At 46.2% G+C, this 144,179-nt stretch overlaps 2 protein-coding genes and 1 long non-coding RNA gene across 3 annotated transcripts; all 3 read left to right on the top strand.

The window, feature by feature from the left end:
- Positions 1 to 18,137: 18,137 nt before the first annotated feature.
- LOC113013399 (uncharacterized) lies at positions 18,138 to 21,926 on the top strand. Its single transcript, XR_003270823.2, has 4 exons — positions 18,138 to 18,631; positions 20,637 to 20,792; positions 21,245 to 21,315; positions 21,728 to 21,926. It is a non-coding gene; the product is annotated as an uncharacterized LOC113013399 (long non-coding RNA).
- Positions 21,927 to 24,032: 2,106 nt separating this feature from the next.
- On the top strand, positions 24,033 to 97,604 carry oprl1 (opiate receptor-like 1). Its single transcript, XM_026154987.2, has 6 exons — positions 24,033 to 24,256; positions 33,495 to 33,715; positions 78,623 to 78,710; positions 78,843 to 79,025; positions 79,490 to 79,574; positions 96,910 to 97,604. Exons 2-6 carry the CDS (start codon positions 33,528 to 33,530, stop codon positions 97,455 to 97,457), a joined length of 1,092 nt encoding a protein of 363 aa, XP_026010772.1. The 5' UTR covers positions 24,033 to 24,256; positions 33,495 to 33,527; the 3' UTR covers positions 97,458 to 97,604.
- A 36,683-nt stretch (positions 97,605 to 134,287) lies between these two features.
- LOC113013806 (Ig-like V-type domain-containing protein FAM187A) lies at positions 134,288 to 138,956 on the top strand. The gene is made up of 5 exons (XM_026154979.2): positions 134,288 to 134,524; positions 135,083 to 135,360; positions 135,463 to 135,810; positions 137,103 to 137,326; positions 137,843 to 138,956. Exons 1-5 carry the CDS (start codon positions 134,336 to 134,338, stop codon positions 138,058 to 138,060), a joined length of 1,257 nt encoding a protein of 418 aa, XP_026010764.2. The 5' UTR covers positions 134,288 to 134,335; the 3' UTR covers positions 138,061 to 138,956.
- The last annotated feature ends 5,223 nt before the right edge of the window (positions 138,957 to 144,179 follow it).

Below are 144,179 nucleotides of genomic sequence, written 5' to 3' on the forward strand. Positions count from 1 at the left end.
AGTACACAGCTGTACAGAATAAAATAAAATAAATATACAATAAGATAAAAATAGAATACAAATACAAATACTATATACAACTGAGTAAAAATACAACGATGACAGAAAGGATTATTGCACTTAGTATTATTGCATATGTATGGATGTGTGTGCTTGATCAGTTAAAGTCTTTATTATGGAGTCTGACAGCAGTGGGGAGGAAAGACCTGCGAAATCTCTCCGTCCCACACCGTGGGTGCCGCAGTCTCCCACTGAAGGAGCTGCTCAGTGCTGTCACAGTCTGCTGCATGGGGTGGGAGATGTTGTCCATCAGGGATGACAGCTTAGCCGCCGTTCTCCTGTCACTCACCACCTCCACTGGGTCCAGAGGACCCAGATGCAAATGCACAGAAATCAATTATTTTTCAAGAAATATTAAATAGATTCAACATCTTTCTTCAACAAAATTGCAGACTGCACAGATGGTACCGTCCCAAAGGAAAAAGTACTATAGCTTACTAGGGTATATTAGACTTAATAGTTACTATATACAGTAATGGACTTCTATTCATTTTACATCAAATTAAAACTTTGGGTGTCAGATAATTATTTATTAAAAGCTAGACATTTTAAATGAGAATAAGAAAGAAAAGTATGTCTTTGTGCCCCCTTTTCCCTGTTAATGCCCTATCGGCCCCCCCTGGCTAAACTTTGCTAGATCCGCCCCTGCACAGTTACGTCAGCTACGTAGAAAAAGATCCTGGAGTAGAAAGTAATATTAAATTAATTCTAACAACAGCTGATCAAGCTTAAACGTGCTGCTGTTGTTCAGCCGCTGGTTTCCTCTTTCTGGTGCAAAGTGGGCCAAAAACAAACAAGAGAGACGGACTCGCGACAGAAAAGCCGATCAGCTGATCATTAAGCAGTTTCATGATTGAAGTAGCAGCAAGAAGAGGCAGTCGCTCCATATATCGTTTGGTAAGCTTAACGCAGGAATGCTTTACATTCAGAGATGGACTTACACACTTGCTTTACTTCTCTCGGGGATAACTTTGTCGGAGATGAAATGCCAGGTTGCTAGCGAAGCTCCACATGCTATCCAGACCACCGACAGGTCCGGCATGCCACAGCCGCTCTATCACGTGATGCATACTGCTCCGACGTGCTAACGTTCTGAGGCGAGTTACGGTGTGTTGCAAGTTTTGTGAGGTGCTTTCGTGATATTTAATGGATCGGATTACATTTTTTATTTGTCTCCGATATCCGATCCAGTAATTTAGGTCAGTATCGGACCAATACCGATACGTAATATCGGATCGGTCCATCTCTAGTTCTTCATGAGGAATAAGTCTCTAAACTAGCGGGGCTTGTGGAAACACAGACCCAACACACAGTCTGCCTTGTGTAATTTAATGAAATTCCATAATGCATGTTCACAAATTCTTCCATCCTTTAATGGAAAAGATGACCATTTAACATCAGAGCTTCATCCTGACCTGCTGCACTTAGAGACTGATTTCACATGAGAACACAGGTTAAAACATCTCCTCCAGTGAATTAAACATGATACAGCAGCTGGTACTGAGACAGATGCTACAGGGGTCATACCTCCATCATCTCCAATGTCATTGACAGATCGCAGACACATCACAGACAGATCACAGCAACACGTTCTCACTCCCAAAGCGTAACATTTTACGCTAGGTGACAAATCGTCAACATACGTTTTCGGGCACCAACACGTTCCTACATCACGACATCGGAAAACTGAGGACATATGAGAACCGTTTGGACGCAATCTACACGTTTGCTCTTTTCCTTAAAATCGCTTTGGGAAAACACTATTTCACATCATTAAAGTGGTGGTTAAGGTTAGGGATAAGGTTATGTTTAGGGCTGCAATACAGGGCTTGAACGTCTATTACCGCGGGAGCGTAATTCCACTAGATTTAATCCATTACCTGGTGCGTACCATAAGAACGTGGAAGGTCACCTTTCGCGTTCCTCAGGAACGCCGCGGGACGTGACAAAACGTCGGGATGTTACGCCTCGGGAGTGAGAACGGGCTCATCACAGACAGGTGCAGACAGGTGCAGGATGTAGACATTTGCAGACTGCAAGAAGTTGGAAGAGTTTTATCTGATTAAATGATGCAGCACAGTGGGTTCAATATTATGTCTCACAGCAAACACACAAGCAGATGAAACAACCACCTCTGCAGGTCTGTAAGACCTCTGTTACATATCTGCACACGGGAATCAACAGTCTGCAGGCAGCAGTCACTTTCTGTGGTTTCAGGTTATAGTTGAAATGCTTTCAGAGGACAGAAGCAAAACTTTCTTCTCAGAAACAAGCTGATGACTGTCAGCTATTACCTGATGGTGATGTTAGCTTTGTGATGTATTAGCAATCACTAACAATGACCTGTGAATGAGACAGGAATTCATGAAACCCATCAGCTGCCTGCAGAGTCGGCGTCAGCAGACGAGCAGATTGGGCACGGGGAACCGTTGCTGGGTTAAACTGGAAGCACCGCACACGATCTAAGTTTAAAAGCTTGTGTGATTATCGGACAAGAGGGATACCAGTGAGGTCACTTTGGATGTTGCCTCGTGGTGATCAGTGAACGAGGCACCAGCCCTCTGATGTATGTCCTCACTCGTCCTCACAAAGCTTCTGCCTCGTCTTTCACTGCTGATCTATTTCGGTGATTTTCCTGCAGCGTGTTTCAGTCTTTATGGTGACAGTTTTAATGTCAAACACCAGTTAAGCAGAGAGACCGTTTAGCAGCGTCTTCACATTTCTCAGTGTGAGCCGCCAGCTGTTTCCAGAAAAATAGCACATTTCTTTAACATGCAGTGGAAGAAGAAAGAAATCCACTCTAACACGTTTGACCTCAGCACAAAAGCAATGAGGAAACTAAGATGTGACTTCAGATGGAGACAGGGAACAGAGTGAACGTACCAGAAAGTCTCTGCCACCCACCCACCATCTTTATTTTAAGCTGACCAGTTTTCAGAGCTCCCCTCATCGGTTTCCTGCTGTCGTTCAGTTTCTGTCTTCCATTAATTATTCAGAAGCAAACGTACGTCACTGCAGTGAATCCAGACTGCAGCGCTGCACACTGACCTGAGGGAGCTAACAGCCTCTTACTGTGCGCTTAAATAGACAGTACCAGTAAAACCAGTTACGTTTACTGGACAGTATACATGTGTGCAGTGAATACATTATTTTATCTGCCAGTTTGACGAAAAGGCACTCAAATACCCATAATGCCTCAGTGATATCCGCAGCAAATGAACCCAGTGTTGATTTTAACTGTTGTTCTGAAGGCTTGACTTCACCTTCTTCTTTCCTTTGTCATTTCTGTGTTTGTGAACTTCCTGCTTCACCTCACTGGTAGCTCTCCAATCACTTCATCTCAGCTGGTTGTCTGTGAACTTCTCATATGTCATGTATGTCTGAAAAATCAACTTTGACCTTTTTGTGATGCAAAGCTTTTTAGACCCGTTCGAGCCAAAGGAGGAATCAGCAGAGGTGAAAGTCTTTAATCTCAACCATATTTCTGGTGTACAGGTAGAAATGATTTTTTAACGATCTCAAACATCCAAAGACACCTTCAGGTCTGCTCCGACGTTCTGCAGAGTCGAGCTGGAAAGGTTAGAGAGGTAACTCTGTGCACACTGAGCAAAAGTTAAGCTCAAACCAACACTGAGGTGATTTTAAACGGTTAGTTAGATGAGAGGAATGAACTCAAAGACCGGCATTAAAGGCATTGTACACTCAGCAGGTAGTTTATTGGAGTAATCAGCCGCAGAGATGCTGATCTGTTCCTCTTTATTTCCTGAATCAGATGAAAGGACTCTGTGCCGGCCCAAAGCAATTATCTTCTATAATCATTTCTGAGCATTGCAAAAGAAAAAAGTGTAACCTCACCACCGAGCAGCAGATGTTCGTGGTCAGGGTCCCCATGGTGTGGATGAAACTAGTAAGACTAAGAAGAATCAGCATTACACCAAGCATGGCAAGTTCTTCTACTTTTCTGAGTACTCAGTACTTACACTTGCCTGTTTCACCATTCACACCAGCACCAGCCTAAGTGCTTCAGTTTTACTTTTATGGCACCAAATCACAACAACAGTTGCCTAAAGGTGCTTTATAATGTAAAGTAAAGCTCCTACAATAATACTGAGAAAACTCCAAGAATCGTATGACCTGCTGTGCACAAGTGCTTTGGCAAGAGTGGGAAGGGAAGACGACCTTTTAACAGGAAGAAACCTCCTGGAGAACCAGGCTCAGGGAGAAGCAGCCAGCTACAGTGACCGGTAGGGGTGAGGGGAGGACGACAGGACAAGGACACACCGTGGATAAGAGCCAGAGATTACTAATAAGTACTGATTAAATGCAGAGAGGTGTATAAACACCACTTAAACTGGTTAAACTGGTCATCTGACACAAAATCTCATGTGATTGTTGGTATTGATGGTCCACGGCCTCTAGCAGGGATCAGCAGGATTCAGTCGTGTTATTGCTGCAGCGCTTGTCGCCTGTTGAGCTGAGAGACTGACACCGACAGACGAGATCGCTCTCAGGCGCCCTGTGGCTGAAACACTTCCTCAGCCAGACTAATGGAGTGGAAACACATCAGACGCAGCAGCTGTCGTCCATTTAACACCCAGCATTCAGCCTGAGGATGGGATCTCGTACCTTGACCAAAAACACGTCACTTCGCCTGAAGATTGAACTTACACCTGTTAGAGAAGAAACAGCAGCTCATCATTCAGTAAGCTGTTCTGATATTCAAGCTGTAAACAGTGAGCAGGATTGGAGATAGCTCAGCCCTCGGTGGAGCTCCTTGCTGCTCCACATCATCTTATCAGATAAAGCTCCGATGTCTCACCTGTTGGCAGTCTGTACCTGTCGGCATCCGTGTCTCCAAGACACAGCTGATCAGCTGTGACACTGATGTTTCAGACTCGCCTCTGTGTGATGTTTCTGCTGGTCAGAGCAGAAAGGAGGCAGCGATCCAGGGAAGGCAAGTCTCATTAACCATGTAGTCAGTCTTAGCTCATCACTCCTCTCCTTTATAAAGAGTGTGCAGGTGTGAGTGAATCTATGGCTACAGGTGTGTGTAATTTGATTTGTTTGCATGGGAATGGTCAGGAATGAATGTGCACGTATACTGAAATTATTCCTTAGACAGCAATGAGGGGTAGCAACATACATGGACTGGAGCTTATATAGTACTTTACTCAATGTGAGAACTCAAAGTACTTATACAACTTGCCTGTTTCACCATTCACACCAGCACTTTTTTGCAGTGCTTTCTATCTAACATTCATACTCTGACAGATACCTTGGAGAGCAACTTGGGGTCAGTGTCTTGCCCAAGGATATTTGGCTTGCAGACCGGAGCAGTCGGGGATAGAACCACCAACCTACCGAGTAGCAAATAATCTGCTCTGCCACGCTCCCCACTGCCTTTCGAGCGTAGAATTTGAGTTATTTATAAATGGACATTTTTTACATTTGGTTTTACTTTTGGATGTTACATTCTAGTTATTCATCTGCCTATAGATCCATCTATATATGCAGTAGTGTCCTAGATGGCACTTGTGAAGGTGTGCAATGTCTACTCAACCTTTCTTCATTTGAGTTTCAGCTGGATTGGAAGAACCACGTGTAATTCACTGTTCAGATAAACATGGCTCCTCTCACGTCTCCTGTGCATAAATTGCTCTGTCTTGAGGAGAAGCCGTGGTTGGTCGTGTTTAGACAGAAGTCTGCAAAATGAAGGAGCCTGCATAGACAACAGCTTGTTCCCAGCAGGACGTAGGGATGCTTACCAAATGTGTTTAAATGTGAAGCCATGGGGTCGTTTACAAGCGACCATGTGACGAGCGTAGAGTGACAGACATGTCGTATGCTGCTGCTGAACGACACCGTGTCACGGCGAGGTGCGCCGCTGTGTTAGTTAGAGCAGGGCCCAAGAGCAGACATAGGCAAGGAGACGCGATATGACTTAACAAAAGGCGAGCCTTTATTATGGCTGATGACAGAAGGCAAAACAAAAGCTAAAACGAGTGCAGACAAGACAACTAAACTGGAAAACAGACTATGAAATCCTATGACACTGAACGCTATACGAGACTATGAAACTGTGATGTAAACTAATACTATGACTGTGACTATGAGAACCGTGATGACTATGACGAGACATAACTGGGAAGGTTACACAGACGATGCGACAGACTGAATGAAACACAGAGACTAAATACACATAAGGGATGATCAAGGGATGTGGCCACACATGGGAGCACGGCTGACACACACGAACCTAATGACAGGACAGGGGAAGTGAAACTAAATACAATGAACACAGAACACTGGACTCTTTCAAAATAAAACAGGAAACATTGAGACGTAGACATGGCACAAGGGGAACCTGATAAACCATGAACTAAACTGGGGGCAATCGTGGCTCAAGAGTTGGGAGTTCGCCTTGTAATCGGAAGGTTGCCGGTTCGAGCCCCGGCTTGGACAGTCTCGGTCGTTGTGTCCTTGGGCAAGACACTTCACCCGTTGCCTACTGGTGGTGGTCAGAGGGCCCGGTGGCGCCAGTGTCCGGCAGCCTCGCCTCTGTCAGTGCGCCCTAGGGCGGCTGTGGCTACAATGTAGCTTGCCATCACCAGTGTGTGAATGGGTGGATGACTGGATATGTAAAGCGCTTTGGGGTCCTTAGGGACTAGTAAAGCGCTATATAAATACAGGCCAGGCCATTTAAACTGCAAACTAGGCCTGACTGAATATCTAGATAACTGAAAAGAAACTGGAATACAGATGAAATAACAAAATAACATGAAACTCAGACACACTGGGTCACATGACCCAGGACCATGACACACCGGGCTGACACCAATCAATACAAAACTTTAACGGGTCATTAAAGTTCGGAGGATTAAATTTAAAAGAAAAATATTTATAGATAAAATCCGTAATGTTACAGCATTTCACTTTTACTGTTATTGTATGTGACCGTGGCAGCATGCAGAGAGCTGCAATAATCATGCTCACTACAGCAATCAGTCAGAATTCATGTACCTGTTGCTCCAATCACGGAGGCTGTTGCATGCTGAGCAGTGACAGCTGAAGTAATGAGGCAGCCTTCCTCCGAGCTGCCCTGCGGCCGACTCAGACAAACAGCTCTTATGACAGCGTAATGAGGCAGCAACGGGATGCTCCGAGGGTCAGCTGCATTTCACCACCATGCACTGATTCGGCTTCATCTGACCAAAACAGGACATCCTGTTGCTCAGGGTAACCGAGAGGAGGAACAAAGATTTCCTATCCTGCCCGAGTCCCCTGAAAGTTTACGTGGAGCAGTTCCACGGTATTGCAGTATTAGTATTAAAATACCACCAGTAATACAAGCAGGTTGAACAACACAATAGAAACACATGCTGGGCTTAGGAGACAGGTCTGCTGTTTGTTACAATTAGTCCTGGACAGCTGTACCTAATAAACTGTCAACAGAGGGCAGTTTTACAGACATTTACAACCAGTGATCGGATGTTAGCCCATTTTGTCTGTCAGTCTAACACTCGATCCAGCAACGCTCTGGTTCCCAAACCACGGCCTCAAACGTGGAAGTGTCACGGCTGCTTCAAGTTCATGTGTAAACCACCCCAGTGTGAGCTGCAAGGCAGCAGAGACACATCCTGGGGCATGCCCTCCACTCCCCACCGTGTCTGTCCTTTAAAAATGATCCATGTCATACTACACAAAATGACTTTACATTGTTTGTAACTGGTTGCTAAAGTAGTTTTCATTGTAAATCTAATGAAACCCACATATGGTTTAATATAAATCTTTGCGTCACAACATCACAGAAAATTAAAAAACAAAATAATTTATCTTTTTTCTGTCAATAAAAGTAAAAAACTGTGGGTATTAATAAATAACCAAAAATAGTCACACACATGCAACAGAAATGAGCCAAAGATGTCACACTACTACTACTACTACTAATAATAATAATAATGTTGCAGCTTTCCCCATGTTTACGTTTTATTTCTCTTCTTTCTTTGTTCCATATTTGTCCGTCTCCCGTGGTGTCATGCTGCCTTAACACAAGACTACCTACTGGCATTACTAGCCCAGGAAATGATGAAACATTCACCTCCCAGCATCTAAAGAGTGACTCGTAAATGAGCTGTACGTGACTCAGAGCCTAAGACAGTGGGGACTTATCTCCGTCTCACTGGATACATTCAAAACACTTCAATATGCAGATGAAAATAAATTCTTGTTAGACAGAACGTGCTGTGCTGGTGTGGATTCTGTCTGATAGAGTCCACATACAAATGAAAAGTCTTCTTTACTCACCAAAGTCATTTATGGAGTTCCACAGGGCTCTGTGCTGAGACCAATGTCATTCATCCCCAAAAGGTCCCACTTTGAACAGTGGTTGTTGATCAATGTCATGACAATTTGCACATGAATGATCAACAAACTGACCTGACAGCACGATGTTCATCAGTTAAACCATGAGACCATGACCAAGTGTGAAACACTGAGCCACCCCCAAATCCAGACATAGCGCCGGACGAAACCTTTGACCCTCAGACACGGAGCGCCAGCACGTTAACAGCACACTGCATAGTGTATATAGAAAAATAATAAAAACAATAATTCCAACTCTAACAGCGCCCAGCCTCTCTGTCTCAGTGTATCTAGTTTTGTCTCATTATGTCAGATTAATCCCAGCTGTGTTTCCCTCCTGTTTCCGATTCCCTCCTTACACCCTTGTGTATTTAAGTCCTGTGTTTTCCTTTGCCCTTTGTTGTGTCGTACCCTCACCATGCTGTGTTTTTCCCTCCGTGTTCTTAGCTGTTTCCTAGTTCACAGTTCCTGGTTTGTTTTGTATTCAAAGTTGTTTACCACCAACATAAAGCTGCCTCTTTTAGTTCATGCATTTGGGTCCTATCCTGCCTGCCACACAGCAGACCTTGACAATAGCCCTTTACTGTCACTCTACATGTACAACGATATTGTGGGTGAGCCACACCAACTGTGCAGAAAAGAATATAAAAAGTAGACAGCAGGAATACATAGAAACACATTAGAGGACACGTTGACTTGGTGTGAGGATTGAGTCCATGGTTGAGTGACCTGAGTGATGGAGGTTACTCAGACCATGGCTCGGATTGGTGGGGGGGGGAAGAAGCTGTTAGTGAGTCTGCAGTCAGCAGGTCAAACAGGTGGTGGGCAGGTGCAGTCCTTTATAGAGAGAAAATCATTTCAGCTTGAAACACTTTAAACCAGCTGTACTTGCGCAGTATTGTTTAATTGCCACACAGGTGGCCCCTGGACCAGCTCGGGGGACCCGGACCCACCTTGTCACCGCCGCCGCTGGATGTGCGGGCAGCCACCGAAACCAACACCTCCCTGTCGCTGGGCCAGGGACTGGGGGTACTGATGGTCAGAGCTGATTCCCTCCCCCTCCTGTGTGGGGCGTAATGCTGCAAGGGAGGTGAACGCACCTGGACGGCATCCGCAATCATGCCTCGCCAGCCTAAAGTCTGCACGGGGTCCTGAATAATGTTGTTGTTGTTGGTGTGTTCGGCTGGCAACTGAAAAGCTGCAGCCGTGACAGTGTAAACAGCAAAAGCATGAAGCCACGGTTGGTCTGTCGTGGATCTTTCACAGTGTACCTGACATGGCTGCTGTGAACTATATTACGGAGTAACTGACAGACCCTTTAGAGCATAGGTGTCGAGCACATGGATGAATGACTCGCTCTCAACGCTGTCACTGATTGAACCAGAGGGTTTTAGCAGTGGAGCTTCTCCCTGGTGATGTGCTGCTGACTCACTGTGCTATTTTCTCATTCAAAGTGTATTTAAAGACCCCCGTATCACAGGAACAATGTGAATCCGATAACACAAAATGAGGCTGAGGCAGACTGCGAACTGTGACGCGTTCCCCTCCTGCTGAAGCCCTAATGTGTGGATATGGTGATGAACATATTAAAATGCATTCAGCTGTGAGAACAAACAAGGAAACTGCTCAAACTATTCTACACAATCAGAATCAAGGCTAAACATCCACAGACTAACGTGACAAACGAAGGTAGCCTCACATTGCCCCGCTTCCTGTTCCTCTGTGGCTCTAACGGGACCAGTCAGACCAGATCAGTTGACCAGCAGGCTCATTTTCTCATGGACTCTAGAGAGAAAGCAGACATGTCTGTATTGGCTTCACTTTTAAGATGTGAATGTTTATTTATTTTTAGAGACTGGATTTAGAGCAGGTTACCTTCTGCTCGACAGGTAAGCATGCAGCACCTGTTGGAGTCTCAGTCAGGCATCAAATCAGCTCGAGGCTTCCAAACCTGCGATGATGACGCCTTTCTCTGTATTTACAGTCCATGCAGAAAGGTCAGGGCTACAGTGGGGTTCAGAAAAACAAAACTCTCGAATGTCTTTTCTGTCTCCGGTTATTATGTAAAGTGCTTTTAGCCGCAGAGACTTAGTGCTGGAGATTAGAAGAGAATAAAAAATGAAAACAGATCTACTTCCTGTGTGTATCATCCAGATGAACCAGCTCCATTGCTCCAGGTAACACCTGGACTGAGATTACTTCAGGAATGAGAGGTGCTGAGAGAAACTACAGTGCTGTCATATGTGACCTCATTAGACGGTTAAAAACTTTTTTTTTCTTTTTTTTTTTGTGTCCCGTTTGGATCTTTAGCCATCAGAATTGTTGTCTTAAGGCCAAGAAAGATGCCAAGTGGATTTATTTTACCAAGTGGATCATCATGGCCTTGCCATATTGGTCCATTTGATTGACCTTTATTATAATTATGAATTTATTTTATTTTCAGTTGCTACAAACGGGACAGACATGACTGGGGGATAGGACAGGGAGAAAGAATGAAAGAAAGAGAGGGAGAGAAAGAAAACCAAAGGGGAGAAGAGACGGTGAGAAGGAGGGGAAGAAAGAAAGAAAAACAAACAAAACACCTGGATCACCTGTATGGAGAAAAAAACAGAAGAGAAAGCAAACAACAAAGAGCAACATAATAAAAAAAACGGCACCATCACAATAAACTAGCTAGCAGTAGATATCAGTAGATACTAAATAATAAACGATATTGTGCAGCACGTAAGATCGACAGCGCACAATGTGCTTTGAGGCAGCAGCCAAGAAAGCTGTAGTCCGCGTCTGTGAATACCCGTGTGTACACCTGTGTGCATACCTGTGTGGATCAGCATGCTTGCATTCCAAAGGTTTCTCCATGTAACGATCTGCTAGAGGGTGTGGGGGGGCCACAGCCCCGTCCACCAGGGTATGAAGCAGGTATGGAGGAGATCCAGGCCCCAGGTATCCAGAGGCCCCAGAGTACGAGGACCCGAGGAGGACCACCAAAGGCAGGGGAACCATGCCACCCTCCTGGGAAGAGCTGAGTAGAGCCCCAAACGAGAGGTCACCCCGCAGCTATGGAGCAGAGGCCAGAGGGGGTTGCAGTGGCGTGCCCGCGGGCTCTGCCGGCAGCCAGCTGTGCCAGAGAGGACCAAGCTTCAGGCCCAGAGGCCAGAGGCCCGAGGGCATCCCACCCCCCGGAAGGAGCCCAGCCGGGCCACAGGCGCCCGGCCCCGCCAATCGGCCACCAGGAGTGAGCCGGTACATACATGAGCGCCCAGCCCCAGACGACAAGGACCACCAACACACCAACGTCTGAGGGCATCAACCACCGGCAGGGAGTGTGGTGAGGGGAGATAGGCCTCCGTACTTTAGAGGGCCTGAGATGTACCCAGAGAGGTTGAGTCTAAGACCCAACCTGACATATAGGCACAGACGAACAGGCACACGCGGACACAAACGTGCATTCCCACCCCATATGCACCACCAAATGCTCGGCACTCACCCAACGTGTAGACAGACACAAATAGACACTGCACAGACAGTCGCACTCCCCAAACATACTCTATATCCCAGGTCCAGGTACCCCCGCCCTCAGAGGGGCAAGCCGCACCTAGACCCAGGAGATGTAACCCTTCTCTCTGGGGTGGAGGCAAGCGGACCACCTCCTTATCTACAGTAGCAGGGAGGCCCCACATCCCAGACCCCAGTCTGACGGCCAGCACCTCCTCCCAGCCCCCCAGCCCTGACGGCTAACAGAACCGGGGTGAGTGAAGACCTCAAACCTCCCTACGCCCGCTCATATGTAGTGTTGCTGTGTGCTGTTCTAAAGTGCATTTAAAACTCAGGAGAGCATGGTACTAGCTTCCTCTCAGAGAGCAGCTTAGAGAGCTTATAGACGGTTAAAAACTTTACTGCATACTAAACTGCAGCTCGGTCTTTTAAAGCGACGGAGACATCCATCCTCGCTGTCAGGTCACTCAAAAACAACAGAAAATCATTCATACAGCATACAGAGCCATAACCAAACAGCCTCTGTGCTGTCATCACGCTTTGCAGCACAATGTAAACACGAACATTACCAGAGTATTTCAGCCATCACAGTCTTCTAAACTATATAGACACAGTGTCAGTGATCCCTGCGTCCATGGCAGGAGCACAGCACCTCCTCCTGCGCCTCCTCCTCTTCTTTGTATTCAAAGACAGAAAGAGTTTTTCCATATTTCCTGTTTACGCATCCTTACTGCCATTAGAAATCAGTCCACAGGAGCACTTGGTCCTCTGATGTTCTCACCTAATAAATCATCCTGTCTTAAGACTGTCACAGCACACCACATGTACACCACATGTACACCACATGTACACTTCTTCGGAGTTTAGCTGCAAACTGGACACATAGTGCTGAACTACAGAGCAGACACTGAGTGACTCACTGCTGCTGAATTATCTCCAGTAATGCTGCTGTGATATGTGATACACGACACCCCTCAGATATCAGCCTTATTTTGCACCGCGATTAATTTCACTCAGTGGTAAAGACTTTAAGAGGGGCACCGAGAGCCTGAGGGCAGGTCAAAGGACCTCAAGGGAGGATATGGAACAAAGGACAAAATGTGACGCAAGGCGAAAAAGCAGAAAACCAAAATGAGCCGTTGGGTCCAGAAACAGCTCAGAGTTAGTAATCCTGCAGGTACAAAACTGCTGTAGTTGAGTGTACATGCCAGGCTACACAAAACGGCTTGCAACCCTATGCAGAGATTTCTGAAAACCAAGATGGCCTGCCCAAGGTACAGAATGACCAAGTTCCATGATTTTGTGTCTTAGTGCCTGTGGTAATGCTATGGCTTCAGTCTTGCCTTTACACTCATAAAGGACACCATTTCTCAGCACATAGGTTGCAGCTGCCAACACATCTACTTTCCCCTGCACCTGTCCATCAACCTCAGACACCTTATCAAACCAGGATTTTAATGTTGGATCTGCCCGCTGAAGTGAAGAGATATCTGGTGGGATAAAAAGTTCCAGAGTGAGGTTGGGACTACGGCTGGGACGACGCGTAAAATACGTCGACGTAAAAAAAATGTGCGTCAATGCGTCACTTTCAAAACAGACATGGCGGCAGTGAGTAGCGGCAACATGAGTGAGGCAGCCGCAGTCAACTTAAATCACTCTACCCGAACACACAGTTCTACAGTATGGAAGGAAGTGATTCAGTCGTTTCCGGGCTTTGTAAGGTGGAAATGTCCTATCATAAAAGCACGACGGCTATGCACCAGCGCATGATTGATGATTGAACTCACACACACAGAAACGTGAGAAACGGCAACAAAATGGATTTTATTTTGTGAATGAAGAGCATTTTTTTGCAGAAAACAAAATTACATTTTGTTTGTTTAAAGACACCATTGCTGCTATTTATTTTAAATGCATTGTTAACTTTTCCTTAATTTTATATATGTTTGCACATTTCATTTCTTATTAAATGCTATCTCTAATATAAGATTGTACTACTACTACAACTTTATTTTGCAATTTTTTTATTAAAAGGTGTTCAAATGAAGAAATTTGTGTTTTTCATTGAGATACATAAATTAGTAAATATGAAATTGCTATACAAGTCAAATAATGGGAAAATAATCGATAATCAAATCAAATCAAAATAGAATCGGATTGAAAAATGAATCGTTGGATTCACCGATTAGGAAAATAATTGTTTTGCCCAGCCCTAGTTGGGACTCTGGTCTACAACCTCTAACCTGGATGAACCCCTAAATTTGTCTCTTCATCTTTGCGCTCGAGATTTAGCTGGGTTTGCTGGGCTTACTTCCAATTCTTCATCATAGAAAGGTAGCTCTTTCAACAGGTCATTTGCACTCTGAGCTCTTGTGGTGATCAAACTGGGGATTGCACTTTCTGGCTGTGCCTGCAGAATAATTTCTTGCTTCTGTAAGTTGTGGTCCTGATCTACAGGGTGGGCCATTTATATGGATATACCGTAATAAAATGGGAATGGTCTGCTTGCTAAGTTTTGTGAAACTGGTTCAGTGTTGGATTTGCCAAAATGTGGACGCAAGAAAACTGTGACTAATGAAGAAACATCAGTGGCTGTCCTAGCTTCATTCAGCAAGAGCCCACAGCGTAGCACTCGCCGCATGTCACTGGAGAGTGGCATTAGTCGAACTTCCCTTCGGCGGATATTAGCTACTCACAAATGGCACCCATACAAACTCCAGCTACTGCAGCATCTCAACGAGGATGACCCAGATCGGCCACAGAATTTGCAGAATGGGCAAAACAAAAACTGGAACAGGACCCTCAGTTCATGCAGAAGATTTTGTTCAGTGATGAGGCAAACTTTTATGTGAATGGTGAACAAACAAAACCACCGCTATTGGACTGACACTAACCCACATTGGATGGATCCGTCCAAGACTGTTGGAACAACAAAAGTGATGGTTTGGTGTGGTATATGGGGCACAACGATAGTGGGTCTATTCTTCATCAATGGAAACCTCAAGGCTGCTGGATATTTGAAATTTCTACATGATGATGTGTTTCCCTCTTTATGCACTGAAGCTGGCACGTTCCCTGAGTTTTTCCAGCAAGATGGTGCACCACCACATTATGGGTGCCAGGTCCGAGCATTCCTAGATGAACAGTTTCCTGGAAAGTGGATTGGTGATTGTGGGCCAGTTAAATGGCCCACAAGGTCTCCCGATCTGACCCCCTTAGACTTTTATCTTTGGGGTCATCTGAAGGCAATTGTCTATGGTGTGAAGATACGAGATGTGCAGCACCTGAAATTACGGATACTGGATGCCTGTGCTGGCATTTCTCCTGCGGTGTTGCTATCAGTGTGTGAAGAGTGGGAGAAGAGGGTTGCATTGACAATCCAACACAATGGGCAGCACATTGAACACATTTTATAAGTGGTCAGAAACTTGTAAATAACTCATGAAAGAATAAAGTTACGTTGAAACCAAGCACACCATTGTTTTTCTTGTGACATTACCAATAAGCTTGATGTGTCACATGGCCCTCTTCTTACTGAAAAAACAAAAGTTGTATCCAAGATGGCCGACTTCTAAATAGCCACCATGGTCACCACCCATCTGGAGGAGTTTGCCCCCTCACATATACTAATGTGCCACAAACAGGACTTTAATATCACCAACCATTCCCATGTTATTACGGTGTATCCATATAAAATCAAATTCAAATTTTATTTGTCACGTACACAGTCATACACAGTACGATATGTAGTGAAATGCTTGGACAACTGCTCGTGACCTAAAGAAAACAAAAAAGGAAAAGGCTATGAATAAGATAGGAAATAAATATGAAAAATTAAAAAGGGTAAATTTAACTAGGAAGGAATAAGATAAAATATATAAATTAAAGTTGAAAATAAAATAACTGTACAACAAAATACACAATATAGAACTATATAAGAATGTATGAAGAAATATAAATAAATATATACACAATAACAGCAGCTGTACAAGTATTAACTGGAAATGAAGAATATAATGTCCAGGGTTGTGTAATCCACATGTGTAAGTGTCTTGTGCAGTGCAAATATGCTTAAAGTGATTTATTTCAGTGACTTGTGATAAAGTGATTAGATTACATGACCATGCAATGTAGTTGTGCAGCAGCCACTAGTGTAAACAAATGTCCAGAATGTCCAGTGTGTGTAAGAACTGTATGTGTGGGTCAGTACTGTGTGGTGGTGTGATTGAGAGACCGTATCGCCTGCGGGAAGAAGCTCCTCCTCAGTCTCTCTGTGTTGGTCTTCAGGGAGCGGAATCGCTTTCCTGACCTCAGCAGAGAGAACAGTCTGTTGTTGGGATGGCTGAGGTCCTTCACCATCTTCCTGGCCTTGGTCCGGCACCGCCTGCTGTAGATTGAGTGCAGGTCAGGGAGCTCGGAGCGGATGGTGCGCTCAGCTGACCGCACAACCCTCTGTAGAGCTCGTCTGTCCTGCATGGTGCTGTTCCCGAACCAGGTTAAGATGTTTCCCGCCAGGATGCTCTCTATGGTGCACGAGTAAAAGTTCCTGAGCACCTTGGAGGGCAGTTGGAAGTCTCTCAAGCGTCTGAGGTGGTAGAGACGCTGTCGGGCCTTTTTCACCACGGTGTTGATGTGACAGGACCATGACAGGTCCTGTGTGATGTGAACTCCGAGGTATTTGAAGCTGTCCACTCTCTCCACTGGGCACTCGTTGATGACGGGGGTCTGGTAGTTCCTCTCCTGCTTAGTGCTGAAGTCCACTATCAGCTCCTTTGTCTTACTGACGTTTAGAAGGAGGTTGTTCCTCTGGCACCAGTTCTCCAGGGTGGGCCATATGTGTTGTTGCTGTGAAGGTTACAGTGATAACATCTAACATCTGATTTTGAACCTGAATGTGACTTTTTAGTGTTCTTACTTTTACCAGAAACAAAATGTCTGCTTGCAGGATAACTTCTACTCTGGTCTATACCACCACTCCTTACACCCCCATCAGACTTACTTTGTCCAGTCACGAAGCTGTCCCGGCCAAAGGCAGTTCCTCTCGATCCTGTTCTGGCAGAGATGAAGATTTCCGCTAGCTGTGAAGCCTCCTCTGCAGATTTGGGGGCACGTTCCCTGATCCACACCTCCAGATCTGGGTGGACAATCCTCAGAAACTGCTCCAAGATCATCAGTTCAGAAATGTCTTTCACTGTAGATTTTTCATTTGTAAAACATATCGTTTAATCGCACACAAAGTTCTCTTGGAGTTTCACCTGGGTGAATATCCAGGGCTCGAAACCTTCTTCTGTATGTGTCAGCAGTTATTTCATATTGAGCAAGAATGGCATCCTTTACTTTATCATAGACTTCCGAATCAGCAATGTCCATATGCACATAAGCACTGCGTGCTTTACCTGTGAGCAGAGGTACGAGTCGAACAGCCCATTCTTCTCTCGGCCAACGGCAGACTTGAGCCATTCTCTCAAAGGTTGTGAGAAAATGCTCAATGTCATCATCTGGAGTGAGTGGCAACAACTTGGGATCTCTCTAGTGAAATGGTTCCTGTCTTGGCAGAGACCACATCAGCTGACCAGTCAGACCAGGCCCCCATCAGGTTCACCTCCCTCCTCATTTTCACCTGAGGTTGAATTTGCTGAAACTGGTGTTGCATACTTTTCCATCTTTGCTCCTGTCGGGCTGATTCTTTGTCCGTTCTCTGGTCTCTTGTTGCTTGAGACTGCATCAACCAGATCTGTCAGTTCATCCAGTCTATCGCCTGGTTTAGCTCCTGGTTTAGCCACTGCATCAGCTGTAGCACCTTCACCATCCTCTGCCAGCTCATTAAAGTCATTTTGCCTTCCACTTCTCATCATCATGTTTACCTCATTTATTAGAGGCAGCAGTCCTGACACCACTTGTCAGTTTTGGCTGGCGGTCATAGGTTCCTTCCAATAATATGACGTGAGACTGGAATAAAATATATCCATGGACTGGCACTTTATTAAAGAAGGCACATGTTAATAGCACAAACACCAACAACCCACTAAAAACAAAATGGCTTCCTTTATACTCTACCATTCAGGTGAGCATCCGGACTAGCCCAGGTATGGGGGTTAACTACTCAAAATGAAAACATAACCTTCCACACAAACAAACATACAATAACATTGGAGCACATAACAAACATATACATATTTCCAACACATACTATAAACACATCAATAACATCAGCTTCAACCATTACTATCTAAATTAAAGCCCTTCTTAACCACACTCCCATAACCTGGCACACTGGTCTGCTCCAGGAGCTCATCAGCAGGTGATTGAGCTGCTTCCACTCTTTTGCTTCACACCCTGCAAGAAGCAACCAGGACATAGTACCGGAAAATGTGATTACTGTGGGGTAGAGGAAACTGTGGAACATGTTATGTTTCAGTGTCCGAGGTATCAGGTTGAGAGGAGACATTTGATTCAAAATCTTAGTAACCTAAAAATCAAACTGGATCTGGTTGATTTGTTGTGAAAGGAATCGGTAAAGTTATCAGGCCTTATTTCAGTTTTTAAAAGAGGGGAACCTGTTTGGAAGGATTTGAGGATTTTTTTTTTTTTTGAGCGTCGTTCCAGACCATACTCCATACCAGTTGGTGGCGGTAATGCACCTTTCAATTGTTTGCCAACCGCCAATACAACTGTAAGAAAGAAAAGAAAGAAAGAAAAGAAGCAACCAGGACAGGTGAGTACTTTCACAAATTGTCGTTTCACATATGTTAAGTAAGTAAAATTTATTTATATAGCATATTTCACAGATAAAAATCACAAAGTGCTTTACAATAATATCAGACATACAAGTTAAAATTAATTAAAAGCCCGTTTGTATAAAAATGTCTTCAGCTGCTTTTTAAAGGAGTCAGTAGAGTCTAGACAGCGTAAAGACAACGGCAGAGAGTCCCACAGCCTCGGTGCCTGAAAAGCCCGATCCCCACGTGTTTTAAACCTGGTACGTGGGACCACCAGTAGTCTCTGACTGGAAGACCTGAGTGCTCGGGATGAAGCATGAGGTTTCAACAGGTCAGAGATATACTGGGGAGCTTCACCGTGCAGAGCTCTAAAAGTTACAACTAAAATTTTAAAATGAACCCTAAAATTTCCAGGCAACCAATGGAGAGAAGCCAAAACTGGAGCAATGTGTGACCTCTTGTTTGTACCAGTTAAAAGTCTTGCCGCTGCATTCTGTACAGACTGAAGGCGATCCAGAGCTGGTTTGTTGAGACACGTAAAAAGACCGTTACAATAATCCAAACGAGAAGAGAGAAAAGCATGAATCATCACCTCAAGTTCTGCCTTTGACACCAGTAGCCTGAGTTTAGAAATGTTTCTTAGATGATAAAAACAGTTCCGGACAAGTTGTTTAGAGTGTTTCTCAAGAGACATCGAACTGTCAAATATAACACCCAAGTTTCTGAGACTCGATTGAAATGAAGGGTCTAAAAAACTGATATGCTGCCTAATTTCTGAGAGCATGTGATCAGGTGCAATAATCAAAGTTTCTGTTTTATCTGCATTTAACTGAAGGAAACTGTCATTTAACCATTGTTTGATTTCTGACAGACAATTATTTAAATAAGACAATTTATACAACTCAGAAGCTTTGAAAGAACAGTACAACTGAATGTCATCAGCATAGACATGATAAGAAATATTATTGTAACGTCTGATAATGTGGCCTAGAGGGAGGATATACAGCAAAAAGAGAATAGGACCTAAAACAGATCCTTGAGGTACCCCAGAAGGCAGAACTGATGTTTCCGACAGCACATGATTTATACAGACAGTAAAGGATCTCTCAGATAGATACGACATAAACCATTTTAAAACAACACCAGTAATCCCAAACAAGTCCTTCAGCCTATTTATCATGATGCTGTGATCAACAGTATCAAAAGCAGAGCTGAGATCCAACATAACCAGAACAGTGTACTCTCCAGAGTCTGCTGCCATCAGAATGTCACTAGACACTTTAAGCAAAGCGGTTTCAGTGGAGTGCAATTTGCGGAAACCAGACTGGAAAATGTCCAGAACATAACATATGTTTAGGTTACCGATAATGATTAAATGTAAGCAGCTCTAACTTCGGCTCTTATCTGACACAGGTAGGATGGCCAGTCCCCTTATCTCTTCACCTTTACATAGTGATGGGCAGATGAAGCTTCATGAAGCACTGAAGCTTTTCATCCAATTGGTTCACCCCAGCGCAAAGCGTCTTGAAGCTTCATTTGCTCTAGTAGGACACCTACTGGACGTAAAAATATTAGTTGGCATGAATTTGAAAAGTGTGGCCTTTTGCACACAGCCAGTAAATGTCAACAACAAAAGGAGTGTGTAAAACATCTATATTGTAGTGATGCCGTATACTGTGTATATTTATACTGGCAGTATGGAAAATGATCATTTGGAAATGCTTAAAATGGAAATGATCATTTACTGTGAGGTGTCGACAGTGGTTGTGCTTTTGTAACGTTGAGGTATGGACAGCTACACACTGAGGCCTCAGTCCTGCCTGTTCACATTTTATTCTGATTTTGGCATAATAATTAGTTACCGTGCTCGTTACCACAATAATAACGTAGTTACTGTAATGCATTACTTAATAACGCGTTAGTCCCTATACTGGTGAACAGATGAGAGAAAGGACCCAAGTGCAGGCACAGACTTTGCTGAGACTGAGCTTTTATTTACAGTTGTGACATACGAGCAAAACAGGAAATGACTGGCGTGGAGCGAACAGAACCTAAAACTGAACACGAACCTGGAACTAGAGACCTGAAAACCTGGAAGCGTGAGGAGACCGAGAGGAGGGGTGACACGGGGCATGACGAAGGGCAAAGGACATCACAGTAAATATACACAGAGGGAAATGAGGAAATGGCACGTGGGGGGAGACACAACTGAACCTAACTGAACATGATGAGACAGGGAGGAAGCAAAACAGAATACACTGACATAAGACATGAACCTTCAAAGTAAAACAGGAAACACGACACACATGCAAAGACACAGACTCAGACTTCACCCTGAGACATGACTGCCTTTGAAACGGCGAGAACATGGGAACCAAAAACTAAGAACTAGAAATCTCAGCAGAAAACAGAAACACGTTAACTAACACAAAAACACTGAGTCATCACACTCAGGACCGTGACACACCTACACTGCCTCATATACACTTTGAATTGTGTTTTTGTGTTTAATGTTTGCTGCCAGTCTCTTAAACAGCAGCGAGTTTGCAGCTGAGAGAAGTTTCACTGGTCTGGAGTTCACTGATTCCTTTATTGCAACCTGTTTTCAGGAGATTCTCTGCTGGGGGGAATGTTTCAGACGTGCAGCTGAATGAGGCGGGGGCTGTGTCGCACGCTCACGGTAATATCCATGTATTAATGAGCCTCTCCTGTCTTAACGTTGTTCTCCTCAGCTCTGCTGCGGAGTCTGTCACACTGCTTCAAACACAGGATACACCTGGATACCTGTTCAGCCAATCACATTCATTCCCTCTGCTCTGATTCCCACGCCTCCTTCATCAGGCTTCATGGATCCAGTTTAAAGCCTCTGATGTGGGAAGGAGGATTTATATGAAGGAAATGAAACACTGTTGAACCATGTGTGGAATAAATAAATAAATGAAATGTGCGTCGCCTTAGAAACAAACAGCAGCACTGAGCACGCTCAGACACAAACTGTGTCTGTTTTACGGCTCTGTGCTAAAATCACCATGTAGTTTCTCATGCTTTTTACAACAATGATGCATTTTGTCTTTTATCTTCTACCTCTATAGATTTTAATCACCCTGTGCCTTTGGAGTGGGTGACACTCAGGGCTCATTTCCTGTGGAAGAAAAATCACATAATCTGTGAAAGGCCCCGTGTTCAGAGGCTGCCAGCCCCGCCCCTTCATGCAGATTAAACGCTGGGTTAATTTAGCAATTCGATAACTGGCTTCCTGTGAACGTTTAGATTTTAAAACTGCAGCCATGTGAGGGCTTCAGAGAAGAATCCCTCCCAGTGTGGAGCTGAAGATCAGGAGTAATCGCACCAGCAAGAGCAGATTAATCGCCGCCCTCGGGCTGCGGGCTGAAGTTTGCTCCATTTTCAGCATCTTCTTCCTGTCACATTAACCCAGGGGTGGCTGTAGCTCAGGTGGCAGAGCAGGTCAGCGTTTAGGGGCAGCGTTTGCAGGGCGGTAACCAGGTAGCTGTCATACGCCACTGTGGCAACTTATCTGGGCCTTGGAACAGGAACATCAGGCCCCCACCCCAGCCTTGCACCCCCCCACAGGTCACAGGAAAGTGCAAGCTTCCTGTGACACCTCCGTGGAAAAGCTGCCTCTCAGAATCTGCAGCATGATTTCGTATGATTAACATTGCCATTCTGGGCTTTAATAAAGATTCGTTAATTTCTGAAAATAACGTGCTTTTAATGCGCCGCAGCACGGCTGTCACAGGGATGCTGTGTGTTTGTGCTTTAACACGACATCTGAACCGTTCTACAATCAAACGATCAGCCTGACGTGTCCGGGTCACCGCTGAGCAACAACAAAACCGTTACAAGCAGCAGCAGCACTGAGGAGCTGCTCTGATCATGTGATCTCATCATCATGTGGACGACTGTGGACCTTCAGACTTCCACAGTTGAATTTTCCCAAACATTGTGACATAGAAGCAGGAATACAGTCAGACAGGAGTTTAGGAACAGCAGGAAAACCACGAGCTCAGGACACACACACTCTCACACACATACAGACAGACACACACTCACAGACACACTCACACACATACAGACAGACACTCACACACATACAGACACACACACACACACACACACTCACACACATACAGACAGACACACACACACACACTCACAGACAGACAAACACACACAGACAGACACACTCACACAGACACACTCACACACACACACACTCACACACATACAGACAGACACTCACACACACACTCACAGACAGACAAACACACACAGACAGACACACTCACACAGACACACTCACACACACACACACTCACACACATACAGACAGACACTCACACACACTCACACACACACTCAGACAGAGACTTACACACACATACAGACACACACACACACACACACAGACAGACACACACGCTCACAGACAGACGTGCACACTCACACACACACACTCAGACAGAGACTTACACACACATACAGACACACACACACTCTCACACACACAGACAGACACTCACACACATACAGACAGACACACATACACACTCACAGACAGACGTGCACACTCACACACACACACTCAGACAGAGACTTACACACACATACAGACACACACACACTCTCACACACACAGACAGACACTCACACACATACAGACAGGCACACACACTCACAGACAGACGTGCACACTCACACACACTCACAGACAGACGTGCACACTCACACACATACAGACAGACACTCACACACATACAGACACACACACAGACAGACGTGCACACTCACACACATACAGACAGACACTCACACACACACAGACAGACGTGCACACTCACACACACACTCACACACACACTCAGACAGAGACTTACACACACATACAGACAGACACACACACATACAGACAGACACACACACTCACACACACATACAGACAGACACACACACACACTCACACACACACAGACAGACACACGTGCACAGACAGACAGACACACGCACACACACACACACACACATACAGACAGACACACACACACACTCACACAGACACACACACACTCACACACATACAGACAGACACACACACACACTCACACACACACTCACACACACATACAGACAGACACACACACACACTCACACACACACAGACAGACACACGTGCACAGACAGACAGACACACGCGCACACACACACACACACACACACAGACAGACACACACATACACTCACACACAGATTTTACTGGTGTTTCAAATGTGCAAAAGAAGTCCGTGTGTATGTGCCTGTTTGTGTGTCTGTGTTGGGGGGGGGGGGGGGGTAATCACACCCTGATCGATCACAGAGAGAGAGGCAGTATCTTCATCTCTCAGACCCCTCCTCCTCTCCTCCTCCTCCTCTTGTTGGTGCCGCGGATGCTGGAGGTGAAGCTTCTGTCTCGGCTCTTTGTCCCGCTGCAGTTCGCGTGGATCCGCGTGGATCCTGGAGGTTCTGGAGGTTCGGTTCGGAGTGTTCGCGCTGCCGGAGCTCGGACTCAGCTCGGAGGACCGGAGCCGTGAGCGCGCATCGACGCGGAGACGAACAACAACTTGGAGGTGAGTGCGCGCAGCCTGCTGCAGTCATCCGTGTACTCGCCGACATGTGCGTGATGCGCGTGTCCGTCTTTGTTTCGTGTGCATGTCAGCGAACACCGCGCGTGCGCGACGCAGTGGTTCTAAGGTGTACGCGTGAGTGCGTGCACGCGCGCCCGGTGTGTCGCGCGTTAAGGTACACTCGGACCCGTGACGGGCCTGTCCCGGTGCTGCATTTGGGTGCTCGGCTCGTCCACGTGCGTGCGCTGAAGCAGGGCGGGTTCCTGCACAGCTGCAGTCCCGAACTTTGGACCGGTTCTTCCTAACTTCCGCCCTTCTGCTCTTCATGTGCTCATGTTCAGTCCAGCCTATCACAGAGAACACACATGGTCACGTGGTCATCACAGTGCCCTCCTGCAGTACCTCCAGGGCCCATTAGGGGGTCACCGCCTGACTTTAAGACCCCATTTCTAGAAAATTTAAAAACAAAACCAGTCAAAAAACTGAAAGTACCTGCAGTAATAAGTCAAGGTTAAAAACAGGAAGTGACTTCAGTTTAATCGTGTCAGTCGATCCTGCGCAGAGAGCGGCTGCGTTTGATGAAATAAGAGAAATAAAACGATGACGGCAGTAATGTTAGCTAGCATCGTGTTCAGACCTGAGGAAGGCATGCACGAACTGTTGCAGCTGTTTAAGAGAGAAATCCTGAAGGAAACGAGCTCTGTAAACATTGATTTTCAAAGTAAAAGTCCTATTTTCATCTTAAAGCAGTCAGTCTGCTCTCACATCAGTTTCATAAAGCTGAACTTTGACGTCTGTTTGGACTAAAGTTTGGCGTTCAGTGAAAGGTAGTTCAATAAATAAATGCTTTGAATCAACGACGTTTAGGTTCCCGATCATTCAGGTCATGGTACTCCAGTGACTGGACAGAGGGCGGGGCTTACGACACCAGCCATATGTAATCCTTCCCAGGTGCCTCAAACCCCCTCACATCTTGTGTCAGCTGACCTCATTAGGTCACATGATAGGGTGAGGCAAGCCATCACAATGGGTTCACCTGAAACCTCTGCTGATAGTGATCAACACCTGTTTTCACACCATGGCTCATGTGATGAGGCGCAGCTTGATCCACGTCCCAAAGAGAGGAGTCCCAACAGGGCTTAAATCTGAGACTCTCTGGGATGAAACGTATCCGGTCTTTAAGTCTGACGTCATTAACCACGTCTGGGTCCAAATTCCGCTTCAGGTCCCAAAGTCAAACGAACACTGCGGCATCATTCTTTAATAAAATGATCAGCGTTGCTGCTTTACCAGGTGTAACAATGAAGTTTAACATCCAGGCATCCATGAAAACAGGATTTATTATATTTAACAGAGTTAGAAGTTAGCAGGGAGTTAGCTCGCTAGCTTTCACCTAAACATGATATAGCATGTTCTGACTGAGAGATTTCTGAAAAATTCAAACGTACAGCTCTGCTATCACTTCCAACATAAATGAAGACACAAAACTAAACAGCAGTGAAGTTTGTAGGGTTACTGAAGTTGGGCTAGCTGCTATATAATGATGTGTAGTTACAGTGGAGGGTCTTAAAAACTGAGCTTTAAAATAAACAGTGGTAATAAAAACTGAGAGAGGCCGACAGTAATCATTGACTGTTTTTAGGGGCTTGTGGAGATTAAATAGAACAACTTACAAAACATTAAAACATGTTAAAAAACACAACAGCCTTAATAAACGCAGAGCAGGTTGGACCCACTCCTGGCCGCCGCCCGACTCACATTGCGCCCAACCCCTACGGTGCCTCCTGCGGGTGGTGGGCCTGCAGGAAGATGGGTCCATGTCCCTTTTTCGGGCTGTGCCCGGCCGGGCCCCATGGACTAAGGCCCAGCCACCAGACCTCGCCCTCGGGCACCCTCCCCGGGCTTGGCTCCAGGGCGGGGCCCCGGTAACCCTGGAACGGTAGACCAAGGAACGCCTTGGCATTCCCTCGGATAAGCTGGAGGAGGTGGCTGGGGAGAGGGAGGTCTGGGCTTCTCTGCTTGGGCTGCTGCCCCTGTGACCCGGCCCCGGATAAGCGAAAGGAAATGGATGGATGGATGGATAGTTTGGACCCGGAAGCAGGATTCATACGTCATAACTTAAAGCCTGGATTAAGAAACTCAAAGCAGTCCTGCTGGTTTTCTTTTAAAGCTTTTTAGAATGAAAATCCTCACATGGACATAAACTCAGGTCAGGGGTCCTGGTCCTGTGCAGTTAAAGCAGCCACGTCTGAGATTAACCACAAACTTAGAATTAATGCAGCGTTCAGTGACTGAACACAGACCAAGCTCAGTCACCATGGTTACATGAGATGGCAGAGCTCTCCATGTCAGTCTGAACGCTGAGATTTTACATCTTAAACTAAATGTTAGGTGAAGGATCCCCTCTGGAACCTGAAGGCAGCGCGCCACAAATCCCATCGGGTGTTTTCCTGTAACAGCACGAAGTGTGTGCAGGAAACCTTTTCGTCCACTTTCTGAACATGAAAACTGATCCCAGCACACCACAGAAAGGACGAGCACACGGACTACAGTAAATCCTCTGAGAGGTCTGAAAAAATCGGAAACTGTCCAGAGGTGCACAACGAGATATTCCTGAACTGGAGACAGGCCAAACTTTTAAGCTCCTCGGAGCGTTTGGATCACTCCTCTGAATTCAGAGAAGCTGTTGTTCAGTGTCATCTGTGCCTCTTTGCTGGATGGGATGAGCTGAGGCTTTAATGCTGATAAAGATGAAGCATGTTTAGCACACGGCGGTGCAGAGATGTGTGGAGTAATGAATCATCGCTCGGATCCAAACAGTAACCGAACGGCGTGTTTGCAGTCGGACCTGCTCAGCAGCCGTAGACCTGCCGTCTCTGCGTGCAGCTGTACGTCTGCGCGAGCACGCTCCCCGCCTGCAGACCTTTAAAGGAAAGCAGCAGATCTGCAGCTGGATATCAGCCTGTGTGGCGCACACGTGCGGGCTCATTGCTGAAGGACCGCAGCTCTTTGTGTGTTCTGCAGGGGTGCGTCTCCTCTTCCTCCACAGTTCGCCTCACCTGTTTGGACGTATTAACAGCTGTTTGTGTTACCTGTTTCCTCTGAGATTTAGAGGAAGCTGCCTTCTTCTGTCTGTTTACATTTTCACAATCCACCCGTCCTTCTTCGAGCTTTCCCGTCATATTTAGTCTCGGGCCTCACTTTCTCCAAATAAACACACAGAGGCATGAAAAAAACACTGGGCTCTTATGCACTAAAAGTAGACTGAAAGGAATCAAGATTTAAAGGTGCAGTGACCTTCTCATTATTCGCTCTAAACTGAAGCTTTCTAAAACTGGACCAAGCCGTGTGCCAATGTTAGCTAATGGTACATGGACGTATATTTCTGCTTTACCTAAGCAGTCAAAGCACTTTGTACAAGTGCTTTTTTATCTAACATTTGATCTAGCATCTGAAATCAACTCAGGCTTAGTGTCCTGCCCAAAGATATCTGGCATGCAGTCTGGAGCAGCCTAAGACTGAACCGCCACTCCTTCTCGATTCTCATTCCCGTGGAGCTCGGTTTGCTGATGGAACCGGACCACCATCCACATCTCCACCAGTTAGCTCCTGTTTTAAATAAGTACCACATACATAGATGTGTTCAGTGCCTCGTTCCTTTCATTACAGCTCCTCGATGTGCTCACTTGTGCTGTTTGTGGCACAGAGTGGCCCACCCAGTGTGGCATCGCAGCCTTACATGGACACACTGCGGACTTCAACTTTAACTGCTTATTAATCACAGCTATGGCACACACGCTCTGCAGACGGAGGCCCGTATATGAAGGCTGGCAGGACCCTCGGGGAGCCGCGGCGAGTTGCTGCTGCGGGGATTCGATGAATATTCATGAGTATGCAGAGACAGGCGCCGCTTTATGGCGGCAGTGTGATGTATTGCTGCTGCAACTGCATGCCGGCGTGTTGCGGTGAAGCAGCCTGTACAGTAACGCCACGGTGGACGTGTAACACACGTGTTGCTTTATTATGGTGGACACTGTGTTTACGCCCCACACACACATCCCAGCTCTCTCTATATGTATGTGTTGGATTGCAGCCTGTGTCAGAGCAGACGATGAGGCCTTCTGAGTCCAGGATGTGTCTGGTGGCGTCCTCCGGTCCTTCCTGTTACCTCCACAGGACACAGCTCTGTTGGATTTTCAGGACCTGTGTGCTTTTGGTTTGTTGGTTTCTGTCATTTCTGTTTTTGTTTTTGTTTTCTTGTGATTATCTGCTTCAGCTCCTCCTTCCTGCATCTTACATGTATACAGAATCTTGTGTCCTCTGTGTGCGTTTTCATTTCATTTCAGCTTTAGGCTACGCTCACATGTACACGGTATTTTTGAAAACACAGATTTTTCTATGTGTTTGCACCTTTTTCCATCACTGAAAACTGAGATTTTTGAAAACTCAGTTTTTGCGTTTACGTGTGGACGAGGAAAACAGATTTATTCACGCAACCTCAAAGGTGTGCGCCGTTTTTGACGTCACGCTGTGCGCCACGTTATTGTTTACATGAGATTTCTACAATGGTGGATAGAGACAAAATACTGTTGCTGTTAATCTGACTGTCTGCAGCTCTTACACACTTACTGTCCCTCCATTTACACAGACAGAGGCGTCAGAGTGAGCTTTCATTCAACAGACACAACCCAAATATTTGAATAGATTAACTTTTTAATTTAAAGTTTAGATTTATGCATGCTGTATGCACTTTGTTCTTTCCTAAGTTGTGAGTCCAAAATACTGTCTTAAGTTATTAACGTTGGAAATGATGAAGGCACCTGAGAAGTAACACAAAATTATCTGCCTTTCCAGAAAAACACAAACTTTCAGAAGTACTTCATGTTTTGTGAGGGTACAAAACCCTGTTTAGTCTTTCCCTGCCAGGCTTCTAGACTTCTGATTGGCCAACATTTCATTTTTAGCGTTTACATGTGGACGGGATTTAAAAAAATGAAAACGGAAAATCTCCGTTTTCAAAAATACCCGTGTACGTGTGGACGTAGCCTTATTTATACAGCATCAAATCACAACAACAGTGACCTCAAGGCGCTTTATATTGTACAGTAGATCGTACAATAATAGATACAGAGACAAACCCAACAATCATATGACCCCCTATGAGCAAGCACTTTGGCGACAGTGGGAAGGAAAAACTCCCTTTTAACAGGAAGAAACCTCCAGCAGAACCAGGCTCAGGGAGGGGCGGGGCCATCTGCTGTGATTGGTTGGGATGAGAGAAGGAAGACAGGATAAAGACATGCTGTGGAAGAGAGACAAAGATTAATAACAGATATGATTCAATGCAGAGAGGTCTGTTAACACATAGGCTACGTTCACACTGCAGGCGAAAGTGCATCAAATCCGACTTTTTTGACCCTCTGCGACCCATATCCGATCACGGTCTGACAGTGTGAACGGCACAAATCCAATATTTCCAAATCCGACCCTGGGTCACTTTCGTATGTGGTCCTGAATCCGATACATATCTGATGTTTTAGAAAGCGACTGCTGTTTGATGGTCACGTCGCATTAAATCTGTCTTTTACGTCACTGACACAAGACAGACGCCAATTATCAGCGCCGGAGAAGACATCGTGAACGCTTCCTGGCCATCCAGTGTAGATGTCAGTGAAACTGTTGGGAAGACAACATGAACATTTTCTTTGTGCTGTATAATCTGCAGATTCTGACAGAAATCTGCAACTATCCTTTGAAGCAGCGCTCCTCTAAAACAGCAGTAAGGATCATTTTTAGGTTATTTACATTATTATGTAAATAACAAAATAACTTAAAGCAAAAATTGGGAAATGTAAAGTCCTAAGTCTTTATATTAAGGGCCATCAGTCAAACAATACTGTTGCTCTGGGTCTAAACAGAGCGCGTTGTGTGTGACATCTTCTTTTGCGCATGCGGGCCGCTTTGAGCGTTCACACTAGAGCGCGTTTGCTGTCGCATTTTATTTGTAGTGTGAACGAGCAGACAAAAAAATCTGATTTGATTAAAAAATTGGAATTGAGCATCAAGACCTGCAGAGTGAACGTAACCTTAGAGAGTGAGAAAGGTGACTGGAAAGGAAAAACACAATGCATCATGGGAAACCCCCGGCAGCCTCTGTCTATTGCAGCATAACTAAGGGAGCATATAGTTAGGGCTGGACCTGGTGACCCACCTGGTCCAGCCCTAACTATATGCTTTAGCAAAAAGGAAAGTTTGAAGCCTAATCTTGAAAGTAGAGATAGTGTCTGTCTCCTGAATCCAAACTGGAAGCTGGTTCCACAGAAGAGGGGCCTGAAAACTGAAGGCTCTGCCTCCCATTCTACTTTTAAATACTCTAGGAACAACAAGTAGGCCTGCAGAGCGAGAGCGAAGTGCTCTAATAGGGTGATATGGTACTACAAGGTCATTAAGATAAGATGGTTCCTATTTCTAAGGTTTTTAGGTTTTTAGTGTTTCATACACATTCAAATCAAATCAAATCAAATCACTTTTATTGTCACATCACATGTGCAGGTACATTGGTACAGCACATGTGAGTGAAATTCTTGTGTGCGAGCTTCACAAGCAACAGAGTTGTGCAAAATACAATAATGTAAACAAGCAAAATACAAGAATGGCTACATCTGAAACTAATAAATATATGTCCAATATATAATGGTATATGCATTCCTGGATGTGTATACTAAATATTTTTCTACGTGTGTGTGTGTGTGTGTACACATATTTTACAAATTAAATAGAGTAAGCAATAAATAAAAATATATAAAAATATACAGAGTTGAGACATGTTCTTGTGTATACTTGGTCTTTTTCCCCTCCAACCTTGTTACATGATTGTGTCGTATTTCCTGTTTTCATTGTTGCACACATGCAGATTTGTGCCCTCCTCTGCACCCATCCTAACAGTCATAATGTGATGGTGGACTAAAACAGTATCATCCTGTGTTACTTGACCTCATCACAAATGTTAAAGCAAACTCACATGTGGACAAAGAGCTGGCTCATACTTTATAAAACACTCACTTTCACTGATCTTTGGTCTCGTTGCTGCAGAGATGAGTCCTCTGTCATTCAGGCTTCCTGTGGACTGGCTCATAGATGTCATTCATGATCACCATAAAGGCTGCAACACAACACAGCAGGACAAATGCAAACTGAATTATGGAGAGCCTTAAACTCACTTTGATCATTTGATAGTTTTTTCTTATAGAGATTGATTTGCATATAAACCTACATTCTTGATAAGTAACAGATTGTATTGCAGCAGTGTGATGTTCAGCTGTGGGTTGAACAGCCTGTCGCTGAAGATTCAAACATACATTTGGAGGTAATTGTTGTCATATTCGGATCATATTAGAAAGTTAGTATGAAGGCAGTTAACAGAGGTCCCCTATCGCTGCGCTCCACAGCGCCGCGAGGTTTGAAGCCCAAGTGGGTGTTTCAGCTGTCCGTGTGCATGCAGGTATATTTCCGTTACATGTAGCGACTCACTGCTCAGCACCAAAGGCCGCCATCAGCGATTTTTCTCCCAGACCAGGCGGAGCGGCTCTCCGGGTTGCAGCCTCAGACCTTTAGGCCTGCAGCTGCGTCGCTGCAGTCTCAGTTTGATGAAGCAGCGAATGCCCTGTGCTCAGCTCAACAGCTCAAAGTAAATGGTAAATGGCCTGCATTTGTATAGCGCTTTTCTAGTCCATAGGACCCCAAAGCGCTTTACACTACATTCAGTCATTCACCCATTCACACACACATTCACACACTGGTGATAGCAAGCTACATTGTAGCCACAGCTGCCCTGGGGTGCACTGACAGAGGCGAGGTAAAGTCAGTCTGGTGGCGCTCTAAGTAATCGCTGCTTACCACATACCTGCTGTTAGATCAGTTAGAAGTGGGATCAAGGACCATACGTCATCATCATCATCATCTGATGAGGATAAAAGTTGAGACGAATTGTGCTAATTAGCCCAGAAACTCTCTGCTGAGGATCATCTTTGTTTGTGCCTTAAGTGGCAGACTTCAAAAGGAGCCGGCTGAGTAAGACCGCTTCCCTGCTGGACCCTCCGAGGTGAGCTGTTTCAACAGGGGGGGCGTTGTGGAGAAGACAGGATGTCTGCGTGGGTGCATGGGTTTTTAAACACTACAGAACAACATCGACTTTTCCCGTAAATGCAGAAACCCGTTCTCCTGTAGAACTGCAGTAGAAACCTCTGCTTTCTCTTGCCACTGCACTGATCCAGAAAGATCGATGTCTTCGCCCTCTGGTTCATCCATCTTTGCCTTACTGCCACGCCCTTTCTCACATTTCAGTGCCTTCATGTTCTCTCACCCGGCTCGCAGCAGATGGTCCCGCCCCTCCCTGAGCCTGTTTCTGCTGGAGGTTTCTTCTTGTTAAAAGGGAGTTTTTCCTTCCCACTGTCGCCAACGTGCTTGCTCATAGGGGGTCATGATTGTAATAAACGTTTATTTTCACGTCTATCAACGGATAGAGCAAAACATTAAAGTGAAATAAAATAATGAAGCTCAGTTTGAAATCTCAGCCAATTTGCTCCATAACAAACAAAACACTGACTTAAAGTAAACATTGGAAAGTATTTCTTATCTTTAATCTTCACTGAGACCAGAATCTAGGCCAGCAATGATGCTCTTTTGCAGGAAGGCAGTATGTTGATAGATCCACTAGATTCCTGCGTAAAAACCTGCATTTATTTTGTGACGCAAACACCTGTTCTCGCCTCTGTCAGTGCGCCCCAGGGTGGCTGTGCCTGCAATGTGGCTGCCATCATCAGTGTGTGAATGTGTGGATGACTGGTTGTGTAAAGCGCTTTGGGGTCTGTAAGGACTAGTAAAGCGCTATACAAATACAGGCCATTTTCTCTGGGATCCTTGGCACCACCTGCTGCATCCTCGATAGAGTGGGCAGAGGAACAATACACTTTTTAGTGTACACGACTGGTTGAAATGGCCAATCAATGTCTTTTTCCAACCACACGTGTCACCCCACTTCGAAATCAAATTAAAATGGGGCGATTGATCTATTGATTTTATAAATCAGTAACTACAAACCTTTGTACAGGACCGGCAAACACATTTTTTAATGATTGTTTTGGCGTTTTTGAGTAAACTTAAAAAGTGAGAGCTCGTAAAAATGCTCCATCACATTTTTGTATGTTACAGTGTTTAACCACATTTCTTTTTTCCTTTACAGTGAGCGTAAAAATTTCTTCGATCTCAGCTAAACATGGACTACCCTGAAGACTTCGCGCTGCCGCCGTACAATTTATCATTCTTTCTGAACAACTTCAGTTACCCTCAAAATGACACCGACTACCTGCCAATGGGGGTGAAGGTCACCATCGTGGTCGTCTACATGATCGTGTGCATCATTGGTCTGGTGGGAAACTTCCTCGTCATGTATGTCATCATAAGGTAAGATACACACCTCCTCACACTGAAGCTGTGGTGGATATGACTCTATAGCAGTGCAGTCAGATACTTCTTCTATGATCTGATGCTTTGACAGAAATAATTCAGCTTCAACAAAGAAAAGGTTGTCCTCGAGGGTTATTCATCAGTGTGCTGGCTGGGAGATGTTTTATTCATTTTCAGTTTTAACACTCATTTAATAAAATCTCTTTCATCCTTTCTGAGCTGGAGTCCTTCGTACTTTTGAGAAACTTTTGGACCCGAGTACTACAAAGCTGCGCAGATAAGCTAAAACAGGTTTTATTAGAGAATACTTTTACATGATGAGAGATTTAAAAGGCAGGTTTATAAAGTAAGAGCTGTCTTTTCCTTTGGCTTCACTGCCGTGGAGATGATTGGCTCGCTTTGTTGGTGATCTGGACAGGTTTACATGACACATCCAGCTGTGATTGCTGATAAGGGCGTCTCAACCACTCATTAGGTGTAGGACTATGTACGTTTTCACACAGGGCTGTGTAGGTTTGGATGTGTTTTCCTTCAATAATAAATATCTTTATTTAGAAACTGCATTTTGTGTTCCCTTGTGTTATCTTTGTCGAATATTTGAATTTGTTGGATGAGCTGAAACATTTCAGTGTGACAAATAAAAACACCACCGTATCATGAAATTATAAAAGGCTCATCTCGACGTCTCCAATAAAGAGTCACTAACTGATCTGGATCCAGTCTCAGTATCAGTCTCTGAGTTAGCCCAAGGAGCAAACACGACATAGATAAAAGCTCTGAGCGCTCCGTAACACCATGCTGTGTTTAATGACGTCCTACACCAGCATCAGACTCTACTTCATTTTGCACTTTTTCTCCAGTTTTGTATTAAAGCAGTAAAGCCAAGGTTCAGACCGGCCTCTGTGACGTGAGTAGTTCCTGTCAGAGGCACAACCGTAGATCCTCTGAGGCTGCTGTACCTCTAAAGCTCCAATCAGGCCTTGTTTTCTGTGAGTGACTGAGCATAACTGGGTAACCAGAGATTACAGTCATTTAGAAGCATCACACTGAACTGCTGCAGGAGATCTGCACTAGGGGTGGGCGATATAAACGATATACGATAGAAACTATATAAATTTGGCCAACGATAGAGATTTTGACTCTACCGCTCTAACGCATGTTGATGATGTCATCAAGCTGCGCCTGTTTTGATCGAAAGCATCTCAGCGGCTACAACCATTATCATCTGCAAATTATGGCGGGCGACAGTCACAGCAAAGACTTGAAGCACTTTTGAAATATGGGGAAAGCCAAAAACTGCGCTTCCTCCACTTAGGTAACATTGATTCATTAATGTTGAATTCTCTCGCAGCTGCTCTATTCCCATGTTGTTGCAGTATATTAATAACTAACCTCGTATTGTGGATGAATAATCTCAGTTGTTCTCCTGACTGAAGTTTGGCCCGTGTACAGCATCCTGCTATGCGATTGCATTTGTCCTTAACCACCAGAATCCCTCACGTTAACTTTTATCAAGTGGAAAAAAAAGTTAGCGTTCATCCTCCAGCTTCACTGTGCTAATGTTATGCTAACATAGCTGTGTCGCTAGCAATCACGTAGCACAACATTATATACCAGCTAGCCCAACTTCAGTAACCCTGCAAACGCCACTGCTGTTTAGTTTTCTGTCTTCATTTATGTTGGAAGTGATAACAGAGCTGTACGTTTGAATTAGTTTCAGAAATGGTAAATGGTAAATGGCCTGCATTTGTATAGCGCTTTTCTAGTCCATAGGACCCCAAAGCGCTTTACACTACATTCAGTCATTCACCCATTCACACACACATTCACACACTGGCGATGGCAGCTACATTGTAGCCACAGCCACCCTGGGGCGCACTGACAGAGGCGAGGCTGCCGGACACTGGTGCCACCAGGCCCTCTGACCACCACCAGTAGGCAAACACAGGGTTAGTATCTTGCCCAAGGATATTTGGCATGCAGCCAGGAGGCAGCCTGGGATCGAACCACCGACCTTCTGATTAGTGGCTGACCTGCTCTGCCACCTGAGCTACAGCCAGTCAGAACATGGTATGAAATGTTTAGGTGGAAGCTAGCGCGCTAACTTCCTGTTAACTTCTAACTCCGTTAAATTTAATAAATTCTGTTTTCATGGATGTTAAACTTAATTGTTACACCCGATAAAGCAGCAACGCTGATGATTTTATTAAAGATGAAAGAATTTAGACCGTTTTTAACTCTGTGTTCGTTTGACTTTGGGACCTGAAGTGGACGGAGTTTCGGACCCAGATTACTCCGCGAAGCTCCTCCCTACGGCAGCCGTAATGCTCTGACAATCCATCAAGCAGTGTGGCTTACCAAAGTTGTACCAAAACATTTTTAACAGATTTCTGCCCAAATCGGTTCGAGGTCAGTAAGCACAACCAGAATTCATACATAAGGCTCACTCTCGATTTTTGAGAAAATTAAAGGATTTTAAGTGTGCCTTACAGTAGACAGAAGAAAGGAATATATCGTGATGTATATTGTTACCGCACGTGCTTGAAATTATACCGCGATATGGATTTTAGGCCATATCGCTCCTAGCCCTAATCTGCACTATCAGCATGCACTGTGTGTGTGTGTGTGTGATTTGACTGAATGTGGCGTAGGTGGACTCACAGACGTTCTGACGGTTGGCATATCTGCCCACCGGGCAGCTGCTGTTTGTTTGTGTTTCTGATGTGTGTGTGCAAGTTTACCCTGCAGCAAAGCAGCACTCATGTATGAAGTTGTGTAATGATGAGAGAAAATAATCCGGGTTATTTACCACAGAGTTTCCTGTCATGCGTTTCACGTTTCAAACATGAGGAAAAACAAAACATTTGAAAAATAATTTCATGTAATTGAAAATAAGATGAATTACAAAACATTAATGATGAGCAGGCTGTAAATGCTGTAAAGCACCACTGCAGGTAGTTTCTTCCACTCCTGCCTGGAGATGATCCACGTGCAGTCCCGTTCTGGTCCAGGTTTGGACCTGCTGTCCCTGCTTCCCCTGAAGGTGGTGCTCTGATACTGAGGACGGGTTAGCATTGGAGGAGTTCTTTGTGGATCAGTAATCTTTTAGGTTGCTGGTGTAAACAGATGTGGATCCCAGTCCTCTGGTGTTGTGCTCCCACATGCTTTTCCTTACACTGGTTTCACTGGAGGACGCAAAGCAGCACCTGATCCAGGAAATGGACAACATTTCAGGGGGCTCATTGGATCTGCAGTGAAGATAAAAACAGCAAAACTTGGGCTACTTCCACACGTACCCGGGTATTTTTGAAAACGCAGATTTTTCTATGCGTTTGCACCTCCCGTCCACACGTAAACGGCGTTTTCGGTCACTGAAAACGCAGATTTTTAAAAACTCCGGCCAGGGTGGATATTTTTGAAAACTCAGTTTTTGCATTTACGTGTGGACGAGAAAACGCAGCGTCAAATATGTGCGCCTTTTTTGAGGTCACACTGTGCGCCACGTTGTTTCGGTGAAATGAATTTCTACAATACTGTTACTGTTAATTGTTCTCTCTGCAGTGTTTAAATGCTTACATATACACACAGTTACTGTCCCTCCACACATACGACTCGGTTCTGCTTCTATGCCCCAGCTTTGTTTACTTTTTCCCACCAAGGCTTCTAGACTTCTGATTGGCCAACATTTCTACACGGTTAGGAATATATTGCCACCTGTTGCTTTGGCATGTTCCTAGCAGCGTTTTCCTTCTTTTCTGCGTTTACGTGTGGACGGGATTATTTTTTAAAACGAAAACGGAAAACCCATGTACGTGTGGACGTAGCCTTAGTTTCTGTTGTCTCCCTTGAGGTGGTGGCAGTTCATACCTTTGACATTGTTTAAGGCATGTGCAGAGACGTTCCGATCCTCTGGCTCGTTTTCTGCCTGGGGCATCAGTCGCATTGCTCGTTTATGCTCGAGATGTCGTTTGGCGTCCGTGCCCGGTTTATGGCATCGGTGAGTAGAGTTCATCACTCCCAAACAAGACTGATGAGGGTTACTGTTCTGTATTAAGCTAAAAGACCATTACTCTCAAACCTACTCTATAACCTAACTGAGCAGTTTGACCAGCCAATGGTCCACAGTCTCCCCGCTGATGAACGGTAGGTTTTTGAAACAGGGCGGCTGTGGGGGTGTGGGTGGGGGGTCAGGGGGATTTGTACTGTGTGTTGCTCCCTTTGTTATTTATTCCCAAACAGAGAGAGACAGATGGATTCCATCAGCTGGAGCAACCCCACCGCTACAGATAAAGGAAATCGAAGCTCCAAAGGCAGAACCGACATCAGTACTGAAAACACAAAGAGGTGGTTTACTAGAGACACCTCCAAACTGTGGATTTGTACCCTCTCTGCCTGCAACAGATTTAAACACAACAAATACAAAATGCAGCAGTGAAAAACCAACAATGGACAACAATGACAAACAATCACATCCACTTCAGTTTTATTTATATATCAAGAGCTTATCACAGCTTATTTTTGTTTACAGACCCTACAGTAGTACAGAAAAAATAACAATTATATGAGCCCCTGTGAGTAAACACTCGGTGACAGTGAGGAGGGAAAAACTCCCTCTTAGCAGGAAGAAATGTCCAGCACAACCAGCCTGCAGCTGGTTGGAGGTGATGCCTTTGATTTATGGGTGTACCAAGTGTCACCACCAGGTGGTGATCAGCTCTGCTCCTATCTTCACCTGAGTGTCCTGGTGCCATTGCCTTATGGGGCTTTTTCCAGGACCCACTCAGGGACTCCAAGAAGTCTGGGCACTCTGAACAAAGGCCATCCTCTCGTCCACTGTGGGAAAACCCCGACATACTGACACAGAGCCATAGGGATACTCTCCGAGGGTAACTCCAGAGTGGAACCAGTCTTCTGGATAGTCCATGTCCTCTCCAGAAGACTGGTTCCAATTATATCTACTGGGGACCTCATGCACATCCCTAAAGCCAGTTCTACTAAGCGAGGGTTGACTGCTGCCTGACCTGCAGAGCACTGATCTTCTACAGCAGGAGTGTCCTCGAGGGCCGGTGTCCTGAAACTTTTCTATGTGTCCCTGCTGCTTCAGCAAGACCTGACTGCATGCCGAGGTGGCTGCCATTTGATTCATGTTACAGCAGCTCACAATCAGCATGGTCCAATAAAAGTACTCTTTTTTTCAGAACACTTACATTTAGTTACATTTTTCCAAGTTTACTCATGTATGGGTAGGGTTTGGCACCTCAGTATGCAGTCAGGTCTTGCTAATGACCTACTAATTGTAACCAGGTGTGTTGCAGCAGGGACACATGTAAAAGGTCCAGAACAACGGCCCTCGAGGGCTGGGGTTTGACACCCCTGGTCTACAGCAACAACCCTGTGTTCTTTAACCAGGCACTCTTCTCCAAAGAGCTGTGTGTGAAAGCCGGGTGTGAAAGATTGCTTTTCCAGTTGACCTGCATTCCCACCCTTTCCTGTGGGTAGTGTCTGAAGAATTAGCTGATGGTAGAAACTGCAGGCGTGAGGTTCCTCTGCTGGTAGTCTAGGTCAGAGATGGGGTGAGGAGCTCAAGCTCAAAGTGGAGCCACTACTCCTCCACATTGACAGGAGCCAGCAGAGGTGGTTCAGGCATCTGACCAGGAAGTGTTTCAGGGATATTTACTGTGAGGAGCCCCAGGGCATACCCTGAGCACACTATTATATCAGATGACTTGGGAAGAGGTGGAGTAGGTACCCGGAGAGAGGGAGGTCTGTGCTTTGACTGCTGCCCTGACCCAGAGAGCTTTAGAAAATGGATGCTATGTTGGCATATTCATAAAATATGCACGCCTCTATAAATCCAATATCTGCATGATTAGTTTTGGACCTTCCACAATATGCATTAAAAGTGAAGATTTATTTTGAAATTAAAAGCCAGTCTTCACTTTGACCTTGAGGTAACAAAGTTAGTCATGTGTGCATGAACTCCAGGAGGTTACCAGCCTCACCCCGTGGGTCAGAGACGAGCAGAAAGGACTTTGTTAGAGAAATATAAATACTTTGTGAACATGAAACGTCAGTGAGCAGCGAGATCAATGAGGAGTGTTTTTGCTGGAACACCTCGAGAAGAAAGGAGGACCAACATGGAATCTTTTTATAAAACTCACATGGCAGCCATTGATATTGCCTCCTGTCCGAGCGTTAATGGCCTCAGATGTCCGTTTGTTTGTATAAAGGACACAGTGTGTCTCAGGAAACCAGGCTCAAGCTGATTGGATATCAGTGAAAACAGAGTCTGCTGATAAGGCTCGATGCTCGAATGACATCATTCCTGTAAATAAGATAAGATAAGATAACCTTTATTAGTCCCACACGTGGGAAATTTGTTTTGTCACAGAATCAGAATCAGAAACTTTATTGTCATTGAACATGAACTGTTTTTATGGGAAAATTACAAGACCAAGCAATATGAAAAAAGTGTACTTAAACAGTCAGCAGGAAGTGGACAGTGCAAAAGTTATGAGGCAAAAATTAGAATACAATAAGAATAAATACAGTACACAACTGTACAGAATAGAATAAAATAAAATAAATATACAATAAGATAAAAATAGAATACAAATACAAATACTATATACAACTGAGTAAAAATACAACGATGACAGAAAGGATTATTGCACTTAGTATTATTGCATATGTATGGATGTGTGTGCTTGATCAGTTAAAGTCTTTATAACCTCTCGTTATTGGCTCCCTGTTCATTTTAGAAATATTTAAAAAATCAGAACAGTTAAGGCTTCCTGTCTGAATGCTGAATATACTGAATTTGAGGTCTTCTGGGTTTTGTGCACATGAACACTACAGAAATAAGAGCAGCAGCCCTGTGCTGCCTTTTACCAAGTCAAGGACATCCAAACTCATCTGCTGAATATTTATTTGTCTGTCATCAGGTCTGGTGCTGATCCTTGTCCTTTGGCAGTAGCAAATAAACCAAGGTTGCTCTACTTAAGGATCTGTCTCTGATCAGAGTCAGAGAAAACCTAAAACTGTGTGAGGAATATGTGATATGCAGATGTAACAGAGAGGTGGAGGTTTGCTCCAACAGCAACCTTTTTAATGGCAAGGAGGTGGAAGAAAAAGCTAACATTTGATCATTTAAATGGTGGGGTTAATGACAGATGGAAGCAGCCAGCGGCATCTAATTTAGCTCTTCCTTGTAAACAAAAACATAAAAGGATAAAAGGCACAGAGGAAGAGCCGTCGAGCAGCATTAAATGAGCTTTTGTGTCTGTCGGGAAACGGTGCTTTTTGTTTTGAGCCCTCTGTGCTGTCAGACAAAGGTGGAAACAGAGCTTTAACTCCAGCGTCAGACGTGTTTTTGGCCACGAGCAGAGATTCCTGCGAGCATCTGCTGGCTGCACAGCCTGAAAAGGCAGAGGACCGCAGGGAAGGCGTCCTGCCTGCAGACAGAGAGCAGAGGGAGCCTGGCGATGACAGGCTGGAGCTGTGTTCACACCAAACACTTTTATTCTTTACTTGTGTGTTACCCGAAGGGATTTTAGTAGGAAAAAAGAAGCCTGTTTCCATAACAACAGGCCGATCTGTGTTGTACAGCGAGGACATTGTCGGCCCGCTGCATCACTTCAGAGACGTAAGCGTGGCGATGCTCCTCAGAGGAAACCTCAAACGATGAGAGGACTGTCAGTCTGAAGGAAGGTACGGGCTTCGCAGGTGTCAGGTGACCCAGAAGCACCAAACCTCCTATCAGAGCTCCAGATTGCGGCGTGCTTTCAGACGAAAGCTGACCATCAGACACAAAACTAACAAAGACGATGAAGGACGCCACACCGAAATTTGTCACTTAAAACGATGCTTATTCTTATAATCAGGTAAAAGAAGCACTATGTCACTGTTTATTCATGAAAAGTGAAACCATCATTTAGAAGCAGTGCTTCTGCAGTCCTGTAGCTCCAGCTGGACGGTCCTTTTGTTGGCTCAGCTCTGCGCTCTGACCGTTGCAGCAGAGTCTTTTCTTTCACTTTGGTACACAGAGGAGTCGGTGGTCCCCTCACGTCATCCGCGTGCTGACAGGTGGTATGAGCCATCTGGTTTCCTTCAAACGTGCTGCTGTGCGTTACGGCTGAACATGAGACGAGACGTAAGAAAAAGTGTAGAAAATCGCTAAATGCCATGACAGCAGTGACTGAGCGCCACAGGCAGAGAATCGCTCAGGCTGGTCTGATAACCATGAACAGAACCTCGCTCCTCGTTCTCAAACATTTATTCCAATAACTTCATGTAGAGTCATTTCCAGCGCATGTGTGTGTGCTGCCTTCATGGTGACGGAGCTGCTCCGGGGGAGTGCTGTGACATGTTTTCACTCTGACAGCACCCTGAACGCAGGACGATGTGTTCAAAGGAACATAATGAGATGTTTTCAGTGTCTGTGGGAGCTTTACTGTAGTGGGTGTGATGACAGAACACATTTCATGTAATCAAAGTATTTCAGTATTGTTTCAGGTTTAAAGACAGTTCAGTTCAATTTTATTTATACATCAAATTACAGCAACGTTAACAGTGATCCTGCAGTAATGGATGATTGAGGCTCACCAGCCTAACTATGTGCAAAGAGTCAGCCTGCTGCTGCTTTTCCTTTGAGCCCACACACAACGCTGGCATTACTCAGTCTGCAGTCAGACTTTACAAGACTGCAGTTTTATTTCCAGAAAACTTACAGGAGAGAATCCTCACAGGGTGGAGGAGAGCATGCTATGGTGTTTGGTACTGCACAGAGGTCATTAACACCACCCAGGATACCCCTGGAGGCCATCGCCACATCCTCCTGTCTCACAGGGGTTAGGGCTTCTTCCCCCAAACACTACCCCCCACACCCACGTCCACCAACCTGAGGCACGGTCTGAGTAGGGTCCATATGTGAGTGAGGGCTACTCAGACCAGGTCCTTTGTTCTTTGTTGTTTCGTATGTATTTCTACTGTTAGTTATTTATTCCTGCACAGTTGGTGTGGAGCACCCATAATTATGCTGTAATATGTACAATGACAATAAAGGGCTATTCTATTTTATTCTATCCTATTCTATTCTAATGGATCGTGGATCTCCTTCGTTTGTGTAAGTGGAAAGAATTTACCAGCCAGCTTTACAAAGCATGCGGTCAGTCTGTCAGCTCGTCTGCTGTGGTGGACTGAGCCTTTGGTACCACAGACTCTGATTAGTCCCAGTCTGTAGTTTGAGCTGCGCTGATGGATCCAGACCGCCCAGATGAACACGCAGTCAGGCTTCGAAGTGATTCCCAGATCATAACTGGAACCTTGTATCCTTTTGCGCTTGTTGAACACATCTGTATGTGAGACGGTCGTGTCGGGTCATTCATCCCCTCGGTTCCTCGAGCCTCTGCAAGGCGTTCCATCCTGGAGTGTAACCAGAGGTTTGCACTTGGTTGTAAACGCTCTGTATCTCCATCTATGAGGGCGACTCTGGATCGTAGATGTTTACAGTGATCTGGCTGTCTCTGACCTAGTTAGCTGCTGTGAAGTTTGTTTTCATGGCCGTCTTCTGTGGTCTGCAGTAGCTTTGGCTCCTTTCCCAACAGAGAAGTGATGTTCCATGTCCCTACAGCCAGTCTTAGTGAGCAAGGATTTCTCTGTTAGCTCAGCAAACTCCAGCAAACACACAGTCTGAGTGTGTGCACAGTGTGTTGCTAGCTACAGGTCCAGCTGCTGTATGAGTGAGAGCTGACTTCACTTAGAAGCACATCATATCTTCTGTGGTCGGCTCAGTGCGGCCCGTCTTTTTAACAATGATCTGGACACTTTTAAACTTTCTCCGCTCTGATTGGCTTATTTTTGTTTTCAGCCTAATGATGGCCGCCATTACTTACATCTCTTTGGACCTCTTGCTATGTGTGTGTGTGTGTGTGTGTGTGTGTGTGTGTGTGTGTGTGTGTGTGTTGTTCGGACGGTCTTCTGGTTTCCATGCTGAGTGTGGTCATGGGCAGCCAAATACAAGCTGAACAGTTCAACACCGTTTCTGTTATCTGCTTCTTGTCCAGTTAATCCTGAAGCTCTGAAAATGTCTGTGTATCAACAGTCCATACAAACTTCCTGCGAAACCATCCATCAGTAAATCCTCCACTGGCACAGAGCAAAGATGAGGAGCTCACTTTCTGCAGTACCAGCCAACACAGAGTAAGTTAGCGGGCTAGTTGTAACCACCTACACAGCATGTGTCGCCTCAGGTATGGAGAATAATTGTTGCTCTCTCAGCTGACCTGACGCCCAGCAGAGGTTCGTACATCTGCAATGATCAGACGATGCAATCTGTAACAGTGTTAACAACTGTTTAAGCATCTTCACGGAAACCCATTAAACAATGTGAGCCAAGAAAAGGTGATTCGAATGAAGAAAGACTCATCGTGAGCCACGATTGGAAAGGTTTCAGGCTGCAGGTATCTGTCGGTTGGTGGTTTGTGGATAACATCCAAAAGTGTCCGTGCAGGGAGAGAGACATCAAACGTTCATGCTTTGGCTCGGAGGCTTGGAGCCGACTGAATAGATAATTACACACAGATGGTCCAAGTGTGATTTTCTGCGTTGAGAGTCGTAGAAAAACGAAAACGCATTCACACGCATTGTGTCGAGTCTGACCTCCATTAGTCGGCGCTTCATTCTGTCAGATTACATTCACCGTTATCATCACAAAGGCCAAAACCAACACTTTGTCTGTGTTTTCAATCATCTGAGGGAAAGTCTGTGCAGCAGTGGGATGGTGGTGTGTGGAGGTGGAGGTCAAGCTCACGGCTGTTTTTTTGAAGTTTTTACAGAAAATAGACTGAAACAGGAAAAAGCACAAAGAGGAAAGTTTAGGAAATCTGTAATGCTGCATTAAAGGATGGCTTGCTCTCCTCCACACAATGAAGGACACGTAGGCTCTGTAATCTACCTTTGTTCATGAAATCTGTTTATTCATTCCACTTTTTTATTTGGATTCACTGAAAAACACTGAAGCACCATAAGCTGCAGTTCCTCTAATGTCCACATGAGGCTCCAGCAGTGAGTGTAGAAAACACGGATGACCGGACATTGCGCCCTGGTGTATCGGATTCTGGTGTATTACCCCCAGGTGTCTGGCTGCACTCGGCTCATAAACCAGCCCCCTTCCTGTTGGTGGGGGGGCGGGGGGAGGGGGGATTCAGGCTAGAAAAGACAGGCCAGTGGTTTGCTTTCTCAGAAGTTTGATTTGAATTACTAACTTGCTGCTGTGTGAAGTGACATCACAGTGACGCCTTTGATGGCTGCTGCAGAGAAACTTGCGTGTCTCTGTTCAGGTGTGACAGATAAAGCAGAGACGCTGGGAGGAGTTCCGGCACTTACAAAACCTCGACCGACCAGTTTCAAAGTGCCAGTGTGATGCGCTCTAACCTGGACTCACCGCACTGCTTCTATTAGAAATGTAAAGATTTGCAATTTCTATGCTGATTAATTGCTAAAAGTAATGAACTTTCTAAGCTAAGATAAGCAGTGTGGTTTTTGGTGGCTGTGATGTTTTCCTCTTAGAGAATAATCAGTGCACATGAATTAATTCACCTTGAATAAGAAATCGCTCTGTTGTGTTTGAATGTTCGATAAAGTCGGTGCTACGGTTCAGACGTCAGGTGTGCAGCAGGTACTGCTGCCTGCTTGCTCACTGACATGACTGTCCATGACTGTGTCAGTGACTGTCGGTGACTGTGCCGGTGACTGTCCATGACTGTGCCAGTGACTGTCGGTGACTGTGTCAGTGACTGTCCATGACTGTGTCGGTGACTGTGTCCATGACCGTGTCAGTGACCGTGTCAGTGACCGTGTCCATAACCGTGTCAGTGACTGTGTCCGTGTCAGTGACTGTGTCCATGACCGTGTCCATAACCGTGTCAGTGACCGTGTCAGTGACCGTGACCGTGTCCGTGACCGTGTCCATAACCGTGTCAGTGACTGTGTCCGTGACTGTGTCCGTGTCAGTGACTGTGTCCGTGACCGTGTCAGTGACCGTGTCAGTGACTGTGTCCGTGTCAGTGACTGTGTCCGTGACCGTGTCAGTGACCGTGTCAGTGACTGTGTCCATGTCAGTGACCGTGTCAGTGACTGTGTCCGTGACCGTGTCAGTGACCGTGTCAGTGACTGTGTCCATGTCAGTGACCGTGTCAGTGACTGTGTCCGTGACTGTGTCCGTGATCGTGTCAGTGACCGTGACCGTGTCCATAACCGTGTCAGTGACCGTGTCAGTGACTGTGTCCGTGTCCGTGACTGTGTCCGTGACTGTGTCCGTGTCAGTGACTGTGTCCGTGACCGTGTCAGTGACGTGTCAGTGACTGTGTCCGTGTCAGTGACCGTGTCAGTGACCGTGTCAGTGGCTGTGTCCGTGTCAGTGACCGTGTCAATGACCATGTCAGTGACTGTGTCCGTGACTGTGTCCGTGATCGTGTCAGTGACCGTGACCGTGTCCATAACCGTGTCAGTGACCGTGTCAGTGACTGTGTCCGTGTCAGTGACTGTGTCCATGACCGTGTCAGTGACCGTGTCAGTGACCGTGACCATGTCCATAACCGTGTCAGTGACTGTGTCCGTGACTGTGTCCATGACCGTGTCAGTGACCGTGTCAGTGACTGTGTCAGTGACTGTGTCCGTGACCGTGTCAGTGACCGTGTCAGTGACCGTGTCAGTGACTGTGTCCGTGTCAGTGACTGTGTCCGTGACCGTGTCAGTGACCGTGTCCGTGACTGTGTCCGTGACTGTGTCCGTGTCCGTGACTGTGTCCGTGACCGTGTCAGTGACCGTGTCAGTGACTGTGTCCGTGACTGTGTCCGTGTCAGTGACTGTGTCCGTGACCGTGTCAGTGACCGTGTCAGTGACTGTGTCCATGTCAGTGACCGTGTCAGTGACTGTGTCAGTGACCGTGTCCGTGATCGTGTCAGTGACCGTGACCGTGTCCATAACCGTGTCAGTGACCGTGTCAGTGACTGTGTCCGTGTCCGTGACTGTGTCCGTGTCAGTGACTGTGTCCGTGACCGTGTCAGTGACCGTGTCAGTGACTGTGTCCGTGTCAGTGACCGTGTCAGTGACCGTGTCAGTGACTGTGTCCGTGACTGTGTCCGTGATCGTGTCAGTGACCGTGACCGTGTCCATAACCGTGTCAGTGACCGTGTCAGTGGCTGTGTCCGTGTCAGTGACCGTGTCAATGACCATGTCAGTGACTGTGTCCGTGACTGTGTCCGTGATCGTGTCAGTGACCGTGACCGTGTCCATAACCGTGTCAGTGACCGTGTCAGTGACTGTGTCCGTGTCAGTGACTGTGTCCATGACCGTGTCAGTGACCGTGTCAGTGACCGTGACCATGTCCATAACCGTGTCAGTGACTGTGTCCGTGTCAGTGACTGTGTCCGTGACCGTGTCAGTGACCGTGTCCGTGACTGTGTCCGTGACTGTGTCCGTGTCAGTGACTGTGTCCGTGACCGTGTCAGTGACCGTGTCAGTGACTGTGTCCGTGACCGTGTCAGTGACCGTGTCAGTGACTGTGTCCATGTCAGTGACCGTGTCAGTGACTGTGTCAGTGACCGTGTCCGTGATCGTGTCAGTGACCGTGACCGTGTCCATAACCGTGTCAGTGACCGTGTCAGTGACTGTGTCCGTGTCCGTGACTGTGTCCGTGTCAGTGACTGTGTCCGTGACCGTGTCAGTGACCGTGTCAGTGACTGTGTCCGTGTCAGTGACCGTGTCAGTGACCGTGTCAGTGACTGTGTCCGTGACTGTGTCCGTGATCGTGTCAGTGACCGTGACCGTGTCCATAACCGTGTCAGTGACCGTGTCAGTGGCTGTGTCCGTGTCAGTGACCGTGTCAATGACCATGTCAGTGACTGTGTCCGTGACTGTGTCCGTGATTGTGTCAGTGACCGTGACCGTGTCCATAACCGTGTCAGTGACCGTGTCAGTGACTGTGTCCGTGTCAGTGACTGTGTCCATGACCGTGTCAGTGACCGTGTCAGTGACCGTGACCATGTCCATAACCGTGTCAGTGACTGTGTCCGTGACTGTGTCCATGACCGTGTCAGTGACCGTGTCCGTGACAGTGTCCGTGACAGTGTCCTTGACTGTGTCCGTACGGTCATGATCGGTATCCTACTGTGCGAGGAGCAGGCCAGACTCTTCTTCAGCTGCTGTGCACAGCTGATTATTAAACAGAAACAGGTCCCTGCCCCTGTTCTCACTTGCATGAACAGAAACACTGTAAACTGAGTGTTCGTGGTTCTCAGCAGCAGTAACACAGTACTGACTGCAGACGAAACACACAGCACTGAAAACGCTGTCAGTGTTCCTGTCTGCCCGTCTAACACCGGCTCACAGGTTTCCAGAGTGAATGACAGAAAGACAGCTGAAGAGGAAGGAGACGTCTGTGTCTGTGTGTGTCAGTCTATAATAAACATTACATGTTTTTAAACTCAGACGGCCGTCCTTTCTTCACCCTCAGTTTTACTGGGCTCCCAGCAAAGCCTGATGTGTATAACCTGTCTGTGTTATCAACTGGAGCTTTGCATGAACCTGTTATTGATGGTCTCTGTGTCAAATGTCCAGGTGACAGGACAGTGTGAATTATTATTCTTGTACTGTGGGAGGAAGAGGTGGGTCGTTCATCTTTACACCTGCAGAAATAAACTGTCTGGTCCCCGTTAGTATTCTGGCCCTTCATAGCACATGTGTGGAGGGATGATGGTTTTAGATCTCACCTGTTTGCAATAATAGGGGTGCTGCCTCTTTGACTGACAGGTGGATGGTGACACAGGCAGATGAAGCTGCTAGCTGTCTGCTAGGCTGAGCTGGATCATGTGACCAATAACATGGCTGCTGTGAGGTCACTGTATTAACAGAGCATCCAAGAAAGTGGAGCTCCAGGTTTAATGAGTAAAATTCTATTGTTTTGATTGGATGATACTGATTTCCAGGTGTCTGAGTCTGTGCGATGCTCCCATACAGTCTGATAACATAGGTAGTTAGCATCAGCTGATAACATATAGTTACTAGTGGTGCCAGGAAAACAAGATGGTGACGGCTAAACGCCACCCATGAGGCGTCCAGACCATCAGTGCTGTCTGTTTTTGTGGAGGAGGCTTGGTTCTGACCGACTGACTCTCAGAGGGACAGAAGCTGTTTGGCTTCACGCTCGCTGTTTTCCCCTCAGAGTCTGACGTCTGCAGGCCGGCCTGGGCGCTCTGGAGGTATTTCTTTTATAGGAGAGCAGTGATGAGGTTAAACTGAGCCATAGGACCAATGACTGATGCTCCACGTCTGCACTTCAACCAAAGCTCATCAGTCATCCACGCTGCGCTCACTCTGGCTCAGCTTTTTTATTGCCAGCGTTCTTTTGGCCAGAAGTCTCCTAAATCAAACAAAATGTTTTACCGTCCTGGATCTGTTCCCATCAACCAGGCTTTGCACGCTTGTTCCAACACGCTGAAGTCTAAACCTAACCAGCTACAGGAGCCCGCAGTGCGCTTGGGAACACGAAACTATACAATAATGCAAATGTGAGGCTGCAGTGAGAGGAAACACTGAAGAGAAATCACCTGAAGGTATCACCTGTGCATGTCTAACAGAGGAGGAGAGCCAGGCGAGCGGCTGGAGCTCCCCTGCTGAGAGGGAAAAGACTGAACCAGGGCCGCAACCGTTCATCAAGTAACTCGAACTATTAGATTAGATTAGATTTGTCTACTCAGATTCTTTGTGCATCGATGCTTCGTTTAATACACGCCGATGTTTCAAACGATGTAAACACGAGCGTTTCGACTGAACACATACCTGCAGTACATGCGAATCAAAAGTCTGACCACATCAAGCCCACGCCTCCAAGCAGTGGAGGCGGAGTCTGTTTACACACAGGGACAGCAAAGAGGTGGAGACTGAGCTCAGGTTGAGTGAAAGAAGTGCAGTGGCTGTACTGGGCTATATTTATGTCAGGGCTTTTGTTACATTGTGCACATTGAAAGTTGTGAGGTTGGACTCGAGTGCTGTGAAGCAACAGTGTTAGCAAAACTTTTAACCTATAAATGACACTCATGTAATGAGCACTGTGTCAGCATGTTTGACAGAAACACAGTAATGACTTAGCACAGTGTGTATTGATACTGTGTTTTTAGAGAGACCTAGCATGTGCCCATCTTTAAACTTTGACACTTCAGTGTTTTTTCATTTATGAGAAATTCACTTTGCCTCCACTTTTCCAAACTCTGTCCTCTACGATGCCGACCTCAGCGTGGAACTGCCTGTTAAAGGTCCGGCTGACCTTTTTAACTCTACATGCTCTGGTACTCTGTCGCTGATGTCAGGACTAAACGCTAAATCTTCACGTCACCCTTGGCTGCATGAAACCACTCGTGCTCTCAGATGCAAATGTCGACGTGCAGAGACAAAGTGGAAAAAGGACAAACTCCAGGTGTCTTTGGGCGTCCTACTATAGACCACTGTTAGAGCTGCAAAATTTGCTTTTCTGTCCAGCGTCATCAGTCACAAACCCCGAGTTTTTTTTGAATATTTCTCATTGTGTGATTAACCCCTTTGCCACCGTTTCTATGGAGGCTTCCTCTGCACTTTGTGAAAAGCTTTTAAAGCTTTTGTTTTTTGTATCATATGATTTATTTAATACATTTTATGTGGAGTGAGTAAATAAAAGTATATTTACGGTGGCCCCTAGAGAAAAAACACGTACAAACTCCAAAACACGTACAAAACACAACAGAAGTGCTCCAGGATGCTAGGGGGCAGTGTTGAGCTTTTGTTACTGAGTGGCTACACAAGCCAGGAAGTACCAACGACCAGATTTGTTGTGTGGCAGTAACAGGTAAATGAACATTTTTTAAAATTATTTAAATATATATGAGTGCTTGTGTATAAATACACAAACAATACACACATGCTTTCAATTGTGTAATTTAAGTGATCTAGTAGCTCTGTTTTGAAGTTCAGTTAATGCTAGAAATGTGTTTTGGAGTTTGTACGTGCTTTGTCTCTAGGGGCCACCGCATATTTTTATATATAAACATATATAATTAAAACCCCATTTTTTTTTACATTAGTAATTTCTTTTGTGCATAATTTTATATTGTTGTTGATAATAAATTAATTAAAGCAACAAAACAACCTGAAGAGCCGGTTGGGAGCCGAAAGAACGCTCTTCATGTTATTGGGCCTAGTGTTTCATTTTTATTAAATGCTTCCTTGTCATCAGGTTGTGTACCAGCTGCTTTCAAACATGCAGTTGTGCAGCCCATTATTAAAAACAAAGATCCAAATTCTAACTACAGGCCGGCCTCTAAACTCTGTTATATGTCCAAATAGTTGTGTTTAAGCACCTTCAGAGATTTTTAGACCCTCAAAGCGTTCGTGAAGTGTTCCGGTCTGGTTTTGAATCTCGTCACAGTGCTGAGACGACGCTTTTTAATCTTCTTCTTTTAACTGTCGACTCGGGTTGTTCTGCTGTTTTAGTCCTTTTAGATTTGACTGCCACCTTTGATCAGAACATTTTTCATCCAGACTTGAACACGTTGTTGGTCTCAGAGGCTCAGTTTTATCATGGTTTAACTCATAGCCGTCACAGAGGTATGTTTCTGGGAAACACTCCTCTTCCTCTGCCGCTGTTAGTTGTGGTGTGACACAGGGGTCTGTTTTCAGTCCAAGTCTCTTCTCCTTATACATGCTGTCTTTGGGATCTATTTTCAGAAAACACTGTTATGCTGATGACATCCAAATGTACTTCCCCTTGAAACTGGACGTCTCTGTCCCACTGCAGCCTCTGCTTAACCGTCTACATGATGTTAAAGCTGTTAACACAGAGTTTTCTCACCCTAAACAAAAACCAGGCTGAACTGATTGTTTTTGGATGCCACGCCCCTTTGGATGAGCTAACTCAGAGCCTCGGTCCTCTCGCTTGTCATCATTCTCAGACTGTTAGAAACCTCAGAGTGTCTTTAGTCGGATCTTTAAATGAGAGAACCAAGCTGTGAAAAACAGTTTTCATCAGTTCGGTGAAATTGCCAAAGCGATGTCTCATCTTCCTCCTAAAGACCTGGACAAACGTATCGATCACCACTAGACTGGACTACTGCAGTTTGGGTCTCCAACACTCTATACGGTGTCACTTTTTTACACTGGCTTTTAATTGAAGTACCATCAGGTTAGTTTTATGTTTGTGTTTATGTTAAATATTAATTTCCTCTGGTTCTTCTTCCCTTTGCTTCATGTCTGGTATCTGTGCACTTTGTGCTCATCTCTCACTGTCAAAGAAGAAGAAGAGTGGCTTTGAACAGCCAATCAGCCGAACATTTCAATCACGGAGCAGCTGAAGAAGTGAGAAGAAAAGGACGAGGAGAGGCAGGAGAAGCCCTCGGTCCTTTCTTCTGCTTGTGTCCCTCATTATCTGTTTTTATGCTTTCATCTCTGATTATCTTCATCATCTGTCTGCTCCCGTTTTTTCTTCATATTCATTTAATGAGCTGGATCCGAACAGAGAGCTCTGAAGAACAAACGACGGTCGTTATCTGAGATTCGGGGACGAATCCGTCTGTCTTTGGGTGCCTCCTGTGACCGTTCGATACTTTGTGGTTTATTTTGAAAGATGCAAAGTGCAGTCCTTCTCAGGTTTGTTTTCTGTTGGATCTGCTGTGATTGGTTGGGATGAGAGAAGGAAGACAGGATAAAGACATGCTGTGGAAGAGAGACAGAGGTTAATAACAGATATGATTCAATGCAGAGAGGTCTGTTAATACATAGTGAGTGAAGAAGGTGACTGGAAAGGAAAACAGCCTACGTCTATTGCAGCATAACTAAGGGAGGATTCAGGGTCACCTGATGATACAGGTGTGTGAAAAAGTGTTTGTACCCTTCTTGATTTTCTATTTTTTTCTATGTTTGTCACATTTAAATGTTTCAGATCATCAAACAAACTTAAACATTAGACAAAGATAACACAATTAAAAACAAAATATAGTTTTTAGATGAAGGTGTTTATTATTAAGGAGGAAAAACTGAGATAAACAAATGACAAACAAAATAATCAAATCTAATCACTTTTATCGTCACATGACATTACTGGTACACTGGTGCAGCACATGTGAGTGAAATAGGGTTAAGAATGCCCGGCTGACCAAAATAATCCCAAGAGGTCACAAAAGACCCCAGAACAACATCCAAAGGACCGCAGGCCTCACTTGCCTCAGTCAAGGTTGGTGTTCATGACTCCACCACAAGAAAGAGACTGGGCAACAATGGGGTCCGTGGTTCAAGGAGAAAACCACTGCTGAGCAGAAGGAACAAAGAGTCTGCCTGGAATGGTCTCGATGAGCTCCAAGACTTTAGGGAAAGTACTCTGTGGACTGACGAGACAAACGTTGAACTTGTAATGGTGTGTGTCCCAGCCACATGTAATAGGACACAGACTTTCTGAAAAGCAACATCATACCAGCAGTAAAGTGTGTTGGTAGTAGAGTGATGGTCTGGAGCTGTTTTGCTGCCTCATGATTTGGAAGACTTGCTGTGGTAAATGGAACCATGAATTTTGCCGTCTACCAAAACATCCGGCCATCTGTTCGAGTTGAAGCACGGTTGGGTTCTGCAGCAGGACAATGATCCAAAACACACACAACAATTCTGCAAAGAAGAGTGGGCCGAACTTCCTCCATGGTGCTGAAACAGGCTCATTGCCAGTTATCACAAATGCTTGATTGCACTTGTTGCTGCTAAGATTGGCTCAACCAGCCATTAACATGACTGGGGGATAGGACAGGGAGAAAGAATGAAAGAGAGTGAGAGAAAGAAAAATAGAGGGGAGAAGAGATGGTGAGAAAGGGGGGGAAGAAAGAAAGAAAAACAAACAAAACACCTGGATCACCTGTATGGAGAAAAAAACAGAAGAGAAAGCAAACAACAAAGAGCAACATAATAAAAAAAAACAGCACCATCACAATAAACTAGCTAGCAGTAGATATCAGTAGATACTAAATAATAAACGATATTGTGCAGCACGCAAGATCGACAGCGCACAATGTGCTTTGAGGTAGCAGCCAAGAAAGCTGTAGTTTGTGTCTGTGTACACCTGTGGGCACACCTGTGTGGATCAGCATGCTTGTATTTAAAAGGTTCCTTCATGTAATGATCTGCTAGAGGGTGTGGGGAGCCATAGCCCCGCCCCCCAGGGCATGAAGCAGGTATGGAGGAGATCCAGGCTCCAGACATCCAGAGGCCCCAGAATACAAGGACCCAAGGAGGACCACCAAAGGGGGGGAACCGTGCCACCCTCCTGGGAAGAGCTGAGGAGAGCCCCAAACGAGAGGTCACCCAGCAGCCACGGAGCAGAGGCCAGAGGGGGCTGCAGTGACATGCCCGCGGCTCTGCCAGCTGTGCCAGAGAGGACCGGGCCGGCACCCCACCCCCAGGAAGGGTCCCAGCCGGCCCACAGGCGCCAGGCCCCGCCAATCGGCCACCAGGAGTGAGTCGGTACATACATGAGCGCCCAGCCCCAGACACCAAGAATCACCAACACACCAACGTCTGAGGGCATCGGCCACTGGCAGGGAGTGTGGTGAGGGGAGATAGGCCTTTGGAGAGCTTGAGATGTTCCCAGAGAGGTGGAGTCTAAGACCCAACCTGACATATAGGCACAGACGAACAGGCGCACGCAGACACAAACGTGCATTCCCACCCCCATATACACAAACAAACACTCGGCACTCACCCGACTTGGAGACAGACACAAATAGACACTGTTACACAATCACACTCCCCAAACATACTCTATACCCCAGGTCCAGGTAACCCCGCCCCCAGAGGGGGAAACCGTACCCGGACCCAGGAGATGTAACCCTTCTCTCTGGGGTGGAGGAAACCAGACCACCTCCTTATCTGCAGTAGCAGGGAGCCCCGCATCCCAGACCCCAATCCGACGGCCAGCACCTCCTCCCAGCCCCCCCGCCCTGACGGCTAACAGAACGGGGGTGAGTGAAGACCCCAAACCTCCCTACGCCCGCTCATATGTAGTGTTGCTGCGTGCTGTTCTAAAGGGCGCTGTTTTCTTTCATCTGTGGAGAAACGAGTTCATAGTTTCAGCAGACATGGAGGCTGAAGTGAGAAGGTGGCAGCGTCTAGCCAAACGCAGGTGGCTCGTCTGGTGTTGAACATGCAGCTTGGCTCAGTCATATCATTTCCTCTCTACGCCACGAGATTGTCTCTGCACGCACACAGACTCAAAAACACACACTCACAGGCGCGCACACACACACAGACTGCATGGTGTTGGCTGGTTAATGACGTGTGCAATCATCCCCACTCTGGACCTCTGCGAGGCATTTCCCTTAATGAGGACCTCAGATGGTGAAGCAGAGCCAGGCCATTTACCATCAGCACGGCCAATTTGTGCTCGGCTCTGCCCAAACATGGCCCCACATCTGCAGGACCTGCTCCTGATTCCTAACAATGCAGGGCCGGCATGATTTCTGACCGGGGAGTGCTTCATTTGCATTACAGTAGGAAGCAATGTGCGGACAGATGGAGTGTGAATGGACAGCTGTGATTTTTTTTTTTTTCAACTTCTGTGAACGCATCATGCTGAGTGGCGCCATCGCAGGCTCTAAGCGTCACAGCCGAACTGATATGGCACGACCTTATAAAACCCAAAGAGCCTCGATTTGGTCCGAATATTGTTCAAATAAAGCCTTCGTCACACGTTTGAGTCTGAAACACCCTCACAGGTCCACCTCATTTCAAGTTTCTCTGCAGAACTGCGGTACTGAGAGCAATTTTAAAACACCACAATCCATTAAAGTCCCATCACTGTGTTTGTGTGTCTGTCACTGCCATGCAGTGTAATCCTGAAGGAAGCAAAGACGACAGAGCAAGGCGGAGGAGGAGGAGGCAGAGGAGGATAAGCTGAGTTAATTGTGCGGCTTTTGGGTCAGACCTGCAGTAGCGTGTTTGACGAGAACGGTGAGAAAGAGAAATTAATCCTGAAGAGAGAGAGGCTGTGAAAGTGTGGTGGTGTCATTACTCAAAATAAGTAATCTATTACACATTACTTTTGTTAAAAATATGTTACTTAATTACTTGCCAAAGGGAGTAATTTGTGGCATCACTGTGTAAAATGACCTGAAACACTGTTACATAATTACAATTAACATATAAACCTGAGGCTACTTTCACACACACACCAACACAAATCGCTGTCCCTAATGATGACACACATGAATGTTCTCGCAGTATTTACGGTCGTCAAGGTGATGCTGCTATAGAAACATGAACAGGTAGAAACAGCCCGATTGCTCTTCAGTTTGTTACCTGTTGGAGTTCAGGCTCTGGCTGCTGGGCTGGAGTCTGCACACTCAGCTTTAACATTCTTGACTAGCTTAGCGTTAGCATGCTGTCTTGCAGATGTTAGCAGTGTAATGCAGATGTTTTTGCCCTGGATGCAGTTTGCATTTGTTTTCCCTTTGTTCAGTATAAATAAAGGTAGTGTGCACTTCTGAAACGTTTAGTCTGTTCTATCTTTCTCCTCCTCACCTACGTGTGCGCGCCGGCTCTGTTGCTGAATGAAAACGAGCTGATTAATTAATAATTAATGGTGTGTGTGTGAGTGTGTGCTTAAAAGCAGTTGGTGTGAGAGGCAGAGAAGACTGCAGAAAGCAAACCCATTATGTGTGAGCGTACAGTGAACGCATCGCAGCAGCTTCTAAACGAGCGCAGTAATCTGACTGTTATTGAGCTCTGTGTCTGTTCTATCACAAGCTGCAGGTCATAAATATTCCTCTTTTTTAATAAGCTGTATTTAACTTGGTGTCATCACACATGGCTTTTCTGGGACTTATTGTTGTATTGATTGCAGCCATCAAAGAATCACATAGATCCCTAAAATAAATCATGTGCAGTGTTAACAAAGAGCAGCACAGGTCATGTTCACAGCTGAGCTGTTGTTAATAAAGCGCAGACGAGGTTTTTGGCCAGCAGGTTATCCTCTCGTATGTGTGTGTGAGCCCCATGAACAGCAGAGCAAATGTGGATTCATATGTAGATAACAGTCAGAGAGGAAAATGAAAAGATGGGCTGAGAAAGCAGGAATGTGCCCATGAAGCATGCTGGGAATTGAATTGTTAATTAAGGAGGAGAGTGGGTGGAGGCGGGAGGGAGGGGGGAAGAAGAGGAGCATGAAGAGCTCTAGGCCATTTAGAGGTAAAAATGAGTGATGTGCCTCTAAAACCTGCATTTACAGCACTTACTGAAGAAAAAAACAGAAACAGAAAAGTTAAGGGACAGGTGGAGGGTGATGTGAAGAGGAAGACGAGAGGAAGAAGAAGAGCACTGTGATGTTTATCAAGAAAGCTATTATGAAATCAATTTGTATTTAAAAAGAGGAAGAGTGTCGGGCAGATCCTCCGGCATCGTGGACAAACCTGAAAATGGGATCTATTTGTCGAGTACGTGATTTCTGTCACGGCACAGCTCGCAGCACATGCAGAAGAAAACACTGCCCTGTTTCAGCCCCAACAACGAAAGCTACAGCTCGGCGCCGAGGCCGCTCACCTGGTAACCGAGGACGGTGCTGCTGCTTACCTAAAACTAAGGCAGCAGAGTGGTGGGTTTACTGTAGGACTCCGGCCTCCACAGTTGGAGTGCTGGCCCTTTAAATCGAGGAGACCTCGATCGATTCTTGCCTGTGTGCACCGATCAATAAATTTGATTGGTTTGATGAAGAAACGCGTTGATGATGAAGAAGGACTAAAGCAGGAACCAGAAAGCAGGGCTGAGACTGGAGGATGGTGAAGGAATGATGAAGAGGAGCAAAGAACTACAATAAGAGGAGGGAGGTGTGAGATGTTTCATCACAGGATCTGATGGAGGGAATGAAGAGTCTCCGACTGTGCTCTCCAGATTAAAGTAGCCTCGATTTTACATCCGTAAATCCACTCGGAAGTCTGGGCCTGAGCTACGCCAGAACGTGTTACTACACCCACCGCTGCAGTCCCCCAGAGAGACGGCTGAGGGTAACAGGGTGGTGAACAGGCGTTTTTGGGATTCACTGAAATAACAGAAGCTCCCACATTCGCAGTCAGACGTGCCCTCGCCTGTGACTGGCTTTCGTAAATCCCAACAGCACAGATCAGTCCCCGAGTCTGCAGGACGTGCAGTAAATGTGCATCCGACGGTTTCCTGCTCAGCCTCGGTTATCTCCTCTGCTGCTCCACATGCTAATTAGAGCAGCTTTGAATGTGCCCACAGAGCCCCATCGAATCCCATCCAAACTAATTTCACACATGATGACGGCCGCGCCCTCTTGACAATGATCTTGGAGAGGAGATGGCAACGTTTGGTTTAGACGCACGGCCAGCTCGCACAAAGGCAGTCTGTGAGGCAAACACACTCACCTGCTTTCTGTTTGTCTTCCTGCTTTGGGAATCATACAAGTGCAGCGGGCAGCAGGCGGTAGGATTACATCCGTGATGGACGAGCGTACGATCGGGTTAAAGAAGAAGCTGCGGGCGGCTCTGGGGGGGGCAGCTGGCTTCTCTTTATTAAACACTTGTAATTAATGTTGTGATCCTTCAAACTGTTAGACAGGTGCTGTTTACCACATACATGCTAACAGGACCGACAGCCAAGCTGAACTTTCCTCCAAACACAAAGCATGAGTAAACTCGATGCCCGAGTGCTGCTGCTGTGCCGGTCGCCTCTCACTTCTGTTTATTCAGACCTAATAAATACACGAACTGAGCCAATTGTGGGATTTCCTTCCACCCTCTGACTCTGTAATTGAACCGCTGCAGTTTGTAGTCTCCTGGAAACATCATGGATAAAAGCAAATCTATGCTAAGTTTTTCCCAGCTCCTAAATCACTTCTAGGACTCTCTGAAGAAAGGACAGAGGAGTGAAATCTGAAGAAAAGGATGAAGCTAATCTGAGTGCTCAGCTGGACCTGAATGAAGGAACACGAGTGAAGCTGCTCCTCATCTGCAGCTCCAAAGAGGATGAATGAGCTCTGTCAGCTGGTTTTATGACGGCGTCTGTCATCAGTCGGCCATGCTGAGGCCGGCGGCGTGATGGCAGAGCTTTCGGCTGTCTGAGCACGCACAGCACTTCCTTTTCCACATTTAAGCATCCATTATTCAGGGTGCAGGTACAGAGTGAGCGCTGCTGTGAGGCTCTGACAAACGCACGTCGTCACATCTCTGCGCTCTGCACGTGTCTGCAGGTCTTCATACAGGTCTGTTGACGACTCCTGCAGATGCAACTGTGAGTGCATGCTCGGGTCAGGACTAAGCACAGGAAGCCTTTGAGCTGTGAGGAAACGGGAGGAAGGACGCATGTTGAAGTCCACAGCTGCCTCCGACTCCACAGGCTCTGCCCTGTTCTGGCTTCATGTGACACAGCGCAGATCTTTTTTTGTTGTTGTTTTTGCAGACACGCTGTGTCTTTGTCCCGCCTTCTGCCAGAGGTTTCTGGCAGTAAACTAAAGAGGTTGCGTTGCGCAGGACCAGTGTCACTAACAGTCACATGGCTTCGAGTCCCAGCTTGCGTGCTTTCCTGGAAATGGCTACCTTCGTGATGACATCACAGATGTGGTGAAGGACGCAGGCCCGATTGGTCAGAGGGCGGCGTGCAGTCGGTTTCTGTCAAGTTTATAATCGTATGATGCTACAAACACGGTGAGGTCTGAAACCGTCACAAACTCGCGTACGGTTTGGTCGACCTTCCATGTGTTCAGTGAGATGATGTAAATCATTCGGAGCCTTCGCTCCACTGTTGCTGTTTCATGGTTGGCAGTTATGCTGAAGCGCTCGCCGTGTAGCCGACTTCACCTGCGTCTCCTTTAGTGGCAGGTGAGTCCTCGGGTTGTCATCGTCGTAGTTTTAATTTCCTGAGTGGCTCTTAAAAGACTGCCATTAAGTCTGCATGCTCTCTGGATAAAAGCAGCAATGAAACAGGTAAATGACTTCTTAAATTTGTTGTTGCGTAACACGCTGACTCGAGGACACATTAAAAGGTTAAAGCACATCCTCTCAGCCTGTGATTTGTGGCTAATTTGCAGCTGAATTACCTTCTGCAGCCTCTGCAGAGGGAAGCACGTGTGCTCCGTGCCTGCCTTTGACATGTTAAACAGGGTGAGCAGATTCAGGTCTGCTGACGGATGAATTTAGAACCTGCAGGCGAAAGATGTTGACAGCATGTTGAGCTGTTCGTGCTGCTACTGTAATGCTGATATCGTCGCGTGAACTCGATTTTAAAATAAATTCTGCAGTTTTCAGTTCGTTCCTTTATGTTTTTCTGAGGAGAAGTGTGAAGGGAGCAGATGGTTTAACCCTGATGGATCATTAACCCACTGATTTTCTGTCCGAGCCGTGTGTGTTGGATTGTGGTCTGTGAGAATCTCATCACCGAAGCTTTTCCACCTTCTGTGGACTGATGTCGTGATGTGTTTGATGCCTGCCTCCGACACAGATGCTTTCAGGTCTTTTAGACTTTGTGTGTGTGCAAAGGGTAAATGCTTCTTCAAGGAGAAATTCTCTTTACGAAGAGCGTTTTATTTTGCACAGAAACACTTTGTGCATTTTCCCGTCCTTCAGCCTGCTCGAGTCGCTCTGTCGTCCTCCACTGTGGTACTGATAATGAGCAGAGACAGCCTGTTCTCATCTTGTCAAAGCAGAATGAGCTTTGGCGGTGCAGCTTTCAGGGCTGCTGCTGCCAATGGTGATGCAAAGCAAAAGTACACATCTCCAACCCTGATGTGAACATCGTTGTTTTAAACCCTAGAGAGGACAGCCTGTGTCTACCAGACGGGCATTAAACTGATGAGGTCAAATATCCGGCCCTCGAGCGGTGGAACTTACGGCTGAACGTGAAAAAAACCAGCCCTGATCAGACAGAACAGACGTTTGACAGATGGAGTCTGAGCTCATCGCGCTCATGGGAAACAACCAAGTCTGAATGGAAATGAACCAAAATCACCGTTTGCACCTCTGCAGGCAGAAAATCTACACAACACCTGAGAGCAGCCAGTGTTTGCGATACTGTGTGCATCAGGAATATTTAGCAGGTTTGCTCATCTGCAACAGAAACAGAAGTCAGACCGTCTGAAGAAGTCTGATTACTCTTTTTTCTCTGTGTAAGTAAACACGTCATATTCCCTGTGAGTTAACAACGTTAGCTTAGTGACGACATCATCACGATCAGAGATAAGGACCTCTTCTCACACTCAGCTGGGACGTGTGTGTGTCTGAGAGTCTGCTGGCATTTCCTCTGGTCTGCGCCTTGCAGGTTCAGCTCGGGATCATTTTCCTTTCACCTCCTCTTGTTCGGTTAGTAAAGCGTTACGTTCTCTCTTATCCACCAGTCTGAGACCTGTACGTCGAGCATCTGTTTGGCCTTTCTGGTGATGCCGCATTTGTGGGGGCGTGGTTAACAAAACACCCTAGCTTTCTTCTGAACATGGTGCCCATTGCAGCTTGCACATTTTGTGGCAGTGAGAGAGATGAATTTCATTTGAAAAAAGACGATGGTAATGAACAGTGATTCAGGGTTCGTCCAACTTTGTTGCTCAGGCGTCGGCGCTGGAAGAACGTCCCACTTTTACCAGAACGTGCTGAATGTGAAGTCTCCATATTATTGTTAAAAAGTACAATTTTCACCACATTATACAAAGACACAACTGTGATAAATACTCAGTGAGACTAACTGTGGTCACATGAACTGTTATAACAGTGGACTGTCGGCTTGTAGAGATGTGTCCACGGTATAAATGTGCACTAAGAGCTGCAGTTTGACGCCTGATGGCAGACAGAAGACACACTGCTTCAGCATGCTGCACATGCTGCTGTTTTGAAGTTCACTTAACGCTAGCAATGTGTTTTAGTTTGCACGTGCTTTGTCTCTAGCGGCCACCGCATATATTTATATATAAACATATATAAATAAAACCAATTTTTTTTTTTACATTAGTAATTCCTTTTGTGCATAATTTTATATTGTTGTTGATAATAAATTAATTAAAGCAACAAAACAACCTGAAGAGCCGGTTGGGAGCCGAAAGAGCCGGTTCTCTAAAAAGAGCCAGAATTCCCATCACCACTGTGGAGTTCACGGGTGAGTGGACATTTTTAAAAATGGCAGGACCTCTGGAGTCACGCCACACTCACCTCTAGTGATGGGATTTCCGGCTCTTTTTAGAGAACTGGCTCTTTCGGCTCAGCTCACTAAAAAGACCCAACCAGCTCTTCAGGTTGTTTTGTTGCTTTAATTAATTTATTATTAACAATAATAAAAGGGGAAAAAGTGCGAGAGAGAGGGCGAGAGAAAGAAAACAAACCATGGCTCCCAATAAGGAGCCGGCTCGCGTCGTTCACTTCAAAGACCCGGCTCTAAGAGCCGTTTCGTTCGCGACCAAGACATCACTACTCACCTCGCTTCTGAGCTCAGACGCAGGTTTCACAGGTAAACTCGTGTGAAGAAGTTTCCATATTAAAATCTGTAATATTGCAGGATTTGCGAGGAGCCCGTCTCCTCCTCATTTCCTGCACGCGATACAGCTGCTGGCCTCAGCAGGTTGTGGCCTTCAGCTGTGGAGTTACTGAGCCGTCTTCATTCACCCCTGTGCTGTGAGCACAGCTGTGGGCAGGGCAGAAGGAATGAGAGTGACAGGAAGGAGCTTCCTCTGACGGGTGTCCTGGCTCAGGCAGGAGCTCCTCCACCCTGAGAGGACACGTGTGTTCTTCTGGACAGGCCAACAGGAGCAGATCCAGAGGTCTGTGGAGAGGCCGTGTACGACCTGGGATCGCTGAATCCATCGGGAACATTGTGAGGATGGATAAAATGTTTGTGCTGCTACAAGCAGAGAGTGTTGAGAGGCATTAAAGGCATCTGTTTTATGTCACTGTGATGCACGCTGGCTGCTTGGTCTAATACTATTAGTGTTTTGCACAGAGAGCAGCTGTGTAGAAATGAGTGGGAGAGGTCCTAAAGTCTCAAAAGGAGCAGTGTAATCCTCAGAGTACAAGGAAAAGCCTTCCTCTGCTGTGGGACATGCTTCAGTAATCCCTCTCTCTCCATCCAGCAGGGTGGAGATAATTGTAGATGCTTTGCATGGCTTTCTTTGAGAACATGGCTGGTGATGCTGTGACCCGAGAAGAGGGATGATAATACTGCGAACCTCTGCAGCAGCTGCCAGCAGTGAATTAGGCTGTGATTGTCGCTGAGAGAGGCTTTCCTTCAACAGCTCTTTCCTCTGAAGATACACAGGCATATAAAAAAGCTTCGAGTGAGTCAGGGCGCAGATAAATGTGTCTTTATGAGCTGTGCTATTAAAGCAGAGACTGCACAGTGCTGTTTATGCAGCAGCTTCTCGGAGGCAGCGTTACCTCCTGTAAACTCCTCTGAACGTGAGCACTTTGTTCCTGTGAGCGTGGATCAGCCTCAGGCTTGCTTCAGCACACGGCACAATGTGTGAGAGCGGCTCGTCGGCACAGAGCCATCGGCACAAATGCAACAGAATGTGCTGTAACCGGGTGACACCACCGGGTGGGTGACACCACCAAGTCAGAACCAGGTGACACCACCGGGTGGGTAACACCACCGAGTGACACCACCGGGTGACACCACCAAGTCAGCACCAGGTGACACCACCGGGTGGGTAACACCACCGCGTGACACCACTGGGTGACACCACGGAGTGAGACCATCGGGTGATACCACCGGGTGAGTCACAACGTGTCAAAGTAACACAACCAGGTGGGTGACACCACCGCGTGACACCACCAAGTCAGCACCAGGTGACATCACCGGGTGGGTAACACGACCGCGTGACACCACCGAGTGACACCACCAAGTCAGAACCAGGTGACACCACCGGGTGGGTAACACCACCAGGCCAGCACTTGGGGTGACGGGGAGGCTGTACTGTTGACAGGTCTCCTTTCTTTAGAAGCAGGTGGATGTTAACTACACCCTCCTCCAGTCCGTAACCCTGAGTTTGTCAATAGAAGATAAATGTAAGAGTGCTGCTTTCTTTCCTTACTTTTATCCAAAGGAAACAGAAGTGGAGCAAGCCATGTGAGTATTGGAAGAATGATTTGTGATCATATGTAATCACATCCATGACTGATAACTGGAACACCTGCTGGTGGAGTCTGAGCAGCTGAGAACAGAGAGAAAAACTCACAAAACATTTAGAATCAAAGTTTCTTCAAGAGCGTTTCAGTCTCTGTGGTTTCCTCACACACACACACACAGTGGTAGTGTGAATAATTCAGTGATTATTAATATTTGAAGCCAAACGGCTCAGTGGATTAAAGAATCATCAGAGGAAGCAGAGAGAGAAATGAAGTCTGAGAGAACCACAGAGACGAGGACAGCCTTCGAAGAACAAGCACCATCAAACCGTTCATTGTTTCCGTTTACCTTTACTTGTTCAAACATCAAATCACTTTGAATTGTCCTGTCATACATTAAGAGCTGCTGCTTCACTGGCCACTCACCATCAGCAGAGCTCGGGCCATCAGCTGCTCAGCCTTCAGTCAGAAAGCTTTGATGGTGGACTTTAACCAAAGACTAGCATTCCAGCAGCCACCAGGCCCAGGCTCTTCCAGCAGCCACCAGGCCCAGGCTCTTCCAGCAGCCACCAGGCCCAGGCTCTTCCAGCAGCCACCAGGCCCAGGCTCTTCCAGCAGCCACCAGGCCCAGGATCCTGCAGCAGCCACCAGGCCCAGGCTCTTCCAGCAGCCACCAGGCCCAGGATCCTGCAGCAGCCACCAGGCCCAGGATCCTCCAGCAGCCACCAGGCCCAGGATCCTGCAGCAGCCACCAGGCCCAGGATCCTGCAGCAGCCACCAGGCCCAGGATCCTGCAGCAGCCACCAGGCCCAGGCTCTTCCAGCAGCCACCAGGCCCAGGATCCTGCAGCAGCCACCAGGCCCAGGCTCTTCCAGCAGCCACCAGGCCCAGGATCCTCCAGCAGCCACCAGGCCCAGGATCCTCCAGCAGCCACCAGGCCCAGGCTCTTCCAGCAGCCACCAGGCCCAGGATCCTGCAGCAGCCACCAGGCCCAGGATCCTCCAGCAGCCACCAGGCCCAGGATCCTCCAGCAGCCACCAGGCCCAGGATCCTGCAGCAGCCACCAGGCCCAGGCTCTTCCAGCAGCCACCAGGTCCAGGATCCTCCAGCAGCCACCAGGCCCAGGCTCTCCCAGCAGCCACCAGGCCCAGGATCCTCCAGCAGCCACCAGGCCCAGGCTCTTCCAGCAGCCACCAGGCCCAGGATCCTCCAGCAGCCACCAGGCCCAGGCTCTTCCAGCAGCCACCAGGCCCAGGATCCTGCAGCAGCCACCAGGCCCAGGCTCTTCCAGCAGCCACCAGGCCCAGGATCCTGCAGCAGCCACCAGGCCCAGGCTCTTCCAGCAGCCACCAGGCCCAGGATCCTGCAGCAGCCACCAGGCCCAGGCTCTTCCAGCAGCCACCAGGCCCAGGATCCTGCAGCAGCCACCAGGCCCAGGCTCTTCCAGCAGCCACCAGGCCCAGGATCCTCCAGCAGCCACCAGGCCCAGGATCCTGCAGCAGCCACCAGGCCCAGGCTCTTCCAGCAGCCACCAGGTCCAGGATCCTCCAGCAGCCACCAGGCCCAGGCTCTCCCAGCAGCCACCAGGCCCAGGATCCTCCAGCAGCCACCAGGCCCAGGCTCTTCCAGCAGTCACTAGGCCCAGGATCCTCCTGCTCCACCAGGCCCAGGATCCTCCAGCAGCCACTGGGCCCAGGCTCCTCTAGCAAGGCACCAACAAGTAAATCAACAGTGACTTCAACGGGCCATCACAAGGAAATACTAATCTCACCATTTTCAAAATGCCACCTAAAAAAGCTAACCCAGGAGTTGAAGAGGAGTTGGAGGAGATTAGGAAATCGCTTAATTTCATGTCTGATGAACTGAGCAAAGTGGCTAAACAACAAGGTATGCTACATGACCTAATGGATGAAATAAAACAACTAAAAAACCTCATAAAGGACAAGGACAAGAAAATAGACGACTTGGAACGGCGAATCGAGGACCTTGAACAATACACAAGAATGGATGATTTAGTCATAAGTGGTCTGGAGACGCAACACCGAACCTACGCCAGAGTAACAGCTGGCGGAGGTAAAGACGGTGAAGATGCCCCGGCAGAGGAGCTGCAAACGCTTGAACAGCAAGTGATAAAATTCCTTCAAACGAAGAATGTAAGTATTCAGAGCCATCATATTGCAGCATGCCACACGCTCCCCAGAAAAGACAGTAAAACAAAGCCAGCAATCATTCTTCGGTTTGTGAGTCGCAAAACAAAGATTGAGTTACTGAAACAGGGTAAGAAGCTAAAAGGGACTGGTGTGTATTTAAATGAACATTTAACGAAAAAGACTGCTGAAATTGCAAGACAGGCACGCAGCCTGAGAAAACAAAATAAGATACAAGCGACATGGACGATGAACTGCAACGTAATGATAAGACTAAATGGCAATCCCAAAGAAGCGAAAGTTGTGATGATAAGAGAACTCAAAGACTTAGAGCAATATAAATAATCAGGAATCTGCTATGGAATCTATTGGAAAAGTGACGATTGGATAATGAACAATGGGTATGGAAAGTGTTTCTGGCCTTATGGCTCAAAAACAATGGAAACAACAACAACAAAAACACATAAATGACAAGTTTGGACACAGATTATAGGTTTCCATTCGGAGATATTGAAGAGGAAGACTTTGATTATGAAAAGGACTGTCAAGGTGGTTATTTTGCCACACACACTGAGAAAACGAACTTCAAAACGTTTAACTATGCAGAGCACAACATGCATGACCCTGAAAGTAACATTGACCCAGATACCCACTTCTACAATAACACCAATAATACTTGTGAGTACTATACAGATGACCAATTCAATGTGAATATTAAAATGGCAAATGCATTGTCGGTCATACATTTCAATAGTAGAAGCCTGTATAAAAAATTTTCTAAAATTACAGAATGTTTAAGTAAGTTAAAAAAGTTTAACATAATTGCAATATCAGAAACATGGCTCGATAATGAGAAAGTTAGTGAAATGGGACTGGAAGGATACGAATTATTTACAATGAACAGGGTGAATAAAAAAGGAGGCGGTGTTGCTTTATATGTAGATAAAGTTTTGAAATGTAGTCTGATTGAATGTATGTCAAGCACCATAGATAACGTATTGGAATGTGTCACTATTGAAATCCATGTTGAAAAAGCTAACAATATAATTATAAGTTGCATCTATAGGACACCAGGTTCATGCCTTGAGATATTCAATGAAAAACTTGCTGCTATGTTTAGCAACCTAAATGATAAAAAAGTGCAAATAATTTGTGGTGATTTTAATATAGATTTGCTAAACCCAAATGGACATCAGAAAACAACAGATTTCATAAATACAATGTATAGTAACTCCCTTTCCCCTGTAATTATAAAACCAAGTAGAATAACAATTGATACAGCTACATTGATAGATAATATATTCACAAATAAAATTGACCATGAAATAGTAGGTGGACTTCTTATAACTGATATAAGCGATCATCTTCCTGTTTTTGCAATTTTTCAAAATTATTTTGGGATTAAAACTAAACAAAAGAATCAAATATTTGATATGATACGACATAGAACAACAAGAGCCATTGCTGCCCTCCAGGTGGACTTAAAGGAACACAATTGGAATGAGGTTTTTGCAAATGAAGATTCAAATAGTGCGTATGATGCATTCTTATCAACTGTAATTTCACTATATGAAAAACACTGTCCTTTAATGAAAATCACTAGAAAGCATCACAGATCAAATAAGCCATGGATCACAAAGGGGATAGAAGATGCATGTAAAAAGAAAAATAATCTATATAAGAGATTCATAAAACAGAGGACAAAAGATGCTGAAATAAAGTACAAGTTATATAAAAATAGATTAGTAAATATTATAAGAACAAGTAAGAAAGAATATTACCACAAATTATTGGAGCAAAGTAGAAGTAACACACAAGAAACATGGAGGATATTAAACAGTCTAATCAAAAAGGGCTCAAAAAATAAGAATTATCCAGATTATTTCAAAAAAGATAAAGATATTGTGCTTGATAAAACTAAAGACATTGCAAATTAATTTAATGATTTCTTTGTAAATGTTGGCTTTAATTTAGCAAAAGAAATTCCAGAGTCAAGAAATAATAACGACCTAAATAAACATATTACTCAGAATGTGTCCTCCATGTTTATTGGTGCTGCAACTCATAGAGAAATAATTAACATTGTGAAGACATTTAAAAATAAAAAGTCCACTGACTGTTTTGGTATTGACATGATATTAGTTAAAAGTATTATCAGAATCAGAATCAGAATGGGGTTTATTGCCAAATGTTGAGCAGGTTTACAACATTAGGAAATTGCTGCGGTGCTTCAGTGCAAACATAGTGTCATAAATAGCACTTAAATAGACATGAAAAAATAAAAGTAGGAATAAGAATTAAAAGTGCTACGTGGGAAGATATGTGCATGAGATATACATGAGATATATACATGAGAATAAGAATTAAGAGTGCTACGTAGAAAGATATATACATGAGTGCAGGTGGTGATCAGTGCCAAACATGGAATGATGCAGTGAACACAGCGTAGGGTCATGTGTTAGTGGCGGGGACAGTCATATGGTTATTGTTCATGAGTCCAACAGCAGAGGGGAAGAAACTGTTCTTATGGCGAGAGGTTCTGGTGCGAATGGACCGGAGCCTCCTGCCTGAGGGGAGCAGGTAAAACAGACTGTGTCCAGGGTGAGAAGGGTCAGCTGAGATCCGAGCTGCACGCCGCAGTGTCCTGGAGGTGTACAGGTCCTGCAGAGATGGGAGTCTGCAGCCAATCACCTTCTCAGCAGAGCGCACAACACGCTGCAGTCTCTGTTTGTCCCTGATAGTGGCTCCAGCGTACCACACGGTGATGGAGGAGGTGAGGATGGACTCGATGATTGCAGTGTAGAACTGCATCATCGTCCGTGTTGGCAGGTTGAATTTCTTCAGCTGCCTCAGGAAGTACATCCTCTGCTGGGCTTTCTTGATGACGGAGGTGATGGTGGGCTCCCACTTCAGGTCCTGGGTGATGGTGGTACCCAGGAAGCGGAATGAGTCCACAGAGGTGATGGGGGTATCAGTCAGGATGATGGGGGGGAGTGGAGCTGTGTGCTTCCTGAAGTCCACAATAATCTCCACTGTCTTCTGGGCATTCAGCACCAGGTTGTTGTGGCTGCACCAGGACACCAGACGTTCAACCTCCCTCCTGTAGGCAGACTCGTCCCCGTCCGAGATGAGTCCAATAACGGTGGTGTCATCTGCAAACTTGATTAGCTTGACAGACTGGTGGGTGGAGGTGCAGCAGTTGGTGTACAGGGAGAAGAGCAGAGGAGAAAGAACACAGCCCTGAGGGGAGCCGGTGCTGATGGTCCGGGAGTCCGAGACATTCTTTCCCAGCCTCACATGCTGCTTCCTGTCCGTCAGGAAGTCAGTGATCCACCGGCAGATGGGATCAGGCACATTCATCTGGGAAAGCTTGTCTCGGAGATGGTCTGGAAGGATGGTGTTGAAGGCAGAGCTGAAGTCCACAAACAGGATCCTGGCGTAGGTTCCTGGGGAGTCCAGATGCTGCAGGATGAAGTGTAGGGCCATGTTGATGGCGTCATCTACAGACCTGTTGGCTCTATATGCAAACTGCAGGGGGTCCAGGAGGGGGGCCGTGAGGGTCCTGAGATGGGAGAGAACCAGGCGCTCAAAAGACTTCATGACCACAGATGTCAGAGCCACGGGTCTGTAGTCATTTAGTCCAGTGATCCTAGGTTTCTTGGGGACAGGGATTATGGTGGAGGACTTGAAGCAGGCAGGCACATGACATGCCTGCAGTGAGGAGTTGAAAATGCCAGAAAACACTGGGGCCAGCTCGTTTGCACAGTGTCTGAGGGTGGCAGGAGACACACCGTCTGGGCCGGGAGCTTTCCGAGCATTCAGACTCCTAAACTGCTTCCTCACATCTGCTTCATGAATATGAAGAGTTGTGGTGGGAGGAGGTGGTGTGAAATCCTCTTTTGTGTGGGGTGAGGAGGGGGGTGTTGTAGGTGAACAGTTTGAAGGTGGTGATGGCTCTATGGAGGGGGGAGAGGTGGGGGAATTAGTGTCCAAAGTGTCTCTATTGTTGGGGTCGTTGGAGGCGTGAAGGCTGCCTGATGGCTCGTCAAAACGGCAGTAGAAGTCGCACTATATATTATAGAATATATAGTGCAACCTTTCGCATACATTTGTAATCTGTCCTTTCAAACTGGTGTGTTTCCCTCACAAATGAAAATAGCAAAAGTTATTCCAATCCATAAAAACGGAGAGAGATGTCAGTTTACCAATTATAGGCCAATATCACTACTCCCACAGTTCTCAAAATTTTTAGAAAAGTTATTTGTTAATAGACTTGATAAATATATTGAGAAGCATAATCTCCTAAGTGATAACCAATATGGCTTTAGAGTGAAAAGGTCCACTTCAATGGCAGTGATGGAACTTGTTGAAGGGATATCTAATGCAATAGATAATAAGGAATATACTGTTGGTGTTTTTATAGACTTAAAAAAGGCGTTTGATACAATTGATCATTCTATATTAATGAATAAACTAGAGAGATATGGCATAAGAGGGATAGCATACAAGTGGATGAAAAGTTACCTGGATGAAAGATATCAATATGTCGAATTCAATAATGTAAAATCTAAGCAGTTGAAGGTAACTTGTGGTGTTCCTCAGGGCTCTGTGCTGGGCCCTAAATTATTCATATTATATATAAATGGTATATGTAGTGTTTCCAAACTGTTAAAATGTGTATTGTTTGCTGATGATACCACTCTGTACTGCTCAGGTAAAAACCTAGAACAGCTTCTGACTGCAGCGGAAAAGGAGTTAAATATATTAAAAAACTGGTTTGATGTAAATAAGTTATCATTAAATATAAAGAAAACAAAATTGATTATTTTTGGCACTAGACAAATGAAAAATGTATCTAAAATCAGGGTTAATGGAATTGAAATTGAAAGAGTGTACGAAAATAAATTTCTTGGAGTGATAATTGATGATAAGCTGAGCTGGAAGTCTCATATAAACCACGTGAAAGCAAAAATGTCAAAAACCATTGATATTCTCTATAAAACAAAGCATGTCCTGAACAAAAAATCATTATACACACTTTATTGTTCTCTGTTGCTTCCATATATGACTTACTGTCTGGAGATATGGGGTAATGCATATAAAACGAACACTCTTCATATTTTCAAGTTACAAAAAAAAGCTATAAGAATTATACACCAATCAAACTATATAGAACCAACTAACATTTTGTTTATTAATCTGAATACCCTGAAATGTTATGATTTAGTTGAATATAAAATGGCACAGATAATGTATAAAGCACAAAATAACTTGCTTTGCCGCAGTACTCAGAAGCTGTTCAAAGTCAGAGAGAGTCAATATGACTTAAGGGAACAGATTTCTTTAAGGAAAACAAGATGAGGACAAATATAAAGCAGAGATGTGTTTCTGTTAGAGGAGGTAACCTGTGGAATAGTTATGACAGTGATTTAAAAAGGTGTAGTTCATTTTCCTTGTTTAAAAACATGTTTAAAAATAGAGTAATAGAAAAATATATATATCAAGAATGAAAAGAGCAAAAAGGAGAAAAAAAAACAACCTCTTGATTCTTTTGCTTTGATGTAGTTACTTATCTAAGGTGGGAAGTTTTTTTTTCTTTGTTTTTGTTTTTTTTTTTGTTTGTTTGTTTGTTTGTTTGGTTTTTGCTTTGTTTTATTATTTTCTTCAAGCCCTGTGTACAGGAGCTGCATACAAAAAGAATATTTTGTGAAAAGGGTTGGCGTAATAAGCAAATGCTTCAGCCAATACCTTTTGATTAGCCTTGTCTCATGCTTTCTTTCTTTATGGTAGATTTTTGTTCTGTTTTCACTGTTTGTTTGTTTTGTTTTGTTTTTCACTGTTTTCACTGAGATTTGAATTTGAATGTTAATCAATAAAATCAATAAATCAATGTCCTCCTGCCCAGAAGCAAGTTTCAGAAACAGGAAGCAAACATGATGAAGGTCCGACTATCATTAGGTCCAAGTGTTGTTGCTGACTGTCACTGGGTCAGAGTGTTGTTGAGTCTAAGGTCTAGACGGTGCCTTTACGTGATGAAATTAGGGCTGCATTTGATTTGGATAAAAACCCACAGTGATGTGGAGGGAGGCAAAGAGAAACTGGCTTCTTATTTCCACTCTAACTGTGTTTGTCTTACACACTCAACCAAAGAACAAATACACAATTCAACAAAAATTCAGTTAAAAATCAAAATGTATCTTCGGGCGAACATAAAAAACCCCTCTGATTTAAAGTTATGTTTTTCACATCTCAAATAAATAAATAAATAATCCAGTAAGTATCTACATCACTATGGAAACAAACAAGAAAAGAAGGTCAAAAATTCCCTCCAAACAAAATGTATAAATTTTAAACGCACAAATCAGTCCGTGCATGATTACATCGCCCCGCCCATCAAAAAGTCACCTGTGTGAATATATCGCCTGTCGTCGGTTGGAAAGTGTTTACTATCAGCCAACCTTAGAGGCGGAGCCACAGAGTTTGCTTTTTTTCACGGCACAGTTTGCTGACTCCTGCTAGCTTTACCGCAGTGAAGGTTTAATGTTGGTCACAGGAACTTGAGCTAAGCGTCATGGGGATGCTCCGCCTCTTTGCCTCCATGCTAACGCGCCGGTGTGCGTGGGCGTAATCGTTTCATGCGTGCACTGCTCCTGAAAACATTTCTCTGCAGGTCAGTCTGTGAAACGCTCACGTTTCCACGGTGACAGTATCGCTACAGAGCCGCGTGTTAAACGAAGCAAAGAATTTGTGTTTTCTAATTGAATTATTGGAATTGCTCGATGACTCACTGCAGCCCTTCGTGTCTGCGTGCACTCGTGACTCATGATGGGAGTGGAGGTGAAGCAGACTGGGGTTGAGTACCATCAACCCTCAGCTGGCCGAGGCTTTGAATCGGAGCTTCGGGCAAAGCCTCGTCCTCCAGCTGAACCACCGCAGGGACATCTACAGGAAGAGCGTCTCGCACCACGACAGGTCGGGCTCCATCTTCTGTGTGCAGATCCGATCATCGTCGTCATTTATTCGCCGCGCAGCAGCACATTTCATTATCTGCTGCGAGTGTGTCTGCTGAAAGGTTCACAGGTCTAATTGCATTTATTAATTATAAGATAATGGGCTCATGCAAATAAAGGAGAAAGGTGAAGAGGAAATATGAAGGTGAGCAGCAAGAGAGAACCGAGCAATCAAAGAGAGGAAACCAACAAAAACACAGAGGTTTGAATTATTCCAGCTGCTCTAATTTGACTCGACGTGAATTATTAATAGAGCAGAAGGCAGGATGCTCGTCACACTTCCATCAGCTTTATGGCTGTGTGATGTTTTCTGTCTCCGATGGCACCGCAGAAGAAGTCTCCTTTATTATTAGTACAACAATGAGCAGCCAAAGCAACAGGAGCGAGGAGGCGGGTCCCTCCGCCTGGCGGTCTTCAGCACAATGAAGAACAGACTGGGGCAGTCTAAAGAACACCTGAAAACCAAAGCTGATCACTGATTATCGTCCAGTCACAAGTCAGCCAACAGCACGTACTAACCACGTGGTTTAACCGCGGTGGTTAGTACTGTTGGTCGTCCTCCATCTTGGCTTTCCGGGTGGAGTTTATGTTCTCTTCAGGTACACCAGGCTCCTCCCACTGTCCAAACACATGCACTTAATGGGGTTAGCTTAACTGAGTCCCATTGAGACTCAGTGTGTCATGTACCAGAGAGACTTGTTCCACACAAACAGACAACAATAAAATGTACACAGTCGTATCAAAGACAAGTTTTTCACAAAAACATTTGTACGTCGTTGGAAGTCTGTGAAATCGAGGAGCTTCAGGTGCTTCTGTAACGTCTTCCATGAAGACGGAGCAGAGAAGGACAACGCCTTCTTCCTGAGCTCTGCACGAACCGATGGAACGACGAACGTGATGATGTCTTGAGAGTGCACTCTGTCACCAAACTGTGTGACATGTACTCTGATAAATCAGAGGGCAGTCAACCAGAAATAGGCTTTCGTGTAAATGATGTCACCGCGATCCAGGAAAGGTCAAAAAGTGGCAGCAACGAGTCTTTTGTTGAAGTGAAAGAGAAACATGATGAACTTCAGCCTCAGTTTAATAGCTGGTGACTTAAAGGAAAGACTGTCATCAATCACAGCACCGAGGCCACAGTTTCATTCAGTGACATTTAAAAAACATAGAGGTGAATGGTTTTCTGTGTCTGCTGCTGGTGACCTGTCCAGGTGTACCCCCCACCCTCTGGATAAGGCCATGTCTTCCGTCCACACTGAGACGGCGTTTTCGGTCAAGGAAAGCAGATACTTTTGAAATGGAAACGATAACACATTTTATCATGTGATGCAGTCATGTGACCAATTAAACTAAGATGGCATTACACAGCAGTTGTTTTGTTTGACAGCCCTATTAAAGATTAATAGGGCAGTCTGTACGTGCTGCAGACAGCTCTTTGTCAAATTCTTTAATTCTCACTCGCTTTTGCAACTTTGTACTTTTGTGTTACTCGCAGCAACGACTCCACCTCATCGTTAGTCCATTTAACAAACTCGGTGCTTTTCCTCAATTTTCTTCCGCGACGTTTCAACGAGCCGGAAAGTAAATAAGCGGCAGACAGAAATGAGGCAGGCCGAATCTTCTTGCGTTGTACGCATGCGCAGGACTGCAACGTTTTCGACCGTTTCATTGTGGATGAACAAGTGTTTGGAAATGATTAAAAACAATAGTGTGGAGCGTTTTTAGATGAAAACGCTGTTTTCAAATGTATTCGGATTAGTGTAGCCTAAGAGAAGCTTTGAATGTTTATAAGGAAGCGTTCAGGTGTGATCCCACCCTGAGTTGGCACTTTCTCATCCATCTTCTGCCTCAGTGGTCTAAGCAGACACCTCTCTTTCCTCTCGCTCATTAACCTGAGATACCTGAACTCGCCCACTCCTCCTGACCCCTTTTTCATGAACTGTGATGGAGCCGTCACCATGATTGGAGGTGTTAGTTCTCATCTGTGGTGCTTCACTCTCGGCTGAATGCTGATCTGGATCACTGGATAAACCATTGCAGACATATCGTCTGCAGAAAGCTGAGAGAGCCTCTGCCTGTGCTCGTAGCTGTCGTAGAGAAAGAAGGTGGGTCACCAGCACAGAAGATACACAAACTCACATTATAAATGTTCAAAATGTATTAAACGGTTGAAGGTCAGTACCAAAGACCTCCCTCTGCCCAGTAGTCGAGACAAAGAAAAGCTGCCGATTAAAAAAAAGTGGCACAAACAGGACGTGACCAGTTAAAGAGTTGGGGAGAAGTTTAAACAACACAGATGTGTAATCATCGATAAAGCACGAATGAGGTAATTTCCTAACAGAAGTGTCAGATCGTTTATTTAAATGCATTTCTCTAGTTTGCATCCAAACTCCACCTCCTGACTGGAGGTGGAGTTTGGGGTGGTGGATGGGCGTGCAGCAGGAATCCAACCCGCCCTGAGCGACCTCCGCGGTCGGAGCTGTGAGAGGCGGCGTGCTGGATTAGCTTGGCTCCGAGGAGCACAGAAGTGGTGAGGAGACAATTAGAGTGAGAGCTGAGGAATTAGCTGAGAGGAGGCGTGAGGCAGTAAAGCCTCTGTGATGGATGCTTAAATATTTCATGCTTGTTTTGGAGATTCCTTAAGTGCAGACGCACAGAGAACGCTAACAGGATCAAGTGTTCGTTTCAGGATTATGAGGGATACACACAGCAGCAGTGTCTGTGTGAGCGCTTCATTTATCACACAGAAGCTTCAGCTGGACCTCAGAGAGGCAGGAGAAGGGCGCCGTCATGGCGAGGAGGCTGCTGCACATTTGCTGCTGCACAGGCTTCACGTAAAGCAGGGTCACGCTTTTGGACTGAAGACAGGTTCGTGGAAATGTCACAGCTTTTCACCGTTTTTCGGTATCATATAGACAAATTAGATGTGAGAGATTAGCAGTCATGGATGATAGCGACTGAGGTCGCAGGGTTCGTGTTCACCCTCTTCAGGTCTTTATTTGACCTGACTGTGTGTCGCTGTGTTGTCACAAGTGATGGCAGGGACTCAAGCACAGAGCAGGGTTCAGTTCCACAGTTTATTTACACAGTCACCAGGTGCAGAATATATACGGTGGTGGAAATCCAGGTAGGGGAAGCTCTCTCACACTCACTCTCAACTTCACACTACAACTAACACACGTCCACACGGCGGTAGGTCACAGGTCCGGGAAAACTATACACAAAAGACATCGGTTACACAGAAGCACAGATTAACACAAGAAAACTTCACTGAAGGCTCACTCAGTCGCACAATCATCCAGCGATGAGACTGCCTGCGTCCCAGCCTTAAATGCAGGCCAACAGGTGTGTGGGCCAAGGGCGGGAGCAGTAAGCTCCACCCAGGCGGAGTGGCGAGAGAAAGGGGGAGAGCGTAATCAAAAACACATGTAGCCTTGCAGGGCCGGCCGGCAGACGCGGGACCATGATGTTAGCAGGATTACTGTTAAACACATCGGAGACGTCCTCAGGGGTCGGGCTTGGATCCCTTTACAGACGTCCGGTACCTTCAGATGTACGCACCAAAAGAAATGAAGAGAAACCGGGAGGAATTCTGGTCAGTTTCCAGCTGTGATGGAGAGATGCAGTTTGTTGTGTTGCTGACAGGCAGACTGACTGAATGATGATCTTTGTCCTTCATCCTGATTCTGAAGGGTTTTCATGAAGAATCATTTCTGCGCAGCACGCAGAGGATGGATCTGTTTCTTCCTGAGGATCTTGTCTTGGGACGCTCTTTAAGCATCCGCTGCACGAAGGACTCGTTTGTCTTCAGTGCTTGTGTTTCTTACTGTCGGCGTGCTTTTGCAGTGAAGCACACAATCCTGCGGTAAATCATCAAAGCAGCAGAGCTGATGAAACTCGGTGCAAACGCTGTAAAAAGGTTCGTGTGTGTTTGTGAGAAGACACGACTGCCCGACGCTTCTCTGAGCTCCGGCCTCACCGGTCACTCTCCTCTTCCTTTGTGCCCACGAGCACTGAACTCATAATCAGCATTTCAGGGTTTTTTAACTACAGCAACAGAGCAACAGAAGAGAGAGGAGGTGGAGGTGGAGAGGAGGGGAGATGTGGTCCCGATGTGAAAATGGGCGGAGAGCTCAGCTGAACACCATAAAATATTCTGTGTGAAGACTCCCGAGCTCCCGGCAAGACTCCAGCATGCACAGGGAAGGAGGCAGCAAGGAAAGACAGAAAGGAAGGACCGAAGGAAGGAAAGAACCGGGCGAGAGATGAAAGCAGCTGATTGGAGCTGGGAGGTGGAGCAGTGAAGAGCAGCAAGAGTGGAAAGGTGGAGGAGAAAATAAATGATAATGATAATAGCAGACCGAACGTGACCATGGTGAGAGTCAAAAACAGGAAGTTTGACCTCCTGCCTGACGCACCTGCAGCTGCTTCCTCCACCTCTCTGGCTGCGGAGGCTGCCGGTGTTTAAGTGGAGCAGTAAATTCATTTTTTTAGGGTGAAATAATTCAGAAGCACATAAATAGAAATTAAGATTTCCCTGGATTAATATTGTGACGGCTGAACGTCGCCGCTCCTTTGCCTCTCTCAGCCGCTCTCTATGAATCTTCATCTCTCAGTTTTGACCTTTAAGACCTGATTTTAACTTAATAAAGGCGGCTTCCTGTCAGCTGCAGGTGGAGACGGAGTCAGAGGGCTGAGTACAGCAGGGATACATCAGAGGGAGGCAACGAGAGGCACGAAAGCATAAAAGAGTGAAAGACACAGATGTTGGGATGTAAAGGAAGCGAGGAACATAAAACCGAAGCTGGAGAAACAATAAGAGGACTGAAGAGGAAAGGAGGCAGAGGAGGAGACGAGAGGAAGAGTGGAAGAAAGAAGGGGATGTGCTGAGGAGAGAGAGCGAGGGTGAAACCGGCTGGGGGCAGGGAGGAGGTTTGACTGCACTGCGTTTTCTACACTTGGTTCAAAGTTGCAGCAGCCGATGCGCTCGGATAAGACGCAGGTCACATGACTCTCCGCTGCGTGCTTCTGTTCGTGTTTCCTTCTACACCCCAGATGTCTGCCATCCTCCCCGTGGTTCCTAAATTAAGGTTAAAAAAGCAGATCTTGCTCCTCACCCGACTGCTTCTTCTGCCGCCTTAGACCTGGTTTTAGATTTAGGCTCGGCTCAGGCTTACGGCGGGCGCTGTTTACAGGCTCAGGCGGGTTGCTAGGTTACAAACCTGTCTTCTAGGCGTGGCTGTGTTGACAGCGCCTCCTGCTGTCTCTAAAATCACATACGTGACTAAAGTGCGTCACGTGACGGTTCAAGTTTGAAAATGTCACATTGAAACTGAAGCTCGCATTCACGCGGCCTCCGTGGGAGGTCACAGGGCTACGCGTGCCTCCTGCAGTCTGGTTGCTGAACAGCTGGAACGAGTGCTCCTCCTCATCTGCCACAATAAAAATCAAACAAACTAAAAAAAATGTTTTTACAAATTTGCCACAAGTCCCTCCCCTTCTTGATTTTGATTGGTTGGTGACAGTGATGAACTGAGAGTGGTCAGCGGGGCCGGTGGTTATCTGCTGTTGTCAGGTGCTTCACTGAGGTGTGTGTTTGTGTGTCTGACTGAACTGATTCTTCTCGCTCAGGTACACCAAGATGAAAACAGCCACCAACATCTACATCTTTAACCTGGCACTGGCCGACTCGCTCTTTCTGGCTACGCTACCTTTCCAGGTACGACATCATCTGCACGCGTGCAAACTCTGTAGGTTAACCACCTGTTCCTCTAGGAGCTCCGGCTCTGTGACCCTGAGCAGGATAAGTTGTGTGATTCACGCTCAGACTCTGCTTTCTGGATGTTTCCAGGGCACTGATTTGTATCTGGGCTTCTGGCCATTCGGGAACACTCTGTGCAAAGTGATGGTGTCCATCGACTACTACAACATGTTCACCAGCACCTTCACGCTGACGGTGATGAGCATGGACAGGTACGTGGCTGTGTGCCACCCTGTCAAAGCGCTGGACATGAGGACTCCTCACAAGGCCAAGGTACGTTTTATCCTGCTGTCATAAAAAGCCGCCGCTGTGACATCACCGTCTCGCTCCTATCAGAGGGAAACTTTGTGTTTGTTTAGTCTAAATTAGTGAAACGTTATGAACCAGTGAGCAGCTTCCCTGACCTTTCTGACAATAAGCTGTCTTCAGCCAGAGGAGTTGCCTCCTGCTGGTCATTGTGTAGAATGCAGGTTTAAAGAACTTTTCAGAGGTTTTCTACGTTATTTTGACTCTTTTTATAGACGTATCAGGACCTTAAAATATAAAGCCCTGATTGGCTGTAAACCCCTTAAAGGCTGAAATATAAAATTCCAGTTTTCTCGAAATGGAGAGTTTATTGATCCATCTGACAAATTTGTTTTCAAATTTTAATTTCCGTGTATGACTCTTAATTTGTGTAAAAATGATGATGTGGAAGTCTTAAAAACATTAAACTGTTCATGTCTTCATGTGTTCAGGTGGTGAACATCTGTGTGTGGGTGCTGGCGTCCGCCTTCGGAGTTCCAGCGACGTTCCTGGGAAATGTGGAAGAGCACGAGAACAGTATGCCACGCGCACACACACACACGCACGCACGCACACGCGCACGCACGCGCACACACACACATCTCAGTGTCACCGAGGACCACAGGCTGCAGATCTGACGTGTACGTCCTGCACAGCTCCACGTCTACATAAAACCATTATCATCATCAGCTGCAGCGACCTGTTCCCATGAGCACTTCATCTGCCTGCACCGTAGGGCATTGAATTTAATCACAGCTTCGGGCTGTAGGGGAATTTAATCCTAATGACAACTACGAGTGAAACATGGCTGTTAACGCTGTAGCACAGCGCCCTCACTCCTCTCTGTTCCAGTGAGAAGCTCTGACTCTGTGATGTCTGTTTCCTGCTTACAGCAGATAGACAGACTTTAACGCTAGAACATGCAGACTGCTGTTATAATGTATCTGTATAGCGCTTTACTCGTCCCTAAGGACTCCAAAGCGCTTTACACATCCAGTCATCCACCCATTCACGCACACATTCACACACTGGTAATGGCAGCTACCTTGTAGCCACAGCCACCCTGGGGCGCACTGACAGAGGCGAGGCTGCCGGACACTGGCGCCACCGGGCCCTCTGACCACCACCAGTAGGCAACGGGTGAAGTGTCTTGCCCAAGGACACAACGACCGAGACTGGGGCTCGAACCGGCAACCTTCTGATTACAAGACAAACTGCCAACTCTTGAGGCACGATCGGGTTAGCTATTACCCTAAGCATGTCCCGCCTCCTTGGAGCGTAAAGATCCTCAGTCTCTTATCTCTCCTGAGGACACGTTAGTGGGTGGAACAAAGAAGAACCTGAAGTGAGGCAGAGGCTGAATTAGAAGGCTGTACTTCGCAGCGAGACGTGGCCGTGCACTGATCTGAACCTTCAACACAGAGCGTCCCTGCACAGACTGCACCTCCAGATACTTCCATAAAGATGAAACCCTAATTAAATACAGTAACGTGCAGCTTTACACACTGCTGCCTGCAGAGAGGGTGTGATCAGTATCTGCTCCTTACTGCTGTCACTGCGCGCTGTCTGACTAATGCTGTTAACCAATGTCAGCATGTCTTTATCACCACTTTGACTGAATAATAAAGCAAATAATGCAGAACTAAACTAAAGTGACACGAGGCTTTCATTTAAAAGGAGCCTGCACACGTGCAGGTCAGTGTTGCCATACCGGTGCAGATCACGAAAGACGCTGCATCGTGTTTTATTCATGAATGCACTGCAGCAGCTCTGCACCACAGCCCTGCATCTTGGGGTAAACTCATTAATCACAGGTTTGTCAGCCGGGAGGCCCACGGAGCTTTGTGGTTGCTTTTCACAGTCACAGGGATTCCACTAAGTTTTTATGCCTAAACTCTTAAAATTCACCAGGTTATATAATAATTTCATCCTCAGATGATCACTGTAATAGTATAATAGGTAACATTGAAGACAGGAGTAGCTTTTCAGGCAGACTGTGGTCCTAACGTCACCGCGAGCTCTGGCAGGACACCAGTAGACTGAGGATACAGGTGCCAGAGCCATTACTGCGCCCCTTCAAAGGGAGGCGGGTGCTCAGGAAGGCCTCTTGGACGCCTCCTCTTAGAAGTTTTCTAAGCAGACCCAGAACTCACTGGAGAGACCTCATCTCTGTCTTGTCTGGCTGTAAAAACCTGGATAGTGGAAAATACTGCACGGGAGGAGCCCAGCCTACCCTGTTGCCAGTACAACTTCGCTTTGGATAAGAAGAAGGAAGCTGGTGCACGGCCCTGCTATGTACACATCGAGCAGGAGCAAGTTTTTGATGCTCACCGGGCTGCAAGAAGATTCAGCAGCATCTCTGAAGAGTTTACCCTCAACCAATCAGCACAGACTAATCAGCGATCACTCCCAGAGGAGGAACTTGTTAGACTCTGAGCAATAAGGTGTGCAGATCAGTGCAGCCTGTCTGCAGACGTGTTAAACTTTCCAAGAAGGGAGTTGAACGCTGTGTTTAGCATTAGAACTCACTCCATCAGGAACATGTGGCCGCGTGCTGCTTTAGGTCTGTCTGGGTCAGCGCGGCTCGCCATCGTCAATAGAGCATCCACCTGTGACGGGCTGGGAGCGAGACCATAAACCTGCTTCGTCGCAGCACTGCGGGAAGCCACGTGCACGGCTTTGCTTCAGTCAGGCCGGATCAGGTTCTGTTCCCGTCAACTGTGCTGAGCTCAGCCCTGACAAGCTTTTCATTTTGGCTGTAGCTCAGGTGGCAGAGCCGGTCAGCCACCAATCAGAAGGTCGGTGGTTCGATCCCAGGCTGCCTGCTGGCTGCATGCCAAATATCCTTGGGCAAGAAAGTAACCCCACGTTTGCCTACAGGTGGTGGTCAGAGGGCCCGGTGGCACCAGTGTCCGGCAGCCTCGCCTCTGTCAGTGCGCCCCAGGGTGACTGTGGCTACAGTGTAGCTGCCATCACCAGTGTGTGAATGGGTGGATGACTGGATGTAGTGTAAAGCGCTATACAAATGCAGGCCATTTTATTAAAAGCTGAGGCATGGCTGCAGATCAACTGCAGGCGCGTTAGAGTCAACTCAAATTCGTCTCTCTGCGTGAGACATCTCAGGACTGCTGAGGTGAGTCTTCAGACAGCGAATGGCCGAGCAAAGCGGGATGTTATCAGGCTTGCCGTTTCCTCATGACTGGAGTGTTGATGAGTGCTGACCTGGTGTGAAGGCCCGACTGGGCTGGTAAAACAAACTTTGTTTCACTTTTCTCAGCTGTTTTTGCTTGGCTGTGTCTCTCTGAAGTCTGTGCACAAACATCCGTAATTATGAAACCCACTGCGCTCGTTCCCAGGACGTACTCTGAAGCCTCTTTGTTGATGCTGAGCATGTCTGTGCTCTTTAACCTGCTCTCTGCTGCTCGTCATTAATAATGTGTTTCAGCGGCGTTTACCTCACTTTGTCCTTCAGCGTTTGGCGTTTTGACTGGCTGCTTAAGCTTCGATGGAAATTCTCATCATTATTTATCGTCTGGCGTAAAGACCTGGAGCACACAACAGCACTCCAACATATCGGCAGGATCTGTCAGAAGAGCTCTGATCCCCTCCCAAAAACACAAGCAACAAATTGCAAATGTTGCGCACTGGTGAGGCTCAGACGGACTTTAATCACTAACACGGCTCGTTTGGTGACATCTGACATGCTCTCTGTAGGGAGCCTTCAGCAAAGGTTTTAAAATGTTCATGAAACTGAATTTATTTGTTTTTCTGGACATGAACACAATTATTTTGAATCTAGTCTCATATTTTGTCATGTCCTGGGTCAGTTGACCCACTGTTTTGATGTCATTTTGTATTATGGTTTATGTCTAAGTAGGGGTGGGCAATAGAAACGGTATGAAATTGGCCAACAGTAGAGATTTTGACTGTACCGCTCTACCACGATAGCGCATATTGATGGTTTGTTTGTCTTGGTCAAAAGCATTAGGGGTTAGGGTTAAACAACATCATCTGCAAATTATGTTGCGCGACAGTAACAGTGAAGAGACGAAGCACGTTTTGGAATATGGGGAAAGCCAAAAACTGCGTATCCTCCACTTCCGTAACATTGATTCAATAATGTTGAATTCTCTCACAGCTGCTCTGTTCCCGTGTTGTTGCAGTATATTAATGACCACTAATGGGAATAAATGGCCTGTATTTGTAAAGCACTTTACTCGTCCCTAAGGACCCCAAAGCGCTTTACACATTCAGTCATCCACACATTCACACACTGGTGATGGCAGCTACATTGTAGCCACAGCCACCCTGGGGCGCACTGACAGAGGCGAGGCTGCCGGACACTGGCGCCACCGGGCCCTCTAGTAAATAGTAACTATAATTAATTACTTTTTCAAAGTAACTTGCCCAACACTGTTAATGACTAACCTTGTATTGTGGATGGATTATCTCAGTTGTTCTCCTGACTGAAGTTTGGTCCGTTTACAGCATCCTGCTATGCGATTGCATTTGTTTAACCATCAGGAACCTTCACGTTAACTTTTATCAAGTGGAAAAAAGTTAGCGTTCATACTCCAGCTTCACTGTGTATATGCTATGCTAACATAGCTGTGTAGCTAGCTACCACGTAGCACATCATTATATACCAGCTAGCCCAACTTCAGTAACCCACAAACGTCACTGCTGTTTAGGTTTCTGTCTCCATTTGGGTTAGTTTAGGTTAATTTTGTTTTTCTTTGACGTTCCAACAATAAAGTTGTGTGTTTGTGTCAAGTCCTGCCTGACATTTGGGTCCAATCCTGCCTGCTCCACACACAGTTCATGACATATTAGCTCATTCATGTGTGCAAGAAGAGAAGTTCTGGAAGTTCTGGAGGGTTGATGTGTGAACTCTAAAACAGCTCGTTGGAAAGCTTTAAAGGAAATCCCAGTCTGATGGCAGGAATTCTGATCAGAGGCTCTGGCTGAGTGTGAGCGATTCAATTCAATTTTATTTATATAGCACCAAATCACAACAGCAGTCACCTCAAGGTGCTTCATAGATACAGAGAAAAACCCAACAGTCATATGACCCCCTATGATCAAGCACTTTGGCGACAGTGGGAAGGAAAAACTCCCTTTTAACAGGAAGAAACCTCCGGTTCAGGGCGGGGCCATCTGCTGTGACCAGTTGTGGTGAGAGAATGAAGACCGGATAAAGACATGCTGTGGAAGAGAGACAGAGGTTAATAACAGATATGATTCAATGCAGAGAGGTCTGTTAACACATAGTGAGTGAGAAAGGTGACTGGGGTGTGAACAGATTCTGCAAATGAGCTGAAAAAGTGCAACAAGAGCCACTGAGCACGTGCTAGAGGACAGAGCTCTGCTCTTATTGGTGCACAGACTCCATTTACCCATTTACAGCAGAGCGCCAACGGGCCGCCGCTGAAGCAGCCTGTAGCACAGTTAAAACATCGTCGTCATCCTTTCTGTTCTTGTCAGCAGGTCCTGGCTTTGAATCACAAACCAGGACATGAAGCCTTGTTTCTGCTCCAGATGTTCAAAGGTATGAAATGGTTGGAAAGTTTACGTGTTTGCCACATCTGCTCTCAGACGCTGCTCTTCATTCCTCTCCGTATAGACCCGGCGGTTTCTGCTAAATGCCTCCACCTGCTCCTTCTCTGCACTCTGAGCCCACTCAGGCACTCATATCTGGTGATGTAAGTCACACGCGTTGATATTTATGAACTCATATAAATGAACAACCCTGCAGGCCTGTGTGAGAGGGAAGAGTGGAGCTGAAGCTCAAACATAAACGTTTGTCTCCTAAAAAGGTCAAAATATCCAGAGAATGCTGCTCAGTTCAGTCGCACGCACAAAAAGAAGCTTTTCTCCATCTAAAGGCATCTACACACCAACCCTGAACGCAGACCAACACAGACCAACACAGATTCACAGAGACTCACACAGACCAGCACAGACCAACACAGACTCACACAGACCAACACAGACCAACACAGACCAACACAGACTCACACAGATTCACAGAGACTCACACAGACCAACACAGACCAACACAGACTCACACAGACTCACACAGACCAGCACAGACCAACACAGACTCACACAGACCAACACAGACCAACACAGACTCACACAGACCAACAGACCAACACAGACTCACACAGACTCACACAGACCAGCACAGACCAACACAGACTCACACAGACCAACACAGACCAACACAGACTCACACAGATTCACACAGACCAAAACAGACCAACACAGACCCACACAGACTCACACAGACCAGCACAGACCAACACAGACCAACCCTACTCACACAGACCAACACAGACCAACACAGACTCACACAGATTCACAGAGACTCACACAGACCAACACAGACTCACACAGACTCACACAGACCAGCACAGACCAACACAGACTTACACAGACCAACACAGACCAACCCTACTCACACAGACCAACACAGACCAACACAGACTCACACAGACCAACACAGACCAACACTGACCAACACAGACTCGCACAGATTCACACAGACCAGAACAGACCAACACAGACTCACACAGATTCACACAGACAAAAACAGACCAACACAGACTCACACAGATTCACACAGACCAAAACAGACCAACACAGACTCACACAGATTCAAAGAGACTCACACAGACTCACACAGACCAACACAGACTCACACAGACTCACACAGACCAGCACAGACCAACACAGACTCACACAGACCAACACAGACCAACACAGACTCACACAGATTCACACAGACTAAAACACAGACAAACACAGACTCACACAGATTCACAGAGACTCACACAGACCAACACAGACCAACACAGACTCACACAGACTCACACAGACCAACACAGACTCACACAGACTCACACAGACCAGCACAGACCAACACAGACTCACACAGACCAACACAGACCAACACAGACTCACACAGACCAACACAGACTCACACAGATTCACACAGACCAAAACAGACCAACACAGACTCACACAGATTCACAGAGACTCACACAGACCAACACAGACTCACACAGACCAGCACAGACTCACACAGACCCACACAGACTCACACAGACTCACACAGACCAACACAGACCAACACAGACTCACACAGACCAACACAGACTCACACAGATTCACACAGACCAAAACAGACCAACACAGACTCACACAGATTCACACAGACCAAAACAGACCAACACAGACTCACACAGATTCACACAGACCAAAAAAGACCCACACAGACTCACACAGACTCACACAGACCAACACAGACCAACACAGACTCACACAGACCAACACAGACTCACACAGATTCACACAGACCAAAACAGACCAACACAGACTCACACAGATTCACACAGACCAAAACAGACCAACACAGACTCACACAGATTCACAGAGACTCACACAGACCAACACAGACTCACACAGACCAGCACAGACCAACACAGACTCACACAGACCAACACAGACCAACCCTACTCACACAGACCAACACAGACCAACACAGATTCACACAGACCAACACAGACTCACACAGACCAACACAGACTCACAGAGACCAACACAGACTCACACAGACCAACACAGATCAACCCTACTCACACAGACCAACACAGACCAACACAGACAAACACAGACTCACACAGACTCACAGAGACAAACACAGACCAACACAGACTCACACAGACTCACACAGACCAACACAGACTCACACAGACCAACACAGACCAACACAGACTCACACAGACCAACAGAGAGCAACACAGACCATCACAGACTCACTCAGACCAACCCAGACTCACACAGACTCACACAGACCAACACAGACTCACACAGACAAAGACTGACTCACACAGACCAACACAGACTCACACAGACCAACACATACTCACACAGATCAACACTGACTCACACAGACCAACACAGACTCACACAGACCAACACATACTCACACAGATCAACAGAGACCAACACAGACTCACACAGACTCACACAGACTCACACAGACCAACACAGACCAACACAGACTCACACAGACCAACACAGACTCACACAGACCAACACAGACCAACACAGACTCACACAGACCAACACAGACCAACACGACTCACACAGACACACAGACTCACACAGACCAACAGAGACCAACACTGACTCACATAGACTCACACATACTCACACAGACCAACAGAGACCCACACAGACCAACACAGACTCACTCAGACCAACCCAGACCAACAGAGACCAACACAGACTCACACAGACTCACAGAGTCCAACACAGACTCACACAGACCAACACAGACTCACATAGACTCACACATACTCACACAGACCAACAGAGACTCACACAGACCAACAGAGACTCACACAGACCAACACAGACTCACACAGACCAACAGAGACCAACAGAGACCAACACAGACTCACACAGACTCACAGAGTCCAACACAGACTCACACAGACCAACACAGACTCACACAGACCAACAGAGACTCACACAGACTCACACAGACTCTTTCGGCTCACCTGTACTCACCTGTGTGTCTTTCACTTCCTGTTTGTGTTCCATGTCGATAACATCAAATCAAATCAAATCACTTTTATTGTCACATCACACGTGCAGGTACATTGGTACAGCACATGTGAGTGAAATTCTTGTGTGCGAGCTTCACAAGCAACAGAGTTGTGCAAAATACAAGAACGTAAACAAGCAAAATACAAGAATGGCTACATCTGAAACTAATAAATATATGTACAATATATAATAGTATATGCATTTCTGGATGTGTATACTAAATATTTTTCTACCTGTGTGTGTGTGTGTGTGTGTGTGTGTGTGTGTGTGTGTGTGTGTGTGTGTGTGTGTGTGTGTGTACACATATTTTACAGATTAAATAGAGTAAACAATAAATAAAATATATAAAAATATACAGAGTTGAGACATGTGCAAAACAGTGGCGTTACTGTACAGTATGGAGTGCATAATGTTAAAGTTCCAGTAGTGAAGCTGAGGTGTCTATGACGTGTTCAGCAGTCTGATGGCCTGGTGGAAGAAGCTGTCTCTCAGTCTGCTGGTACGGGACCGGATGCTGCAGAACCTCCTTCCTGATGGAAGTAGTCTGAACAGTTTATGGCTGGGGTGACCAGTGAGTCGGGTAGTGCAGAGCAGATGAAGTCCCTGACCAGCTTCTCGAAGCATTTGCTCACGATGGGGGTCAGGGCTACAGGTCGCCAGTCGTTCAATGAGGAGGTGGTGGAGGATTTGGGTACAGGGACGATGGTGGCCATTTTGAAGCAGGCTGGGACTACAGACAGAGAGAGGGAAAGGTTGAAGATGTGCGTGAACACTCCAGCCAGCTGAGCAGCGCATGACTTGAGGACGCGGCCGGGAATCCCGTCCGGACCAGTAGCTTTGCATGCGTTCACCTTCCTGAAGCACCTCCGCACATCCTCCTCAGACACAGTGTGCTGTCTGAGGAGGTGCTGTCCCCATTCAGGATTTCTGCTCCCAGATCGCTGCCCAAAGCTCGTGGTTACAGGTGAGAGCGAGGTTGCCCCTCCCCCCCAAAAATGGATTTTTCTGCAGTTGGTTTTGGCGTGTTTGCAGGGTGAGCTGATGAAAGGCGTTCAGCCTCATAAAATCCATCCTTAAAACAGTTTCTGTGCACGCCGCTCTCTTTGTTCGCCGTGACTCGCTGATTCGAATCGATGCTGGAACTTTTCTGACATTTATTTCTGCGCTGAACTAATCGTTGGGACACGTGGCCGCACGCAGCACACTTATTAGCTGCTGAATGGAGCGATGTGCTGCAGCAGAGAGATCCGGAGTGCGGCAGCTCCTTATTGATCGGCCTGCAGCGACGGCCTAATCCCATCATCGCTTTTATTAGTCTAAGCTACATGTGCACCGCCTCCTCTGCTGCCTCCTTCTCCTCTTCATTGCCTGTTTCTCCTCCTCTGTTCAGCTTTGCTCTGATTTGTTTTCGTCCTCTTTTCATCCTCTTCCTCACCTGTCGGCTTCAATCACTACACATTTCTCCTTCCCGTCTCTCTTTCATCTCTCGTGAGTTTATTCTTCTTTATTCTCATCTGTTTAGTTTTACTTCCAGTTTAGATCTTTGTCTTTATCCCCTGCTGCATTTAATTTCAAACTCCTCCTGTCTCACATCTTCGTTCCCATCCTCCTTCTCCATCTGCTCTCCTTCTTCCTGTGTAATTCCACCTCGTTGACCTGCTCTTGGAGCTTCGCTGTGCTCCTCTTCCTCTTCTGTCTCCTCCAAACAAACAAAGGGTCGAGCAGCCTCAAAGCTGACGGCTGCAGGCACCGTCACAGCTCGCTGCTCACAGTAATTGGGGTCAAAAGCCTTGCACAAGGACAGGGCGGCAGGATGGAGGCCAGAATCAGCAGCTCCCTGCTGTCAGACCGATCTGTCCAAAACAACACGGCGACAGGTGCTGCAGACTCTTCAGAGGGTGGAGTTATCGCAGCATCCACAAGCACAGAAAGGTGGGTGGAGCTTCAGTGACATGCCCCGCTGGTTTGTGATGTTTTACTGCTGCCACCATCTTGGTTCAGATACGAAAAGAGCAATCAGCATGCAGTTTCATACCGCCAATCCATGATGACTGAGCGTGAAGTCATCAGCACTGATTACGGAGGTTCTGTTTCACATACACTTCTACAGGAAGACTTATCGCCATCTGGTGGCCATCAGATAGGATTTTGGCAGAGGTGCTTCTGCGTGGCGTTGTTTTCCGGAAACCAACCAACAAGTTTCTATGACATGGATGATACGAAACATCACGGCACATTTGTTCGTCTCCTGAGGAGGACCGCGGTCCCGATGAAAGACGAGAAAACTTGAGCAAGTATTGGCTGCGGTTGTGACTGAATGGCGACACCTGTGGTTCAGGAGAATACTGCAGCACCTTAACAGCGAGCATAAATAGAAGTGACCGTGTGATGATGTTGCAGACCCAACGTGACCAGTGGAGAGGGTTTACTGAGGACGTGCTACCTGCAGATCTGTATCTGGTACAGAGTAGAGAGACAAACAGATCGCAACATCTGGATCTTCAGACCTGACACTGATGCTGCTCTCTATGAAGATCACAGCTTTCCACTTTGATAGTTTAACCTGACTTTTGCTTTTTTACGGCACTAAAGGAGAAAAACTGGGATGATGTGGAATTATCTGAGTCCTAACACGTGGCAGGTTTGGACCAAAGACTGAACAGTGATCAAGCTTCCACCTGTCAAACATCGACACGCGGAGGTTTGGACCGAGCTGCACAGGTGGGAATTTAACTGCCCTCGCGTGTTCAGGTGGCAGCACATCAAGAGCCAATCACAGCAAAGCTACACGTCCCGTACTGTGTAACAAAGAAAGGAGAAAGCGATGAGGAAGGCTTTTTCACTCTGAGCGAGAGACAATCAGCGGTTGTCACGACGATATCAATATATCTCTTAAATTAAAATTGACAGAAATAGTGAAAGAATCAGGATCAGACGTGAGGCGCTGCAGACAGAAACAGAAGAGGTCACGTGAAGGAGATTGTAGGGTGGTTTGTGGGCGGAGCTAGAGTGGTGTGTTTAAACTCAGCATTATATAGGGTTAAAAATCTCCATAGTCTTGTCAGCGACATAAAGTGCTGAGACTGTTGTGTGATGCACTGATGGGTGAACGCTCGAGCAGACGCAGACCCTCTCTACTCTAAAGCACCTCAGAGTCAATCTTCTGTCTCCGTCTCTTGAGGTCCAAACTGGGGTGGGCGGGGTCAACCCACTACGTCACATTTACTGTAAAAATGTGAGACGTGTCCAAAGATCCGTCACTTAGTAACAAAGAGCCGTTACTGAGTGAGTGCAGGCAGACCTTTTCCAGAACTGCGACACACTGCAGCGGTGTCTCTGATTTCCACCAATCACAGACTGAAAAGTAGATCTGTCCACCGTCACATGACCTCTGAGCACACTCGGCTTGTTCTGCACTACTGTTGGCACGTTGTCTTAGTAACTGACACACACATCTGGGAGACTCACAGATGTGGGCATGATGGAAAATCATCCCTGTGTAGTGCCCCAGTCGTGGGTCTCTAAGGCTGCACTGTCCTCGTGCGTGAGGACGTGGTCATTAATTTATGGTCTTCCAGTGTGAATGAACTTTGACCCTCCGTCGTTTAAACCTCTTCCTGTGTGCAGAACTCACACACCTGTGTAAGTGATCAGTGCTCTCCTCTGCTCACTGCAGCGCTTCATTTTTACTGAGACACATTCACGTCGGGTTTAGAAATGAAGAAGCAGATACTTTGATAAAAAACCTGATAGTAGTCAAACTAAACGTAAAACACAGACTCTGAAGTACGAATATCAAGTTACTCCAGAGTCCAGGCCCAATCTCCTCTACGCTTTAACCTCGGCTGTACTAAGAGCATCTGTTGGATGATCTCAGTGCTGTTTTCAGGTTAAATATGTGGAGGAGGTTGCCACCATTTAACACTTTAAAAATCTTAAAACCAACACGATAATGGACAGGGAGCTGGTGTAAGTTTGTCTTCTAACACCTGTTAAAAGACGTGCAGCAACATTTTGGACTAACTGCAGGCGACGGAGAGACGAGTGTTGGAGACCCAAACAGAGAGAACTGCAGTAGTCCAGTCTAGTGGTGATCGATACGTTTGTCCAGGTCTTTAGGAGGAAGATGAGACATCGCTTTGGCAATTTCACCGAACTGATGAAAACTGTTTTTCACAGCTTGGTTCTCTCATTTAAAGATCCGACTAAAGACACTCTGAGGTTTCTAACAGTCTGAGAATGATGACAAGCGAGAGGACCGAGGCTCTGAGTTAGCTCATCCAAAGGGGCGTGGCCTCCAAAAACAATCAGTTCAGTCTGGTTTTTGTTTAGGGTGAGAAAACTCTGTGTTAACAGCTTTAACATCATGTAGACGGTTAAGCAGAGGCTGCAGTGGGACATATTTGGAAGTGTGTGTGGTTATTGCTCTCGCTGGCTGAATCGCTGTCATGGCTTTGCAGAGTTTGCTGTGACTTTTTCATAGGACATTTTCTCAGGGAAGGCTGAATTAATGGTGACAGGAAGTGTTTGTGCTAACTGTGCAGTGTGAAAATGGTTAGAAATTAGAAACAAAGTGCTGACCCTGTAGTTAAAAGTAGGCTGTAATTAGTGTGAAGTCTCCGCGGACTGTAAAATGCTCTTAATTCATTACAAACACACTTGTTGGATCACGACCCGTCTGATTGGTGCAGAGCTCGGCCGTGGCTCGTGCTCCTGCACTCAGGCCTCAGGAATAAAAAGATCTGCCTGTAATCTGCATTCTTCAAGCATATTAATAAAACATCAAATCCAGCTAATGTCAGCAAACTTACCTGCCAACAGGTAATCAATCATTTTTAGGCCCGTTTGTGGCGTCTTTGGCGAATCGATGGCAGGCTCGGAGCTCGTCTGAGCAGGAACAGAGTCAGGCGCTGCCCCTGACTCCTCCCAGCACTTTAACACTAAACCCTGTCAAAGTTCTAGATGAACATGACCGTTGGTCTGAGCATCTTAATCTCAGTAAAGACATTCACAGGGTGCGAGTAGGACGAGTCCATCAGAGGAACAGCTCAGAGAGGCTGAGATGGTTTGCACATGTGTGGAGGAGGGAGGGTGGAGGATGAAGGTGGACCTTTATTTAATGGACAGGTCAGTTAATCGAGGTTGATTGGTAACTGGGGTCACATGACTCGATTCCGGTATGAAACGTTGCGTTTCTGGAAGGAATTTTTTCCGATCTTTGTGAGTTTGGGCTCTTCCTCCAAATGAAGGATGAGCTGTGGTCATCGTTCTCAGTGCTGGACTTAAAAGACTAGTATGTGAGCTCAGGTCTAAGTTGAGTCTTTAAGGTGCAGTTTTCAGTTATTTAGTGAATGCAGGTGATGAAGGTGAACTGATGAGGGTGCGCTGCAATCAGGTATCTGACCTGCTGAAGAAGGTCGGAGCTGTTTTAAGGTGCAGTTGTGAACCGTGGCTGTTTCTCGCTGTGATGTCCCACTGACATGCCTGTGTTTGATTTGGAAGTGTGTTGGTTTTGGATTTCCAGGTGTTTGCGGTGAACTTTTGTTCTTTTTCCTTCTGCTGTCTCCTCCGTTGGGTTGTGGCATAACTCTGCAGTCATTACTTTCTTATCTCTCCATGGGCTCAGACACATTTATCTTCCTGTCTGCCTTCTCCAGCTGCAGACTGTATTATGATTAAACTGATTAAACCAGCTGACTCTCCTGTCACTGCTCATTCATACATTCATACCTTTTATCCTTTGCACCTCCCATTTTTCTTTTCGCTTTTATGTGCCTGTTTCTGTTATTAGCATACTAATTAGCATTTTTAATAAGCACATTAATATGCAGATATCAGGGACGTTGTTCCCTGTAGGTTCTCTTCCATCCTGCCGGCTGCATTGCAAATGAGTAGCTGGAGGTTTACTCCTCTCTGAGTGCAGGACTGTGGATCCTTGAACTAAAACTGGAGCATACATCCAATCAAAAGCAGTCTAACACACACGATTCTCCACCAGGAACTCATGAGGACAAAGCGCTGCCGTACACTCGACGTCAATTCAATTCAATAAAACTTTATTGATCCTGAAGGTTGACCCCGAAGGAAATTGGGTTAAGGCTGCCGACGTTTGCCAGCGCCGACTTACCCTTCTGACCATACATACATTACACAAACATCACATGGGGAAGACAGGTCAGAGAGGTATAACAATGGGAAATGCACCACATGAGGAAAGATAAGGAGAAAAAAATAACTCCCCCCAGACTGAGCTCCAACAGGGAGATCAGTTTGAGAACAGAAAAAACACCTCTGCACATGAAAAAACTCTTAATACACCAAAGAAACACATGACAAGCAGCAGGGGGGTAAAGGTGAGAGACAGCCGATTTAGACAGCACATCCAGGCGTGCGTGCGCTGGTCTCCTTGATCCACCGTCAGCATCGGAGGGGAATAAACGTCGAAGGCGTTTGGAAAGGGAGGGGGGATGAGTGTGTGTATATCAGAATATGTATGTATGTGTGTGTGTGTCCAGAGCTCAGCTGAGACAGTCTCCTTCACCCTGCTAGGCTAAGTAAACAGTCTTCCAGCCAACCCAGGTGGCCTTGCATGGAATGGGAAGGGACAGACTAAACACAGTCGTTATCAGGGTGTTGTTGTTCGGCTCCCGCCTTGAGACCACAGCTGGCGCCGAGAGGGTATCCGCATGAAGTGATGGTGGTTTTTACAGGGAGTGCAGAATTATTAGGCAAATGAGTATTTTGTCCACATCATCCTCTTCATGCATGTTGTCTTACTCCAAGCTGTATAGGCTCGAAAGCCTACTACCAATTAAGCATATTAGGTGATGTGCATCGCTGTAATGAGAAGGGGTGTGGTCTAATGACATCAACACCCTATATCAGGTGTGCATAATTATTAGGCAACGTCCCTTCCTTTGGCAAAATGGGTCAAAAGAAGGACTTGACAGGCTCAGAAAAGTCAAAAATAGTGAGATATCTTGCAGAGGGATGCAGCAGTCTCAAAATTGCAAAGCTTCTGAAGCGTGATCATCGAACAATCAAGCGTTTCATTCAAAATAGTCAACAGGGTCGCAAGAAGCGTGTGGAAAAACCAAGGCGCAAAATAACTGCCCATGAACTGAGAAAAGTCAAGCGTGCAGCTGCCAAGATGCCACTTGCCACCAGTTTGGCCATATTTCAGAGCTGCAACATCACTGGAGTGCCCAAAAGCACAAGGTGTGCAATACTCAGAGACATGGCCAAGGTAAGAAAGGCTGAAAGACGACCACCACTGAACAAGACACACAAGCTGAAACGTCAAGACTGGGCCAAGAAATATCTCAAGACTGGTTTTTCTAAGGTTTTATGGACTGATGAAATGAGAGTGAGTCTTGATGGGCCAGATGGATGGGCCCGTGGCTGGATTGGTAAAGGGCAGAGAGCTCCAGTCCGACTCAGACGCCAGCAAGGTGGAGGTGGAGTACTGGTTTGGGCTGGTATCATCAAAGATGAGCTTGTGGGGCCTTTTCGGGTTGAGGATGGAGTCAAGCTCAATTCCCAGTCCTACTGCCAGTTTCTGGAAGACACCTTCTTCAAGCAGTGGTACAGGAAGAAGTCTGCATCCTTCAAGAAAAACATGATTTTCATGCAGGACAATGCTCCATCACACGCGTCCAAGTACTCCACAGCGTGGCTGGCAAGAAAGGGTATAAAAGAAGAAAAACTAATGACATGGCCTCCTTGTTCACCTGATCTGAACCCCATTGAGAACCTGTGGTCCATCATCAAATGTGAGATTTACAAGGAGGGAAAACAGTACACCTCTCTGAACAGTGTCTGGGAGGCTGTGGTTGCTGCTGCACGCAATGTTGATGGTGAACAGATCAAAATACTGACAGAATCCATGGATGGCAGGCTTTTGAGTGTCCTTGCAAAGAAAGGTGGCTATATTGGTCGCTGATTTGTTTTTGTTTTGTTTTTGAATGTCAGAAATGTATATTTGTGAATGTGGAGATGTTATATTGGTTTCACTGGTAAAAATAAATAATTGAAATGGGTATATATTTGTTTTTTGTTGTTGCCTAAGTTGCCTAATAATTATGCACAGTAATAGTCACCTGCACACACAGATATCCCCCTAAAATAGCTAAAACTAAAAACAAACTAAAAACTACTTCCACAAACATTCAGCTTTGATATTAATGAGTTTTTTGGGTTCATTGAGAACATGGTTGTTGTTCAATAATAAAATTATTCCTCAAAAATACAACTTGCCTAATAATTCTGCACTCCCTGTACTTTAGTGCGAACAACTCATATGAATTTCAAAGCAGTTCTACAGTCCAACACTGGTCGCTCAATCTGCCGTTGGAGAGCCGTGAGCTTTCTATGATGTTATCCAAACTTACGTTCCGTGATGTTGTCGTCCTTTTTGCTCTAAGAGCAGGTTCTGAGAACTCACGACCACAGTACACTCCCCCAAGATGTGATCGAATTTGCGCTCACAGTTGTTGTTCGAGCTAGCCCCAGATGTAATCCAGTTTTTCACTCAGAGGTCTTGTTCTGAGTATTCACGGCAGCCGTGCGTTCTCCAAGATCTTCTCCGTGCTGCACTCAATGAGCCCATTTTGAGAAACTCACGCCTCGTCCCATCATTTCAATCCCAGCGGGCAGCCTTGTGGGGGTTTGAACAGCCGGTTCCGCTTCCTTAATTCTTCGATAAGTCAGGGCCAAGCCAGCTTCGATCAGCCAGAACCCTGTTATCATGGTTCCGAATAGGTAGATATCTTCAGCACTCAGGCTCACTCAAGCCCAGACTTCTCATTGAGAAAGGGGTGTCAATTGCATTTAGGGACCAGTTGATCCAATCCATAATTCTCTTTTAGGTTTTAGAGTACAGACTGTGAGAGAGTGTTCCAGGGAAAGTAATACAAAAAACACGAGACTAGACAAGGACATAAGAGGCTAAGCAGGGAGGCTAAGGGAGAGGAGGAGGAGGAGAAAAGTGCGACCGCCTTCGTCAAGAGCAAGAGCAGATCTCTCACTGTGAACTCATAAAATCACGTTATTCAAAACAAACCCTGCCGCGTACTTCTCTGTTTGAAAGTGTAACTCGTCACACTAACATATTCCACCTTTAATAGAACATCAGCCGCTGTCCTTGACATTCATGCCAACAACACATACACCGACCAACCTACATCTCCCCCTGCCCTCCCCCTTTTTCTCCCGTATTTAATACTTCTTCTTTATTTCTCTTTTGAACTTATAGGTTTGGAGTGCATAGTGGCTCTGCCCGAGCCAAAGAGCCACTGGGATCCCGTCTTTGGTACCTGTGTCTTCGTCTTCTCCTTCCTCATTCCTGTGGCCATCATCAGCATCTGCTACAGCCTGATGGTCAAACGCCTGCGCAGCGTCCGCATCCTGTCTGGCTCCAAGGAAAAGGACCGAAACCTGCGGCGCATCACCAGGATGGTTCTGGTCGTGGTGGCGGCATTTGTGGTGTGTTGGACCCCGATCCAAATCATGGTCCTGGCTCAGTTTCTGGGCTTCAACCTGAGTAGCCTATTCACAGTGGTCCTCATGCACTTCTGCATCGCACTAGGCTACGTCAACAGCAGCTTGAATCCCGTGCTATATGCCTTCCTCGATGAAAACTTCAAGCGCTGCTTCCGAGAGTTCTGCCACCCGTCTCCATTCCGCCTCGACCCCCAGCAGTCTGGCAGAATGAGGAGCATCGCCAGGGAGGTGGCGGCTGCCTACAGCTGCAAAGCCGGAGACGGCGGGGGGCTAGGGGGAGGGACGCCGAATCCAGCATGACTAGGCGTGGAGCTCCCCTTGGTGGGGGTGGACCCCCCACAGAGGGGAGAGACCCATGGAACTGGGAACTCCAACACAGAATTGACTCAGATTACAGCTCTCTAGCGGCACGAGCCCTCCCGCCCCCCAATGAGGAGACTGGCCTGGGGCGGGGGGGAGGGCGACAAGGAGGATGAGTTTGAAAGGAAAAGGATTTAGGGATGGAAAGAGGGGATGTGGGGACAAGTTTAGAGTGAAGAGTAGCAGAGATGTCCGATGCCCAGACTCGTGTTTTGAAACTTTATGCGATAAGACGGACACATAAAATACTAAAATGCCTCTGGAAAAACTCTCATCCAGCTTCAAGAGAGCTGATGAATATTCATTCGAGCTCCAAAACAACAGCCTTGTGAAAAGAAACTGGATCTGTGGCGTCCCTGGAGAGATGACTCTGTGACGAGAAGGCAGGAGGTGAAGTGAATGTATGAAAATCAGGAGGAGTTAAACAGGAGCTGCCGATGCCAAATCAGAAACTCTGATGCTTTTACAATAAATAAATAGAACATCGGAAACTCTGGACCACGAAGACATGCAGAGAAGGAGCAGATCATTCCTAAAGTTTGAAATGCTTTCAGTCTGGAGAACTAGGACATTTTTGCTGTGATGGTTTTGGTAAATGGAGGCCACATAATGTAATATGCTGCTGCCAGCATTTTACTGGGCCAGAAGTGTGACTGGACTGATGTGAAATCTGCAGCTTGTAGAAGTAAAAGAGCAAGACGAGATTCTGTTAAATATGGGGGTCAGGTGAATGTCATTTCTTATTTGAGTGACATTTCTCAGCTGAGACTCAACAAACCTAAGACACCCATGGAAGGACACGTTTCCTTTGACTTTCTACATGGTGCTTGTGTGCGGGGGGGTTGGGGGTTTACACTGCACCGTGTTGCCAGATGCATCTCACAGTTAGATAAGGTGTTGTTTGGGATCTGTGGTGGAGAAACGCGTCGAGGTTTAATGACCTTTTGTGTTCGGAGATGCCATTTGTTCATTTTGTTCAGTGTTTAGGCGCTAAAAATCATTTTGGTTTAGGATTGTTGACTGTGGTTTAGATTAAAATGTGTCCACCAGACTCGTGAGCCTTTGTGATGAAAATCAGGAGTTGGAAACCAAAGGACAACATGTGTGTAACAGACTCACCAGCAGCTTTGACAAAATGACTTTGTTTGGCTCCCGATGGAAAAAAATCACAACTGAGATTCAGCGTTCAGACAACGCTGCCTTTCAGATGGACTTTTACTGGCAGATACAAAGTGAAATACATACCTGTTTGATCTGAGGTTAAAGACTCAAAACTGCAGCTCACACTTGAAGTGGGACATAAACAGCCTTACCTGAGCATCTGTGAATGCTGTTTCAACACTTCAACAGTGTGAGGTCTAAATAATCTCAATCCTAACCCCAACTCCTACCCTTCCCCCGACTCCTGCCCTGGCACCAACTCCTGCCCCCGACTCTGGCCCTGACACCATCTCCTACCCTGCCCCTACTCCTACCCTGACCCCGACTGCTACCCTGCCCCCAAATCCTACCCTGACTCCTACCCTGCCCCAGACTCCTACCCTGCCCCCTACTCCTGCCCTCCCCCCGACTCCTACCCTTATCTCGACTGCTACCCTGCCCCCCGACTCCTGCCCTGCCCCCGACTGCTACCCTGCCCTCGACTCCTACCCTGCCCCAGACTCCTGCCCTTCCCCCGACTCCTACCCTGACCTCGACTCCTACCCTGCCCCAGACTCCTACCCTGCCCCCTACTCCTGCCCTCCCCCCGACTCCTACCCTTATCTCGACTGCTACCCTGCCCCCTGACTCCTGCCCTGCCCCCGACTGCTACCCTGCCCTCGACTCCTACCCTGCCCCAGACTCCTGCCCTTCCCCCGACTGCTACCCTGCCCTCGACTCCTACCCTGCCCTCGACTCCTACCCTGCCCCGACTCCTACCCTTCCCCCGACTGCTACCCTGCCCCTGACTCCTACCCTGACCTCGACTGCTACCCTTCCCCTGACTCCTACCCTGCCCCGACTGCTAATCTGCCCTTGACTCCTACCCTGACTCCTACCCTGCCCCCCGACTCCTACCCTGCCCCCGACTGCTACCCTGCCCTCGACTCCTACCCTGACCTCGACTGCTACCCTGCCCCCGACTCCTACCCTGACCTCGACTGCTACCCTTCCCCTGACTCCTACCCTGCCCCGACTGCTAACCTGCCCCCGACTCCTACCCTGACCTCGACTGCTACCCTTCCCCTGACTCCTACCGTGCCCCCGACTCCTACCCTGACCCCAACTGCTACCCTGCCCCCGACTGCTACCCTGACCCCAACTGCTACCCTGCCCTCGACTCCTACCCTGCCCCAGACTCCTGCCCTGCCCCCGACTCCTACCCTGACCTCGACTGCTAGCCTGCCCCGACTCCTACCCTTCCCCCGACTGCTACCCTGCCCCTGACTCCTACCCTGCCCCGACTGCTAACCTGCCCTCGACTCCTACCCTGACTCCTACCCTTCCCCCCGACTGCTACCCTGCCCCCGACTCCTACCCTGACCTCGACTGCTAACCTGCCCTCGACTCCTACCCTGCCCCCGACTCCATCCATGACCCCGACTCCTACACTTACCCTGTGTTTTAGAAAAAAGAAAAAAACTTGAAAAAAAGTTGAATTATTTTCTTGTCTTCAGCCAAGACTTAGAGGAACATTTTTTTAATGACATGTTTTGCTAATGTAGGGTTAATGAGGGTAATCGGCAACAACGACTTCGATCTCTAAGGGTTAGGCATATGATACCTCACAACACAAGGACAAAAGTTAAAAGGTAAAGGTTCTGTTTCATAAACACTGAAAATGATCCCTGTAAACGTTTGTGTGTGCCCCTGAGTTCTGCAGCTCAGTAAATCTAACCCTGTGCCACTGGTCACAGATTTAATATAAAAGATGGATGATGTGAAGATCAATCTTGACTTTTCATTATCTTTCTTCATTCTGAGACGAAGTCATGAGCGAGGGTTGGATCTGACTCTGAACACCAGGTACACTGGTCACTCAGAGTAGCAGCCCAACCCCGATGTCCCGGTTCTTCGTGACTCTACTGGGGCCGCTATTCCCAAAACGAACATTGTGCTTTATCTAGTCAGACCTGAGTAGCGACTGAGACCATAAACTCATCACTAAAGAGTTCACTGAGCTCAGAGATCAACTGAACAAGATGTTCATTTTCTCATAGACTTTTATAGACCAAACAGTCAACCCCTGCTGGACTTTAAAGGCAATGCAGGTTTGAGGTACTTCAGCGCTGGCTTCATTTTTCAGACTTTGAGCTACAGCCGTCCTTGTACATACGGACCGAGGTGGAAACAGGGAAAACGTAGTTTTACTGAAGCCATAAAATAGCGCCCCCTCACAAAAGCAGTCCTCTTCAAACACCTCACAGGTGCAATCAGAGTGGGCCTGACAGGGGTCAGATGACCCCAGATGTTCAGGAAATGCCACCTCTGGACACTGAACTGCAACTGCTGTCAGGTTTTTGGATATAGAGGCAGGTCGGGTTCGGGAGAGTTGAACTGTGGGTCTTTAAACAATGGGGGTGTTACCAGCCCCACAGGGGCGGAGCATGGGGACAGGGTTGCAGTGCCCCGACCCCAATCCAAGGGACAAAGGGGCTCTCTCTCTCTTTCTTCTTGGTCTCTTAAAGAGGAAACTAGCTGTGAAACAGGAACACATGAGCATTCCTACCATCCTGCACAGTTTCAGACAGCACTGGACTGCACAGAGCATGTTGGTGTGACGTTCGGGTACCACTGACAAAAACAGAACAAACCCTATGAAACGCTCATCGGTTGGTGTTTGTACTCTGATCAGTGTTACTGTGATGCTTTAAATCGAACTTTCATTTCTATTCGCTGTCACTAAATCTGATTAAAGGGTCCTTGGTCTCCTGAAGTTTATCTAACAGAAGTGCGAGGATGAATCAGAGACGTTGAGACTCATCTGTATGAGATGGGTTCTACGTTTAGCTGGATGCTGGTTGTTCTGTAAACTGTGCGGCCTTTGAGAACTTGCGTGTTCTGTTCGCGCCTCAGTATCCTCTTTGCTTTTATATTTGTGTCTCTCTATGAAGTTGGGTTTGCTCGTTTCGTTAAGACTAAAACAGGTCTGTTTAAGTAAAGTAAAGTAAAGTTTATTTATTAAGCGCTTTTCATAGACAGGTTTTTCAGAACGAGCATGACAGTTTGGTTTTGCCTGGTTTCGTTAGGTGCAGCCACTCTTAGCAGCACCTTAATTGCTTCTGTTGGTTTACTTTTGCTTTCGTTATGAGAGAAACATTTCAATTAACTTACATTGCCTTAAATACGAAGTGAAGTCTGTCACTAAACCTCGCTCTCTGGCTGGATTCAATGTGTTTTATGGTGCTTTGCTCTTAGTTATACTAGTTCAGACCTGTACTCTGAAACCGTCTGTGGACAGCACTCGTTCTCGCGGAAGATATGACATCTTCAGAAATGGCCAATCTCTCATCTGAAGGGAGACGAATATCTTTTCTTATTTGTATAACAGGTCGATCCTGAAACCAGTGTAAGAAACTGAAAATATGTGGATCTCAATCCAGTTTAGATTTTTTTCAGTACATTTAAATCACATATTTAGTACTAATACTTAATATTTATGAAAAATTTCCAGTTCTACACAATATGTAGTCTTACATTCATTACTGAGCCCTGTGCATCTGGATTCACTGTCTCAGATCACATGATAAAACCAGACGTGATGGAAAAACAGAGTAATTCCTGCCCCATATCATCCAAATACATAATATGCAATGAAACTTACAATAATGTTTGTGATGCACACACGGTACACCGGTTTACTCACAAATATTCATTTCAAAATCACAACAACAGCAGCAACAATCAGACGACTGCCTCTGAGCAGGCACTTGGTAACCGTGGGAAGGAAAACCTCCCTTTTAACAAGAAGAAACTTCTCGCACATCCGGGCTCAGGGAGCAATGTGTCGAACTGCTTTATGTCAACAAAGCTGTCTGGTTTTAAGCAGCACGATTCAGGTCATCAGTAAACTGGATAAAAGTGTCTTCTGGTATGACAAGAAATGAGGCTTCATGTCTGCCTTCGTGGCCCCGGTGCCGATGCAGAACACTGATCAGCCTTCAGAGAACGGTTGCAGCGGTGCCTTCAGCCACAGGTGGTTGTATACCTGCTACTCTGGACTGATGAAGGTAGTCTGTGACCTCCACCCACAGCTCAAACTGAAGCGAGTTTGTTTGCTGTTTTCCAAACATCTTCATCATGAAGTCAGGTCCACAGCATGAATCAGAATGTGAAGTGTATTTAACATGCTGCATCAGTGTGACTGTAATGCAGTAGCACCTCCAGGACTCCTTCCAGCTGAAGGCTGGTTTGGAGGTCCAAAGCAGGACCCAGAGTCATCGGCGTAAACGTCTGTCTGAGGCGTGGTTGAAAGCATTCTCCGTGGACGTGTGCTGCTCTCAGGTGGTTTCTGAGCACAGGTCACCTTTCGTACAAACCTAGCAGACTGTGTGTAGGAGCATCGAGGGCTCCGTTTCTGGAGCTTTAACGCTGCCGCGAGCTCTTTGTCCGTGACGTTCTCCTCCTGTTCGCCGTTCTTTCGTAGCACGTAGAGAGGAGCGTGTACAGCTTTCTGTTTGAACATGTAAAACACGATCATGTGACCTCTCTGGTTGTTCTTCGTCACCAGCTGTAACAGTTCGTGTTAGTTTACATTTACAGACCACATGAATGTTTGACCTGACAAAGAGAAAACTAACGTGTTGCTGTTGTTCTTCTATATCTTTATGAACAGAGGAAAAAAGTGTTTCATTGGTGTTTCTGTTGTTTCTGTTGTTACTCTTTCTAATGTGTGGGGTGGGCAGAGTCTGTTATATATATATATATATAGATATCTATAAATGTACTCTGTGTTTTACTGTGGACTGCACTTAGCTCAGCACCCGAGTGACTGACCCACACCGCCCCACGCCGCTCACACGACACAGCTGCAGGAAAAACGTCCTGATGATGACGATGCTGTGCTTTAATCGCACATATTTGGTCATATCGTAAATACGTTGGAGCGGTTTGAGTCATGTGACCCAGGCTGCAGCCATATTAGCGTTCTGCACTCACAGACCGAACTTTACGCTCGCTCGCTTGTCGTCAGTGCAGACAGACCTTCTGCTTCAGCTTGAATTTTAAACTGTATATTTTCAGTGCTTATTAAATGAATAAAGATATGATGATTAAGTTGGTCTGAGCTCATCATTCTGTCAGCTCATCGTTCAGGAAGCAGTCACAGTGCAGGTTCAGATTTAAACAGGCAGCTGCTGATCTCGGTTCAGTTTCATTCAATAATGAACGCCTCGTTGGGGCCAGTTCCTTTCATCTCAGTCCACTTCAACATATCCATATATTTATCCAGGATATCTTCTGTTTATCTGGCTTGTCAGACATCATCAGTGAGGCTAACAGGTCACATAAAGGTTGTTATCAACTTGGTTTATCAGTCCAGCTATGGCACACTGACATAACAGAGTTTGCAGCTGCTGACCAATCAGAGACATGGACATATAGTGACAACATTTTCTAAAGGAAGATAAAAGTTGCTCATCCAGGTAAGGAAGTCCTATTCATCTGGACATTGTGTTCTCGGTGGGTTAAACATCTTGTCTCTCAGGTTTCCCCACGTTACAAACACTACATTTACATATCAGAGAGGCTCTGAGTAAATGCAGGTACCCCAGGATATTTGTCAAAGCTGGGAAGACTCGGGGCGATCCAGGATAGAAGAAGGATAACGTTACACCCTCTTACAATGCTGTGATTGCAGCAGTCTCCAGCTCTCTCTGAAGGGTACTCCTGGCTCCCCAGATAAAGACGAACCTTCAGACCCTGTGACTGTCTGAGCGTCTGCTGTTTTCCAGTGATCTAATTGGTCAGTCAGCAGTGATTTCATCCCTGCTGATTTCCTATCAGGAGCATAACCTGCTCCAAAGCAACAGTTACCATGGCAACATAGCCTGCTAAGAAGTGCAACACTTTGATATCAGTGAGAACAGCAAGTTGAAACTGAAGTTAGCTGGATGAGCTCCGAGCCTACGGTGTGCACTCCTTTCTTATTCAGCTCGTCAGTAAATGCTTAGAGCGTGAACTCTCGGCCTTCATCGCTGCACACTGGCAGGTGATGAGGACCTCACTGGAGCAGTAAGAAGCCCTTCCCCCAAACACCTCCATAATCCATCAGTGGGAAATGTTAATAGAAACACATCGGACATGTTTTCAAAGCAGCTCTGCAGACAGAAGCTCTGAAATAAAGTCAATCAGTAACGAGCACGTGGATAATCAGAGGTCTGCCCAGCAAATGGACGTGCAGAGTTTTCCCTTCTTCCTTTATCACCATAAATTATAAACGTGGCTCAAAGAGCAAAGGAAGTTGTGTTTGAATGATTTCTTCGATGTAACAGTTTCTTTGCACTAAAGGCTGCCCAGGAAACGGTCTTCTTGTGCTGTCATCTACTTCACAGCCTGTCTCTGACATCGTTATATGAAACTTGGCCTTCTATCTGAAAAGGAAACTGGGGCTCACTCCAAATAATGCTGCACTTGATTAGCAGTAGCAGAAAAAGCTGTTGGCAGAGAAGATTTGGCAAGTTTGTCATGCACAGCCCATTTTTTCCTTACAAATGTGCCGCCTTTTATGGGGGAATAAACAGCCTTTCCAACATTGTGAGATTTATTGCCAAGAAGCATCGTTACAACAAGGAAATCATCCAAATACAAACTTCCAGAATGTCTGTGCTGGGTTTATATTCAGCCCACTGCACTGTGTTAAATGATTTCACTGGAGCTGAATATACATGAACTACAAAAGACTTCTTCTCTTTCACACATTGTTGTAGTGTGGCAGGCGCAGCGAGCAGCAGCAGGTCACCGAGCACGACGGCCTCCGTGTGCACGAGCGGCAGCCTCTCTCAGAGCGTTCGTCACCTTCGTGTCGGAGCAGTCGCTGATCCGTGCTCGTGTCACACTGCTGGAAACACTCACAGAAAAATAAATCGCATTATTGATCCCACTCTGGTTTCCAAACAGAAAGGAAAGACGTGGAATCGAAGAGATTTCACTCTGCTGATAAATTCACTGATCTCTGATTTCCAGCTCGCCGCTGAGGAGAGATAAACGGCAAAGGAAACGTCAGGCACGTGTTAGAGAATCTGTTTCAGACGTCACTTCACCTGTGCAGAGTGTGACGTCTGTGTGTGTGCATGTGGGCTTGCTTTCATCCTCTTCTTCCTGCCCTCAGACCACTCAGCTCGTCTTTCACCCTCATCCTATCTGCACTCTGACCTGCATCTGCTTTCATCGACCCGCTGCTTAGGTTACGCATAGTGCATATGCCTCTTAGGTGAGAAGAGTTCGTATATCCAGCATGTATGTGCAGGCTGCTCCGCTGTGCTCTGCTCACGTGGAGGAAGGTCAAAGATGCTGCAGCGAAAAACTCTCTGCAGTTAAACAGTGACAATCCCAGCATCCCTCTAACAACCCATGGGCTGATTCCTCTGGTTGAGCTCTTTGGACCTCGGTGCCTCCTTCGGCTCCCAGCATCAGCAGTTAGCAACACAAGCTAACATTAGCTGAGAAAAGCAGCCTAACGTTACCAAGCGAGTGGCTGAGAGCCGATGGACCTGATGGGGGAAGGTCGTGCCGATAAGTGTGAACTAAAGGTCGTTATCAGCTCACACCACCTGTGCCCCTCCCCCCAGGCTTAAGTTCCATCATATTTATTTGCTTCCATGACATGCTGACCTCCGACCTTCAGAGAGGTCAAAGAGGCTGACAGTTTTTGACTCTGTGACTAAGTCAGCTAAGACCTTTGACCTCCTCACCTATTTGCCTGCTGATGGGTGGATATGACCAGAACCACAAAGACGAGTCCAGCCCTGAGAAGGTGGCTTTTTATTAAAATATGTCTCTGCTACTTTTGTTTGTTTTTGTTTGTTTTCTTCCCCCTTTCTCACTCTCTTCTCCCCTCTGTTGTTCTTTCTCTCCGTCTCTTTCTTACATTCTTTCTCCCAGTCATGTCTGTCCCGTCTGTAACAACTGAAAATAAAATAAAATAAATACATAATTATAATAAAGGCCAATCAAATGGACCAATATGGCAAGGCCATGATGATCCGCTTGGCCTCTTTCTTGGCCTTCAGCATTTCTCACCCAGGAGTCTGTTTCGCTCCGGAGCTGAAGGCTGATGAGCACGTTTGTGCTGACGGGTGTATAAGTGAGTGACTGCCGTGTGCTGAATGACTGTTAAAGGACGATCATCCGTCCTGCACACACTGAAAAGTTGTTCATTCGGTTTTTGAACCCAAGTTTCAGATCTGATCCTTCCTGTGTTCTCCTGGAAAGGTCGTAACATCGTGCATTTGTTAAATTGGAAGATAGCTCATTGATTATCAAAACATTTTGCTGGTTAATTTTCTTTGATCTTAAAATAAATGAATTGATTAATAGACTGTAGTACAGTGGAATAAGAAGAGCATCGTCAGGGTCCACGGAGCAGACTCCAACGACTGACGACAGCTAAAGGTGATTTATTGAACTGAGATCACATCAGGAACCAGAGCAGGGACAGGACAGCAAGCCGGGAGCCACTGCACAAAGATAAACAGGATGTTCTGCACTGAACCATCCAACATGTACTCTTAGTGACACGGGAACAACGTGAGAACAGCCCCACCAAGACCGCAGGTGGAGGAATACTGGAAGAGCATATGGGGAAAGACGCAACAGAGGACAACAATGCTCAGGGGCTAGTGGAGCTAAGACCAGACCAACAGGATCTGATCAGCATCACTGAGGCAAACATTAAAGTGTCTCCAGCATGAAGAGTTGGACAGCACCAGCCCTGACGTGGTTCGTGTCTACGGGCTGAAGAAGCTGCAGTTTTGTGTGGCCGCTCTGCTCGAGTTTGAACCTTTAAAATAAAATTAGTCCCATGAATCAGTTTACAAACCAGAAATAAGCCTTGGACGGATCAGTGACTGAGATGGGCCTTTGTGAGCCAGCAGCACTGTGTACTCGCCACTGATTTATGACACGGACGTCCACTCGGTAACAGCCTCATTCAATCACTGCAGCGGGGGAGCGACTCTGGGGCAGGAAATCTTTTCTTATCCCCGCCGTGACAGCACGATGGAGGATCGTGTGAAACGCTGCCAGCCATGACTTTATGACGAGACAGTGACGAACCTTTCAGCGTCCTCGGTGTGCGTCGAACGTCGCAGTACTGCTGCTGCAGACACTGTGGAAAGGTTCAATCTGTGTCTTTCATATAATCACAGGCTGAACGCAGGAGACGCTCAAAGAATCCTGAGCACAAATCTGTGGGAGGACGCCGCCATGCGCCCCGCCCACCACCCTCATACATCCAATCAGGAAACACATCCTTTTAGACGATGACATATGCTGCAACGACAAAGGCAGATGAGGAAGGTGAACACATTGTCATGATTCCCAGTGTCTAAGCACACATTTCTGTTTTCCTTTCCTGTGAAGGATTGTCTCGCCTGTCTTCACCTTCCTGGTTTCCTTGTGTTTTAAACTCTTCTTTAAAAATCTTGTTGTGTCTTGGAAGTCTTTGAACCCTGGGTCCTGCCGGTCTGTCGTGTGTGCGTGTTTGCCAGCACAGATCAAAAACCATCCATAATGGAAACCGCAGCCTGACACCACCAGATAATAAGTGCACAACAATTACACCAACATCATTTCCAGGCAAGTGGAGGGTCAGCGTGAGGAGGAACGGGCTTGAGCATTACCTTCATCAGCATTCAGAGAGAAACCAGCAGCAGATACGTGCAGAGCTTCATGTCTGTTTCTCACAATGAATCCATCCCAGTGTGGGTGGAGCTGCCGAGTGAGCACTGTTTCCTCTGTTTGATCGCTACCCGGGGAATCTTAATGAGGGTCTTCATTGGTGTGCAGTCAGAACAACAAGATGAAAAGAGACAAACAAAGAGCTGCCGCCGAGGAAAAAGCCTGCTGACCTTTACCCAAATGACATTTCTGCTACCTGCTGATTGTGTTTCTGTGTGTGGGCTTTCAATAATGGACCCAATCATCTGCTGGCCTTCAGTCTGTTCATTCCTCTGCAGCACACGTCTGCAAATATTTACTGTAAACCAACAGGACCTGAGACCGAGGCATCCGCAGGGACATCAGGGTGTCTCACTGACTTATTATGACACTCAAACGATGCATCTTCCGTAAGCACTGCCACCCAGTGCAAAGCTCATGAAAGAATGACTTTCCGATGTCTGAGGATTATGTCTCCAGTGGGCCGGTTTGTCCCCACTGGGAGAAGTGACCTAGTATTTGCACAGCAGCCGTAATGGTCCTGATGTTCAGGAGAATTCGGGAGTCTCTGATTCGGGAGTCTGATGGCCTGTGAAGCTGTTTGAGGCTCATTTTTGTCTGTGATTCAGACAGTTTTCGCCTGAGGACAGGGGTGTGAACAGGTGGTGCTGTGGGTGTGTGCCACGGGCCCTCATGATGACCCCGGTGGATTCTGAACATTGCAGCTTCCACACAAGGCTCCGTAAAAATGATTGAGGTCTTTGGTGATGTGCCAGATGTGCTCAGGAATCGTAGGAGGAGCAGCCTCTGCTGTGAGTGTTGTTAGACCAGCTGAGGTTTCCTCCTCTCCACCCCTGTCTCTCTGTTAGCTCCATATACATGTGCACACTCTCAGCTGTCATTTGAGGGTATCTACATTCAAACTGGATGAAAAATAATAAATACTCTTGCACAAACTATGAATACTAGTCTTAAATTCTCGAAATATTCAATACTTTTTGTCTTTTTTCTCTTTATCATTATTATTGCTGCAATTTTCTGTTATTGTCTTCCTAATTTAACTGCACACTTCTATTCAATTCAATTCAATTTTATTTATATAGCGCCAAATCACAACATAAGTCGCCTCAAGGCGCTTCATAGATACAGAGAAAACCCAACAATCATATGACCCCCTATGAGCAAGCACTTTGGCAAAAGTGGGAAGGAAAAACTCCCTTTTAACAGGAAGAAACCTCCGGCAGAACCAGGCTCAGGGAGGGGTGGGGCCATCTGCTTGGGGGTGGGGTGAGAGAAGGAAGACAGGATAAAGACATGCTGTGGAAGAGAAACAGAGGTTAATAACAGATATGATTCAATGCAGAGAGGTCTGTTAATACATAGTGAGTGAGAAAGGTGACTGGAAAGGAAAAACTCAGTGCATCATGGGAATCCCCCGGCAGCCTACGTCTATTGCAGCATAACTAAGGGAGGATTCAGGGTCACCTGGTCCAGCCCTAACTATATGCTGTAGCAAAAAGGAAAGTTTTAAGCCTAATCTTGAAAGTAGAGATAGTGTCTGTCTCCTGAATCCAAACTGGAAGCTGGTTCCACAGAAGAGGGGCCTGAAAACTGAAGGCTCTGCCTCCCATTCTACTTTTAAATACTCTAGGAACAACAAGTAGGCCTGCAGAGCGAGAGCGGAGCGCTCTAATAGGGTGATATGGTACTACAAGGTCATTAAGATAAGATGGGGCCTGATTATTTAAGACCTTGTATGTGAGGAGCAGGACTTTGAATTCAATTCTGGATTTAACAGGAAGCCAATGAAGGGAAGCCAAAACAGGAGAAATCTGCTCTCTCTTTCTAGTCCCTGTCAGGACTCTTGCTGCAGCATTTTGGATTAGCTGAAGGCTTTCAGGGAGTTTTTAGGACTTCCTGATAATAATGAATTACAGTCGTCCAGCCTGGAAGTAATAAATGCATGAACTAGTTTTTCAGCGTCCCTCTGAGACAGGATATTTCTAATTTTAGAGATGTTGCGCAAATGGAAGAAAGCAGTCTTACATACTTGTTTAATATGTGCGTTGAAGGACATGTCCTGGTCAAAAATGACTCCAAGGTTCCTCACAGCGTTACTGGAGGCCAAGGTAATGCCATCCAGAGTAAGAATCTGCTTAGATACCATATTTCTAAGCTTTTCAGGGCCGAGTACAATAACCTCAGTTTGATCTGAATTAAGAAGCAGAAAGTTAGCGGCCATCCAGGTCTTTATGTCTTTAAGACATTCCTGCAGTTTAACTCATTGGTGTGTGTTATCTGGCTTCATGGACAGATAGAGCTGGTGTCATCTGCATAGCAGTGTAAATGTATGCTATGTCTTCTAATGATGCTGCCTAAGGGAAGCATGTATAATGTAAACAGAATTGGTCCTAGCACTGAACCCTGTGGAACTCCATAATTAACCTCAGTGTGTGAAGAGGACTCTCCATTTACATGCACAAACTGGAGTGTATTAGATAGATATGATACAAACCACTGCAGTGCAGTACCTGTAATACCTACAGCATGTTCTAATCGCTCTAATAGGATATTATGGTCGACAGTATCGAACGCTGCACTGAGGTCTAGCAGGACAAGCACAGAGATGAGTCCACTGTCAGAGGCCATAAGAAGATCATTTGTAACCTTCACTAAAGCTGTTTCTGTGCTGTGATGAGCTCTGAAACCTGACTGAAACTCTTCAAATAAACCTCTGCAGATGATCTGTTAGCTGTTTGACAACTACTCTTTCAAGGATGTCTGATATGAAAGGAAGGTTGGAGATTGGCCTATAATTAGCTAAAACTGCTGGGTCTAGAGATGCTTTTTGAGTAAAGGTTTAACTACAGCCAGCTTGAAGGCCTGTGGTACATAGCCGATCATTAGAGATAGGTTGATCATATTTAAGATCGAAGCATTAATTAATGGCAGGACTTCTTTGAGCAGTTTTGTAGGAATGGGGTCTAAAAGACACGTTGATAGTTTGGAGGAAGTAATTATTGAAGTTAACTCAGAAAGATCAATTGGAGAAAAAGAGTCTAACTTAACATCAATGGTACTAAGAGTAGCTGTAGATAATATTACATCTGTGGGATGATTACTGGTAATTTTTTCTCTAATGATAAAAATTTTATTTGTGAAGAAGTTCATGAAGTCATTACTAGTTAACGTTAAAGGGATGGTTGGCTCAACAGAGCTCTGACTGTTTGTCAGCCTGGCTACAGAGCTGAAGAGAAACCTGGGGTTGTTCTTATTTTCTTCAATCAGTGATGAATAGTAAGATGTTCTGGCTTTGCGGAGGGCTTTCTTATAAAGCAGCAAACTATTTCTCCAGGCTAAATGATGATCCTCTAAATTTGTGACACGCCATTTCCTCTCCAGATTACGAGTCATCTGCTTTAGGGTACGTGTTTGAGAATTATACCACGGAGTCAGGTACTTCTGATTTGAGACCTTAGTTTTCACAGGAGCTACAGTATCCAGAGTCGTACGTAGTGAGGAGGTGAAATTATTAACAAGCTGATCGACCTCTGTTGGAGTAGCGTTCAGATAGCTGCTCTGCTCTGTGTTGGTACAGGGCATTGGAGATGATAACAGTGGGTGGATTATATTCTTAAACATAGTTACAGCGCTTTCAGAAAGACATCTGTGATAAAGTCTACTCTCCACCGCTGTGTAATCAATTATTGTAAATGTAAATGTTATCAGGAAATGATCAGACAGCAGAGGGTTTTCAGGAAACACTGTTAAATGTTCAGTTTCTATGCCATATGTTAAAACAAGATCTAGAGTGTGATTAAAGTGGTGGGTGGGTTCTTTTACATTTTGAGAGAAACCAATTGAGTCTAATAACAGATTAAATGCCATGTTGAGGCTGTCATTTTTAGCATCTACATGGATGTTAAAATCACCAAAATTCTATATGCTCATGTAAAGCTGAGGAGCACTAATGAATTTCATTATGGGTAAACGTGGCTACACTGTTTATCTGTACATGACAATACAACTTGAAACTTGAAGGATTTAAGAGTTTCTGCTCTTTAACATGTGCCGCCCTCTATTTAACGGGAGCAAAAGTAATTGGACAATCGACTGAAAGGCTGTTTGATGGTGTGGGCAATTCCTTCGTCATGTCATCATCAGTGAAGAAGATTAAAGATTTGATTTGATGTTTGGTTCTTGCATTTGGAAGATTTTGCTGTGAACAGACATCATGCAGTCAATGCAGCTCTGAAACAAACAAAGACAAACCGTCTGAGAAATTGCTGCAATATTAGGAGTGACAAAATCATCCTGAGAAAGAAAGCGAGCACTGGTGAACTCAGCAAGGCAAAAAGACCTGGACGTCCATGGAAGACAACGGTGGTGGATGCTCGCAGAATCACGGTGCAGAGAAACCTCTTCACAACGTCAGCCAAGGGAACAACACTCTCCAGGAGGAAGGCGTGTCGATACCCAAGTGCAGCATAAAGAGCAGACTGTATGACAGAAAGCACAGAGGGTTCACTGCAGGGTGCAACCATTCATAAGCCCCGAGAATAGAAAGGCTCGATCGGCTACAAACGTCTAAAAACGCCGGCACAGCTCTGGGAAAACATTCTTTGGACAGATGAGGCCAAGATCAAGAGAAAAGTATGGAGAAGGCGTGGAACAGCTCGTGATCCAAAGCATACAGCATCATCTGTAACACACGGTGGAGGTAGTGTGATGGTTTGGACGTGCATGGCTGCCAGTGGCACTGGGATACGAGTAGGGATGGGTATCGAAACCCGGTTCTTGTTGAGAACCGGTTCCCACTGTTTCAGTTCCTTGGAATAGTTTGCCATTTTTGCAAACGATTCCCTTATCGATTCCAGTCGCCCCGAATGACGTCACCACGTTGTGGAGCGTCATTTACCTGGCAGGAAACACGGCGGCTCAAACGCTCAAAAGTTTGGTTATACTTTACGAGAACGGATGACGACAGGGCAACTTGCAATACTTGCAAAGTAAATATTTCATTTAAGGGAGGAAACACTACGAATATGCAAAAGCATTTGCTCACAAAACACGCGATGACCTTAAATGAATGTCGTGCTTTTAATTCTGGACTCGTGAATCTCAACCCAGCAGCAGCGGTAACGTTTGCACATCCTCTCCCGTTAATGCGGCAGGTAAATAATCAACTAACAGTGCATATTATGTTAGCGCGATCTGCCTTATTACAAACCTGCCATTACTGTGCATTTAGTGACCATGATGAGAGACAGAGTCTGGCTCAGATGCTGGCAGTTCTCGCTGCAGTCTACCGGTAGCGTCTCCTTTCAGGCAGGATAGACGAATGTCACCGAGCAGTGACTCAGTTTGTGGTCAAAGGCTTGCACCCGTTTGCCACAGCAGATGATTTTCAGTAAGTGAATGTGTGTAATTGTAGGCAGGGACATTACTGGATATTCTTGTGTAATTGCTACAGAATAATTTATGTTATACTTTGTTATTGCTACAGAATCAATCAATCAATCAATCAATCTTTATTTATAAAGCACTTTTCATACAGAAAAAATGTAGCACAAAGTGCTTTACATAGTTAAAAGCAGCCCACCCCACCCTCCAACTCACTCCCCACACTCTCAATACACATATATCCCCCCACCCACACACACATACACACACGCGCACACTTAAAGAGTAAAAATTGGGCTGGGCTCGCATGAGCCAAGTGAGGAAACATTATAACAGAGAGCCGTCTGCACCGGGAGCCGGTCACAGACCGCAGCCTCCGGGCTGGGCACACAGCAGGAGGGAGGCAAAGGAGCCCCCCAACCAGGCTGAGAGGACCCCAGAGACCCAGCAGCCACGGTCAATAACAGCCCCGGTGCAGAGAGCGCCCTCCGAGGAAACACTGGAGATATGACGCAATACGATGTATACAGGGTAAAATGATGAAATAAATAAGAACAGGATACAATATAAATATAAATATAAATAGAGTAAGAAGATTAAAAAATGAATAAGAATAAAATCAATAAATTTTAGGTAAATCCTAAATTAATAATAGAATAACAGGATAGAATAAATAAGCATAAAAAATAAATAAACGCTAAGTAAAAGCTAAATTAAAAAGGTGGGTCTTGAGCCTGTTCTTAAAAACATGTACGTTCTCTGCGGCCCTGAGCTCCTCCGGCAGGCTGTTCCACAGACGAGGACCATACCACTGAAAAGCTGCCTCTCCGTGAGTATGTGTCCTGACTTTAGGGACAATCAAAAGGCCAGTACCAGAGGACCTCAGGGTCCGCGAGGGTTCGTATGGTAAAAGCAGATCTGAGAGATAAGAAGGCCCAAGACCATTAAGACATTTAAAAACCAATAAAAGAACTTTAAAATCGATCCTGAAACACACGGGGAGCCAGTGCAGCGATTCTAAAACCGGTGTAATGTGGGCCCGCCCTCTGGTCTTCGTCAGCACACGAGCTGCCGAATTTTGCAAGAGTTGTAAAGTTGAAATATTCTTCTTAGGAAGACCAGAGAGCAGGGCATTACAGTAATCAATGCGACTGGTAATAAAAGCATGCATCAGCATCTCCGTGTTGGCCCGAGAGAGAATAGGGCGGACTCTGGCTATATTTTTTAGATGATAAAATCCAATTTTAGTTACATGTTTAACATGTGGGATAAAACCAAGCTCAGAGTCAAAAATAACACCCAGGTTTTTCACTTGTAGCGAAGGACATAGTGAAAATGCCTCTAATTTAGACAAGAGTTTCTCTCTCTGAGCCTCAGGACCGACGATTAAAACTTCAGTTTTGTCCTGGTTAAGCTGTAAAAAGTTTTCTGCCATCCAAGATCTTATATCCAAGACACAGTTAAAGAGGGCATCCATTGGTCTGGTGTCATCAGGAGACACGGAGATGTACAGCTGCGTGTCATCAGCGTAACTGTGGAAGTTCACTCCATGCCTCCTGATGACACCGCCGAGAGGGAGCATATACAAATTAAAAAGTACAGGGCCTAGAACCGACCCTTGAGGCACACCACATGTCATTTCATGGATCTTAGAGGAGCATGTATCCATACTCACCATAAAAGATCTGTCAGAGAGATAGGAAGTGAACCAGCTGTGTACAGCACCAGAGAGGCCCACCATGTGTTTCAGTCTGTTTAAAAGAATAGCGTGGTCTACTGTATCAAAGGCTGCGCTTAGATCCAGTAGCACCAGGACTGAGAGCTTTTGGGAGTCCCAGTTACATCTAAGATCATTTAAAACCTTTATTATTTTACATTTACAATTTTTTTCCTGGGGACCCTGTGACACCCCCATTGAAGAGCCGCAGGCTGGATCTCTTAAGATCTCACTGTTGGGTTTGTAAGGCCATGTTACTCCTAAATTTCTATCTTGTTCAAAGAGAAGATATAAAACAAAGTTCTAAGCTAGTCGACCTTAGTGTCCTCCTTTTTAAAAAGAATCGATAAAGAATCGAATCGTTAAACAGAATCGAAAATGGAATCGGAATCGTGAAAATCTTATCAATACCCATCCCTAGACATGAGTGTTTATGATGATGTGACCGAAGCAGCAGAACGAACTCTGAGGTGTTAAGATAAGATAAGATGAGATATACCTTTATTAGTCCCACAATTTGGAAATTTCATAAGGCTGCCGACCTATTGCACGCAATGGCAGCGCCATCTTACCCTCCGACCACACATACATTACACAAACATCACATGGGGAAGACAGGTCAGAGAGGTATAACAATGGGAAATGCACCACATGAGGAAAGATAAGGAGAAAAAAATAACTCCCCCCAGACTGAGCTCCAACAGGGAGATCAGTTTGAGAACAGAAAAAACACCTCTGCACATGAAAACACTCTTAATCTCTCAGCATTGGAGGGGAATAAGCGTCGAAGGCGTTTGGAGGGGGGATGAGTGTACATCTGCATGTGTATATATGTCTGTGTGTGTGTGTCAGTGTGTTTCATAATACAGATGACCCGAAACACACAGCCAGGAGTTTATTCAAGCAAAGGAGTGGGAGATTCTTCAAGGGCCAAGTCAGTCAGCTGATCTTAGCCCAACTGAGCGTTTCACTGCTTGGAGTCAGACAGAAAGGCCCACAAACAAACAGGTTTGCTTAGGTTTACCTTTTAAAGACCTCTGCAACCTGCTGGACTCGATGCGTAGCATGGACCATACCGCAGTGCTGATCCAGGTGTTCCTGGTCCATGTCTGTTAGTTATCTAACTGATATGTGATAAATGAGAAACATCAGAGCAGCTCCCAATACTAAACATGAAGTATTAAACAGATAAAGCAACACAACCAAAAACAGCGCTACACAATACAAGAAAACTCTGTGTAAAGAAAACAGCAGCAGATTGATAATCTTTAAGCCAACAGAGGGAAAAATAGCTCTCACACACAAATATGGATCTGCACTGAAGAAACTTAGAGCTCAGAGTCGCAAACAGCAGGAGGAGCAGCTGGGAGGCCCGTGCATACTGCGAGAATAAACAGCATGACTGCACTCAGACCAGAGAAGAGGTGTAATGTGCCGGCCTGCACTCACACTGCAAGGTCCTCAGGTCTTCCTTATGTGCAACAGAAACAGTGGATGACAGGCAGAACGACGCTTCACACATGAAGAGTTTGTAAAGCTCCTGACAGCCAATCAGATTTAACCCAGAGAAAGCTCCGAGCCTGCTCTGTGGCTGCGCTGAGAATCAGCTTTATGACGAGCTCTGCACGCAGACCACACTGACCACACTGACCAAAGCAGCAGGACACAGCCATTTGTAGGGATATGGATAAGTGGTTAGGACTATATATAGTCCGCTTACTTGCACACATCATGTATGAGGGATATTTAAATCCAGGCGTCCGCAGTGCTCTGGAGCACGTACAGGAGGGCAGGAGTTGCATCCAGGCTGCAGCGGTGCTGGCTGCACCAGACCTCACCGTGCGCTGCAGTCTGTTCTTGTCCTGTTTGGTGCCGATCCAAGCCGTGCAGGGATGAAGAAGAGCCCAGAGTACTGCAGAGCATAAATGGACCAACAGCTGCTGAGGCAGGCTGAACTCTCTCTCAGTAGGGCGTTTAATGTTTGCCGTGGTGCACCAAGGCTGAGCTTTATTACAAAGAATGAAAAATGTGCAGCTTTTCTGCAGGACAGGGTGAGGTGTTCTTTAAGGCGGACGAAGAGTTGCAGGTCGAACACAGACAGCAACGCTGCTGGCCGACAAAGAGCTCACACGTTTCTCTCTGTGACAAACACGCTGAGAGAAGCTGCAACGTGTTTTCTTCAGCTCCCTTTCAGCACATTTCAGCTCTGTGCGAGCACATTTGCTGGATGACCTTTGTGGCAGTCTTCTTTGGAGTGCAGCGTGTTTTTGTTTGGGCAGCATCTCCTCGGACAAACTCACCAGAATTCACCTCAAGCTAAATGTGACTGAACCTGAAATGAAAAAAATGAAATGGCTCTAATGCTCCTTTTTGTCTCGCTGCTTTACCGCTTCAGAATTTCATTTTCTCCTGTTAGAACCTGAAATCTCTGCTGCGGTCACAGAGCCTCTCGAGCATCAGTCGCTCGGACTGGCTGCTCTTTTCAGAGAAATACGGCCGTAAACACAGCAGCTGTGTTCAGGCTGCAGGGTGAGCTGACCACAAGACAGATGGAGTCAAATGTGACAGGCGGCTCTGGTTTAAGAAGCATTAGTCTGCTAGCTTCATGTTTGTGGAGAAAATCTTTTAGTAAAATGGGTCAATCTGTCATAAATGTCTGGACCCCAGCGCAGACTCACGGGGGCCTAACACAGCCTTACTGCTGAACACAGGAAATACAAACTAAACTGGGAAATTACTAAACACACAGCCATGAGGGAGATGCTGACTCACAGACACAGAAGCACAACACGGGAAGCAAAACTTCTCCCACAATTCCACCCAGTGCTTCCTGCAGAAGTTCTCTGATGACTCTGCAATAGTCAGCCTCATCACTGATGGGGACGACAAGGAGTACAGAGGTCTGACCCAAGACTTTGTGGACTGGTGCCAGCTGAACTACCTCCAGATCAACGCCAGTAAAACCAAGGAACTGGTGGTAGACTTCCGCAGGCACAAGCATTCTCCACTGCAACCACTGAACATCCAAGGTATGGACATTGAGGCTGTGGACAGCTACAGGTACCTTGGTGTTCATCTGAACAACAGACTGGACTGGACTCATAACTCAGACGCCCTCTACAGGAAAGGGCAGAGCAGGCTGTACCTGCTGCGGAGACTCAGGTCGTTTGGAGTGGAGGGCCCACTCCTGAAGACCTTCTATGACTCTGTTGTGGCTTCTGCTATCTTTTATGGTGTGGTCTGCTGGGGCGGCAGCATCTCTGCTGGGGACAGGAAGAGACTGAACAGGGTGATCCGAAGGGCCAGCTCTGTTCTAGGATGCCCTCTGGACCCAGTGGAGGTGGTGAGTGACAGGAGAACGGCGGCTAAGCTGTCATCCCTGATGGACAACATCTCCCACCCCATGCAGCAGACTGTGACAGCACTAAGCAGCTCCTTCAGTGGGAGACTGCGGCACCCACGGTGTGGGACGGAGAGATTTCGCAGGTCTTTCCTCCCCACTGCTGTCAGACTCCATAATAAAGACTTTAACTGATCAAGCACACACATCCACACATATGCAATAACACTAAGTGCAATAATCCTTTCTGTCATCGTTGTATTTTTACTCAGTTGTATATAGTATTTGTATTTGTATTCTATTTTTATCTTATTGTATATTTATTTTATTTTATTCTACTGTATATAGTATTTTATTTTATTCTATTCTGTACAGCTGTGTACTGTATTTATTCTTATTGTATTCTAATTTTTGCCTCATAACTTTTGCACTGTCCACTTCCTGCTTTGACAAAACAAATTTCCCACGTGTGGGACTAATAAAGGTTATCTTATCTTATCTTATCTTAAAACCATTGACACAAATTAACATGACGCCACAGGGAAGCAAAACTAGACACACCGAACATGGAAACACAAGACTTTCACAATAAAACAGGAAACGGTTGAACATGACAAGAGTGGAGGAAAGGCAGACGAGAGAGAGAGAGAGAGGAGACGTGACAGACTAGAAACAGGACACAAGAAGTCACAATACATAAACACAGACAGAGACACAGACAGAGACACACACAGAGACACACACAGAGACACAGAGACACACAGAGACATAGAGACACACAGAGACACACACAGAGACACGGAGACACACACAGACACAGAGACACATAGAGACACACAGAGACACACAGAGACACAGAGACACGGAGACACACACAGACACACAGAGACACATAGAGACACACAGAGACACACACAGAGACACAGAGACACACACAGAGACACAGAGACACACACAGACACACACAGAGACACAGAGACACACAGAGACACACACAGAGACACACACAGAGACACAGAGACACACACAGAGACACAGAGACACACAGAGACACGGAGACACACACAGAGACACACACAGAGACACAGAGACACACACAGAGACACAGAGACACACAGAGACACGGAGACACACACAGACACACACAGACACACAGAGACACACAGAGACACACAGAGACAGACACAGAGACACACACAGAGACACAGAGACACACAGAGACACACACAGAGACACAGAGACACACACAGAGACACAGAGACACACAGAGACACGGAGACACACACAGAGACACACACAGAGACACAGAGACACATAGAGACACACAGAGACACACAGAGACACACACAGAGACACAGAGACACACACAGACACGGAGACACACACAGACACACAGAGACACATAGAGACACACAGAGACACACAGAGACACAGAGAGACACAGAGACACAGAGACACACACAGAGACACACACAGAGACACACACAGAGACACATAGAGACACACAGAGACACACAGAGACACACACAGAGACACAGAGACACACAGAGACACACACAGAGACACACACAGAGACACACACAGAAACACACAGAGACACACACAGAGACACAGAGACACAGAGACACACACAGAGACACACAGTGACACACACAGAGAGACACATAGAGACACAGAGACACACAGAGACACATAGAGACACACAGAGACACACACATAGAGACACACAGAGACACACACACAGAGACACACACAGAGAGACACATAGAGACACAGAGACACACAGAGACACACACAGAGACACAGACACACACAGAGACACAGAGACACACAGAGACACACACAGAGACACAGACACACACAGAGACACAGACACACATAGAGACACACACACAGAGACACACAGAGACACATAGAGACACATAGATACACACAGAGACACACACAGAGACACACAGAGACACACACAGAGACACACACAGAAACACAGACACACACAGAGACACACACAGAGACACACAGAGACACATAGAGACACATAGATACACACAGAGACACACACAGAGGCACATAGAGACACACACAGAGACACATACAGAGACATACAAAGACACACAGAGACACAGAGACACACCGAGACACACACAGAGACACAGAGACACACAGAGACACACACAGAGACACACACAGAGACACACACAGAGACACACAGAGACACAGAGACACACAGAGACACACACAGAGACATACAAAGACAAACAGAGACACACACAGAGACACACAGAGACACATAGAGACACAGAGACACACAGAGACACACACAGAGACACACAGAGACACATACAGAGACATACAAAGACACACAGAGACACAGAGACACACCGAGACACACACAGAGACACAGAGACACACAGAGACACACACAGAGACACACACAGAAACACAGAGACACACACAGAGACATACAAAGACAAACAGAGACACACACAGAGACACACAGAGACACATAGAGACACAGAGACACACAGAGACACACACAGAGACACACAGAGACACATACAGAGACATACAAAGACACACAGAGACACAGAGACACACCGAGACACACACAGAGACACAGAGACACACAGAGACACACACAGAGACACACACAGAGACACGGAGACACACACAGAGACACACACAGAGACACAGAGACACACACAGAGACACAGAGACACACAGAGACATAGAGACACACAGAGACACACACAGAGACACGGAGACACACACAGACACAGAGACACATAGAGACACACAGAGACACACAGAGACACAGAGACACGGAGACACACACAGACACACAGAGACACATAGAGACACACAGAGACACACAGAGACACACACAGAGACACAGAGACACACACAGAGACACAGAGACACACACAGACACACACAGAGACACAGAGACACACAGAGACACACACAGAGACACACACAGAGACACAGAGACACACACAGAGACACAGAGACACACAGAGACACGGAGACACACACAGAGACACACACAGAGACACAGAGACACACACAGAGACACAGAGACACACAGAGACACAGAGACACACACAGACACACACAGACACACAGAGACACACAGAGACACACAGAGACACACACAGAGACACACACAGAGACACAGAGACACACAGAGACACACACAGAGACACAGAGACACACACAGAGACACAGAGACACACAGAGACACGGAGACACACACAGAGACACAGAGACACATAGAGACACACAGAGACACACAGAGACACACACAGAGACACAGAGACACACACAGACACGGAGACACACACAGACACACACAGACACATAGAGACACACAGAGACACACAGAGACACAGAGAGACACAGAGACACAGAGACACACACAGAGACACACACAGAGACACACAGAGACACAGAGACACACACAGAGACACACACAGAGACACACACAGAGACACATAGAGACACACAGAGACACACAGAGACACACACAGAGACACAGAGACACACAGAGACACACACAGAGACACACACAGAGACACACACAGAAACACACAGAGACACACACAGAGACACAGAGACACAGAGACACACACAGAGACACACAGTGACACACACAGAGAGACACATAGAGACACAGAGACACACAGAGACACATAGAGACACACAGAGACACACACATAGAGACACACAGAGACACACACACAGAGACACACACAGAGAGACACATAGAGACACAGAGACACACAGAGACACACACAGAGACACAGACACACACAGAGACACAGAGACACACAGAGACACACACAGAGACACAGACACACACAGAGACACAGACACACATAGAGACACACACACAGAGACACACAGAGACACATAGAGACACATAGATACACACAGAGACACACACAGAGACACACAGAGACACACACAGAGACACACACAGAAACACAGACACACACAGAGACACACACAGAGACACACAGAGACACATAGAGACACATAGATACACACAGAGACACACACAGAGGCACATAGAGACACACACAGAGACACATACAGAGACATACAAAGACACACAGAGACACAGAGACACACCGAGACACACACAGAGACACAGAGACACACAGAGACACACACAGAGACACACACAGAGACACACACAGAGACACACAGAGACACAGAGACACACAGAGACACACACAGAGACATACAAAGACAAACAGAGACACACACAGAGACACACAGAGACACATAGAGACACAGAGACACACAGAGACACACACAGAGACACACAAAGAGACACAGAGACACACACAGAGACATACAAAGACAAACAGAGACACACACAGAGACACACAGAGACACATAGAGACACAGAGACACACAGAGACACACACAGAGACACACAGAGACACATACAGAGACATACAAAGACACACAGAGACACAGAGACACACCGAGACACACACAGAGACACAGAGACACACAGAGACACACACAGAGACACACACAGAGACACAGAGACACACACAGAGACACACACAGAGACACAGAGACAGACACAGAGACAGACACACAGAGATACATAGAGACATATAGAGACACAGAGATACACAGAGACACACACAGAGACACACAGAGACACACACAGAGACACATAGAGACACACAGAGACACACACAGAGACACACACAGAGACACATGTGTGTGTGTGAGTGTGTGTCTGTGTGTGTGTGTGTGTCTATTTGTGAGACTGTGTGTGTGTCTGTGTGAGACTGTGTGCGTGTGTGTGAGTACGTGTGTGTGAGTGCGTGTGTGTGTGTGTTTGTGTGTGTGTGTGAGAGAGAGAGAGAGAGAGAGAGAGTCTGGATGGGTATTAACATCTTCATGGGGACCAAAAATTGGTAATTTACTACACTTGTGGGGACAAACAGCCCTCGTGGGTCCCCATGAGTTTGAAAGCGTTTTTGAGACTCAAAATGTGGTTTTAGTGTCAGGGTTGCAGTTAGTTCATGGTCAGGGTTCGGGTCAGGGTTAGGGTCAGGGTTAGGGTTCATTTTTGATGGTTAGGGTAAGCAGCTAGGGAAAGCATTATTCCAATGAGATGTCCCCAGATATAAATACACACATGTTTGCGTGTGTGTGACAGTGCAGAGTTCGGTGGTCCTACATGGAAATACAAAATCAGAGTCTGTTCATTTCTTAGCTGTAAGTTAAGATTTGGTACGAGCAGTTTCATCCTTCAGCTCTCGGTCAGCTCTGTGAGGATCTTCAGGAACAGTTTTCCAGGCTCCGTGAAGGACATTCAAAGGACTTCTTTGGATGTTTTGTTCCCTGTCAGGATGATCCCACGCTGCTTCAGTCATGCTGAGGTCTGGCTCTGTTCCCCCGTGTGTTTCTATCCAGCTGTGCCTTCACTGTGTTTGGATCATTGTCATGCTGAAACATGAAGCTGATGTTTCCAGATGTTGCTGCACGGTGGATCGGACTCATCAGTTGATCAAAGCTCTCCAACAGCAGTGACTGACCTGTAGCGTCCTCACAGATGGCTGCAGACTGCTGGACCTCCTCCTGACCTCCTCCCACACACTGACCATGTTCTGGCTGTGCTGTGCCTCTTTCTACAGGACGTGACTTTCCGAAACTGAGCTCTACTCAGGTTTTAGCCCTCACACTTCTTTTTTGGTCCAGTTTGTCAGACATGCAGAGCTTTCAGCTAACAGCTCTTTAAGGCACTGCTTGTTGGTACAAAAATACTATTTTATGCCAAACTGTGTGTGTTTGTGGTAACAAAGAGCCTAAAGACACCATGTAAAACTGGTTCAATGCTAAGGTTTCTGTTATGTGTAGACACAACACTGGTTCATCTCCGAGCTCAGTGCTTCATAGGTCAGAGTTCAGGGGTTAAAAACACTCCTGTGAAAATGCTCAGGTACAGGGACTGAACATGAGTCAAAAGCAGCCGATGTCCAAAGAAGAACTTTAAAAACTGTTGCTCAAGAGCACAGACGAAGTGTGATCGTGTGTACAGCGTCTCTTTATGTCTGTCTCCATGTTGGTTGAGTGTGGAGTAAGTGCATATGAGAGCATGAGGGTGGGAATGGATGTTTGTGTCTGTGAGTGCCTGTATGTCTGTGTCTATATGTCAGGTTGGGTATCAGACGCCACCTCTCTGGGGACATCTCAGGCCCTCCAAGGTTTGGAGGCCTATCTCCCCCTACCACCACTTCCCCTGCCAGTGGCGGACCCCCTCAGACATCGGTGCGTTGGTGGTTCTTTGTGTCCGGGGGTGGGCGTCCAGGTACACACCGGCTCACTCCTTGGCGGCCGCTTATCGGGGCCTGGAGCCTGGGGCTCGCTCGGGCCACTTCGGAGGTGGGGTGCCCCCGGCCTCTCGGCCTGGGGCTCGGTCAGTCAGGCACGGCTGGCTGCCGGCGGAGCTCACGGGCGCGTCACTGCAACTCCCCCTGGCTTCTGCTCCGCGGCTGCTGAGTGAGCCCTCATCTGGGACTCTCCTCAGCTCTTTCTGGGACAGTGGCGCAGCTGCCCCTCTGTTGGTCTTCCTTGGTCTCTTGTGTTCTGGGGGCCTCTGGATGTCTGGAGTTTTGATCTCCTCCATACCTGCTTCATACCCTGGAGGACGGGGCTGTGGCCCCCCCACACTCCCTAGCAGATTATTACATGAAGGAACCTTTTAAAAAACAAAAAACAAACGCGTCCATGCTCACAGGTGTACACACGGGTGATCACACCCACAAACTACACCCTTTTTGGCTCCTACCTCAAAGCACACTGTGTTCTGTTGATCTTATGTGCTGCACAATAATGTTTAACATTTAGTATTTACTGTCATATTCCCATATATCATTGTGATGTTGTTTATTCTATTACTCTTGTTCTCTTCTGCTTGCTTTCTTTTTTCTTTCTCAGCAGGTGATCCAGGTGATTGATATATGCATTTTTTTTTTCTCTGCCCGTTCTGTTGGTTTTTGTCTTTTGCCCTTCTCCCCCGTCCCTCTTCTCAGCTGTTTCTCTTTCCCTCTTTCTTTCTCCCCTTCTTTCCCCCAGTCAAGTCTGTCCCGTATTCAGTAAGTGAAAATAAAATAAACAATAAAAGGTGAATCAAATGGACCATTACGGCAAGGCTGGGATGGTCAATTTGGCAAAGTAAATCCGTTGGGCATCTTTCTTTGCCTTTAGACAACAATTCTGATGCAAAAGAGCCAAACGGGACAGGCAAAAAAAAAAGAAAAAAGAAAAAAAGAGCACAGACGAAGTTTGGCTCCTTGGAAGCAAAATGTAAAGAAGTGAAAAGCCTTTTGCACAGTGCTGTATAAACATTATCGACCTTTGTGAATGTGGCACTATGTTAAAGACAGAGACATGAAAATAGTAGCCCCCCATTTTATTTGATGCTCAGAGACATTTTCTTTTAGTAAGGCCACTGTAATGTCAGTTTTACTGTTGTATAAGTTCCACCAGCAGAGGGCACTCAGTCCTGTGCATCGGTAGCTGACGCTAGAAGTAGTGTCAGCGGTGAAGAGGCAGCCTACGGCCCGCGTGCCGAAAGAACTGATTAATCAGACATTTTTCTGTCTTTACAGGTAAGCTGGGTGGTTGGTAATATAAAACAGAGGTTCTAAAAGTGACAGACAGCAGTGGCGATTAATGATAAATGTTTTGTTTGTGGCGAATGTTAAGCTAAAGAGCTAATTTCCAAGTTGGTCCAGTTGTTAGCCTGTGCCGATCAAGGTGTTAGACGGTACCTAAAGTTTGTGAGTTCATTGCAGGTATATTGTTGGGTTAAAGCCACACTTAATATGTTTTGCACAATAAGAGAAATGTAAGTTGCTTTATGTTTAGTTCATGACGAGTGAATGCTATAGAAATATGTTAAGAAAAGTGTTTATTTGAAAGGGATAGAATTAAATAAATAGTGTTAATAAGACAGGTTCATAAATAGATTAAAACAGTAGTAAAAACAAGATAAAACTGTAATCAGAGTTCACTATGTTATTCATGCGTATAGTAAAATGTATTTTTGTGATTTAAGCAGTTTATAAGAGTGGTGCATGTGAATATGAAGCTGTATAAGTTACTTGTATAAAGTGATGTCAGCTACACTAGAAGAAGTAGTGTCAGTGGTGAAGAGGCAGCGTACGGCCTGCGCGCCGAAAGAACCGATTAATCACACTTTTCTGTCTTTACAGGTTTCTGTAAAAATAAATATGTTGCACGGGAGATGAGTTGGCCCATCATTTCAGCGGTGTAACATGAACATTCTCACGCTAACAATCAGGAAAGACGACCACAGTCAGTAAACTATTTGACTGGATTTCCTTTGCATTTCACAATAAATGATAAAAACATGGCTTGAGTCAAGTACGTACAATAAAGTACCCATCCATCTGTCCAGAAACGGCCCTAACCAATCTGGCGCCCTAGGCAAGATTTTAGGTGGCGCCCCCCTACATCAGCAGTGTAGTGTAACGTTGTAACAAATAATATTTCTATTAAATAAGCTTTACTTTGCATTTTAATTAACGTGGGATTATTTTTTGTATTTAGAAATAATAGTACCAACTTTTTTTTTTTTTTCAACATTTGTGGCACTGGCGTGGCGCCCCCTGATGGACGGCGCCCTTAGCATTTGCCTATACGGCCTATGCCACGGGCCGGCCCTGCATCTGTCCATCCATCCATCAGGCTGTCCGTTTGCCTGTCCTTCCATCCTTCTGAAGCTGTGTGAGCTCCTGTGAATAAAATATGGGGACAAAGTCACATGATGGTTCTTAAAGGTTAAAGTTCATTGAGAGTTGTCAGATTCGTCTTTGAGTGTTCAGGTATAAAACATAACCCTCATGGATGGCTCTAAAATTATTCCCAGAAACAAAGTCTGGAGTCTCCGGTAGGTCATTAGGGCACTGGGGAAAACAAGCTGGTTTATGGATATCGATACTATCATCCAATCAAAAACCCTTCAGTTTCCAGACAAGTCTGTGCGCAGCTGTCATGGGACTGTTAGTCTGACAAAAATAACAGAAGCTCTTATTAATCAAATCTATTCAGTCCAGCTCTGATGATGCATTTAAAGACTGCAGGGAATCTGAGCGGTGCAGCTGTTTAACATGTTGGATTGTTCAAGTGATCAGAAATCAGCTAATGGGCTGAAATGCAGGAACTGCAGAGGGTAATGCAATGATATGAATAAAATGAGGACCTTCAGTTTGGGCTGACCTGACATTTAACTTAATTGGGAAATCCAACAGGAAGGAGGAGTAGAGGAAATAAGGAGGTGAAAAAGGTGAAGGCTGCATATGAGTTTAATTAGATTAAACTTTAACAGCAGAGTAAATGTCAGCGATATCAGCGCATCAGTCTGAGGGTTTGGAGGACAGAGTCTGAAGACTGCAGAGGGTGAGGAGGAGGATATTCAGAGCAGGACAGATATAAGGAGAGAGGAATGCGAGGAGGTGAAAGCGTTAAATGTATTTGAGGCTTCAGTGATGCTGTGATTTCATGGATGGGTGAAGGGTGGAGAAAAATGAAGAGGATGAGAGGGGAGCTGCTGGAGAAGCCAAAATGTTCCAGGGGCTGATTTATGAAGGCTTTCGCTTGAGTCTTAACAAAGCCAGAATCTGGAATTTTAAACGTGTGAGTGCTCCGATAAAATCCTTCTGAGCAGTGTGATTGGACGGTGTGAGGTTAAAACAAGGATTTGTAACCTTATATCTTTATTACCTTGGAGAACACTGTCAGTCTGGTGGGACCAGCGTTCCTTTCACTCACCCTGATCCCATGGGTCTTACCCAGCAGGCTGTGCAGAGCCGATGGGTGAGGAGTATGCCCAGTTCTAACTGCCTCGACCTCCCAGTGTCTACCCTGCTTAATCTGAGAAGAAACCAGAAGGCCTGAGATACCGCTAACAGGCCCGGTCCCCATCAGCCACACCCGTTAACGGGACTTGAACGGATGCCATTAAGATCGATGCAGAAGGAATATGAACGAGTTTAATATAGTGGCACTGAACACTAAACCGTAGAGGTCAGTTAGTTGGAGGCTGGTGTAAGCTGTAGAAGCTAGTCATACTAATGTAAGAAACAACAAATAAACAACAAAAAGATGAGAGAAATCATTAAATACACCGTACATCTGGGGGTTCCCTAGGGGTGGGATTCTTGGGGGACTTCAGTGTGGGGGGTGTAGACCTGGATGGGGCTTTGGTGGCTCTTAGGCGGTGTTTTTCTGGTGGTTGCTGCTGGGGGGAGTCTGTGCTTGGTAGCCATGCTCCTCTTGGGTGGGTCCAGGGCAGGGTTGTGGTTCTGAGGGTGCTTTGTTTCAAATACCTTTTATTAGAAGCAAGTATCACAGTTGTTACAGGTTAATAAGACTTATGCCCCCTTTTCTCTAAATAAATAAGCAGACGAACAAAAAATCCACCAATCGATGATTTGGATGATTAAAGTAGATTTCAAGTCCGTTCCTGACTGCCAGAAAGTTGCATTTTCCCAAGATATGCAAGCACAGGACGCCAAATTAGTTCAAAATCTTTCACATCGGCATTCATGGTGTATCTTATTTTTTCACGGTGAAGTGTATTTGTAAGCTCTGCGAGCCACATCTTCAACACAGGAACCTCTTTGCCTTTCCAAAGCTGCAGGAGCAGTTTCTTTGCGATGATCAGTGCATATGACACAAGACCTTTTTGAGCATGTTGTAAACTTTGTGTTTCTTTGGAGAGCCCAAAGATAATTACTGTTGGATTTGGATGAATCTTGGTGTTAAGAATATTAGACAGATGGGTGAAGATGTCACCAAAAGCCCTGAAGCCTCGGACAAAGTGCAAAACTATGTAACAGATTTCCATAATGTGTCACACGTTTTCCACAGAGGGGAGTCTGGATACATTTTGTGAAGTCTTTCCCTTGAGTAATGTAACCTGTGTACAATTTTATACTGAATTAAACAATGACAGGAATTAATAAAAAGCACATTTATGTTGCGTAAGACCTGCCAAAAACATTCCGATAGGGAGATCCCAAATTCCTTTTCCCACTCCTCTTTAATTGGATGAGTAGAAGGTGTACTCATCTCCTGTAGTGAGTTATAGAATAATGAGACTCTCTGTTCGGACCCCCGGCTATCACTAAGGCATCTATCCAAGGTGTCGGACGGCATGCTTTCAAACTGCAGCAGATGTGTACGGATATAAAAAAAATGGCTGCACGGTAGTCCAAATCTATCTTTCAATTGTTGAAATGACATGAAGGTATCGTTTGAATACAAGTCTTTTAATTTACGAATACCAAGTTCATGCCACACGTTGAAAGCTCCGTCTGCACATGATGGAAGGACAGGAGGTAGATGTAACAGGGATGCACACTGATAGTGGTTTCAGATTAAAGTGCTTAATTATTTGTTTCCAAATTCGCAAAGTGGCATGGATCAATGGGTTATAGTTGTAGTGTGCACTTGTCAAGGGAGTAGGAGAAAGTAATATTCCACCAACACAGTAAGGAAGGCAATCCTCCCGTTCTGAGGGTGCTTTGGCTCCAGGCTGGGGTTCTGGCTGGGCATGGGGGGCTTGGGTCACGGGTGGTGTGTCGCCAGGGTTGTGTTTTGGTGGATGTGCCAGAGGACGGTCTGTTGATTCAGCCTCACCTCTGGACCCAGGACCCCCCTGGACCTGGGTCTGGGGCCGATTGCCCCTCTGAGGTTGCAAACAGCTCTGAGCACTCTAAGGAGTGCTTTGTATTTGTATATGTATGCATGAGGGCGGGACTGTACGTGTGTGTATTTGTCTACACTACTGGTCACCCCCAGTTTTTCCAGTTATTCATTGCAGTTCACGTCGCTCAAGTCCAGTGAACAGCTGAAATAGTACAAAGGTAAGTGGTGAACGGCCAGACGTTAAAAAAAGGTTTCCCAAAACTGAAAATGATGTGCATTTCAGATTATTCAAAGAGGCTTTTTCAGGGAACACAACATGGATTAACAAACCGCTGTTCTGCAGCAGTGAATGATGAAGCCTTGACACAGTGAGAAAAAGGCATTAAACAATGGAAGAGAGACAGACCATCGTAGCACTTAAAATTGCCTCAGCTTTCACGGTCCACACGCCAAAACGGCGTTTTCAAATGTATCTGCTTTGGAGAGCCTTTTAAAAAGCTCTGTGTTCCAAAAACGCCGTCTCAGTGTGGACGGAAGTTTGCAAATGAAAACATGTTAGTGTGGACATGGACTCAGATCCAGTCAGGGAGGAGTGACGTCTCTGTGGGTTCAGTAAAAGACGAGCGAGCTGGACTCAGGTCTGAGGAGACAGCAGTCCGGGGGAAATGGAAGCATGGATGGAGGAAGAACAGGATCAACAGCAGGTAGTTTATGTTGCAGGAGGATCAGGTTTTCTCAGTGAGATGAATGAATCGTCAGCTGCTGCTACAGGATTCGCTGCAGGTGAGGCTGCTGATTTCAGCACAATAGAGAAATCACATGCATGAAGGGAGACTTTGCTGCAGAGCGCTGTTTACTGAAACGAGCCGGCACAGTTTGTTCCCCGAGGCTGTCGCTCTGATGAACCCCTGCTGTTATATCATGTGTAACATGTGCACATGGCATCACTTTTGGTTTATTTTTCTTTGTATGTACTGCCTATTTCTAAAATAAAAGAAGGTTTATTTTTTAAAGTGGAGTCAGAGTGGCTGACTCTGATTCTAAAAGGCCGCCGGGGCCCATCGTAGAGAAAACAGCAGCTGAAACCGTTGAGGGGAGCAGCTGAGCTCAGTGCGATGTGTGGGTGCCGTCCTGTGGGTTTCAGATATTAAAGCATGTCTGCTTTTATGAAACGCTCTGGTCATCTTTGAGCCGCTCTGCAGGACTGCAGTTGGTCCACTTTCTATTTGGAGGCTCAGGTGGTGCAGCGAGAGAGCCTCCACACTGCCGAGGTTAGCTGCAGGCGCCAGCACGCTTCAGGTTTTACCATGTGATCATGGGGAAGGCAGTGATGTTTCTACGCCCTTCATCAGTCAAAGAAAGTTTATTGTGTAATATTGTTACTCCCATCACTCTTCATCTCATTGCTTTCCTCTGCATCAGAGCAGTGACACTGTGATTACATCCTATGCATCTTTAATGTGACAAACTAAAGACAAACAGCACATCGGTGCAGCTTCAGGTATCGGACCCCGCTCCCCGGTTATTGACTAACTAATAGCATTGATTCTGCAGCTCAGGTCCTTCAGTGTTTGTCTCTCAACCATTACAAGCCCTGGCTCGCTCTGAAGGTCCATTAAACGTCTGCTTCAGCCCACTCGTCCTCGTCTTTCTCTGAACACGAGGAATTATTTTCAGCACAAAGCAGAAATGGCACTACTTCTTCATGCGTCTGTGTTTGTGGGTGCATGAGCCACAAACACAGACGCACATGTTTGTTAGACTCAGACTTGTGGCTGTCCTCCCTCCATGTTCTCAGTGAAAGTCATCGTTGGTCATGTGATTGATTGAAGTGCCTTGAAGTGACTGCTGTTGCCATTTGGTACCAATAAATAAAACTAAAGCTCAGATGAGAGCCGTAGTGGTATCGCCATAAGCAGGTGGCAGCAGGTGATGTAGTGGTTGGGGCTGTCACAAGAAGGTCCAGGGTTCAACTGAGTAGAGTTGGCATGTTCTCCCTGGGGCTCTCTCCAGTATCTCTGACTTCCTCCCACAGTCCAAACACGCAGTTAGTGCGGTTAGGTAAGCTGGTGATTCCAAATGTGAACGTGGATGGTCATCTGTCTCTCTGTGTTAACCATGTGTCGGGTTGGCCACCTGTCCAGGTGTAGCAGGGCTATGTTCCAGTCCCTCCACGACCCTGACACAGGATGGATGAACTGGTCAGAGGATAAGAGCTGGTTTGAATGGGAGACCTTCCTGGAGTAAAACGTCCTGTTTCCCGCTGACAGCATTAAGTGAGGGAAATGTTTTTTTTTAACACGTTTGTCTTTTCAGGGAACAGAATGAAGCAGCAAATAAAATAAATGTCAAACGCTAATGGAAGCAGAGTGGCAGAGTGACACGTTTTAACATCAGCAAACACTCGAGCAGCCTCTGAATAAATGAGACGCGTTCATGTCTAGGGATGGGTACTGATAAGATTTTCACGATTCCGATTCCATTTTCGATTCTGTTTAACGATTCGATTCTTTATCGATTCTTTTTAAAAAGGAGGACACTAAGGTCGACTAGCTTAGAACTTTGTTTTATATCTTCTCTTTGAACAAGATAGAAATTTAGGAGTAACATGGCCTTACAAACCCAGCAGTGAGATCTTAAGAGATCCAGCCTGCGGCTCTTCAATGGGGTGTCACAGGGTCCCCAGGAAAAACATTGTAAATGTAAAATAATAAAATAAATATTCTTCTGTAGCAATAACAAAGTATAACATAAATTATTCTGTAGCAATTACACAAGAATATCCAGTAATGTCCCTGCCTACAATTACACACATTCACTCACTGAAAATCATCTGCTGTGGCAAACGGGTGCAAGCCTTTGACCACAAACTGAGTCACTGCTCGGTGACGTTCGTCTATCCTGCCTGAAAGGAGACGCTACCGGCAGACTGCAGCGAGAACTGCCAGCATCTGAGCCAGACTCTGTCTCATCATGGTCACTAAATGCACAGTAATGGCAGGTTTGTAATAAGGCAGATCGCGCTAACATAATATGCACTGTTGTTGATTATTTACCTGGAGCGAATTAAAAACACGACATTCATTTAAGGTCATCGCGTGTTTTGTGAGCAAATGCTTTTGCATATTCGTAGTGTTTCCTCCCTTAAATGAAATATTTACTTTGCAAGTATTGCAAGTTGCCCTGTCGTCATCCGTTCTTGTAAAGTGTAACCAAACTTTTGAGCGTTTGTGGTGCGTAGGCGCCGTGTTTCCTGCCAGGTAAATGACGCTCCGCAACGTGGTGACGTCATTCGTGGCGACTGGAATCGATAAGGGAATCGTTTGCAAAAATGGCAAACTATTCCAAGGAACTGAAACAGTGGGAACCGGTTCTCAACAAGAACCGGGTTTCGATACCCATCCCTATTCATAGAGCTGCTCAGCGCTTTCAGCCGCCACGCATGCAGGCGCACTCGTTCTCACCTTCCTCAGAAACACGTTTGCTGAGCCTCATCACTGCTGCATTACTCTCACCTGTTCAAACCTGGGGCCACACGCTGAGGTTCAGTCGTGCTCGCTGCTCGAGAATCTCCCACCTTATGAAAATATGTGAGTTTGTTTCATTATGAGCGAGTAAATGTGCATTACTGTTGACTCCAGGTTTGTCTTTCCTGTAAGCAGAGATCCCAAAGATCCCACAGTCATATTTAGACTCCTGCAGGTCATTGGAGTGGACAGTTCAGCTCATCGGTTTGTCTTTGAAAGTAAACATTCTTCAGACTGTTTAAAAAAAACTGTTTCCTCCTCAGAGATGCCTTTGCCATCCTTGTCCCCGCTCTTCCTCCTCTTCCTGACTCCAAAGGCGTGGAGCTACGAGGCCCCTGAAGACAAACAGGACGTTTTTGCGAGAACGGCGTGTCCCGCCTTCCTGACCTTCACCAACGCTGCCTACCTGTCAGGAGTCACCGTGGAGCTGCCCTGCCTCTGCAAACCAGAGCAGGTAGAGTACGCAAGTAACTAACCATCTGTTTTCTACTGCACACCTGGGGTGTCAGGTATCTGCGCAGAGAAACTGTTGTTTTTATAATATCCAGTTAGTGTTGGTTCATATTTTGTGTTGAATCTGTTTCAGTTTGCAGAGTTTAGTTTTAGTCTGTTGATATGATTGTATGGAGGGCGTATGCTGGAGGTGAGCTTTTGGTTTTATAGTGAAAACACAAGTTTTTGACTCTGAGACGTTCGATGCCTTAAACATCGAAGCCTCGTGAGGCAAACTGCGACAACGAATGTCACCAACCTGAAAAACATTTCCTCTTTATTTTATTCCTGTTGGTTTTCCATCTGCACAAAGTCAAATCAAACGTCTAGATTTCATTTACGACTTCATGGTTTTAACTGTATCAGGACCCCCTCGCCGGTGGCCATCCGAGGATGACCGTGGCGTCCGACACACCTCGCCAGGAGGTGGAGGAGTAGCGGCTCTAGCTGGAGCCCCTCCGTCTATTTAAGAACCTCTTCCAACTGTGCAGACTGAAAAAGGTTCAAATATCGGTTTCAGGTCCAGTCGGTTGTCTGGTTTTTCCGGAAACATCTGGAACGATCAGAGGACACCAAAGCGCTGACTGATCACCATGGCAACCACCTGCTCGATCCCAGCCAGGTTCCTCACAGCGGAGACCTGCGGAGTCGCTTCTCCATCCGACTCTTCAGCCTGCTGATCTTCAGAGCTGGGCCCGATGATGCAGGCATCTATATCTGTGGCTCCGCCCACAAAGACTTCTTCTATGGTTACGACCTGGACATCCAGGAGGCTCCCACGCTCAGCTTCACCAACAGGTGCGCTGAGCACATACTGAATTCATGACAACCACGAACCTGCTTGTTTAAGCTTAATAATCAATCGATATTTAAGAAATAACGATCAGCTGATGTTTGCAGACTCGCTTCAGAGGCTAGCGACGGGAAACGGGACCAGAGCGCCGACCTCAGCGCTCTGTACCGCCTCTTCACCAGCTTCCAGCCGTGGTCTGTGTGCGACCGCTGCGGCGTGCCGGGCGAGCAGGTCCGAGCCGGGCTCTGCTACATACGCTCCCGCTTCCTGAACGTGCGCTACAGGCGGGCCAATCAGACGGTCGTTTCTTGCGGCTCGGGGGCGGTGCCAAGAGCCTTCGGTTTAAAGCAAAGCAGAGTCGCAGCAAAGCTGGAGGTCAGAAGCTGTCGTATGACGTGTCCGTCCCAGGCCCCGCCCTCCAAGCTGCTCGGTCTGATGTCTCTTTTTGGGTCCAGGTGAGCGTGTGCGTGACACCCGTCCAGCACCAAGCCGGTCACTGTGCTCAATTACAGACTTCCTGTTACTCAGGAAGTCAGAGGTCAAATCAGAAGCTTGATGTCTCTCGGTTTGGACGTCCCCCGATCTTCAGGGGTCAAAGTGTATTTCAGTAATGAACTTTTAGTTATTATAATTGTTTTTATTTAGAAAGAGGAGCTTTACATATTATTGAATACTTTAACAAATGTAAATATGCCAGATTACAGCCTCTGCAGACCCTCTGGCAGGCTGGTGTTACACACACACGTTAGCAAAAACATACAGAGACACTATTTACAGGTCATGTGACAAGGACAAAAACAGTGATCACATTATACTAGAACAATGACGAGTGGACACAGAGGACAGTATAGAGATCAGTAACAGAAACACATCAGTTTTGTTGCACAAACCCCAGTGTTGCACATGCCCTGACCTTCCTGATATTGCACTGACCCATTACACTAATAGTTGCTTCCCTTTTTACACTAACTCTTTCACTCCCTGACACGACAGAGCATCTGTGCAGATTCAGTCCCCTCTCACAGTGGCTCGGGTCAGTCGAGGCGAAGGCTTTAATAAAATCACTCACTGGTCCTGCAGAGAGATACTGAAGATGATGCACAACCTGTGTCAATCCAGTCTGATTGTCAGCAGTCAGTATAGAAACATTTACATAATCCTCCTCTCTGAAGATCGAATTAATAAGAAGGCCTTTAGATTCCCAGTGGCTTGTGACCACTGTGATGGTGAACCCGTCTGCTGCTGGACCTCACGGGGGCTCCTTTCAAACCAGAGTCATGGTTTTATTTTCTTGTTATTGAAGCTAAAACTCAGAGACGCGTCCGTGTGGACGTCTGTCTGACATGTTATTTAGTTATTCATGCTAAACTTGTTCTTCATGACACAGTCTCTTCACTCTCACCTGTTTCCTGTCGGTCATGCTATTCTTCTGTACGTGTCACTTCCTGTCATGTCCTGGCTTGGAGTCAGCCCCCTGTGTAGATGTAGTCTTTGTTTTTGGTCTTCTCTTTGTTCCCGTGTAGTTTTTTTCCTTTTTGCGTTTTGTGCCAGTAAAGTTTTGTTTGTGGTGACCCTCGTGCGCTCTCACCTGTCGTCTCTGACACATGGACGCGTGGTCGCCCTGCTTGGAACCACAGTGTCCGAATGTCTCCGTGAATCATCTCTGAGATTGTGTCCTGAAGATTTCCTGCGGTGCTCTTTGCTGTTGAATCCAGATGTTTCACCTCTGGGTTTTTCTGTGTCACAGTTCTGCCTCATTGCCAACCGGGCTACCTCTGTACTACCTGACCCATCCCGACGGGCAGGTCCTCACCCTGGGCTGTCCCGGGGCGCGCCCTGACATGGCGGTCGCCTGGGACCGAGGGAACGAACCCATCTACAGGTCTGAACACTCTTCAGGCGCAGACCTCAGACTGCTCATAGACACCGGGCACCACCTGCTGTTCCAGCCGGCTCAAACGCAGGACTCAGGTATGAACAGCGCCCCCATCAGGTGGTCTCATCTCATTGTCCAGTCATGAAGCTCACATCAGGTGACCTTTACTCGAGATGTCTCTTTGTGAATGTATTTGGCTGCTGACTCTGAGATAACTCTTTACACTCGGGGTCTTCTCCACCCTTTTCCGAACTTTATGGTGGCAGCAGGTGAAGCTGTGAAGCTAACCCTGGAGAAATTGGGGATCCCAGACCTGCCACCAAATCTGTGCATATCTGGGGTCTCCTCCCTGTACAGGAAGTGCCTCAACCAGGAGGGTGCAGGAAGTGTGGGGTCACGCAATCACAGGGTGGTCACTGCCCACAGTAGGGGGTCATAGGTGAGGAAGGGCACGCAGAGGCTCTTACCTGATGCTCCATCTGAAGTCGGTGTTTGGCCCGCATCAGATTTGTTATTTAGACGCTCTGAATCATATTTTAGTTCAGCGGTGACGATGATGAGGTCCAACCTCTGTGCTGCTCAGTTTGATTGAGGTGTCTTTACACTTGCAGGTGTGTATTACTGCTGGCTGCACGGTCGCCGGGCGGCAGAGATCCACCTCCTCGTGTACCCCCACTTTGGCAGCCAGTCGCTTCTGTCGCATCCCGACTTTCCAGCCGCCGTGCAGACCGTGCTGGGATCGTATGCTGCCATGACGACCGTGTTTTTCCTGCTGATGCTGGGCCGAGCTGTGCTGAGACACTGCAGGGAGCAAGGCCACGTGGACTAAAGGCCGCGAGGGTCAGACTCTGGTTCTGTGGGGCCGAAGGGCAGCCACATGTCCGATCCTGCTGTGATCACATCCTCATTAAAACTCTGACTTTATTACGCTGACATAAAAAAGTTCTCTGCAGGAATCCCTGTTTAAACCAAACACATGCTTGAAGTGATGGGAATACCTGAGTGAAAATGAGTCTGACGGGGCTTTAAGAATCCAGGGGGCGCCACCGCTGATTTATCCTGACGTGGCTGCTCTGGAGCTCAAGCCAGAGACTGTGTTAACCACTTTACCACAGAGCCACTGAGACCAGCCATGGTCTAAAGGTGCTGTTTGCTCTTGCAGACAGTCTGAATGTGTTTGAATATGTTCAGGTGTTCAAACACATCATTAACAGTCTGAGTCTGACAGTAAACCGTCGGGTCGGTCAGTGTGTAACATCTGCTGGACTCCAGCTGGGTCTCTGTGAAGCAGAAGTCCATTAAACGATGCCTGAGTGGACGATGATAAATAAAAACCCTCTTTTCTCCTTCACGGTCCGCTTTCATTGGACTGAATTGGAGGCTGTTGCCATGGTGAATCTCTGATGTCTTTCTGCTTATTAGCTCAGGGTGCACGCGTTCAGAGCTGAAACTGAGTTTTCAGTGTGAGAAAAGCTGATTGGAGTTCAGAGTTAGACTCTAGAGTGGATATTTGGAGATAATTTGTCGTGTTTGAGACCGTTTTCAGCATTGTGCAGTCTGTGGAGTGCAATCAGTGTTGATGAAAGTGAAGATTCAATCACAATATTTATTCATCCCTGAGGAAATTATGGAGCCACAGATGCTGCAAGACTGTAACAACAGCCAGTTACAAAATATAAGAAGATGGCTCTAATTACGAATAACTCAGGATATTACACAAGCTAAAAATGGGCTGTTGACCCTTGTTGTTGCTCTTTCTGTCTGATGCATTGTTCTCTGGTCTCGTCTCTGAGTTTAAAAGGATCTCTGGGTCTATTTGAGGTCCTGGGTGTCATGTGACACCTGTGACATCACTGTCATGAAGGTGCCGGACCAAGGTGCAGACACAGCAGGAGGAGGCGGAGACTTCAGGGCGAGGAGCCGAAGATGACCCTGCTCCTGTGTTCCCATCGCCGTGGGCCTAGCTTAGCTGCTGGTGCCAGTAGGATCAGTCAAGCGATGAGGCTAAACAGTCAAACGCCGCCTGTGTGGGTCAGGGAACATGTGATGAAGCTACAGTCAGGTATTAACAGACTCTTGCGTTGAGACTTTGTGTGTGGTTGAGTTTGGGTGACAGCATTAGTCCCCTTACCTGTGTGGCTGCCCTGTCAGTTCCTCCACAGTGACTGTGACCGGTTCCCTTCTGGCCTACTGGCCGTGGTCGTGCGGGTTCACACTCTAAGCTGGCCGTGATCTTTCTGGGCTTGTTACCCAACGGCACCTCTCTGTGGCTGATGCCCGGCGAGTGAGTCTCTCTGCAGAGAGAATCCAGCGTGCTGCTCACGGGGCCGACGTTGCACATTGGATGCCTTGTCCGCTGTAAGCTACGATGCTCACTGCCTTATTGGTCACGGTTTAACTCATCTCAAAAACCAAAGGTGAGATCAGGTGGGGCAGGTCCTGGAGGCTGGAAGCAGCAGGGGTCAGGGCATGCTGCTTCCTCCTGCCTCTCAGTGCCCTAGCTTCCTGCTGGGTAGTGGAGCAGGATGAGGAGGACTGTGGTTGAATTACCAGCGGACCCTTCATGTCGTGTGTCCCAGGAGCAACTCAGCTGTTGCAGCAGGAAATGCCAAATAGCCTGTGAAGAAGCACTGGGGGCGCACAGAGGGCCAGGGCTTCTGCAGAGGAGTTAGAATCCAGATGTTTAAACTGAGAATGCCACAATTTTAAGAAGAATATGAGCTCAATGTGTAGAAGACGATGCGATGTACCAGTAAAACAAAGAGAACACAACTGATTTTCTGTCTTTATGATTTATGTAACGACAGTCCAGGGAGCGATAGAAGTGCCTGTGTGCTGCCATCTTTGTCACAGGGGACGCCACAGCTTCGTATTTACTGTTCCCGGCTCAGTCTCGAGCCACCAGCGTCTCCTCTGGGATCCAACCAGGATCTTTGGCTATTTAAGCGAATCTGAGGCAACATTAAGATCTTCTGCCCCTGTGATGTAATACACACTGGAGGAAGAAAGGCATTGATTAACCCAGTCAATCATCACAGAACCACTGGTGATATGTGACGGCTCCCTCGTCTTTTTAGGAACGTGTTCAGTCGGACATGATCCGGTGTTTGGTCGGATGATCAATAAGGACGGTTGGATGGCTGCATTATTAAACACATACTTGGTGTTGCCTGGAAACAGGCTTCTGTGTAAAAGTCAGATTTGATGTGGGTGGATTTTCAGTGAGACTCTCACAGCCACCCTTCGTCTGACCTCTGAGGGTGGTGCTGTGTCTCAGGCCTGAACTCTAACCAGGGTTTCATTGCTGAGATGGAGGTGTGTGAACTTATGGTGGAGCGTACATGACAGATGAACTGTGGCCTTACACTGCCACCTACAGGTGGGTTCCTGCGTGTGCTTTACAGGGTGAGCCTGGACGACCTTTGACCCACTGAAGCAGCTGCTTTAACCAAAACACACAAACACAATGTATTCGACTCATTTCTGTAAGTTACACGACACCCATGAAATATAATTTTATTAAAAACATGCAGAAAATTCACATTTTCACACACACGCAGGGTGATGCTGCCACCTAGTGACAGAAATATTTTATCACATACTGTAATCCTGACCACGCTGGTGCTTTCCCCTCTCTCTCTCTCACACACACACACACACACACACACACACACACACACACACACACACACACACACACACACACAGTGTTTAAGGTGGAAACAGCTCTGTTTACCCAACAGAGGCGACGGGCAGAGCCAACAAAGTGCTGAGACTGTACCGTCACTGCATTTCTTTATTCGTTGCACAGACCTGAGTGCAAAGATCACAGATTCAAGTCTTCATGCAGTACTGAGGTGTGATTTATCCCATTGTTATATCATAAAGGTGTCATGTAGACGATGCATACAGTCCCCAGTTGTAGTGTAAACTGTTTGGGAAAAGGCTTCGCTCTGAAGTAGCTGGCGGTTAACGCCCACTGGATACTGCACAAAGCAGTGCTGCCTGCTGATTGGTCAGCTTGGTCTGTCCACCTGAGGAAAACTGAAACACAGCAGGGACAGTGTTGGACTTTGACAGATCGAACATTAACCATGTTGGTTAGCTGACCAATCAACTGTCTGCGTAATCCAGTTGGGATTAGCCGAAAAGTTAGCGAATGCTATTATACCAACATGAGTAGCCTACATGTGCTAACAGAGCTGATCATGTGACTGACTTATTGCACACAGTAGCTGAATAATACAATTTTCTTCATTTTTGTGACTCAGAATTTTATCTTAAAACATTTGGTGTTGTAAAATTCAACTTTGTACAACTATAATTATCTTTTGCAATAAAAGTGTTTCATTAAACTGACACTTTTCTCATATTTGCCAGTACTTGTATATTTTTTGATGTATCTGTCCCAAACTACAGATCCTTTTGGATGGTACAAAGACCAGTCAGAATTTAAGGTTTTTATCTTTGATAGTAAAGAGGGCGTCTGCTCTATTTCAGCGATATTCTTGTTCAAACATTCTCTGAGATTCAGTGTGTCAGAAAATGAGCTAAAAGTGATTCGATGAACCATTTTTCAAAGAATACGAATGTTTCTGCTCAGCCTCCCAGTACACACACCTATGGTATCAGTCTGAAACGACCTCGCCTCGTTCTCCAGTTATCATATTCACACACCTGAAATAAATCACCAATATGATGAGTACAAATATGTTACTGTATGAAAACGTTCAGATTTAATAAACCAAAGGTTTGCAGAACAGATGAGACATCTTGAAAACAATGATCAGAGTCACGTGTATCCATGTCGAAGCTTTCAGTCTCCTGTCTTTAGAAAATGAACTTTACTTTTAAACTAAAGTGACTGTTGTTGCCTTCTCACTAAAACTCAGTGGACTCTGGAACCACAGGAGCATTATTACTGTGGTGATATGGTGCTACGAGGTCATTAAGATAAGATGGGGCCTGATTATTTAAGACCTTGTATGTGAGGAGCAGGATTTTGAATTCTGGATTTAACAGGAAGCCAATGAAGGGAAGCCAAAACAGGAGAAATCTGCTCTCTCTTTCTAGTCCCTGTCAGGACTCTTGCTGCAGCATTTTGGATTAGCTGAAGGCTTTTCAGGGAGTTTTTAGGACTTCCTGATAATAATGAATTACAGTCGTCCAGCCTGGAAGTAATAAATGCATGAACTAGTTTTTCAGCGTCACACTGAGACAGGATGTTTCTAACTTTAGAGATGTTGCACAAATGGAAGAAAGCAGTCTTACATATTTGTTTAATATGTGCGTTGAAGGACATGTCCTGGTCAAAAATGACTCCAAGGTTCCTCACAGTGTTACTGGAGGCCAAGGTAATGCCATCCAGAGGAAGAATCTGGTTAGATACCATATTTCTAAGCTTTTCAGGGCCGAGTACAATAACCTCAGTTTGATCTGAATTAAGAAGCAGAAAGTTAGCGGCCATCCAGGTCTTTATGTCTTTAAGACATTCCTGCAATTTAACTCATTGGTGTGTGTTATCTGGCTTCATGGACAGATAGAGCTGGGTGTCATCTGCATAGCAGTGTAAATGTATGCTATGTCTTCTAATGATGCTGCCTAAGGGAAGCATGTATAATGTAAACAGAATTGGTCCTAGCACTGAACCCTGTGGAACTCCATAATTAACCTCAGTGTGTGAAGAGGACTCTCCATTTACATGCACAAACTGGAGTCTATTAGATAGATATGATACAAACCACTGCAGCGCAGTACCTGCAATACCTACAGCATGTTCTAATCGCTCTAATAGGATATTATGGTCGACAGTATCGAACGCTGCACTGAGGTCTAGCAGGACAAGCACAGAGATGAGTCCACTGTCAGAGGCCATAAGAAGATCATTTGTAACCTTCACTAAAGCTGTTTCTGTGATGAGCTCTGAAACCTGACTGAAACTCTTCAAATAAACCATTCCTCTGCAGATGATCTGTTAGCTGTTTGACAACTACTCTTTCAAGGATGTTTGATATGAAAGGAAGGTTGGAGATTGGCCTATAATTAGCTAAGACTGCTGGGTCTAGAGATGCTTTTTGAGTAAAGGTGTAACTACAGCCAGCTTGAAGGCCTGTGGTACATAGCTGATTATTAGAGATAGGTTGATCATATTTAAGATCGAAGAATTAATTAATGGCAGGACTTCTTTGAGCAGTTTTGTACGAATGGGGTCTAAAAGACACGTTGATAGTTTGGAGGAAGTAATTATTGAAGTTAACTCAGAAAGATCATCCATCCAGTTCAGGGCTACTTCGGTGGTTTAGCCTGTCTCAGCTGTTACAGGGTACACCTGTACAGGTCATCGACACAGAGAGAAACAGCCATTCACATTCACACTGGAACCTGCAGCCAGTTCAGTCTCATCAGTCAACAAACATGTCTGGACTGTGGCACGAAGCAGATCATGAACAGATGGATTGTCTTTTTGTGACGAGTTCATGTTTGATGAATGTGTGAAGTGTGAAGTCAAGATTCCTCTCACGATTCATGATCTGCACATTTATTGGATTCATCGAGCAGCTCAGTCTAACATATCAAAAATACATGAAAAGCGATTTTCAAAATAAAATGTGAGTTCATGTTTTTTACAGGCTGCATGAGAAATGATGATTTCTGTGTGAGAGAACATTAGATTTTACATAGTTATGACTTTACATTCATCTGTACAGTGAGACGGGTTATTACAGCATATTGTTGTCAGAACCGTGCAGATGAAGATCTCATCATTTATCTGATAAAGCAGGAAGTTAAAGAAAGTGACGATACACCGCTGCGTTGACACATTGTACCGAGTACTTTACTGCCACACTGTGATAGAACAAAAACAGGTTACATGACAGAAAAGTCCCAAACCCAGGGAATCACGCCAGCATCCCCACACTCTGAACTGTGGAGTGAATAAATGTGCCC

The sequence above is a fragment of the Astatotilapia calliptera genome, chromosome 20 (assembly GCF_964374335.1).
Source record: "Astatotilapia calliptera chromosome 20, fAstCal68.1, whole genome shotgun sequence".
Lineage (NCBI taxonomy): Eukaryota > Metazoa > Chordata > Actinopteri > Cichliformes > Cichlidae > Astatotilapia > Astatotilapia calliptera.

Bases quoted from the DNA above. Each gene is read 5' to 3' on its own strand.
- oprl1 (XM_026154987.2), top strand. From the start codon at position 33,528: ATGGACTACCCTGAAGACTTCGCGCTGCCGCCGTACAATTTATCATTC. The intron at 78,711-78,842 runs GTACGACATCAT...GGATGTTTCCAG, and splicing joins TGGCTACGCTACCTTTCCAG to GGCACTGATTTGTATCTGGG. The intron at 79,026-79,489 runs GTACGTTTTATC...TCATGTGTTCAG, and splicing joins GGACTCCTCACAAGGCCAAG to GTGGTGAACATCTGTGTGTG.
- LOC113013806 (XM_026154979.2), top strand. From the start codon at position 134,336: ATGCCTTTGCCATCCTTGTCCCCGCTCTTCCTCCTCTTCCTGACTCCA. The intron at 134,525-135,082 runs GTAGAGTACGCA...TATCGGTTTCAG, and splicing joins GCCTCTGCAAACCAGAGCAG to GTCCAGTCGGTTGTCTGGTT. The intron at 135,361-135,462 runs GTGCGCTGAGCA...TGATGTTTGCAG, and splicing joins ACGCTCAGCTTCACCAACAG to ACTCGCTTCAGAGGCTAGCG.